Source organism: Theropithecus gelada, chromosome 11 (assembly GCF_003255815.1).
Source record: "Theropithecus gelada isolate Dixy chromosome 11, Tgel_1.0, whole genome shotgun sequence".
Taxonomy (NCBI): domain Eukaryota; kingdom Metazoa; phylum Chordata; class Mammalia; order Primates; family Cercopithecidae; genus Theropithecus; species Theropithecus gelada.
The window spans coordinates 10,633,052-10,777,230 of NC_037679.1; the positions used below are offsets into that span (position 1 = coordinate 10,633,052).

The following is a 144,179-nucleotide window of genomic DNA, read 5'->3' on the forward strand; positions in this document are numbered from 1 at the left end:
AGGCTGGGGCGGGTGGATCACCTGAGGTCAGGAGTTCCAGACCAGCCTGGCCAACATGGTGAAACCCCATCTCTACTAAAAATACATAAAAATCACCCAGGCGTGGTGGCAGGCACCTGTAATCCCAGTTACTCAGGAGGCTGAGGCAGAAGAATCGCTTGAACTGGAGAGGCGGAAGTTGCAGTGAGCCAAGAACATGCCATTGCACACCACCAGCCTGGTCAACAAGAGTGAAACTTTGTCTCAAAAAACAAACAAACAAACAAACAAACAAACCCAAAAACCCCAAAAGGTACCTTTCTTTTTCTTGAGGCGAGAGGGTTGCTTTGAGTTTAGCCAGCCTCTCTTTTCTAATAAATCCAAACCAAATTGAATGCATTATTCATTATATTCTAACGTTGCGTTAGGTCAGTAGTTCTGTTGTTAAATAATAATTTGCCTTAGATCATTTCCTGGAAAAGTTGGAAGCCTTTTTGTGGAATTGCTTCAACAGTCATTCTCAGCTCAACCCTGTGTTTTTTGCTTCTGACTTGAGAATCAAGAAGAAGACCTAAGTCATAGTGAGTCTGTGAGGGGGCCTGACACTGCCTGCCTTCTTCACTTTAATGCTCTTTAATCTGGCCATTAGCTCAAGGAGAAACAATTAATTTTAGAAGGTCCTCTCCCGTCATCCGCAATTACTTCCTCCTGCAATCGCGAAGGATGTTTCCCCGGAATTTAAACATCATCTCCCAAGGAATGAAATCAGAATGGGCAAAACCGACACTTTCGCAGTTTTCAAGGGTCAGGTGCAGCTGCAAATAGAAGCAGAGATTTTCTAGCAAGCAGTTGGAAGGACCTTCACGCCCAGAGGCCTCTGAAGGGAGGGAGGCGGTTTCCAAGGCAACCGGGCCCTGGAGCGGTTGGCTCCCCGGCTCCTCCCCCTCCCCGCGGTAGCCCAGGGTACCGCCGGACAGCGTCCTCTCGTGCTCCGCGCCCTGATTGGCTGCGCAGGCCGCTCGCTGATTGGTTGCGGCGGATGCCTCGCGGGCCGGTGGCTATGGAGGCGGCGGCGGTTGATGGTTGACCGTTGGCTCCGGGGTAGGGGTCGCCGTTCGAGTGATCTGCTCAGACCTGACGAGAGGGCGCAGGCTGCTGACGCTCGGCCTGGAGCCCGCGGGTGAGACCTAGTTCGGTTCCGCCATGCCGGCCGCCGGGAGTAACGAGCCGGACGGCGTCCTCAGCTATCAGGTAGGGCCCCGCCTCCCGCGCCTCCCGCTCCTCCCCGGGGCGCAGCCTCCTCATCCTCTACCCACCCTCCTTCCTTCTGCCCCCGAGCCCAGGCTTCCCAGGCCGCTCCCTGAGGGCGAGGGGAGGCCAGCCCGGGACACCAGGGGGCGCTCCGGGCGGTTGGGGACCGGGCCGGGGCTGCAAGAGAGTGACCTTGGGCCGAACCTGGGAGCTGGCCCATCTCTGCCGCATGCATTGCGCCGCCCGCCCAGGAGCCCTGACAGCCGGCGGGCTGCGACCTCTTGTTCTCCTAGCGTCTTTCCGTTGGAAGGGGCCGGCGTCTGGCCTCGCGTTGTCCTGCCCTAACGTGGGCAGAAAGGGTAGCCAGGGACCTTGCTCTGGTGGGGCACGTCTTCTCTTTGTGTTTTTATTTCTGGGGGTTTTTGGTTCCCCAGTGGTTCAGAGGAAAAGCCGGAAAAGACTGTGGAGACTGGGACTAATCCCCGATAGAGTGACCCGGTTTGTGACTCCCCCTGCCCCATTGCACAGACACTTGAAAACTTCTGGGTAGGGACTGCAAACTGGGCTGAGGATGTGTGGAGGGGTCAGGAACAGGTGCTTATTTAAGGGAATGAGAAAACCAAGGTTAAGTAACTGGTATTAGAACTGTTGGGGCGGCTAACGTAAGGAAAAGCATTGGACTAAGTGTTAGAGTCTGTAGGTTGAAATCCTACCTCTGCCTCACACAGACTTTGTGACCTTGAGTAAGTCACTTGCCTCTTTGAACCTCAGTTTCCCCAACTATTAAAATGGGAATAGTTATGTCTGCTTTGCTTGCTTCACAGGGTTGTTTTGAGGATGAGACGAAGTGCTGTTTGTGAAAGGGCTTTGTGGAGTAATGTTTATTATGTGACACTCAGTTAATGAGTGGCAGCCCATTGAATTCTCACTCCCTGTTTCCTGTGCAATCAGATGGTTTGGTTTCTGCTTTGGAAAGAGGGCTGGAAGAGGAGGCAAGTCTGAAGTGGAGGGCTCTGAAGACGGTAATGGGCCATCTCAGGAAGGATGACACATCTTGGAAACAAGTGCCATGTTGACCTCAGGGATGTTTTCCCAGAGGAGGCAGGGGAAATATCCTGAGTTTGCAACAGAATGAGTATCAGACACTGACTCTCTCCTCTTCTTCCTGGTTAATAGTTTGTTACTATTAATAGAAGATACATTCTTCTTTCCTTGCTCTGTCAGGAAAGAATATCTAAGATTTTGGAAAATCCATATCTAACCCCCTTAAAGCCTATTAAATGTATTCAATCTTTGGGATACAATGGTAAGAAAAAATAGGTAATGTTCTTGCCCTCCTGGAGCGCATCATCTAGTGGGGGAGGGGAGAGGTACTATTTTTAATCAAATATCACACAAATAAATGTTATAAACTGTGATAAATGCTTTGAAGAAAGATAGTACCATAAGCGTGTATAACAGTGGTTCCAGCCATGGTCTCAGAGATTTGCTAAGGAAGAAAATCTGGGCAAAGAGCTAAAGGATGAATAAATGTTAACTGAGGGAAGAGGGGGATCACAGGGCCTGAGAGGCAAAGAGAACAGCTACACAAAAGACCTGTGGCAGAGGGGGACACACCTGGTTAGAGACCTTAGATAAGGCCAGTGTGGTGGAGCAACAAGGAGCAATGAGGGAAATGGTATGTGAGGTGTGTTCTGGGGTAATAACACACAGGGCCATTTGGAGCCCATGCTGAGGAAGTTGACATTTATCTGAGGAACAAGGGGAAGCCACTGAAGGGGTTTAAGTAGAGGGGAAAGGGAAGAGAGGGGGTCTTTCCTAACCAGGAGAGAGAAAGAGGGCAGGAGAGAGCAAATGAGATCATGAAAAGATTTTCTTTTTTTTTCCTTTCTTTTTTTTTTTTTTTTTTTTGAGACAGTCTTGCTCTGTCACCCAGGCTGGAGTGCAGTGGCGTGATCTCCACTCACTGCAAGCTCTGTCTCCCAGGTTCACGCTATTCTCCTGCCTCAGCCTCCTAAGTAGTAGGGACTACAGGTGCCCACCACCACGCCCAGCTAATTTTTCATATTTTTAGTAGAGACGGGGTTTCACCGTGTTAGCCAGGATGGTCTTGATCTCCTGACCTCGTGATCCACCCGCCTCGGCCTCCCAAAGTGCTGGGATTACAGGTGTGAGCCACCGCGTCCTGCCCAGATTTTCCTATTGAAAGATTTCTTTGGCTGCAGTGGGGAGAATAGGTTGGAACGGATGTGAGGATACAGTGTCCTTAACATGCCCAATGTTAACAGGTTGTATTATTGAGGACATCATGATCCTTAGGTTTCTGTTAGTGTTCTGTGAGTAGGATAGATCTGGAGTAGGATAGAAAATATCTCCTTTATATCTAGTTTGTGAAACTTTCATGGGTGGTAGGGTGAGGAGAAGAAAAGGAATACAATGGGAACAGTAGGACCTCATGAAGGCTGGAGTCACGTAATATAGACAAATGGGAACTTGAGAGATAGGGAGGAAAAGAGAATGAGGGTAGAAGGAGGAAGGGAGATGGGGATGACTCGCGGGAGAGACAGTCAACTGATTGGCAATGACCAGTTAAACCTTCTGTGTGCCAATTAGGCTGTGTGGAGATGGGCCTTGTAAAGTGAGCAGATTGTGTAACTTGATGTAAATAGAGAGGTTCCAGACATCACCTGTAAATATCATAAGGCTGTGCTGTTTTCGAAGATGTGAGCTACTGCCCTAGCCTTCTAACAGTTCCCTCTGCTTTCTTTCTTGCCCTTCTATAAGACTACTCTCCACATGGCAGCCGCAGGGAGCTTTTAAAAACGCAAATCAGATCATGTCACGTCTTATCTTGAAACCCTTCAGTGGCTTCCTGGTGCATTTTAGAATAAAATCCAAACTCTTTATCATGGCCTACCAAGCCTGAATACAATCAGGCTCTAGTCCACCCTCCCAGGACTGCCTCTCCTCCACTCTCTTTCTTGCACCTCCCCTGGCTTTCTGTTTCTTCAATACAGTGAATCTTGCATACTTCAGGACCTTTGTTCCTGTCATTCCCTCTGCCCAGGATGCTGTTTTACCCAGGTCCTCTCATGATTCAACTGGAGTATCACTTCCTCAGAGTGGCTTTCTCTGAACCTTCATCCCAGTCACTCTCTTTAAGATGATCCTGTTTTATTTTCTTATAACATATGACTTGTTATAACAACTGAACTGTTCTTCTTTTGGTTTCTTGTTTGTTTGTTTGTTTATTTATTTATTTATTTATTTATTTGAGACGGAGTCTCGCTCTGTCGCCCAGGCTGGAGTGCAGTGGCCGGATCTCAGCTCACTGCAAGCTCCGCCTCCCCGGTCTACGCCATTCTCCTGTCTCAGCCTCCCGAGTAGCTGGGACTACAGGCGCCCGCCACCTCGCCCAGCTAGTTTTTTGTATTTTTTTAGTAGAGACGGGGTTTCACCGTGTTAGCCAGGCTGGTCTCGATCTCCTGACCTCATGATCCGCCCGTCTCGGCCTCCCAAAGTGCTGGGATTACAGGCTTGAGCCACCTCGCCCGGCCAGTTTCTTGTTTATTATGATCTCAGTTAGAAGCTTCTTGAGGGCAGGGGACAAGCAGAAAATCTTGTCACCTAGCACAGTGCCTGGTATAAAATTGCTGCTCAATTGCATATGTGAATGAGCAGCTCTCCCGTATCCAAAGCCAGATGCCTCCCCTTAAGGAGCTCAAGGTCTAGTCAGGATTGGCACAGAGTGACAGATGGCCATTACTTCATTACACATGTCTCTTCCCTCTGTGTTGTGTCTTTGCTCAGGCATTGAAGCTGGAAAATCTTTCCCCTCCTCTCCACCTAGAATATTCCATTTTAACCTTCAAGGTCTGGCTCCATATCATTATATTCGTCACTCACTCCCTCTGCTCACAACACCTACCAAGTGCTATCTTCCACGAACCCTTACTTGTGGAATATACATATTCATCTCTGCTGCTCACCTGACAGCTCCATTTACTGTCACTGTTAACTTTTATTGAGTGCTTGCCTTGTGCTAGGCACTATGCTAAGTGTTTTCCATGCATTATCTCACTTAATGCTCTCTTTAACCCTGAGAATTATGCAACTTTATTATCTTTTCCAAATGAGAAAGCAAAGATAATAGAGAGGTTAAGTAATTCTTTTTTTTAATTTTTTTTTTTTTTTGAGATGGAATTTCACTCTTGTTGCCCAGGCTGGAGTGCAGTGGCACAATCTCAGTTCACTGCACCCTCCACCTCCCAGGTTCAAGCGATTCTCCTGCCTCAGCCTCTCGAGTAGCTGGGATTACAGGTGCCTGCCACCACCCTTGGCTAATTTTTTGTATTTTTGGTAGAGACGGGGTTTCACCATGTTGGCCAGGCTGGTCTCAAACTCCTGACCTCAGGTGATCCACCTGCCTTGACCTTCCAAAGTGATGGGATTATAGGCATGAGCCACCTGGCCCGGCATAGAGAGGTTAAGTAATTCTAAGTGCCGGAGTTGCTTGTGGCCCTGCCAGACCCAGGACTGCGTCTCTCCAAAGGATGTGCCCTTAGTCACTGTGCGTTACTGTGGTTGTGTCTTTGATGCCTGTATCAGTATCTGGCCCTGAATAAGCACTTACTAAGTGTTTGGGAAGACAGGATGAGAAGAGACTGCAACAAGGGAGGCCAGCTAGGAGGCCATTGGTGTAATTCAGGATGAGTTAATGAAGACCTACATTAGTCGTCATTTCGATGAGATCTCTGAACGTGGTTATGAAATTTTTATTTATTTTTGAGACAGGGTCTCACTTTGTTGCCCAGGCTGGAGTGCAGTGGCATGATCTCAGCTCACTGCAGCCTTGACCTCCTGGGCTCAAATGATCCTTCCACCTCAGGCTCCCTAGTAGTTGAAACTACAGACATGAACCACTATGCCCAGCTTTTTTAAAATTTATTTTAATTTTTATAGAGACAGAGTCTCACTGTGTTGTCCAGGCTGGTCTTGAATCCCTGTTCTCAAGCGATCCTCGCCCCTTGGCCTCCTGAAGTGCTGGGATTATAGGCATCACCACCACGCTCAGCCAGTTATTGAAATTTTAAGAGTCAATGAGCTTTTAATAGGGGGTAGTAATAGACGAAGGAAGTCAGAAAGCTTTAAGGAAAGCCCCTACTTTGGACTGGAACTGGGGACACCTGGTAGCTTCACAGTTCTCCTGATAAGCACTTTCAGAACAAGCAGAAGGAGGTGTTGAAAGAGAAAACTGGTGAGGTTGGAACCCTTGAGCCAAGTGGTGCTGGGGACTGAAGGAAAGTTCAGGGAGGGTGAAAGTGGTAGATGGGGAAGCATGTGAATTTGGGCAATTTATGTGGATCAGGTCTGCTCAGAATGGAAAATTTTGCAGAAATCTTCAGAATAATAACCCCTGGTAAGTGGGTGATAATTGAGAAACATGGCTGATGGGAGTAGAGTTACACCCCATGTCTTATGATGAACCTGAAAAAGCTCTAAGACAAGAGTTCTGAAGGAGACCTGGATTCTAGTGCCTAGTGACTGTGGCACATGTTGGAGCTCAGTAAATATTTGCTGAGCGAATGAATGAATGGCTCTGTAGGGAGTGGGTCAACTTTTCTGAGGGTTATAGTCAGTTTATGGTAAGCAATCAGTAAATATTTGCTCATATTATTGAATAAAAATATCAACTGTAGGTAGCAGTTTCTCTTCTCACTACGTTGCACATACCCCTCCACCCTCTCCTCACACATACTAGGTATTCTTTCCATATGTGAGAATTGGGGAACCTGTGGGCATTCTTTTTATCTGGTTTTCCCAGATCTGCTGGGGAGCTTCAGTAGGAGAGATGTGGGCAGACTTGCCAAGCAGAGACTTGAGCAGAGAATTGGGGACAATTCAGACTGCAAATTTACTTCCTTCAAAATCTGTAGGTAATTGTCTTAGCTCATGGTTTGCTTTGGCAAGGGTAGACAGGGTCATGGTAGTAATCAGGACACAGAAAAGCGATCATGTCTATTCTAAATCTGCTGCCAGGTAACAGCAACAGATCTTAGATAATGGAGAGGTTGGTTGTTTCCCATAGGTAGTAAGAAGTTTACTGATCCTGGTCTTGGTAGTCAGGAAGTCATAATATATGTATTGGTTTTCAATTTCTGCCATAACAAATTACTACATATTTGGTGGCTTAAAAAAACACAAATTTATCATCTAACACTTCTATAGTTCGGAAATCTGATACAGGTCTCACTGGACTAAAATCAAAGTGTTGGTGGGACTGTTTCTTTCTGGAAGTTCTAGGAGAGAATATGTTTCCTTGCCTTTGCCATCTTCTAGAGACTGCCTGCATTCCTTGGCTCATAGTTCCCTTCCTCCATCTCCAAAGCCAGAAACATAGCATCTCTCAGAACCTACTTTTGTCATCAGATTTTTCTCTGACTCTAGTCTTCCGTCTCTGTCTTTCACGTTAAGGATCCTTATTATTACATTGAGATTATATAATGGTTTTCATAATTTAGGAAGATCTCCGTATTGTAAGATCAGCTGATTAGCAACCTTACCTCCGTCTGCAACCTTAATTCCTCTTTGCCATTATAAGGCAACATATTCACAAACTCTAGGGATTAGGATGTGCATCTCTTTAGAGGACTATTAATCTCTCTATCACAGTGTACTATTTAGTAATCTGTACTGAACAGGAGTGACTCCAAGTGGGGTTCAGCAAAAGAATCACTGAGAAACCAGAGCTGTTTTGGAATTTTAAGCCTCTGGCAGGCTGCTGAACAGTTAGAATGGGAAGCTCATGGGTATTCAGGAGCTCATGGCCACTGAGAAGAGGAAGTCTGGAACAGCTGCATGAGTCCTCGTGGATTTTTTTTTTTCTATAGGGTGTTTTCATTCAGTGAGAAAGTATTTGAGGGCATTGGAGAGTTGGGGACCCATGGGTCAGATTTGGTGATGGGCTCTCCAAAGGGCTAGCATTCCGAGGCTCTGCTGGATAAAGAGGAGGATGGAAGTGAATAAGGAGATGAAGAACTATTGGAGGTCTGGTCAGTAAAGGGCAGTTTGGGGTGCAGGATTCTGGAGCGCTAACGATTTAAGAAAGTAATAATGTGGATCTTAAGCTATTCTTAACTGTGGGCATTAATCCCTGATTAGTCCCTCTGACTAAATGGCCAGGTTCTTTGCTTTTGGCAGTCTTAGCATACTGACTTACTAATGTTAGTAAGGAACACAGACTTGATTAGAGTTCTTATCCTACTTAGCTTTTGTGAGATCTTAGCCTTGATTTAGAACTGTTTTGAGGATTAAGTGAGGCAATATATGTAAAACACAATGTGAGGTATATAAGTGTATTACCTTGGTTTGCTGATTAGAAACCCTGGAAATGGCTGGGCGTGGTGGCTCACACCTGTAATACCAGCACTTTTGCTACTCGTGCGGCTGAAGCAGGACAATTACTTGAACCTGGGAGACGGAGGTTGCAGTGAGCTGAGATGGCACCTCTGCACTCTCCAGCCTGGTGACAGAGCAAGACTCTGTCTCAAAACAAACAAACAAACAAACAAACCCTGGAAATCATCTCTATATTTGTTGATTTTTAAATAGTTGAATGTATTAGAACTCAATAAACACTTGACTTTTTTGGGAGGGCTCTTGGCAGGGTTAGCGGTGGGAGTGAAGTAGAATGGTATTGTATATACTCTCTGAAAACACTGAAAAAGATGAAAGGGTTCTTTGAGGTAAAAATTCTGAGACCTACTGCAGGAAAGGAGGTGGGATTCATTTGGGCAGGTCCACCACCACGCAGGTCCAGAGAGGAGCCTCAGGGGAAGTGTGTTAGAGAGAGAGCTTGAGGTGGGCTCTGCTCCCCACCTTCCCTGTCCCCTGTAACCTCTGTGGCTGCTTCCAGGAGCTGGGGCCATTATGTAAGACTTAGCTCTGCCCGTGCCTTTTAATTTCCATTTACTGTAAGTGAGAATCTGGTCTGCTACTCAGTTATAATTCATTCATTTTTCAAGGCTCATAACAATGCTTTCTCTCTCAAGGCTTGCTTTGCAATTTCAGCATTTTAATGTGTATTTAACCCTCTTAGTTCTTTTTATCTATCTAGTCCTTGAGGTAGGCACTCAAGTCAATTCACATTTACGTAGTGGGTCATTATCAGTGAACTAAGAGGAAGTTCAGAAAAGAGGGTACTCAGAAATAGGGTTTTTTCCGTCCCCCTTCCCTCCCCTCCCCTCCCCTCCCCTCCCCTCCCCTCCTCTCACCTCTCCTTTCCTTTCCCTTCTCTCCTAAGCTTATATAATGTGTTTCTCATGATTCTAATCTTTTCTGAGTCACAAGCCCCTTTGAGAATCTGATGAAAGTTATGGACCCTCTCCCAGGAAAAGTGCACATTCACACATATTCCCACAGATCCTCTGAAGCCCATTTACAAGCACCCTAGAAATCCATGGACCACAATTGAGAGATCTTTTTTGCCATAAATAAATGATAGTGTCAGAGGAAATAATAGCTAATTTGTGAGAAATCTGCAGCAAGCACAGACCAAAGAGACCTGATGTTCCTTTCTTTTCATTTTTAATGATTTCAAACACACTTTGTATGTGCCTGAAATTTATGGATCATTTCAAGCATATAGCAAAGTAGAGAGATTTTTGCATAGTGGGTCATCATGTACCCATGACTTGGCTTCAACAATGAACACACCATCTGTTTTTTTTTTTTTTTTGAGACAGGGTCTTGCTCTGTTGGCCATGCTGGAGTTCGGTGGTGCAAACACAGCTCATTAGAACCTCCAACTCCTGGGCTCAAGCAATTCTTCCACCTGAGCCTCCAGAGTAGCTGGGACTACAGGCCCATACCACCACACCCAGCTAATTTTTGAATTTGTTGTAGGGACGAGGTTTCACTATGTTACCCAGGCTGGTCTCGAACTCCTAGCCTCAAGCGATCCTCCCACCTCAGCTTCCAAAGCTCTGGGGTTATAGGCATCAGTCACAGAGCCTGGCCACACAATCTTGTTTCATCTATGTTCATCTTATCTCCAAATCTCAGACATATTATTTCATGAGTAAAAATTTCAGTGTGTAGCCCTAAAGATTAAAGACTCTTTTAAAAAACGACATAACTGCCATAACACAGAAGATTATTATTATACTGAAAAAATAGTTTCCTAATATAATCAAATTTTCATTTAGTTGTTTACATTTATGCGAATACGTTGTAGGTTTTTTTAAAAAAATACTTGCTTTATTTGAACCAGGATTCAAAGAAAGTCCACACGTTCACATTCAAGCCTGACCTTTCAAATGCTTTCGCTAATGGTTATTGACAGTGGCTCTGTTTTCTTTGGTAAGACAAAGAAAATGGATGAACAATTATTCAGTGAATTTAGGCTGTGGTTAACCAATCTAAATTAAGGAAACAAACAACAAGAAAGTTTTTCAATCTGAATTTTTCAGATGATTGACCTTGCTCTTTATATTTTGCAGTTACAATTTTAAAGAAATCAATCATCTCTCCTACCCTCCCTCCCTCTGTTCCTCTGGATTCCCACTGTGTTCTCTGCTATGTCAGGTGTCTGAAGACAGTACCAAGTATTATAATTAATTGATTCCTATCCTCTGGATATTAAAAACCAGTAGGGGAGCCAACATGAATAATTATTCATATATATAATTATTTATATATATAGTTTTATGAGAAAACATCTGATCAATTATCAAAGAGTTTATAAAACTAATAAACATTCATTGAAATGTATGGGATACTTACCATGTGCTGGACATTGTACTGGGTGCTGGGTAGATATTGATGAATATAAGACACAGTACCCATCCTTCTAGAACTTTTGAGGGGACACAGTCTGGATTTTGCTGATTGTATTCCCATAGTGTTGTTTTTCAAGGAACTGTGTTTTATTGTACTTTCAGTAAACTGGTATTTGGATTTAGAGGCTTGATCAGATTCAGGGACAATTTAATTGGTAAGATTACCTCATGGGTGGTGATATGGTCTCTCATTAGGAGGCATACAATGTCTGATTGTCTCTTCTTTGTGATGTTAGTGGCTGTTGAAAATCAGTGCAATCCATTAGGGATTGCAAAATGGTTTTGTTCCATCATTCCCTTTTCATTTATTCTCTTCCATAATGAGAAGCTTTTCTCATCTACTCTGTGGTACCACTCTATGGTACAGTTTATCTAGGAAACGCCAGATAAATTATTTGCCAGTTTTCAAAGTAATGAGTTGGTTCATTAGTGTTATCCTCCAAATGTGACCAATTAGTTAATTTTAAAAGTGACCGTGTGAGGCCAGGTGTGGTGGCTCACACCTGTAATCCTAGCACTTTGGGAGGCTGAGGAAGGAAGATCACTTGAGCTTAGGAGTTTGAGACCAGCCTGGGCAACATAGTGAGACCCCCCAACTCTGCCACCTCTCTATTTTAAAAATAAATAAATAAATAAACAAATAAAATAAAAGTGACCTTGTGAAGTGAACTCATCAATCTTAACATATTGACATGGTCAATCTGTTGTACGCATTACCCTACTGATGCTCAAATTGTCCTATTTTTTGGCAAGAGACCCCTTTAAATTGGCTCCTGAGTCCTTAGGACACAACCCTTGTTGTCTTTGAGTGCTTCCTTAGTATCTAACATAATAAGATGTTTTAGATTTACCTTGTACATTTCCTGGCTAGGACCTATGACCAACCATTTCTCCAAGGAGCTCTGATTCCTTTTATTACAAAATGGTATTTTAAGAGACTATAATGTAGGTACTAATTATACTCATTGCTACTGATTGATCATTTTTTTCTAAGCCTTTGAGTGGGCAGAGCTAGAAAATATAAAAACACATTATATATTATTGTTGATACTTCCAATTCAAATTTAGGACTGCATGGCTCTTATTTACCTTTTGTCTTAAAACTGTATCTCCTTTCTCCCTTGCCAAGAATCCCAGTCCTCAGCCGCATTGGGAGTGACAGAATAAGTTCACATAGCTACTTGTTTGTTTTATCTCACAACATACAACAAGCCTCAGAATACCAACACCAGCACTACAACCAAAAATAAGATAACCAAAAGCAGTTTGAGATCTTTTAAAATTCTTCTTTGTCCTTCGAGTATATGCCACTAAGGATGTTCAGTCAGTTTATTATGTTTTAATGTTACTTAGATTAATTTCTCTTGGAATTTACACTATCAATTTGACCTTTGTTTTCATTTTGTTTTTGATTTTGGGGAATTACTTTAAAATTTTTAATTTTACGTTATGTAAATTATTGACAAGATAAGGTATATTCAAAAAAGTCTAGCTTCTATCTTTGTCTCTTGCATCTTATTCTCTCCTTCCTCTCTAGGTAACTATGTAAAAAAATCTTTTGTGACTTTTTCTTCTTTTATTTGTTATTTATTTATTTATTTATTTATTTGAGATGGAGTCTCGCGCTGTCATCCAGGCTGGAGTGCAGTGGCGTAATCTTGGCTCACTGCAACCTCTGCCTCCTAGGTTCAAGCGATTCTCCTGCCTTAGCCTCCAAAGTAGCTGGGATTATAGGCGTGCACCACCATACCCGGCTAATTTTTGTATTTTTAGTAGAGATGGGGTTTCACCATGTTGGCAAGGCTGGTCTTGAACTCCTGACCTCAAGTGATCCACCTGCCTTGGGCTCCCAGAGTGCTGAGATTATAGGCATGAGCCGCCGTGGTCGGCCTATTTGTTTTAAAATGTAAGCAAACACTTATGTTCCAACACCCTTTCTTAGATAAAAGGTAGCAAATCATACAGTTTTCTCCATCTTGCTTTTTAAATTTAACGTTATATTGTGGAGTCTCCATTTTTCCATGGTAGTAATAATATATAATTTTAAGTGTCTATAAAGCTAATTTAATAAATAAAATATCCTAAGTAGATATTAGACTATTTTATTTACTTCCCTAAAAATTTGTTTATTCCAGTTGGCCTCAAAAACTGTATTTGAATCTTCTCATTGGGAAAATGGATTGCCTTGTGTTCAGAGTTGTCTTATTTGGGAGCATAGATGATAACTACAAAATAGTAACTTTGGAACAGTAAGCTGGAAACTTGAGGGGGTTCTAGAAGGAAGGTGATATTGTTTGGCTATTTGTCCCCACCAAATATGTTAAAATGTAATCCCCCAATGTTGGAGATGGGGTCTGGTGGGAGATGTTTGAGTAATGGGGTCAGATGCCTCATGAATATCTTGGTGCCATCCTCACAGTAATGAATGAGTTCTTGCTCTGAGTTCACACAAGACCTGGTTGTTTAAAAGTCTGGGCCCTCCCCTCTCTCTTGTCCCCTGTCTTTCCATGTTATATGCCAGCTTCCCTTTTGCCTTCTGCCATGATTGTGAGCTTCCTGACTCTCTCACCAGAAGCAGATGCTAGCACCACACTTCCTGTACAACCTGCAGAACTGCGAGCCAAGATAAACCTATTTTCTTAATAAATTACCCAGTCTCAGGTATTCCGTTATAGCAACGTAAACGGACTGATACAGGAGAGGTGGGGATTTAATGTGCTGGAGAGTTTGGGGAAGTGGGATGTTAGATGACTAGATGACCTGACAATATGAGCAAAGGCATGAAGGTGGGAATGTGCACAGTGTTCTCGGGATCAGTCAGCTTGGCTGGAGTTGCAGGTTTGAGAAGGGAAATAGATTGCCAGGGAAATCAGCTAAGAGTTTTTTTGAAATAATTCAGGGTCTTGTGATTCAGGGTATTGATAGGATAGGTGCCATTATATTCATTCTTTTAAAACGTTTAAATTTTATTTTGAAATTGACAAGTAATATTTAAGTAATATTGTAGATATTCATTGGGGTGCATAGTGATGTTTCAATACATTTAATGTATAGTGATCAGATCAGAGTAATTAGCATATCTATCATTTAAAACATTATTTCTTTGTGTTGAGGTTACTCAATATCTTCCTTCTAGCTGTTTGAAACTCTATATTATAGTCATCCTACTGTAGTATAGAACACTAGAACTTACTCTTCCTATACAGTTGTAATTTTTTATCCTTTAGCAAATCTCTCCCTACCCTCTTCCCCCTTGCCTTCCCAGTCTCTAATATTCTCTGTTATACTTCTTATTTCTATGAGATCAACTTTTTTTAGCTTCCACATATGAGTGAGAACATGCAGTGTTTAACTTTCTGTTTCTGGCTGGCTTCACTTAACATAATGTCCTTCAGTTCCATCCATATTGCCTCAAATGACAGGATTTTATCCTTTTTATGGCTGAATAGTATTCCATTGTGTATATATGCCACATTTTCTTTTTTTTTCTTTCTTTTCTTTTTTTTTTTTTTTGAGATGGAGTCTTGCTCTGTCGCCCAGGCTGGAGTGCGGTGGCTGGATCTCGGCTCACTGCAAGCTCCGCCTCCCGGGTTTACGCCATTCTCCTGCCTCAGCCTCCCGAGTAGCTGGGACTGCAGGCGCCTGCCACCTCGCCTGGCTAGTTTTTTTGTATTTTTTTTAGTAGAGACGGGGTTTCACCGTGTTAGCCAGGATGGTCTCGATCTCCTGACCTCGTGATCCACCTGCCTCGGCCTCCCAAAGTACTGGGATTACAGGCTTGAGCCACCGCCCCCGACCATGCCACATTTTCTTTATCCATTAATCTGTTGTTGGACACCTAGGATGATTTCGTATCTTGGCTATTATGAATAATGCTGCGATAAACATGGGGATGCAGATATCTCTTTAATGTAGTGATTTCCTTTCCTTTGGATAAATGCCTAGTAGTGAGATTACTGGATTATATGGTAGTTCTATTTGTAGTTTTTTGAGGAACCTCCACTGTTCTCCACAGTGGCTGTACTAGTTTATATTCCCACCAACAGTGTATAAGGGTTGTTTCTTCTTCACATCCTCGCCAGCATTTGTTATATTTTGTCTTTTTGATAATAGCCATCCTAACTGGAGTGAGATGATACCTCATTGTAGTTTCGATTTGCATTTCCCTGATGATAAGTGACATTGAGCGTTTTTTCATATATTTGTTAACTATTTGTTTGTCTTTTGAGAATTGTGTATTCGGTCTTTTAACAAAGATTTATCGAGCACCTATTATGTGAAAAGTCTGTGCTGGGTGCTAGGATACAGTGGCGAGGAAGATGGATGTAGTTCCTTCCTCAAGGAACAGAGGAGACTTTTTTTTTTTTTTTTTGAGACAGAGTCTCACTCTGTTGCCCATGCTGGAGTACAATGGTGCGATATCAGCTCACTGCAACTTCTGCCTCTCCGGTTCAAGTGATTCTCCTGCCTCAGCCTCCTGAGTAGCTGGGACTATAGGCATGCACCGCCACACCCAGATAATTTTCTTATTTTTAGTAGAGACGGGGTTTCACCATGTTGGTCAGGCCAGTCTTGAACTCCTGACCTCAGGTGATCCACCTGCATTGGCCTCCCAAAGTGTTGGGATTACAGGTGTGAGCCACCACACCCGGCCAAGACATTTTATTACTAAGAGAATTGCAGTGCGCTGTGAGGGTATGTAAATGGGGAACCTAGCTTAGTTTGGAAGTGGGGGTGTGTAATCAGGAAAGGCTTCTACGTAAGTGTGTTGAGGCTGAGATCAAAGAGAGGATGATCTTTTTGATCATTCTCAAAGGTGATGGCAGGTGGTGGGAGTGACAGGGAGAGAATGGTAGTTCCAGGAAGAGAGAGCAGCACTAAGTAAAGAAGGTGGGTGTGGTTCCACTAAAAAAAAAAAAAAAAAAAGCCTAATATGATTTAAAGGGTTGGAGCATGTAGTGAAGAGTGGATGAGAGAAGAAAATTAATTTTTTAGAGAAATTGCAAAGGAAGAAAGACTTGGTAAGAAAAGGGAACTAGCTACCTGAAGGCATATGGTAGGCACTCAAAACATGTGGAATGGATGAATAAGTAACTTTGAAACTTCACCTGTGGGCTAATAAATGATGAGCCATTGGCAGGAATAAATAAATGAGCACAGGGTGTTAGTTTTGGAAGGAAAGTTAGTTGGGTTTTAGACACATGATTCTTGAGGTGTGGCATCCTAGTGGCTTATCAATTACTGAACCACAGTTTCAGATTGCAGTTGAAATTGTAAGTCTCAAGTGAGGAAAACAAAGAAGAGAGAGCTGTTTCTTGGAAATTACGGTTAGAGGAAGAAAAGGCCTAAGGATGAGACAGAGGAGGCCTGGTAAGAGGAGCAGGATGGAGAATTTCAAGGACAGTGTGTGGTAAACAGGCTCAAATGCTGCAAAGAGGCCAAGGAGACCAATCTACAGCAAATGGGACAACCTGCTTCATAGCACTTGCAAAATGCCAGCATGTTACACAGAGGTATAGATGGAGTGTGGAGGTGGAAAAGGCATGAGTTTTACAGCCAGAAGACCTGGGCTCATGACATGTCCTAGTAATCCCAGCTGCTTTGGAGGCTGAGGTAGGAGAATTGCTTGAGCCCAGGAGTTCAAGGCTGCAGTGAGCTATGATTGTATCACTGCAATATAGCCTGGTTGACCCATTCTCTCTCTCTCTCTCTCTTTTTTTTTTTTTAAAGACCTAGGCTCAGTCCTAGGTCTGCCTTTTATGACATTCGTGATCCTGCGTCATCATTACTTAATGTTCTCTGAGTCTCAGTCTGCTCATTTATAAAATGAGAGAGAGAATGGCTGCCATATTTGCATCTAAAAGGTATTGTGAAGTTCAGATGTAAAAATGCATGTAAACCATTGTATTTTCCCCATAAGTATCTCAAAAGGATCTGGCATACACAAGATTTGTATATTTCAATGAGGTATGTGTATTACTGTGACTACTTATTTGTGTTTAAACAGAGACCAGATGAAGAAGCTGTGGTGGATCAGGGTGGAACCAGTACAATTCTCAACATTCACTATGAAAAAGAAGAGCTGGAAGGTAAGAACTGCTGTGCTGTGTAATCAGGGAAATTGGTGAGGGGCAGCCTGGTGTGGGAAGACCTGGCTCTGTGTCCTAACTCTTTCTCACTAGCTGTATGACCTTGGGGAAAAATCACTTGATTTCCTTTAGCCTCAATTTCCTCATCTGGTAAATATAAGTGGGGATACTAATACCTGTACTACCTTATAGGGATATCATTAGGATCTAATTGCCCACATAGGGGATAGTGCTTTGAACACCGTGAATTCCAATATAAATATTAACAAATTACCTGTTCTTTGAGAATGTGATGTACTCAATTCAGTGCGTTGATTCTTGACAACTGCCTGGAAATACAAATATATACAAAACTTAAAGAGAAAATAAAATACAAATAGTTTTAAAAACTCAGTTTGGCTATAAAACCCTATTTTTATCCCATTTCCAAAATTTGCTGTTTCTATTCTAATTATACCCATTTCTGCCTGGTGTTTTCATCTAAACAAGAGGGAAAACAGGAACACACCTGTGACATACTCTGGAGTTCATAACATCAAAGTTATGTAAAAGCCCAGCTGAAGTGGAAAGGAAGGAAGAGGCATTTTGGATGACCCACTCTATCCAGTTTACCTTATTTCAGCTCTTCCTTTCTCTACACCTCACCCCCGGCTCCCCACATGACCGTTGTGTGGTGTCCTGCTTTCCTTCTTCCCTTGGGGACTAGCTGGTGTGTTAGGAGTGTTAGGAGTTGGACCCACACCTGGCCATGGTTTTCTGATTATCAGTGTTGATGCTCAGTTTCATTAGAGGAAGGCTCATGTCCAGTATAGCTTTAATGAGAAGCCACATTTGGCTCAAAAGCCTTTGTGAAATCTCTGCAGCATCCCCTGCGATGTTGAAGGCTATGAAACAGCAACTTTCTGATGCCTGAGACAGCATGTGAAATGTTCTCTCTGTACTGCCTGTTCCCGTGACAGTTTTTTCATCAAAGTTGTACAACCTCCAGAGAAAACTTGTCCTTTTGATGGGGAGAACGGAAGCTGTAGAGGCTGACTCAGCCTCTGGGTCTGTTACCATGAGAACTGATGGTGGGTGGCTCTGTGGAGGTCAGTGGTGTTTGGGTATACCAAGGTGAAGTTTTCCAAGTTATTTTGACCAAATGGAAGAGAAAATGTGAGTTGCAGCAGTTGGGAGGGAGTGGGAGAAGGAAAGGGTGTGGAATGGAAGGCTAACATTTATTGAATGTTAGGCATTAGATTAGGCACCTTATACAAGTTGTCCTTTTCATCTTCATAGCACCCCAGGCAGGTAGGTATCATTATCCCTATTTTACACATGAGGAAACTGCTCAAGGTCATCGAGCCTAATAGCAAGTGAGGCTGGGGAGAGAATACTGCTCTTTTCATTCTGCCACACAGCCTGCAAGGGAGGACAGTAACTATCATTAACCACCCAACCTCAGTATCTTGCCCCATCAAATACAATTTTTGTATGTTGCTCTTGCCTTTTCTTCTGTTCTGATAATCCCGGGATCTCTCTACCCTCTCGTTGCATCTTGGGGCCACGTTGCTGTCAGTTTAGTTGTCCTATAGCAAGCACCATTGGACCTTTGCCCTCAGCAAGGAGGTAACCATTTATGAACACTCTTGTCTACTTGGGAGTAGAATAAGAAACCTGGACAAGCTCTCTTGAATCTTAATAACTGGTTCCATCCATGGAGATCAGGCAGTGGGAGCAGCTTCTCCAGATGACATCATCTGTTCTTTATGCATGTTCTACTTTGCTAAAAAAGAAAGCCTCCTATGATGATAGCCTTACTAGTGCATAGTGTGCTGGGAGATGGTCCTTTGTACACAGACTTTTTTGAAAACTAGAAGCTTATTTATGTTAACACTTAAAAAAAAAGCATTACATGCAAATGGTGGACAAGCTAGAACCGGATCTCAGGCCTGATGTGCTTCTAGACCAGCTCTGGAGAAGAGAAGAGAAAGTTGGGATTTGCTGTAGGGTTGGCTGTGCTGTGGGTTCCACCCAGACTCACTCTGAAGGCAGCCCTAGGACTCAATGAGGCTGTTCTCAGGGTAGTATTATCTCTTGAAGGCATAGAATAAAATGAGTACCATTTTGATGGAACACAGAAGCAAATTGTGTTCAGATTCAATATGCATGCCATGATACAAGGTTCTGTGGCTGCAAAAAAAATCTCCAGGTCTTCCTTCCCCTTTATTTCATACCTTCTGCCCACATGACATAAACTATAAATCACTGCCTTACCCCATTTTATTTATTTATATTAAACAACAACCTCTAGTCCAAGAATATGAGTTTTTTGTTTTTGTTTGTTTGTTTTTTGAGGCAGTCTTGCTCTGTCACACAGGCTGGAGTGCAGTGACCCAGTCTTGGCCCACTGCAGCCTTGACCTCCGGGGCTCAAGTGATCCTCCCACCCCAGCCTCCCAAGTAGCTGGGGCTACAGGCATGTCCCACCATGCCTGGCTATCCTTACCCCATTTTAAGAACTATTTCTGAGATTTAGTCTGTGCACATTGTTAGAAACTTTCTAAGTGTGGGTCTTTTTGCATAAATTAATTCTATCAGTAAGAGAAGTTGGATTAAGCCATTATGTTGCTTTTTTTCTTTTTTTTTTTTTAAATATGTGGGAAGAGTCAAAGGAAACATCAGAACACTTTCCAAAGATAAACTCAAGAAGAGCAATAGTCCATGATGTGCTTCAGTGGACTTTCCCAGTCCCAGAGGAACAAGAGGCAGTTGCTTTAGTTAGAGGAATGGCTTTTTCCATTTTTTCCGGCAGATCATTATTCCAGATTAACTACTAGATTAATGAACTCTTCTAATATGTTTTTAACAGGGGTAAGAGCCATTTGGTCATATTTATAACTTTTAAAAAGGCTTACAGCTGCTTGGCATGTGAGATTCACCTCTGCAGTTACTGACTTTGAGTTAACCTATGAGCCCAGAGGAGCTGAGCACCTTGTTGTATGTGCTAATGAGCTCAGTGTGAGTTCTGGGTGCAAAAAAAAAATCTCCAGGTCTTCCTTCCCCTTTATTTCATACCTTCTGCTCACATGACATAAACTGTAAATCACTGCCTTACCCCATTTTATTTATTTATATTAAACAACAACCTCTAGTCCAAGAATATGGGTTTTTTGTTTTTGTTTGTTTGTTTGTTTTTTGAGGCACTCTTGCTCTGTCACACAGAACACTTTCTGGGCTTGAGTTAACCTGTAAGCCCAGAGGAGCTGAGCACCTTGTTGTATGTGCTAATGAGCTCTGTGTGAGTGCTGGGTAAACAGTGTGCATGTACTTCATTGTACCTTGGTAGGCCCAATCTCCATTTGCAGGGTAGGTCAAACCTATGGTTCCTGTCCTGCTTCACATGATTCATTGCCAGTTCACTAAAGATTGCTCTCTGCATGTGTATATGTACTTATTTTTTAAATATACAGTAAAATTACATCTTTCCCGTAATTTTTACTAAATTGGAATACTTTATTTGCACGCAGATAGTTCCAAAAGACTAGGTTTGACCCTTTTTGGAAAAAAGAATAGGGAGTTAGATGGGAAGAAATGGGATTTGGGCGAGTTGGTAGGTAGAAGAGCGGGGCAAAGAGTGGTTGAATGGCCAACAAAGTGACCACAGAATTAGTTTAATGAAGTCACTGGATGGCCAGATTCCAGTTAGATGGACTGGATTTTATTGGTGCTATATTCATTTCCTAGTGTCTGTTTGTCATCTTTTCTGCCAATTTTTCTCACAAAATCCAAATCCTTGCTTTAGAACCCCCACACTATAAAATGATGCCTGATTTTCTAACAGCCACTTGGTCCTTCTTAGCTCTGACCCCCTGCCGAACTTGACTTCTTTTTTGCCTGTCTCTCTGATATTTTCAAAAGGCAGGCATTGTGATTGGCTAATGTTCATGAGAATCGATTGTACTAAAGTAAGCTTTACCTTACTTCCTACAGAACCATTCAAGGCATCTACAGGATGTCTTCCCCATTATGCCTCAAACATACATAGTGGGAATTTAGATACCAAGCAAAACCATATATTATTCAGTCAGCAAACATTTACTAAGCCCCTTCTGTGGTCCCTTTCTGCAGTAGTAAGTCAGGACAGTGAGAACAATTGAGCCATCGTGTCTTTTCTGAAGAATAACCTAGCCTGTAACTTTCACAGGACTTGAACGTTAGAACCTGGACTAGCCATCATCTGGACAAGCCCGGGAAGTCATTTGGTCTGGCCTCCTTGTTTTACTTTAATAGTGACAGTGAGTAATGTAAACCAGTAACATGGAATCTAATAATGCAGTTTCTAATATCCAATCACTGCCTCCTCAATTTCTCCTTTAAAATTAAATAATACTAGCCATATACCAGTGTGAGCCCAGTGGAAGTATTTGGAATGGGCTCAAGGAGCAAGGAGAAGTAGAGGTTCTAGCCTGGCCAGTAATCCTTTGCGGGATTTGTTGGGAAGAAGAAACCCATGGTTGGGATGTCTCTATTGAAGAACTGAAAGTCACCTCTCACTGAGGCTGTTCTTAACCTAAGCCCAGCTCTATCTAGCTGTACTAGATTTTACAACACCCAGGTCATCATTTTAGAAGCCAAAGTGGTTGTTTAGTTTTAAATTTTGTTTTGTTTTGTTTTGAGGCAGGGTCTCACTCTGTCACCCAGACTGAGTGCAGTGGTGCGATCGTGGCTCAACCTCTTGGGCTCAAGTGATCCTCCCACCTCAGCCTCCCAAGTAGTTGGGACTACAGGCATGCTCCACCATGCCTGTGCTAATTTTTTATTTTTTATAGAGATGGAGTTTTGCTATGTTGCTCAGGCTGGTCTCAAACTACTGAATGCAAATGATCCTCCTTCCTTAGCCTCCCAGAGTGTTGAGATTACAGGTGTGGGCCTCTGTGCCTGGCCTGAAGTGGTTGTTCAGGATCTAATTATGCTTTTTACAGCCCATAGATTCTTCATGAACTGCCGCTGCCTGTTTTTCTGTCCTTGTACATCTCCTTTCCTTCCCTTTTCTACCTTGTCCTGGCCCGACTGGCCATCCTTTTGCCTCAGAACCAGCTCTGCACATTCCCACCTTAGGACCTGTGCACTTAATCTTCCCCCTTCTTGGAACACTCTTCTCCCAGGTCTTCTCATGGCCTCTCCCTCTTATCACTCAGATGTCCCCTCTAATCATCTTAAAGTCTCCCTTCTCCATCCTACCCCTTTCCCTAGACACTCTAGCATTGCACCGTATTTGGTTCGTAGTAATAATCAATATTTAAATGTTTTTTTTGTTTTCATTTCTGACCTCCTCCAACCAGAATATGTGTCCTGAAAACTTTGTTCTGTTCACTATTGTATCCCCAGCCCTTGGGACAGGATCTGGCACAATTGCTTGACTCTAGTCTGCTGCTAATGCCACCTGGGTTGGTCTCAGTAGTGTGCTACAGGGATTTCATTAACATACTATAATGGAACATAATGAGTTAACAAATGATATTTTATTAAGATGGTATTCAGTTTAGTATTTTCACGCTATATGCTTTTTATAGTTTATACTGATAGTGTCAGGGTCTGGAATCCCACATCTTAGCAGATGACCTCCTCTGGCTCTATATTTCTGTTTCTATGAAGTTGCAAGATGACTCCATTATGTTCAGAGATCTGCCTGTTAAAAATGACCTGAGATATACACGAGGCAACAGAAGACTCTCCTGAGACAGGAGGGTAAGAAGTGCAATTCCACCGGATACTAAACATTTTATCCTCCTGCCTCTTAACATTCTAGCAGATCTCTGATCATCTTATCCTCTAATCCTTACTGTTTCTTTTTTATTTTGCTTTATCACTTTGGAATTTGGAAAACAGAGAGGTCAAATAAAAGGAGAGACAAATAGAGAAAGGTGTTAGAGTGGCACCCAAGGCACTTTAACCTGACTTGGAAGTAGAGAGCACTATCAAGGAAATTGAGTGCAGCCTTAGGAAACCCCATTGCTGGGAAAAGAAGAAGATAAAGAGTTGGCAACTCTTCCCATCAAGTCTCCCTCTCGGGGAAGTCTTCCTGATGAAGCTCTCCATTCTCAGGTCAGTTAGGACTTTATCAGCCTCCCCATGCCCTGGTGAGTACTTTATTTGCCCTAAACACATTCACTTTGGTTACATGTTCCTTTTGTGGCCCCTTTCAGGTCAGAGTCAGAGGCCCTCTTAGGTCAGATTATGTACTCCTGAGGAGGTCCTAAGGGCTTATGCTCTGCAGGGAGGTACTTAGGAGATATTCTATTTGCTGAACATTTGTGGAACAATGACCATATGTGAAACACTATGCTTGATTATGTAGGCATTCTGAGAGAAAGGTCTAACTTGGGACACTGAGGAAATTGCAAGTGAAGAGTGGATAATAAGAGAGATAACTGCTTAACTTTGATGCAAAGTAGAAAAATAAGTACATGAGAAAAGCGCTAACCAAGGGTGCTGGGAATCTGCCTATCTATCTATCTATCTATCTATCTATCTATCTATCTATCTATCTAGAGATAGGGTCTCATTCTGTCACCCAGGCTGGAGTGCAGTGGTAATGATCATAGCTCATAAGCTCATGCAGCTTTGAACTACTGGGCTCAAGCAATCCTACCACTTCAGCCTTCCAAATAGCTAGGACTACAGGTGCACACCGCCACACCTGGCTATCTTTTTTTTTTTTTTTTTTTTAATACCTTTTGTGGAGATGAGGTCTCACTGAGTTGCCCAGGCTGGTCTCAAACTCTTGGCCTTAAACAGTCTTCCTGCCTTGGCCTCCCAAAGTGTTGGGATTACAGGCTTGAGCCACTGTGCCTGGCCTGGCACTGGGAATTTAAAGGAATGAGGCAGCACATCTGATGGGGGAAATCAGAAATAATACCAAGAAGGAAGATGTATTTGCAGTGCATCTTGAATAAGTGAGCCAAGCCAATGTTTAGAAAACATTGGCACTTTTGTGGAATAGCAGTTTGATTCTGGTAGAGAAAAGAGTATGAGGTGATGGTGGGTACAGCAGTCAAGGCCATGAGGAGGAGATGGAGTCAAAACCAGGCCATTTGGTTGCTGAGGTACATGGCAGTTATACATCTCTAGATTTCTTCCCCCGCAGAATGTTGATTCTCTGTGAGCATGTGGGATTTTCATTTTTTATTTTTTTGAGTCAGAGTCTCGCTCTGTCACCCAGGCTGGAGTGCTGTGGTGTGATCTCTGCTCACTGCAACCTCTGCCACCCAGATTCATGCCATTCTCCTGCCTCAGCCTCCCAAGTAGCTGGGACTACAGGCACCCACTACCACGCCCAGCTAATTTTTTGTATTTTTTAGTGGAGACGGGGTCTCACCATGTTAGCCAGGATGGTCTCGATCTCCTGACATTGTGATTCGCCCGCCTCGGCCTCCCAAAGTGCTGGGATTACAGGCGTGAGCCACCGCACCCGTCCGGGGTTTCTACATTTTATTTCTCTTGAGCTGATTACTCAATTCTTGAGAGGTCTTTCATTTTATTTTCCCACTGAATGTATAATTTGTATTAAAAGTATAAAAGCCGGGCGCGGTGGCTCACGCCTGTAATCCCTGCACTTTGGGAGGCTGAGGCAGGCGGATCACGAGGTCAGGAGATCGAGACCATCCTGGCTAACACGGTGAAACCCCGTCTCTACTAAAATACAAAAAATTAGCCGGGCGCGGTGGCGGGCGCCTGTAGTCCCAGCTACTCGGGAGGCTGAGGCAGGAGAATGGCGCGAACCCGGGAGGCGGAGCTTGCAGTGAGCCGAGATGGTGCCACTGCACTCCAGCCTGGGCGACAAAGTGAAGACTCCGTCTCAAAAAAAAAAAAAAAAATAAAATAAAAGTATAAAAGACTAAAAAGGAGATTGAGTACTGAGCATGAAGGTCCTGAATTCATATGGGTGAGCCATGCATGATCAGAGCTGTAACTAGGAGGATTTGTTTGCAGGGTTAATTTAATGTGAGAGACAGGAAGGGGCCCCTACTTTGTCAAAGTGGGAGTTTTGATGGCCCTAATCTATAGAAAGTACAGTGAGAGAGAAAGGGAATAGAGTTGAAAATCTAAGGTAATGCTCAGGTTTCAAGCCTAGGAAGTTGAGAAAATGGCAAGGCCATGAACAGAAACATGGAATGAGTATAAGACCGATTTGAGATGGAGGATGGTGAGTTTGCTTTGTGACATGTTAATCATTGTAGATAGAGATTTGAAGGTCATTTGCAGAAGTGAACTTTGAAAATAGAAGAGTGTTTAACACTAAAAAGAGAGAAGAAAAGGGCCAAGGACAGAAACCTGAGGAGCTTTCCTTTGGTGATTTGTTGGGGGATGGAGCAGCACAGTCAGAGTAGTGCAAGTGAACCAGGGGAGGGCAGTGGCACCAGAACTCAGGGAACCCAGAGCATCCAGGTGGTTTGGGTACTGCCTGCAATGTGTGGGCTCTCAAGAAAGTCTTTTGAACTAAGCTGAGAGAGATGTAAGATGATAGAGATTTGGTGAATGAGTGGTGTGGTGGCCCTAACGAGGGAAGCTTCAGCACAGACTGGGATCAGAAGCCATATGCAGAGGCTGTGGAACAAGGAAGTGGTGAGGAAAGGGAGTCAGGCTGTGTCTGTTTTTGGAAGTGGTTTGATAGAGAAGGAAAGAGGAAACAGCAGAAGCTTGGGAGGGTAGCAGTGCTTAGGAAGGTTTCTTTTTAAGAAGTCAGGAGAAACCTGTGGCAGGGATGGATGGAAAGGAGAGACTGAGGATAACAGAAGCAACAGGACATTAGAGGGGTGGGAGGCAATGAGATAGAGAGTCATACTCATTAACATACCCAGCTTGGCAGAGGAGAGGGGGCCAGACTGAGGAAGAGAAGAACTTCTTCCGTCTCTTCTCAGGAAAAATTGAAGTGAGGGTTGGATGCAGTGGTTCACACCTGTAATCCCAGTACTTTGGGAGGCCAAAGCAGGGGAATCGCTTGAGCTCAGGAGTTTGAAACAAACCTGGGCAACATGGCAGGACCTTGTCTCTACTAAAAATAAAAAAAAAAAAATTAGCTGGGTGTGGTGGTACACACCTGTGGTGCCAGCTACATGGGAGGATCACTCGAACTTGGGAGTTCAAGGCTACAGTGAGTGGTGATCATACCACCACACTCTAGCCTGGGCCACAGAGTGAGACCCTATCTAAAAAAGAAAGAAAAAAAGAAAAGAAAAGAAAAGAACTGAAGCAATGTCACCTGCTCTCAGCAGGAAGGAAAGTGGATAAGGTTGTGGATTTGAAGACAGTGGCTAAGGATTAGAACAGCTCCTCTGGTGGAAGATGTGGGGAATGGGTCTGAGATCTAGAGTGCTGAGCAGCAGTAACCAGGCAGAAATGGGAGAAGACCAAGGCATGGTGCCTTGGGCATGGGAGCATCAGCAGCCCCAAATTCTGGGCTTCAGGTTTGGCAAGAAGGCAAGGGGAGGCCAGGTAGAGGTGACAGAGACCTGGAAATCTGGATCAAAACAAAAGCAGGCTTATAGAAGGAATGAGGCCAGATGTGGTGACTCATGCCTGTAAACCCGGCGCTTTGGGAGATGGAGACAGTAGGATTGCTTGGGGCCAGAAGTTTGAGATCAACTTGGGCAACGTGGCCAGACCCCATCTCTACAAAAAATTGAAAAATTAGCTGGGTGTGGTGGTGCACACCTGTATTCTTAGCTACTTGGGAGACTGAGGTGGAGGATTGCTCGAGCCCAGGAGTTCGAGGTTGCAGTGAGATATGACCAGGCTACTGCCTGGGTGACAGAGTGAGATACTGTCTCAAGAAGAAAAGAATAGGAGGAAAAGAAAAGAAGGAATAGGAGCAGAGGAACTAGGGAGGGAACAATATTGGGTCACTTATTTTCTCATGTTCCCCTCTCTCCGTACAGTATTTAATGTCTTTTTTTTAACCCTAGCCTCACCCTCCTCATGACTTATAACTAGTCTCTTTTAGTACTGTTCTAGATTGTGTGTGCTACAATGTAGAAAATAAAATAATGGAAGCTGATCCTAGGATGAATACATCCTAGGCTGCTACAATTTATTCCAGGCATTGTGTTAAGCATTTTGCATGCATAACCTTATTTATTGCTTATGAAAACTCTGTGAGTTTAAATGCTAAGCTTTTAATATTTCTTCTTAAAGATGAGTCACAGAGAGATTGGATAAGTTGTTCAAGGTCACGTGGCAAGTGAATGATGGAATTGAGTTTTGGACCCAGGTGGGCTGATTTGAGCCTTACCTGTGCTCTTAACCACTTTTCTAAACTGCCTCTCTGCCAAGACCTGCCACACTTGTCATAGAGCAACTGTATTGCCTTTAAAAAAAATCACTCAGTCAAATTGTCATTGTCATAACAATAACATCTGAATCAGCCTTTACAGTTTGGAAATCACATTATTTCTTCAGTCTTCACAAGATCTCTGTGAAGTTTGCAGGCATGTGCAGGACAAAGGAAGAGACCTTCAACTCCAAAATCTCTATATCTTTACTCCTGGAAGTCTTTGAAGTTTTGTTATTCCAGAGTGTGACCAGACCAAAGAACTGTGATATTTTTTTCTGTTAACTATGCTAGGCTTTTTTTTTTTTTCTTTTTTTAACTAAAGGAGTTCTTTCCACAGACCTTCTGCTTCTTTCCAGGTCATAGAACTCTATATGTGGGAGTTCGGATGCCGCTTGGCCGGCAGAGCCATCGGCACCACCGCACTCATGGCCAGAAGCACCGGAGACGAGGGCGGGGCAAAGGAGCCAGCCAGGGGGAGGAAGGCCTGGAAGCCCTGGCCCACGGTAATGGCCTTGGGAGACAGGGCGGGTGTCCATGGCCCAGAGGCATGGGGAGGCTGAGGGAACATGTGACTGACATTAGAAGCTGGTCTTGATTCTTGAGCCTTTTTGTAGGATTTTCAGAGCTTCCTTCCAAGAAGAAATGCCTCTAAGAGGCAAAAATATTTTCATGAAAACTTCACAGTTCTGACCTCCTAAAATCAATACCGTAATAGGTAAAATCCCTTGCTAGAGAATTAGCCAATCTTTTTGATCAAAATTTACTAGTTTTCCAGTTTCTTGTGGGTTTTCTTCAAGTGGTCTTCATTCCTAAATTTTTCCTCCCATGAAGCTACTTCTACAGAGTAGCTTTTCCTCTGAGAATAAAGAAATATTTTTCTTCTGCATTCGTCGTCTATATATATTCCTAAAGTTGTTAGGTAGGGAAGAATGCTATTTCTGTTCTAAGTGTGAGGCTAGAGCAGACCTTTCTCTTTGGTTGATTTCCTAGACACACCATCTCAGCGTGTTCAGTTCATTCTTGGCACCGAGGAAGATGAAGAGCATGTGCCTCATGAGCTGTTTACAGAGCTGGATGAGATCTGTATGAAAGAGGGAGAAGATGCTGAGTGGAAGGAAACAGCCAGGTAAGGCCCTAAAATGGCCTGCATCAAGATCTGCTTGGGTAGGCAAATGTATACCTTTCAGCAAGTGACAGGCCTGCCTGCCTTATTTCTTCTTGGGAGAAGCTGTGACTGACACGGGGACTGACATTCCAGCGTCTCCCATGGAGAGTTTTGGTGTTGGCATCTTTATGATATCTTTGGTGATATCTATGCCAGTTGACCTGGAGCATGGGATTGGTGAAATAACATGGGATATTCAGGGGTCCCCTCTCATTTGTTTGGGGCTCAGAGTAAGTTTATGGGCTATCTTGGTACTATTATAGGTCTGGCTTAGAAGATGTAGACAGGGCCACCTTCGTGGGGACCTAGTTTAGCAGACGCAGCATAGGTCCAGACTTCTTCTGCAAGTGAACTATAGGGTTCAAATTCACCGGCAGTCACAGAGTTTTTGAGACTTTAACTTCCTCTGGGACAATTCAACCTCATAGAGACCCTTGGGATTATATCCAGCCTGACTGTAGGCTTCCTGGAGTGGTTATAGAATAACTATGCTTCTCTGAGACTCGAATCCCAGAAGAGCCCTCAGGATAACCAAGGACATGTCTAGGCTCCTCTAGTAACTGACCAGTGAACCTTACAGATGATGCCTGAGCCTCGAGGAAGGAGTGAGGTGGGTAATTAGGAAAGTGTGGCTTCAGCTATCACTGAAACAGTTCTTGCTGGATGCCTGCTGTATTGTAAATGTTATGGGTTGAGAGATTTAAACAGGCCAATTGACCTGATACTAAGTGAAAAGGCCATCAGTCTTTTGTTATTCCGTCTTGGCAGACTTCTAAAGGTCACACAGAGCACTGAACACTAAAGGTCACATAGGACAATGATAAAAAAAAAATATCATTTTATTAATGTGATTTGTCAGTATGTCCAAATGATATAGATTAAATCTAGTTTTTTAATTGTACAGGTAACTCATGCTTATTATAGAAAGTTTAAGAATAAAGATAAGCAAAAAGAAGAAAAAAATTGTCTGTAATTCCACAGCTGCAGGGTTAGTGAGGAATGTAATATTTGGTGTCTTATACATGTAGGTATTTGACTTTTAAAATTTTTTAAAAAATGAGAATGGAATTAAACTATATTCAGTCTTGCAGTGTTCTATTTCCTGCTTTTTTCACTTATCAATGTACCCTGAACATATAGATTAGATTTTACAATGTTCAGTATGGCTATCCAGATATTTTCCTCTGTGGCTTACATTGAAGATTCTCTCTTAAAAATTCCTCATTTTCTATCTTTGGCATCTAGTTATTTGTAATGCTTTCAGGTGGCTGAAGTTTGAAGAAGATGTTGAAGATGGAGGAGAACGCTGGAGCAAGCCTTACGTGGCAACCCTTTCATTGCACAGCCTGTTTGAGCTAAGGAGCTGCCTTATTAATGGAACAGTCCTTCTGGATATGCGTGCAAATAGCATAGAAGAAATTTCAGGTAAGGTTGGGGAAGGAAAAACAGAGAAACTTTCTTATAAATTTAAGAAGAGTGGGAAAAAAAAGAGTGTGGTGTGGCAGAAAGAATACAGTGGCTTGTGTGACCTTGGGCAAGCCACAACCTTCCAGGCCTCAATGTGCTTGACTGTGGGAAGTGTTTCAGGCTAACAAACAACTCTACCTACTTCACAGGTGTATTATGGGATTCAAATGACATGGTGTTAAGTTTCCATTTGTCTGTTTATTCAGCAAATATTTTATTTTGTATCTGCTATATACTTGGTAATGTGCTAGGCATGGGGGAATAAAGTCCCCTTGGGTACAGTGGCTCACACCTGTAATCCCAGCACTTCGGGATGCCAAGGTGGGTGGATAACTTGAGCTCAGCAGTTCCAGGCCAGCCTGGTCAACATGGTGAAACCCTGTCTCTACAAAAAATACAAAAATTAGCGGGGCATGGTGGCTCATACCCGTAGTCCCAATTATTCAAGAGGCTGAGGCATGAAGATCACTTGAGCCTGGGAGGTCAAGGCTGCAGTGAGCCAAGATTATGCCACTGCACTCCAGCCTAGGTGACAGAGTGAGGCCCTGTCTCTTAAAAAAAAGAAAAAAAGAAAAAGAAAGAAATGGTTCCTGCCTTCAAGGAGCTCACCTTCAAGTGGGGGAAATAGCCATGGAAATGACAATTAAAATAAGTGCAACAACAGAGACATGCTTGATAATAATTAGAGAAAGGGACAATTGGAAGTTGTGTGGAAAAAAGGAGTAAAGAGAATTAAAGACTTTAAAATATAGCATCTAGGGCAGATATGCAGGAACTTGAGCCAAAGTGCCTCTACCTCTTCAGTAAGATGTGAAGGGGAGATGTCTAATTGTTCTTCCTGAAGTGATTGAGTGTTAAGTTACTGTGTTTGGGGCCTGCATGGAGAAACACCTGGGCGCATGGTGTGAGTTTTCCCTTGAATTGGTTCTGTTTGGCTGGATAGGTTAAAGAAATATTTCTCCAAATCTTTCTCTATTTCAAGTATCCGAGTCATTCTGTCTCTCTGGGATCATAGGAGGACCCAGGGGAGGGGTAAGCACTGATGGGACATTGGATCCCCCTCTTTGTACCCCAGAAGTATCACTTTGCCTGGGAAAAATGAAATTCTCATGTTCATCATTGGAGTCACATTTTGCTAACTTTTGACTATTTGTCTGAAATCCCATGAATGTCCCTAAAAAGGTTGTTTGTTAGGGAGAAGAATCCCTGGGAGCCATTGAAGCTGTTTAAAACTTTGTAAACAACAGCAGTCACTGGAGAGTTTTGGACAGGGTGATGATCAATCAGATTTTGCATATTAGAAAGATAATGATGACAGCAATATGGAGGGTGAATTGATGGGAGAAATGCATTAGGCTATTGCAGTAGTTCAGGTGAGATCACCTGCACTGTGCGCAGTGGCAGTTAAGGGGTGGATAATTTTTCTCCTGATAACTTTAAGTGATAAGAGAGATAGTGGGAGACATGAGGTGGATGTTCTTTTTTTTTCCCCCAAGATGAAGGGTCCTGAAGCATGATTATAATATCAGGGGAAGGAACCAATGAATATAAAGGTTTAAAATACAGAAATATGGCTCTTCAGCTTGAATATGAAATAGATTTTCCTCATTTATTGCTTCTAGTACTTGGATAGTCGTGGATGGAATTAGAAATTGAGGATAGGTTGAGGTTTTTGGGAGGCTTTTGAAGTAGTATGTAGGACTGAAGTAAAGTGCTATGATTCTTCACATCAGGTACCTAATATATTCATAATATTTTAGTGATACAGAGTAAAGTGCATAAAGGAAAGTCAGCACTCTCTCTATATCATCTCGTTTAATTTCCTGTAACAACCTTCTGACAGATAATATGAGCTCCATGTTACAGATGAAGAACTGAGGTATAGAGAGATTATATACCTTGCTCAAGATCACACAGCTAGAAAGTGGTAGAACAGGGAAACAATGTGGGCCTTTAACTCCAGAACCCATACTGATAACTGCTATGTTGACTGCCACTTATCCCTAGGTATTGAGATTTTTTTCCCCTTCAACTCTGTTGGGCTTGATAGGTTTAAAGGTGATACTTGGTGGTAATTGTCTGGGGTGAGTGGTTAGTTAACTTAATTTTTCTTACAGATTCCTCTTCTAAATATCCCTTTGGAGTTCTACAGTTATAGTTCTTCTTGACAATTACAGCAATGTTAAAATCTTGGAGGAAGGGAATGTAGGGGAAATTTGGCAGATGACAGAACAAAGTAGGTGATAATGTGAACTTTCAAATTATACAGTCCTGAATTTGAATCCCAGCTCTGCAAACTGCTAGATGTAAGACGTTGGAGAATTTTCTAGCATTTGGGCCTTAGTTTCCTCATTTGTAAAAATTGTTGTGTTAGTGCTCACTAGTTTCTATGCCCAATAATAATAATTTGTAACATGAATAAAGTATAACTTTTCGCAGTCACTATCATCAAATGGTACTTTCAGACATGAAGCTGAAATTGCACCTCAATGACCCTAGTGGAGCTGCTTCCCCCTACTCTATGCCCTTTACCCCGCTCCACCTGATGTTGGCCTCCTTGGGTTCATTAACCCTCAGTCTGAGTGTTCATGTGAGTGCCTACTTTCCAGACCTGATCCTGGATCAGCAAGAACTGTCCAGTGACCTGAATGACAGCGTGAGGGTTAAAGTGCGGGAAGCCCTTCTCAAAAAGCATCATCATCAGAATGAAAAGAAGAGAAACAACCTCATTCCCATTGTTCGCTCCTTCGCTGAGGTTGGCAAGAAGCAGTCTGATCCTCATTCGATGGATAAACATGGTAAGATTATTAGGTGATTTTTCTCTCTTTATTAATAAGACATTGGGAACTAGTTGGAGATACTGACTTACTAGGGGTAGGGGCTGTATTTGTCTAATATGTTTCCATGTCCACTTAGGCACTTAGTACTTTTTCAAGACTGGTAAGATTGGTGACTGGGACTGGTGCCCATCTCTGTCTCATGGCATTCCTCAGATAGGTTTTAACGGACCCAAGATGAGGGACTTATGCCCCAGGGTGGCCTCAGAACTGATGTAGCTTTTGAGAGATAGCCACATTGGGGATAATTTGAGACCAGAGAAGGTAAACTGGAGATTTTTAGAAGCAAACAAATGTCTTAGATTAGGGAGGCAAAATACAGTAGAGTAGGTTCTTGAGTCAGACTTGTAGGCTTGTGATTGTGGCTTTACCACTCACAAAATATATGACTTTGGGCACTCTACTAAGCCTCTTTAAGTCTCACTTTCTTACCTATAGAGTAAGAGTAATAATAGGACGTACTCCACAAATTTATTGTGAACTTCAATGAGTTAATCCATGTAAAGCCTTAGCCAGATGCATGGTGGATTATAAGCACTCAGAATTTCAGCTGCTGATTGGTTCCTTTTCCTGTGGCCAGGCAGGGTCTCATCTACATTTATTTCCTGGTCTCTACTCATATTGAATCACCATGTGCAGGGGATATGCCTGGGAATCTATATTTTTGAAAAGTTTTCCATAGGGGTCTCTCATATGCATGTCTGGTGAAGGATCACTGCCTTAATAGAGAAATAAAAGAGGGTCATAAATGTGTTCAGAAAGAAGGTACAGAAGTAGCAAGAGCTCTGTCCTTCTCTTACCACTAACTAGTAGATGAGGAGAAAGATATGTGTGGGTCTTGACTTCATAGTCATCTTAACCTCTTTTCTATGTGGGCTTTGCAGGAGAAGACAGAACCACCTGATACTGGGTGGGATGTATCAGAAGGGGAAAAGGGCAGGGACTCAGGATTTTGTTTGATTTTCTCCATATAGGTCAAACCGTGTCTCCTCAGTCTGTTCCAACTACAAATCTTGAAGTAAAAAATGGAGTGAATTGTGAACATAGCCCTGTGGATTTAAGCAAGGTGAGCAGAGTCGTGGGAAATTGGCTTCTAGGCCTAAGGTTCTTTTTAGTGAAATCCAGAGTTTAATTGCTGGAATCTGGGTAAGGTTTAGTGTTTCAAGACTCTTAGGGAGACTTTCAAGTCTTAGGGAGACTAGAGCTTTTTCTGCATAAAAGGAGGCCCATCTGTGCATGTCTTTTCCCTTCTACTTCAGCCTGGGTGAAGCTGACTCAACAGTTTCTTCCTCCAGATTCAACCTACTGAAAACTGAGACTAGCTACTTAGAATCTTCCCTAACACAGATCTCTTGATTTTTCAATTATTTTTTTGGTGCCTGCTCTCCAGCAGTTCCTTCTCACCCCCAAGGGTTTTGCCAAAACAGTATTTTGGATATCTATTTAGAGACAGATGTCTCCTAAAACTAATTCTTGGTTGAAGCTCTCCTTGAGGACTGTGACTTTGGTATCTGAGGCCTTCTGTGGTAGCAGTGCCTTACTGCAGCTTCTGGTCCAAGCCTTGGTCTCCTTGTCTCTAGCCTCTCCTTGCTCTGGTCTGTCTTTGACACTGTGTTTCTAAAACACAGATAGTGTCTTATCACTTTCTCTGCTCATAAGGCTGTCCATTTTATTTAGAAAACCTGAAACCCCTGACAAAACATTTGAGTGTTTAAAAAGGGAAAGAATGTGACCCAGAGCTTCAGAAACATTTCTCTTGGAGGAAGCTTAGGGGACTGGGATTGAAATAAGAATACCTGGTTTTAAAATCCAAATCTATACCTTAAAAGCTCTGTGGTCCTGGGCAAGGCAACTTCACCTCTCTGGGTTTCAGATACTTCATTTTTTTTTTTTCCTTTAAGTGGGACAAATGCAGTCTGTCATATCTTCCTTCTGGGGTTTTTGTAAGGATCAAATAAAATAGTGTAAGAAAACATTTGCTAACCATAAAATGACATATGAGTGTAAGGTATGAGGAGGGTGATTGATATTTAAGGTGATGGGGCCGGGTGCCGTGGCTAACGCCTGTGATCTCAGCACTTATGGAGGCTGATGCGGGTGGATCACATGAGGCCAGGAGTTTGAGACTAGACTGGCCAACATGGCAAGACCCCATCTCTACTAAAAATACAGAAAAAATTAGCTTTACATGGTGGTGCATGCCTGTAATTCCAGCTACTGGGGAGCCTGAAATACAAGAATTGCTTGAACCTGGGAGGCAGAGAGCTGTGAGCACTGCACTCCAGCATGGGTGACAGAGTAAGACTCTTTCTCAAAAAAAAAGTAAATAAAAATTTAAAAAATGATATTTAAGGTGGTGGTTCCCAAGTTGTCAGAGGATTCTTTTGAACTTTCAGGTAGACCTTCATTTCATGAAAAAAATTCCTACTGGGGCTGAGGCCTCCAATGTCCTGGTTGGAGAGGTGGATATTTTGGACCGTCCCATTGTTGCCTTTGTGAGGCTGTCTCCAGCTGTTCTTCTCTCAGGCCTAACAGAAGTGCCAATCCCAACAAGGTAAAGGCAAAGATAAAACTCATGCATTCTATTTAATATTCAAATTTATGTAGTGCTGGTAGAAGAAACCAGTTAATACTGAAGTTTAGAATTAATTAATTTTAGGAATGGTGTTTACAATTCAGCAGAAAAGCCAGATGTGCTGGTGTGTGCCTCTAATCCCAGCTACTTGAGAGGCTGAGGCGGGGAATTACTTGAGCCCAGGAGTTTGAGCCTGCAATGAGCTAGAATCCTAGGATGGCACCATGGCACCCCAGTGTGGGTGACAGAGTGAGACTCTGTCCTTTTTTTTAAAAAAATCAGTAATCTCAGAAAATTGAGATATATTTGATTAACCACCATGAAAAGGAATTCTGAGATTTCTCAGGCTGTGACTGCACAGTATCTTCAGTCTTGGAAACAGAGAATTGAGACCATTCACAGGACATAGCAAGGGCCAATAACTTGTTAAAATAGGAAGCCAAGTCTTATCTTCTCAGTTCTATAGAGCCATATTCCAGGGAAACGTCTCTGAATAAAGGTATTTGTTTCCCTTTACACAATTCTGGCAGGGTTTGCATGGTTTGCAGATATACAAGCATTTGTTCAAAAGGCTATTCATGCACTCTGAAGGTGGTGATGCTGGTGATTCGGAGCCCTGCTACTTACAGAGAGTATTCAGATGTCCAGAACACATTTAGACTCCTATGTAAGGCTTGATCATTTCAACTTCCTTATCCCTCTCCTCTCCCCATCATTTTCTTATTAGAACAATAAGTAGAACTCAGACAACCTTGAATTTGCACCACAGTGCCATGTTTTGAAAAAGCATATTTTCTACAGCTAGGAATTGTGTCTATGGAAACCCTAAGAAATGTAACCACATTATTGAATGATGCCACACAATAGCTTCCAATGCCCATAGTAGAGCTATTATTAGGTCAAAGCAACTCAAAATGCTCCTTTATTACTGTCTCCTGGTTTTTTTTTTTTTTTTTTTTTTTTAAGGTGCAGTGATGATTTCTGTATGATAGGAGAGAGAAATCTTATGCTGTTTAGAGAGTACTAATAGCCCTTCTTTATATTTACTCACATAATTTCCTCCTCTGTGTGTTTTGCCAGATTTTTGTTTATCTTATTGGGTCCAGTAGGGAAAGGTCAGCAGTACCATGAGATTGGCAGATCCATGGCCACCATCATGACAGATGAGGTATGTGCAACTTTTGCTTCAGTCTTCCATCTCATAAATATTTATTGAATATTTACTCTGTGCCAGGCACTATGCTAGTTGTTGGGGATAAAATACTTTCCATTGCAATGTCTGCTGGGAAGTAGTTCAGGGCACTTCTCTGAGAGCCTAGTGTGGAAGGACCAAGCTCTAAAGGATTTTTCTTCCTATATTATCTCTCCTTTTTTGAGTAATCAAGAATGCAGAGAAATCTTTTTCTGGGGAAACTATTATTGCCAAGTAGGATATAGAGAGAAATATATTAAGGTTGGCTTAACTTTCAAGAGAAGATGGTTAATTAAATACATTCAAGCTATTTACATATAGAAACCTCACTCCTGTTCCACTAAATGAGACCGGTTTGTATAAGGTCATGGGTATGACCTCAGGCAGTGTAGTGTGAATGTCTTGACTAGTCTGTACCAAAACAACCAGACATTTTGACATTTTGACATAGAACCCACAGTGCATACTCTGATAAGGACTGCACTGCTTGGTAAACTGCAAAGTAGGGCTTTCAAGGCATATGCCTTAGGCGGCAGAGGGAGGTGTGGCCTGTTTTTTGTCAGCTTTCTTTGATTGGTAGGCTTAATTCATGAAGGACTTTCATTAGTAATTCCATCCAGTGTTTCCAACCTTCATGACCAAGAAAATTTCCCTCTCAACCTGGGAAAACTGATTAAAAAAAATTTTTTTTCATGCATCTTGCCTTTCCTTCCATCCTTTGTGGAGGTAACATAATTGTACAACTTTAGAGTCATGTCTTATCTCTTCTTATACTAGCAGACATGTATTTAGCTCTTTTTGATGCATCTCTTTCCACACTCATTTTTTAAATCCTTTTATCCTTGTACTTCTCTAAGTGCTAAAGTTTTCTGCATCTCAGATCCCCATGACAGAGATAAAAATCAAGAGATTGTATTCATTTTTCACCATATCCATTGGTGATTGTTTCATGTAAAGTTACTTTTAACTTTCCTGAGGGTTTTTTCTTCTCCGTAGATTTTTCATGACGTAGCATATAAAGCAAAAGAGCGAGATGATCTCCTGGCGGGGATTGATGAGTTCCTAGACCAGGTGACGGTGCTCCCTCCAGGAGAGTGGGATCCCTCCATTAGAATTGAGCCACCCAAAAACGTCCCTTCCCAGGTAATGTATGCACATCAGCCAATGTGGCTATTGTCACTTACTGACTGCCCACCATGGACAAAGCAAAGACCATGTGGGTATATGCTAAATATATCAAGATGCAGCCCTGTTTTGGCGCACCTAGAATATCAAAACAGTAATAAAAATAAATCTGGGCCGGGTGTCGTGGCTCACACCTGTAATCCCAGCTCTTTGGAATACTGAGGCAGGTGGATCACCTGAAGTCAGGAGTTTGAGACCAGCCTGGCCAACGTGGTGAAACCCCATCTCTACTAAAATTACAAAAATTAGCTGGATGTGGTGGTGGGTGCCTATAATCCCAGCTACTTGGGAGGCTGAGGCAGGAGAATCGCTTAAACCTGGGAGGCGGAGGTTGTAGTGAGCCGAGATGGTGCCACTGCACTCCAGCTTAGGTGACAGAGCGAGACTCCACCTCAAAAAAAAAAAAAGAATTTGCGTAACATAAATTGGCTCAGGTGTGATGGGGTTAGTCAGGATTACCTGAGGATGAATTTTAAGCCAAATTTTGAAGGATTAATGTGAAATAGCAGAGAGAAGGCAGAACATTTCTTGTGACTACATTGTATACAAGTCATCAAATGAAAAAATCAAGTTGTATAAAGAGAGAAAATAGAATGTCTGATATCTTTCTGACATATTAAAGATGGGAAAGGAACTCCTACTGTATACTAGACACCAGCCAGGTGCTTTATATAAGCAAATTCAGCCTTCCCGGGAACATCCCTCAAAAGATACTGCTATCTCTGGTTTTACAAAATGTGGAATAAAACTATCTTCTAGGGCAAGATTTTAAGGTAAAGTAAGATTACACAGAGGCAGATTTGAAACTGGAACTTAGGTTATATTTGATGCCAAAGCCCCCATTTTTCTCTTTCTAGGCAAGGCTTAGTTAGGAGTCAGGTACTATGGAACAGGAAGAGAAATTATGGGGTATGTGTGTATGTGTGTGTGTGTTTCAGTAAAGTCAATAAACTGCATCAAGTCAGTAAGTGTATTTGAAAGCTACAAACACTTGGGCATTTTTGGTTGCTTTTGGGTTATCCCATTGCCACTCCTTGCTGATAGCAGGATGGAAAGATAGATGTTACCTTTACTAATTTTGTAGTCTTCTGTTAAAAGGAAAAAAGGAAAATGCCTGGAGTTCCAAATGGAAATGTTTGCCACATAGAACAGGAACCACATGGGGGTCACAGTGGGCCAGAACTTCAGCGCACTGGGCGGTAAGTCCTGGGACGTTTTACAGCAATGCTGCTTATTGGGTAGAAGTTATGTAAAGCAATGAGGCATCCTCTTTCTTTCAGCCTACTTCTCTGTAGTGGGAATTTATTGGCTGAAGAGTGACATTTCAAATGGAACCACTGACTAGAAGTATTATGAATATATCAAATATCGTATTCATTCAAGTTTCTCAAATCACCTACCATGTTTTGTCTCACCTCCAGTCCTTCCTACCATTGTTCACTCTGATTTGAACACTCTTCCCTTTCCTCATCTCCTTGCTAACTCCTACCTATCCTTAGTCTCAGTTCTTATGTCGCTTCCTTTGGAAAGCCTTCTAGGACTCTTTCTGGATGAGGTTAGATGTTCCTGCTATGTAATGTCACAGTATTGAGCTCTGACCTCCCTTCCCCACATTACAGCCTTTATCATACTTTATTATTATTGGTTGATCTATTGTCTTTTCTGCTAGACTGTTTGTTCCCAAAGAGCAGGGGCTCCATTATATTCCTAGGACCCAGCACAGTGCCCTGAACAGAGTAGGGTCTCAATATCTGCCAGATGAATGAAATGAATAAATACTTCTAGAATGATGTCTGTTCTGTAGCATGGAATGGACTAGGTATGATAAATGTTGAGTGATCATTTTAGGTTAAGAAACTCCCTTAGAGTAGGAAGACAGGTACTATTTTAGGTGTGTGTGCCTCAGAATACGCAATCTACTCTTCTAGGCCAACATTTTAAGGACAGATGTCCAAGGAGGAGGTAAGTGAGGGAAGCAGGTCCCCAGTCTAGGAGGTTTTATTCCCTAGGTCAGAAGGTGGTAAACGAGAATGATATTTTGAGTTAGTGTGATATCCAGAGGTGTCCCCAGAGAAGGTTGAGACTATAGCTCTGTCTCTGTTAAGCTGTACTGTGTCTAAGAAGGTTCTGCTGGGTAGAGAATCTCAGGGCAAGACTCAGATTATGGAAAGCAGCTTTTATGTCCTCTAACCCCTTGCTTTCTTCTTTTCTGCCTCCTTGCTTGAGGTTGCTTTCCTTACTCTTCTATCCTCAGCACTCCACCCAGTGGAAACTCAGAGTTGTTTTGGAATTGTGGAAAGCATTTTATTTTTCCAATCTTGGAAATCCAGGGAGAAACCAGGAGAGGAGACAGAGAAACAGGAGAGAATGGCACTTGACTAGCAGTGTCCTGACGAGGAGCATGTTTTCTGGTAGGAAAAATGTGTTGGAGGGTAGGGGAAGATGGCTGTGCTCTGGGAGGGAGCATTGGTGGAAAGAAGGAGTGCTTGCAATGGAAGGGCCACTGAAAAGAGGGAGCAGCCTTCCCTTTTTAAAAAACATTTTCTTTAAAGTTGGGAGAGGTCTCAATTGGGTGGGGAGGCCTGGTATTGAGAGGCAGTTCAAGGGAAGCATGTGTCCTCAGAAGGGGTTCCAGGATAGAGACTCTCCTAGAGGAGGTGGTAATTTTTTCAGGAAAAGGTTTTGAGTATGGATTTGATATTTCAAAATTATAATTTATCTTTTGGATATAAAGGGTATCCATAGTTTAGGAACTTAAGAGTTTGAAAGTAGTAGAATTTAGGGCAACAAGGTTTTCCTCAAAGCAGTATCTGTGCAGAGGTGAGATTTTAGGTTGCTATTGGTGCCAAAGAAAACAAATGGATTAGCGTCCCAGGCTTTGTGAGAGGGGGTCACTTATAATCAATTCCACCTGAGGGTTTGGGAGACCATTATATTGGATCTCAACAGTTATAAGATCTTGGAAATGGCATCTGATGTCCCCAAGGAAATCCCATATTGCCAGGATCATATGCTTATTCACAAACCGCAAGTATCTTAACTCACAAATTCAAATGGAGTTTGAAGGAGTTCTCCCATAATGTCATGTCAGGAACTTCTGGAATTGACAAAGCTAAAAGGAAGCTCTGGGCTCAGAGCTTAGCTCTGCTTCATATGGGAGATGCTTCCTCTTTCTGAGCTTCTGTCATTTTCCTTAGAGCCCTTAGTAAAGGGCCTCAAGCCATATGGCCTTCCTCCCGTTGTAGCCCCTTAGGCAAGGTGACATAATGGCTGTGAAGATCATATTTCCAGGCCAGCTCTGGGCTCTTTCTCAGTCTCAAATTATGTGGGAGGTAAATGTGAGCCTTTTTTTGCATGTGGACATCCTGTACGTTTCTGTACTTTCCTGGACTGCATATTAAAACCACATTAGCCTGGGTTTTATAATTTTTTGGACTATTAGTTGTGTTTCTTTGAGATGCAAAACTGCTTTATGCATGCCATGTTGCACAATCTTGGAGCAAAACTTGAATAACATCTTAGGGAATATTATCCTTGTTGGATGGAGAAGTATTTGAAGGCAGGGTGAAGTAGACTCTAAGAAGGTGGGAAAGAAGACAAAATTGAAATGGTACTGTGAGTTCTGTATGATCTGACCCTTTAAGCCAGGGATAAGACAGATCTTAAACCTCCCTGATATTGACTAAGGCAGGGATGCCATAAGTAGCAAAGAAGAAAGTATGCTAGAGTGTTCCTAGGCCACAAGCTCCACAGCAAGGAGGGTGCTCTGGAAAGGGTCTTTTCAGGGTAGATTTCTGTCCCTTATGGGAGATGCCACTTTTGGGAAGGGTTAATGGAAAAAAGAATCAGGAGCTGCTATCTGGATGATCCCCCCACACTTCAAACAGGTTTCTTCCAAAGTATACCAGACAAATGGATAGCTGGCCTGTTTCTAAAGCCCTCCAGGGAAGGGTTCCTTAAGTCTATGCTCCAGAGCCTAGTGACCCTCTACACGGGTAAGTCCTTTCTTGCATCAAGCTTAAATTAAACTCATATCCCTGTGTGCCTCCTGCCCCAGAAAACTTGAATGTGAAGGACAGTGTTGAAAGGGAAAGGAAATCCCAAGTATAGAAAGAAGCATCCATGCCTGATGAATATCTGTTGTAGATGTGCAACCATAGTCTGATTTTATGCATGAATGAGGTATGAGGCTGACTTCATAAAGTGTTCAGAAATTACTTTATTAATTTATAGTTATACCATCCATAAGAGCTCAGATCTTTCCCTGCCTTTTAATCACTGCTAGATAGATAGATGTCTTCCCTTTTCATGGCTTCTCAGAAATCCATTTCACATAAATCTTTTGTCTGTTGCTCACAGACACTCCTCTCCTCCTGTGTCTAGGGGCTGAGTATTCATGGCAGCATCTCAGGTAGCCTCAGAGTGTGTGTGTGTGTGTGTGTGTGTATGTGTGTGTAGGGGGTCACTATTATACAGGGAGATTCTTCTCACAGAATTATGCTCTCCAGAGGAAGACGACTGGTAATGAAGAGGTGATAATCACATGATAATAAGATGCTATGTTAGCTAAGAACCCAGAAATACTTAAATCTTACCCCAGCTAAATTACTGCTGCCTGCAAGGTATTGAGGGGCTATTTACCTAGAGGAGAAAGCAAGACAAAGTGACACTTTATTACTAACTGAAGCATTGGCCCCAAACCCTGAGGCCTCATGATTTAGGCTAGACCATGTATATAGCTCCTTTACCTAAGCTAGGTTTGCCAGATAGGCTAAAACTAAGGCAGATCACAAGACTGGCTTTGCTTCTCTTCCTTAAGCCCAGACCTAGATTATGATGTTACTGCTGTAAGTTGAGGAAAGGTGAACCCAACTATACCCACCAGAACCAGAGGAAAAGAGCAGGTGGGTAAGTGTCTGTCCTGTGTCCACCTGCACACCCATTGTACTAGCTAGATGAGAGAGAGTGTTCCAGGAGAAAGGGCTGGCTGGATCTTCTCCCCTGGCATACAGATCCCAGGCCTCCTCATACTCCTCCAGTCTTCTAGGTGAGAGAAGGAAAGAGAGCTCACCAAGTCTCCTTCCATAAGAGAGTAGCTTGTGTGCTTTTTTAAAGATAGCTTTTTGTTATAGAAAATTTCAAACATAAAGAAGGGAGAATAGTTTAATGATCCCCCAGGTACTCATCAACTATTACCAACATTTTGCCAATCTTGTTTCATCTGTTTCTTCCCAGTTAATTTTATTTTTATGTTTTCTAGATTATTTTAAACCAAATCACTGACATTTTACTTGTAAATGCTTCAGTATGCATCTCTTTGATTAGGACATTACAAAAATTATCATGCCATTATCAAACTAACAAAATTAGCAATCATTCTGTACATTGTCTAGTGCTCCATTCTTATTAAACCTTTCTATGATTGTGTTAGCAACATCTTTTTTAGAGTTCATTTGTTTGACATAGGAGTCAATCAAAGTTTGCATTTGGTTATTATGCTCCCATTTTGTAATAGTCCCTCTTCCTTTTTTTCTATGCCATTGATTGGTAGAAGAAACCAGGTGATTTGTGCTATAAAATGCTGAGTGGCTGTTTTTGTTATTCACCTGACAGCCCTCCCCCTGGTGCAGTTACTCCACTCTTAGAAAAAGTGATTGAATTGGGAACACATCTCCTCCTTAGTGTGGGATATCTTGGTCTTGGTCTGTCTCATCTTTGAGAAGAGGAGAAGGGCGCTGAAGTCCTGCCACCAAGTCCTGTTGATTTTACCTCCTGATTAGCTCTTGAATCCATCCACTTCTCATCCTAATCTATGTTCCATTCATCATACTACCACAGAGTGGTCCTTCCAGAATGTATGTTTGATTATGTCACTCCTCTGTTTATAGTTCTTCAGTAACTTGACATGCTATTAGGATAAAGTTTTAATTCCTTAAAACCATTTCTGGCAGGCGCGGTGGCTCACACCTGTAATCCCAGCACTTTGGGAGGCCGAGGCGGGCGGATCACAAGGTCAGGAGGTTGAGACCATCCTGGCTAACACAGTGAAACCCCGTCTCTACTAAAAATACAGAAAAATTAGCCGGGCATGGTGGTGGGCGCCCATAGTCCCAGCTACTCAGGAGACTGAGGCAGGAGAATGGTGTGAACCTGGGAGGTGGAGCTTGCAGTGAGCTGAGATTGCACCACTGCAATCCAGCCTGGGCGACAGAGCGAGACTCTGTCTCAAAAAAAAAAAAAAATAATAATAATAAATAAAACCATTTTTAAGGCCTTTTTGGCTTAGCTTCTCCAGCCTTGTCTATTGGCATTCACCCTTCACACTGTATTATCCACTCACATCTCTCAGCACCTTGATCCACCAAGCACTCTCACCTTTAAGTGTCACCCATGTTGGTCCCTCTGCCTCATCTGCTTAACTCCCAGTCCCTCCCTGAAGTCATGGCTGAAATGCCCCTCCCTGCTCTATGCCACCATAGCACCCTCACAATACTGCCTGTCTCCTGCACTAGACTTGGTCCTGAAGAGCAAGGCTGTTCATGTCTTGCTCATTGCTGCATCTCCAGTACCTGGCACAGTGCTTGGCACCAAGTATCTGCTGCTACTTGTCAATTGCATGAATGAATTATTATACACGTTTGTCACAAGTAAGGGGGGTAGTTGTTCAGAGTAAGAAAGTGCATGTGATAGGGGCTTTTTATCTAGAAAACATTTAATAAAACTAGCAATTTTAATATCTTAAGTTGGTTTTGCACATTTCCTCCTAACAGCTCAGAATTTAAAGTCTGAAGCTAATACTTGCTTTCATGTTAATTTTTTTGAACTTTTTATTGAATGGATAATATGCATATCTAAATTAATTCTTTGTATGTTTAGGGTATTCATTTAAATATACCATAAGTCATACCCTTGGTTGCAAAGAGACTCTGTGCTGACCAAAGAGAGATATCTGTACTGGCGTCAAACTGAAGCCAAAGTCTTACCTCAAAACAGAGCACATTTGAAATGCTTTCAAATGTGTGCTGTTTACATGCTTTTAGGGAAGAGGGACTGTGTTAGAGGCCTGTCTATTGTGTTTCCACAGGCTATTTGGGGGCTTGGTGCTGGACATCAAGCGGAAGGCCCCCTGGTACTGGAGTGACTACCGGGATGCACTCAGCTTACAGTGTTTGGCCTCCTTTCTGTTCCTGTACTGTGCCTGCATGTCACCTGTCATCACCTTTGGGGGATTGCTTGGAGAAGCCACTGAGGGACGCATAGTAAGGACTTTTAACCACTTCTAATGGTCCCAAACAAGACCTAAAATATTGTGGCGGCGGCCAAGTCCACTGTGGGGGAAATTACCTGGTCTAGGACTGAAGATTTTTCCTCTGAATTACCATGGTCTTCTGACATCATACCAAAGAGCAACACAGTCCTCTCTTTAGAACAGACTCTTCTGCTTGAGCATCGGCTTCAGTAGCTGGTTGCCTAGTTGAATTTTCTGTTGCCTCAGTGATGGAAATTGGATATATTGATGCCATTTTAAAATAAGATTTAAAGTGACTCTATATGTGAGCTTGTAGTGTGAATGATATCACTGTGCCTTCTATATATTTTCAAATACTGAATTGAGTCACTGAAGAATAGGAGTTAGTTAAGGAATCATGTGTCAATGGACCTGGGCACCTGAATTATTAAAGTAGTATCTGTTTATAGGAGTATTAGATGGTGTGTGCACATCACTCTTGCTAAGATGAAATACAAGCAAATGGCCATCAAGGCACACAGGAGAGCAAAGTCAGGAATGTAGCTAAGCCAACATTACTCTGTACTGATGGGCTATGGACTCAGTGATGGCTTTTTTTCCTCTCAGAGTGCAATTGAATCCTTGTTTGGAGCCTCCATGACTGGGATTGCTTATTCCTTGTTTGCGGGACAGGCTCTCACCATCCTGGGAAGTACTGGGCCAGTGCTTGTGTTTGAAAAGATTTTGTTCAAATTCTGCAAGTAAGACATTTGTTTTTCTGAAAACCCTAACCAGATTTAGTAATTATGTTGCCAGGATTAAATGTTGCCAGGATTAAAACTCAGTACAGACAGACAATATCATCTGGATTGGAAGCAACCTGAAAGGAGACCATAATTTGGTCTGTTGTCCTGCCCCCAGGTAGCACCATACCTAAAATAGCAGATCTCCTGTTCTTTTTTTTTTTTTTTCTTTTGAGACGGAGTCTCGCTCGGTCGCCCAGGCTGGAGTGCAGTGGCGCAATCTCAGTTCACTGCAAGCTTCGCCTCTTCGGGTTCACGCCATTCTCCTGCCTCAGCCTCCCGAGTAGCTGGGACTATGGGCACCCGCCACCACACCCAGCTAATTTTTTTTTGTATTTTCAGTAGAGACGGGATTTCACTGTGTTAGCCAAGATGGTCTCGATCTCCTGACCTTGTGATCTGCCCGCCTTGGCCTCCCAAAGTGCTGGGATTACAGGCGTGAGCCACCGCGCCCGGCCTCAGATCTCCTATTCTTAATGAGCTTGATTAATATTCCTCAGCCATTATTGAAGTCTTGACATTTTATGTTTAAAAAGACTTTCCCTAGCTAATTCAAACTTCTCCATTTCCATTGTGAGTTAGTTTTTAATTTGGCCTCATATCCCCCCGCTTTTTTTTTTTTTTTTTTTTGCTAGTGGTAGTGGGGCACACGAGTGCTGTGGTTTCCCAACTTTTCCTATATAATCTTTTCTTTTTTCCTTTTATATTTCAAGTAGCAGCTCATGAGACTAGGGCCAGCCCCCCCTTTTTTTTAACTGCAAGAATAAGATCATAATTACATTAGGTAGTAATGGCAGGAATGTATATGAGACAATTTCTTTTTTCAGTTTTCATATCCTTGCCCATATCCTGTGAGGCAAATCTGTATTATAACTGTGCCAGAGCATTATTTAGAATTAAAATACAGTCAGAATTAGGGATAAACTGGGTTCCAGTGCTGGTTTAGATGAGATGAATTAACCACATTTCTGACTCCTTGTCTCTTAATGCCATCCATCCGTGCTTTCTGATGAACTTTGGTCTTGTTTCAGAGACTATGCTCTTTCATACCTCTCCCTGCGAGCTTGTATTGGACTGTGGACTGCTTTCCTGTGTATTGTCCTTGTGGCAACTGATGCCAGTTCCCTTGTCTGCTACATTACCCGTTTCACTGAAGAAGCATTTGCCTCCCTAATTTGCATTATTTTCATCTATGAAGCAATAGAAAAACTGATTCACCTGGCAGAGACCTACCCCATCCACATGCACAGCCAGCTGGACCACCTTAGCCTCTATTAGTAAGTGTGCTTTCTGCTTATTTTTAAAAATTGAGCAAAGGGTCTGAGTTTAATTGCTGATGTAGAGTGCTAGGCAGTGCTTACAGCTTCTGGTCAAGAAGTATCTTGCCCTTTGGGAAATGGATCTCAGATACGGACAAGGAGTATTGGAGGGCTGTCAGAGGAGAACAATCAAAAGTGTTGACAGAGAAGATCGACTAGAAGTCACACAGAGGGGACTCAAGAAATGCTTTCCAGACCATGTCTTTTGGTTCTAGGCACTGAAACAAAAATGGGCTGCAAATGTAACAGGGAGAATTTGAGTTAGTTATGGGGAGGAACTTCTTTTTGCAAGGACTTGTGAACCTCTGGACTATGTTATCAAGTGAGAGAATGGACTCTCTCCTTTGTTGAAATGAAGGACTCTCTTTCTCTGAAAGTATGTACAGGCAACTCTTAGGGATTATTAGGTGAAGATATATTAATCATTCCTTTCAGATCCAGAAGTGTCTCACACTGTATCATAAAGATCCAGAAGCCTACTTACTTCCTAGATTTCAACTCAAGAAATTATGATTTCTTTATGTGTTCAATATGGTTTGGATCACTTGGAAAAGAAACACGGTATCTGGCTGTGTTTTCAACCATCTAGGACACTCTGGTCCTATAAACATTTCTTCTCTGTAATAGTATTCTCCAAATTATGACTAAAGTTCCTCTTCCCTTAGCTCTGTACATCAAGTTCTGGCTGTACAGTTCTGATGTGGAGGATCTGGTTGTGAAATGCACAACTTCAGTCTGAAACTATCTCAGAAGAGAGAGTACACTGTCTGGAGGCATCTGCGAACAAGCCGCAGATACACTTTCATCTATTCTAGTTATTCACTCATTAACCTTTTAAAAATCAGAATTAATAAAAAATTTACTAGAACTTTATTTTACTAGAAAGTAACAATGATTATGGAGTATCATCTTCAAAGCCTAGTGAATTGGCTCCTATTGGCATTAGAGTTCTCATTTCTGTAAGGTTCATTCTTTGACCTCTTTTTATCATTATTTTCTTTGTTTAACAAATATTTATTGAGCACTTATTATGTACCAAGCACTGTTTTAGGCCTTGGAAACATAGTGGCAAACATGACAAAGATCTGTCTTTATGAGGCTTATATCTGAGAAGACAGGCAAATTGACCAGCCCTGGATTGAGTAGACTTTGGTTCCAGAAACAAATTATTTGTTAATAAAGCTCAAGATGGTATTTTTTTAAGTCGCATTCTACTGTTAATTCATATGGCGCTGATGTGAAGCTAGAGCTCCTCAACTCTTTAAATGATTTTATGTTAATATGTATGGAATTGATTTTTAAAAAATGGTTTATTTTTTAAAGCAGTTTTAGGTTCACAGCAAAGTTGAACAGCAGGTACAGAGAGTTTGCATATACCCCCTACCCCAGCACAGGCACAGTCTTCCCCAGTATCAATATCCCACACCAGAGTGGTAAGTTTGTTACAATCAGTGAACCTAAACAGACATATCATTGCCACCCAAAGTCCATAGGTTACATTAGGGTTGACTCTTGGTGTTGTGCATTCTGTGAATTTTGACAAATGTATAATGACATGTATCCTCCATTATAATATCATACAGAATACTTTCACTTCCTTAAAAATCTTCTGTGCTCTGCCAGTTGCTCTCCCCCTCCCCCCAACTCCTAACAACCACTGACATTTTTATGTCCTTATAGTTTTGAATTTTCCAAAATGTCATAGTTGGAATCATACAGTACATGGCATTTTCAGATTGGCTTCTTTCACTTTGTAATATGCATTTAAGGTCCTCTGTTTTTCATGACTTGATGGTTCATTTCTTCTTAGTACTGAATAATACTTCATTATCTAGATGTACCACAGTTTATTTATTTTGAATTGATTTTTTAAACCTAAGTACAGGGCTTTATAGCTTTCCCTGTTACTTTTCATTTTGTCGATTTCTTCCTATTATTCTAACCTGTTGAGAGCTTTTTGAATTTTAATTCAGTCATGCCATATCTTAGAAGGCATGTTTATTAAATTCACAGATCATACGAAGTTAGTAGGGATGGCTGTGTCAGTTAACCATATTGGGAGCCAGGTTGTGCATGAAGCATGCTAGGACTGGGAGGCAACAAACATGGTGGCCGATGGCACCGGTGTGGTCTGGTCTGGTCTGGTTTGGCTGGAGTAGGAGGCCTGGTGAAGCTAATGGAGCTTCTAGGTCTGGCTCCACCATGAGTGACCAGGTAATGGCCAAGGTAGTGGGATATTACCAAAGATAACTCAGTGTCAAGAAGTGCTTACGTCACGATTCCAGGAGACTCTGACTTCTAGAACAAGAGTATGATGAAGGGTATAGGGAATAAGATATTCAGGCTTGGAGGAAGTTGTTGAGAAGTAAATAGGATATTGAGACTTCCTTGCTATGCAGATTAAATTTCTTAGCAAAAGCCTAAGAGATAGAAATCAGGCCAAAAAAAAAAAAAAATCAGGACTCATTCTGGGCATATCAGATGCTAAATGTGGTTGTCGGCACAGTTTAATCCAAGATCCATGGGCTGATTTGAGTCCAACTTTAGTAATGACCAACTGAAAAATTAGAGTGTGATGGGGCCTATAGAGGGGCCTCAACTACTTAGGTCTGAAGTATGCAAAGCAGCAGCAAGGCAGCTCCTGACAGCCTTTAAACCAGTTGTTCTAAAAACATTTAACTGAGTATTTGGCTGTTTTCCTCAGGAATCTTTTTAATTTTTCCCCTCAGCTGCAGGTGTACTCTCCCAGAGAATCCGAACAATCACACCCTCCAGTACTGGAAGGACCACAACATTGTGACAGCAGAAGTCCACTGGGCTAACCTGACTGTCAGTGTAAGTTTTGGAGCTGTCAGATGTCCTAGCATTATGACCACAGGTTGAGGAGGGACTTCTAAGTGAAAGGGAGGAGTGGCCCTTTGGCAAACTCTGGCATTTACTGAAATCAAGCTTTTTTAAAAAAAATTCTTACTCATTTTCTTTTATCCTTTCAGAAGTTTTCTTGTACGTAAAAGGAGAAGATTACCCTTCTCTTTTCTCCCCCCATATCCTACCTAGTGACCCTGAACTAAGGGTAGGTGGGGATGAAACCATGCAGGACAGGGGGCAGATCCAGACATGTCGGGTTGAAGAGTATTCAAGTTTGGAGGTCCTCTGTGATAAGAACAATACAAGTTGCCAGGGTCCTTCCAGAGCCTTGGAAGTAGTATTTGTTCAGAACACTTCTGGTTCTATGTCTTAGGACCATAAGTAGCCACCCTACTTGAAAGTGGCCTGTGCAAGAGAGGACCCCGCAACTGCATAAAGGTCAAGGGGATGCTGCTTGCAGCCTCTGCTCCCAGCAACCATGGATGACAATGAGTGGTGGACTCAGAAGGAAACAGCTATTTATTCGGTTGTATCTGCCTTTCATCACCCGGAATGCTTGTTCCTCCAGGAATGCCAGGAGATGCATGGAGAGTTCATGGGATCTGCGTGTGGCCATCATGGACCCTACACTCCTGATGTCCTCTTTTGGTCCTGTATTCTCTTCTTCACCACCTTCATCCTCTCAAGCACCTTAAAGACGTTTAAGACGAGCCGTTATTTCCCAACCCGAGTAGGTAGCATGTTCATGCATTTCTTTCATGTTAGAATCAAATATAACAGAACCTTTTCTCAGCCTCTATGCTGCATGGGGTTGATTGGCCAGGTGGAGAACTCCAGATGTCCTGATGAGCCACACTGGCATTCTCTCCTAGTGTCTGGCAGCCTCTTTCGTAGATCTGTGGTTGGGAATGAAGGGTTAATACTTAAAATCTTTTTGGTCTACAAGTGCCAGTTAAGGTTAAGGTGATAGTGATGGTTTTTAAAAAGTTATTAAGTCTTATTTCCAGAATGCTGTTATGTTTCATTTCCAGAATTCTGAGACACTTAACACACAATAGCTACAGCTGGCTCCTGAATACAGTAAATTGTGGTTGTGACCTTGGATACTTTAGGGGACCCAAAAATCTTCTCCCAGGGATGGCTTTTTAAATAGCTTATGAAATCACTGATGACAATGACTGCAGCAACCAGCATGCTCCTGACTTGGTTTGTATTACTGTTTGAAACCTCAGCAACCTTTCCATGATGCAGATAGCATTGTTTGTATTATGAACAAGGCTTTTGCCAGTTTTGGCAGGGCAAGATTAGAGGCTGAGTGTGGAGTAGCTACGTAGACCGTTTCTTTGAAAGGGAACTTGAGAAGGTGGAGAATGGCTACTGGGACCTCCTCACAGAAAGTTAACACTGAAAAGAATAAGTGCATGAATTATTTACATCCTTCAGTCACATGGAAACATCTATAATAAATGACCATTACATTTGCCATATCAAAAATATAAAAGGAAGATGGGTGATCTACAGTGACCACAAAGTTTGTGCCACAGAAAGGCCCCCTAAAGGCCTGGATTACATGTACTTTTACCACAGTATACCAAGCTAAACCTCAAACATACGAATCAGTGAGAAGAAGCCACATACCTTTTTAATTTGCCAAAAAGTTAGAACAGTCAGATATGAAGAAATACATTGGGTATTTGTAGTTTATTTAAAGAACAAAATCATGCTGGGTGTGGTGGCTCATACCTGTAATTCCAGCACTTTGGGAGGCCCACGCGGGTGGATCACCTGAGGTCAGGAGTTTGAGACCAGCCTGGCCAACATGTTGAAACCCCATCTCTACTAAAAAAAACAAAAGTTAGCTGGGCATGGTAGCACACACCTGTAATCCCAGCTACTCGGGAGGCTGAGACATGAGAATCACTTGAACCTGGGAGGTGGAGGTTGTGGTGAGCTGAGATTGTACCACTGCACTCCAGCCTTTGCGACAGAGTGAGATTCTCTCTCAAAAATAAAAAAGTTAAAAAAAAAAAAAAAGAGCACAATCATTTGATGCCTTCTGAAATAGAACTGAGAAGAAATTTGTATTAGTGATGATACACTATTGTAGATAGTTTTAATAAATGTTTAAGGAGAAGATAATATTAAAAAGGGTGTTCATTTTGCTGGCAAGAGATCTACCATCAGTACATCAAAAATGGTGATGTGCTCCCAGTCCTCTATTGGGGGATGGGTGGTAGTGGCCTTCAGAGAAACCTATTTATGTGGCCAGTGGTCTTGCCTTACCTGCAGTACATGAAAAACCTTCTTGGTGTTTCATATAGAAAATCAGCTATTGGGCGGAGCATTATTTATGGCATTTTTTTTCATTGCACACAATAATTTCTGACCTATACATGTATAATACAGCATTTCTTTTCTTCTTTTTTCTTTCTTTCTTTTTTTTTTTTTTTTTGAGACAGAGTCTCACTCTGTTGCCGAGGCTGGAGTGCAATGGTGCAATCTTGGCTCACTGCAACCTCTGCCTCCTGGGTTCAAGTGATTCTCCTGCCTCAGTCTCCCAAGCAGCTGGGATTACAGGCACGTACCATGCCTGGCTGATTTTGTATTTTTAGTAGAGACGGGGTTTCTCCATGTTGGTTAGGCTGGTCTTGAACTCCCAACCTCAGGTGATCCGCCTGCCTCAGCCTCCCAAAGTGCTGGGATTATAGGGGTGAGCCACCATGCCCAGCCAATACAACATTTTAAATAAAAGATATTTTTAATTTAAATCATACAAAAATTCATAATATGAGTTTGTGAATGTGTATGATAGTGTGAGACCAACTGTAAAGGTTTGCTTTTTGGTTTTTAAAGGCTAAGCAGTTGGTATTAAGCAAGTACATATTTTAATGAAACTGTAACTCAGGAACAGTTTAAAATATTAGTTTCCCACTTATATTTCAAAGCGTAAAAAGGGCCGAATTATCCCTTTAAGTGCTGCCAAGAATTCACTTGGGTTTGTGATATTTGGTGGTACAATGCCAGATGCCCACAGCAGCATAATATTGTACTTTGCTAAAGGTAGACAGATGAATTCTCTATTTCTCAGCAGTCATTTCCCCAAAAAGTATAATGTTTGTTTTTAGTTAAAATAGTATTGTTTTACCGTACCACATGATGACTCCCTGGAAGTTGTCATGCGAAGTGCCCCAAATTTGTATTTTCTCATTTCTGAGCTCTTTGCCTGCCTCCATTTCTACATTTTTCAGGGGCCAGAGGCTCATCTCTGCAATTTTTCCATGTATCGCCTCCTGATTTGACTTCACTGCTTATCTGCTGTGACTAGCAGTGTGATTTTGGACACTTTGAATTTCAGATGTGGCCAGGCACGGTGGCTCACATCTGTAATCCCAGCACTTTAAGAGAGGCTGAGGCAGGCGGATCACCGGAGGTCAGGAGTTCGAGACCAGCCTGGCTAACATGGCAAAACCCTTTCTCTACTAAAAATCCAAAAATTAGCTGGGCGTGGTGCCAGGTGCCTGTAATCCCAGCTACTTGGGAGGCTGAGGCAGGAGAAGCACCTGAACCCGGGAGGCGGAGGTTGCAGTGAGCCAAGATCACCCTACTGCACTCCAGCCTGGGCAACAGAGCGAGACTCCGTCTCAAAAAAAAAAAGAATTTCAGATGCAAAGAAACTTTATGTGATGTTATAAAAGACAATTCTTTCCATTTTGGTTATTTCAGTATTTTAGTTGCAACCTGGGATTAAATTAGAGTTTCAAATGTGATGAAAAGTAGAACGATGGCATTCTATAATTTTCCTACTGCTCTGCACCAAATTCCAGAGTCTCTGGAGTTTCTACTTCAAATTATTCAGTCGAGTGAAACAGGATTTATTGCTGTTTGCTTAACATATATTTGTTTGGTTGAAAGGATTTTTCCAGAAACTGTAGGAAAATAAAGCAGAATCAACTGGGTGAAATATAGCACAAACATTGGATTAGGATGTGGTGAGTTGTGAACAATCAGGATTCTGGTTATGACTGGGGCCCCTGTCTCATAGGAGCTTAATACCATGTGAGCCAGGAATGCAGTGTCCAAGGCCCATGGCCTGGAGACCTGGATGCTGGCTGTGGACCTTGGGCAAGTCCCTCATCCTGTCTGTGCCTCACCTCATCTGCACAATGTTGTGATGACACCTGCCGTCTCTTTCCAATTATGCTTCAAGGATACAGTGAGATCTAATATGATGAACCAAGAGTATAAGGTGGTGTGCTATGGTGGGTCCTAGTTTAGCATGGTGTGCTATGGTGGGTCCTAGTTTAGCATGCTCCCTGCCTTTTCCTCTCTGACATTTTCTTCAATTTGGGAACAGATGGGATTGGCAGAAGGAGGGGAACTCATGGTGTAGTAATACTCTACTCAAGTATGCCTACTGGTGTTACCTTCTAATGTTGAGTTGGATTTCCTAAAGCAGCCCACTTTGTTACTGAAGTTGCTGACTCCTGTGAAAATCCCCATACTAAGCAGCCTTACAAAATCCAGTCCCCATAGAATAGTGACTCCACACAGGCATCAAAAATGGATTGTCTTCGATTATGTTACAAAGCAAAGGCCTTTTTGGGGGATGGAGGATGATTGGGTGTTTGGATTGAAATGTAGACAAAGGGGCTGGGTGCAGTGGCTCATGGCTATAATCCCAGCACTTTGGGAGGCCAAGGTGGGTGGATTGCTTGAAGTCAGGAGTTCAAGACCAGTCTGGCCAACATGGTGAAACCCTATCTCTACTAAAAATACAAAAATTAGCCGGGCATGGTGGTGCATGACTGTAATCCCAGCTACTGGGTTGAGGCACGAGAATCGCTTGAGCCCAGGAGGTGGAGGTTGCAGTGATCTGAGATTGTGCCACTGCACTCCAGCCTGGGTGACAGAGTGAGACTCGGTCTCAAAAAAAAAAAAAAAAAAAAAAAGTGGACAAAGATAGCTAGCATGTGTATTTTGAGCAAAATACAAATTGTATAATAAAATTTTATAAATAAACTTTGTAAAATCAATGGTATAAAATCAATATTTAAGATTATAGCTTATCTGTTACTTAATTTCATTAAATAGAAAAAGAAATTCAGCCCTTCTGATGCCTAAACATATTGTAGGAAAGTGTACTATGGCTGCCCTTTTTTCTGCCTCACAAAACAGAGGGCTGTTTCTACAAGGCCAAGTTTTGTATAAATGCAATTTTTTTTTTTTTTGAGATGGAGTCTTGCTCTGTCGCCTGGCTGGAGTGTGGTGGTGTGATCTCACTGCAACCTCCGCCTCCTCCCGAGTAGCTGGGACTACAGGCACGCACCACCACACCCAGCTAATTTTTGTATTTTTAGTAGAGATGGGGTTTCACCATGTTGGCCAGGATGGTCTCGATCTCTTGACCTCGTGATCTGCCTGCCTTGGCCTCCCAAAGTGCTGGGATTACAAGCATGAGCCCGGCCAAGTGCTATTCTTTATTTCAGATTGAGAGTTGGGAAAAACTGGAGCAAATAATGGGTTTCTTTCTTGCTTAAAAATGTATTTATATATATGTCTTAATATATACAAGGCAGTTTCCCCTGGAATAAAAGTCTAGAATGTACTGCTTAATTTTACACATGAGTGCAGACAATACTATCTGTGAGTGAAAAGTGGATTAATACGTGGATTGGGTCAACTGATTATTAGCCTGTTAGGAGTCCTCTGTGTGAGACATGGTGGTATAAATGTGAAGTTCTCACTGTATGCAGATGTTCATGTGAAAGATAGTACTTTCTTCCTGTAAATATCTTTTGATTTCCATTTGTATGGAATCCCAATGAACATATCTTTGGAACACATAATGTGTCAAAATTTGTATTTTGTTCATTGATCTAAATGCCCATGTAACTAATCAGAAATCCAATTTGGCTCAGATTGGGAATTTTCTTTTAAAGGAAAAAAAAATACAGAAAAGACTACTGGAAGAATCATGTTCAAATGACATTTTACATCAATGTTTCTTCAATATTTTGGAGTTGACTTGGTTGTTTTCTCCTACCTACGATAGAATGTGCCTGCTGTTTCTCTGTCTCTCACTTTGGGCTTGCAGGAAGTACAACGGGAATAGCCTGAGCCTCTTGCTCCCTGTATAATTTATTTGCTTTACCTGAACTGCCTTACCTGCAGTTCATAGTGAGAACACCTGGGGTTGTACTCTGACTCCACCTTTAAGTCTGATAGGGCCAAGTTGCTTTACTTCTCTGGGCATTTTTCTTTAGAATGAATGGGTTAAACTAGATGAGCTCCGAAGTCCCTTCCTGCCCTAACATTCTCTTCTATTTTTATTTTCCTGTGGTTACTACTGTTAGGGTCAGACATGTGAAATGTGAGGGACCATTTAGAGATTTAGATGTTGTATTTTTTTATTATTACAGAGTGTACGCCCAAGTTTAGGACCTGTGTCATTTTTAGTGTCCCCACCCCATTTCTATTTCTGCTCCACTTGTCTTTACTTTCTTTGTAATCATCTCATTTTTTTTCCACTCTTGAAACTCACAACTTTCCAGTCCATGAGCTAGTTTGCTACCATCCCCCTCAAAAACAAATCTATTTAAAACACCCTCCTAGAAAAGCCTCCGAACCACCTTCAGCTAAATTTGTAACATTTATAGAATATTTTAAAATTTTAATTCAACTAGAGTTATGATCCCCAAACAAGTCCTGACGAAGCTATCACAGAAAGGATGTCTTTTTCACCTTGTAGGTATCATTGTTGCTAAATCACATCAGTACAGGCCTTCTGTGGGGAGACAGCAGGGAGCAGGGGCAGGACCAGGGGATGGGAGTAGATACAATTGTGATTCTATCTTTTCCTTTAGGTAAAAAATCCTAAGTTATAAAACAAGGTTCAGGGCCAAGCAGAGTGGCCCACACCTGTAATCCCAGCACTTTGGGAAGTTGAGGCGGGCAGATCGCTTGAGCCCAGGAATTTGAGACCAGCCTGGGCAACATGGCACAACCCTATCTCTACCAAGTACAAAAAAAAAAAAAAAAATTAGCCAGGCATGGTGGTGTGCGTGTATAGTCCCAGTTACTCAGGAAGGCTCAGGTGAAAGGATCACTTGAGGCCAGGGAGGTCAAAGCTGCAGTGAGCTGTGATGACACAGTGAGTTATTGCACCCCAGCCTGGGCAACAGAGAGACACCTGTCTCAAAAAAAAAAACAAAAAAAAAACAACAAAGTTCTGCACTCTTAGGTTGGTAATATAAGATGACCTGCACGGTGTCACAGAGATTTCCCACTCAGTAAATCACTCTGAAAGAGTTTGCATAAGATTCTGTAGACTTGCGGTATTTAATGTGGGTAGTCAATAGCTACATGTGGCAAATGGCCACTTGAACTTAGGCTTGCCAAATTGAGACTGTACTGTACACATAAAATATATACCAGATCTTGAAGGATTGGTACCAAAAAAGAATATAAAACGTTTCATCAATATTTTATATTGATTACATACTGAAATGACAATATTTTAGATATATCTATTAAATAAAATGATAATTTGATAAATATTATAGTTATTTTCACTTATTTTTATATTTTTTATGTGACTGCTAAACAATTTAAAATTAGACATATGGCTAACATACTTTTTTTTTTGAGATGGAGTCTCACTCTGTCACCCAGGCTGGAGAACAGTGGCACAATCTCGGCTCACTCCAACCTCTACCTCCTTGGGTTCAAGTGATTCTCCTGCCTCAGCCTCCGTGTAGCTGGGATTACAAGTGTGCACCACCATGCCTGGCTAATTTTTGTATTTTTAATAGTGACAGGGTTTCACCGTGTTGGCCAGGCTGGTCTTGAACTCCTGACCTCAAGTGATCCACCCACCTCAGCCTCCCAAAGTGCTGGGATTATAGACGTGAGCCACCGTGCCTGGCCTGGCTAATGTAATTCTACTGGACATGCTACTCTACACTTACATGGTATGGGGTAGGCAGTGAAATACCATAGGTAGAAGGTAATTCAGTGAAGCATCCAAATAGACAGAAACAACACAAATATTTTTGCTGGAGGCAGAAGCACTGTGTGGCACAGAACACCTCCCAGAAAGCAGAAAATTTTTCTGCCTGAAAACCAATGTATGTGTGAGACCCCAATTAAAAACAAAAGCAAATAAGGCCCAAACTGTCTTCCCTCAGCTTTGCCTGGGAGCTGCTACCTTTGCACTTATTTTTCTAGCATCTTCTAGGTGCCAAGGATATTAGCCACATGAGGGAGACGAGCATATGTGTTTCATTTTAGGCATCATTCTTTTGTGGTTCCCCCTACCCCAGGTATTGTTGAGTCTGTCCAAAGCTGGGTGAAATACCATGCAAGTCTTGCTGCTCTCAGTGTGCTGCTTCTCTCGGCCTTGGTGGAGGCTGAGCCTGTTGCTGGTACCCACCAGCCCAGTAGGTTTTAATGCTGCTTCCTGAAAGAGATTGTATTTGTTTCGTTTTTCACTAGTCACAGTTGTTGTTTAAACTACATCCAATTTGGGGGAAGAATACTTGCCTCTGATGGAAAGAGAGATAGGGGATTTATTGCTTCAAGTGTTTTAAATTAAAGCTATTCTCACAAAACAAAAAAAAAAAAAAAAGAAAAAGAAAAAGAAAAGAAAGGGAACTCAAATCAGGAGGAAATGGTGGTTTTTCCTGTAAGTGAGGTTTCAGCCAGGCACATTTTCAATACAGGGTACATAAATGGGAGGAGGACTCAGTTAATTAGATATTTTGTGTACAACCATATATGACTAGAACACAGACTTCAGTGAGCCTACATGGCAGTCATGAGAGGTACATATTAAATAAGTTCTGGGTCTTTGTTTCCTATTAGGACAAATAGTTAACAAGTGGCTATTCTGTACTGACTACTTGCTCAGGCCTGGGTGAAGTGCTAGGGGGATGCAACAGAAATTTAGAAGATAGTATCTGTCATCAGATAGGAAGGAAAAACACATGAAACAATCAGGTGCCATATGCGACAGTAGTAAACAGTTGGATGCCCAACTGAGATGTATGTGCTGTAGGAGTTCAGAAGAGAAAAGGGCCACTGGGCCCCAGGATGGTCAAGTGGGCTTCATGTTGGGGATGGGGAGGCAGTGGATACTCAGAATTTATATTACATTCAGAGAAGAACTAACAAAACCATGGAGGAGGAACTGGAAACCTTGGGCTTCAAACCAAAGTGAAGTCAGGCTAAGGTACCAGTGATATTACGTGTGGCTAAGATATATTTTGCTCTCACTCTTTTGGAAACTTAGATTAAGGCAGGCACGGGTCATTTGCCAGGCACTGTATTTTATTAAAGCCACACTATAAAGTGAGGCAGTCCTTTTAAGATGGATCCTAAATTGGATGGGAATCTCCAACAAAATAGAGATATGTGCCATGGTGGAAAATAAAGCAGTAAAGAAGTACAGGAAGTTCTGTGGGGAGGGAGGTGGCCGATTTTAAGTAGGATCATCAGAGAAGAGCTCAAGGAGGTGATATTTGAGTTGAATCTAAAAGACGTGAGGGAGCTACCCAAGAGGTTACCTGGAGGAAAGGCATTTTAGGTAGAGGCATGAGCAAGTACAAAGACCCCGAGGTGGGAGTGAGCCTGGCATGTTTAAGGAAATAGCAAGGTGGTCTGTGTGTCTGGAGCAGAGTGGGCAAGCAGGAGAGCAATAGGAGCTGAGGTGGGAGATGTGACGATGCCAGTTGTGTGGCCCTCAGGCCAAGAAGGCTTTTTGGCCCAGAAGCCATTTCAGGGTTTTGATAGAGGAGTGACATGACCCAACTTATGTTTCAAATGATTACTCCAGTGGCTGCATTTAAAAAACACTGGAGGGCAAAGGCAGAAGCAAGTCAGGAGGCTGCTACCATTACCCAAACAGGAGCTGATGGTGACTTGGATCTGGGTGGGAGCAGTGGCGGTGGTAAGAAGCGATCAGACTTGGGATATGTTCTGAAGGGAGAGCCAATAGGACTTGCAAATAGACTGGATATTGGGTATGAGGGAGAAGTGGAGTTGATGCTGCTGCTGAGGTTTTTGGCTAGCACTGAAGACCTTGGCTGGTCCCAGAAAATCCAAGTTCTCAGAACTACAGTCCCAACTTTGCCCTAAATGCCCCAAACATAACTCTTCAGAGGCTGGTCTGGGTTATGTTAGCATTTGTCAGGAGGGTTCATTTTCCCTCATCATATCCACACTTTATGGGCATTAATTGGGCGATTAACATATTCCTGTTGTTTAAATTTGCTTGCATTAATTCAACCATAAGATGAAAACATTCTTCTGAGGATTTTTAAGCCTTTTACAATACTAACCTCTTTTCTACTGTATTTGACCTGCCAAAACATGTTTCCACTTCTTTCTCATGCCAGGTACGCTCCATGGTGAGTGACTTTGCTGTTTTCCTCACTATCTTCACAATGGTGATTATTGATTTTTTGATTGGAGTCCCATCACCAAAGCTTCAAGTTCCCAGTGTGTTCAAGGTAAACAGATCTCAGAGTGCTTGGTGCACTCATGTAATTTCATACATTCTGATGCCAAGTAAATTTCAAAGGCCTTTTCATATTCTAATCATGAGTTTTACAGTCCTCTAAATCTGAACCTTGCTCCTCACACCTTGTCATTTAGAAAAGCAAACTTCAGACTTGGTTGAATTCAAGTCAGAAAAGTCAGAGAACAGAAAAACCAAGGTTGTTTAATGAATGAAAAGTATTATTATTATTATTAATACCACTTATTGTTCTTAATATATTAATATTTAAACAATGGGATGTGCACGTTTACATAAATATATTCAAGACACTGGAAACATGGGTCTCTGGAACAAGCCTTGCTAACAGCACTTCCATTGAGCATCAGCTGTATAAGGGCACTGGGAAGGATGAAAAAGGTAAAGGACTTGGCCTGAACCTTCAAGGATGGTGCCCCTTCCTTGAAGGAGGAGAATGGAACTAAGATGAGCATCATCAGGAGTCTGGGGCCCCTGCCAGAGTAATCATGACATCTCTTTTGAAATCATCTCAATCTGATTTCATTGTTTGTATAACTTTCTCTAATATATGGTATTTTTCAAGAACCTGTACAAAAAGTCAAACAAATATCAATACCTGGGGACTCCAAATCGATTTCAGTTTGGGAGCACTGACTAAGTAGACAAAGAAGATGGAAAAGCTGAGCTCAGTTCCATAGATCCCCATAGGGTGGAGAGGAGAGAAAATCTGTACGTACTCAGTACCTTGAGAAGAATTATGAAGTAGGAAAATGGTAGAAGTTGGTGAGGAGAAGGCCGACAGGAATAAAGGCAGTCCCTGACTTCTAAATGCTCCCTTCAGTTGTCCCTTTCCTTTCTCTTTTTTCTCTCTACCCGTGAAGTAGGCCTGTTGAAATACCTCCTTCCATATTGTCTGAAAATTTTTAATTTTGTTGAATTTGCTGAAATGCCACCAGTTGGAAGTTTATGGACTAACCAATCCCTCTTGTAAGTATAATACCTTCTAGAATATGGCATTCTCACCTTTGTGTGAATGAGCACAATCAGCTTTCTCTCTAATACCTAGCTGAGGTCAGTGCTTCAGGAGGAATGGATTTTGTGTAAAAATAGGTAATTTGGGAACATTAAGCAGTCTTTGGAAAGGTTCCCTAAGGGATAGGCCTAAGATAGTCAGAAGGCACTGAATTTCTGGGACATCTGTGAAGAAGGCCTCTGGGAGGTAGGACAGGGGAGAAAGGGAAACGGGAGAATGTCAAAGAATATGTTGCTCATGACAGACTCCATTTTCAGGAGGCAGAGAAGAAGTTTTCTTCTTTTTGTCCCTCCCTGTTGTACCACATGACACTTAACTCCCAAGACCCAATCTGAGGGCTAGTACTATTACTAGGGTATAACGTCATTAAGGGTTTATTTAATAAGTTTTTGTGTTGGTCTGAGAACTTAACTACCACTTAGAACATTGTTACTAAGGAAACATAGATTCTGTAAACTTTTAGAAGCTAACCCATTCATAATTTTGGACTTGATGATGTTATTAAAGCGTCTTTGAATCCTAGAGCCATAGTAATAAGGAACCAAATCAAATATAACAGTCTACGCTTTGTTTCTTGAGTTTGGGTCAACTCTGGGCCAGTTGGTGTCCCTGGCCTTTTATCCTCTAGCACCACTTGCCAAAAAAGGGTGAACTTGTCTTCCTCAGAGTACACTGCAGGGGTAGGGTAAGGATCTAGGTGAGTTTAGATATGTTGTGAACACCCCAATAAGATTTATAAACAGTTGTATTACAGGGGAATTAGAGAGGATCCTAGGTCAAACAAACCCCCAACTTTAGCCGTCTTAGGCTCCTTCTGAGGTCTCTGATGGCTGGACCCCTGTTTCACTACTGATGGGAGAAGACCGTTGGAGCAATCCAGTCCTATCAAAGCCCAAGAGATGCCATGCAGATGGCTGCACTTTGCCTTTGTTTATGCTGTAGACACACATTATATGGCTCTGGAGAGAAGTAGTAGGAGAATAGTCTAAGTTATTTATATTTGTCTTTGGAAGTCATTAAATTTTTTTGACAACAGATATAGTTGTTAATTATATTTTAATTGGATTAACGTTGAGATACAATTGTTTTCTCTCTACACAGAGGTTTGGAAAGTAAGTGGAAGGAAGTGCAAGATTAATGAATATTTCACAAGAAATTGATAATTGAAGATTGACTGTTTCAAAGGGGATTTGGAACTATTACTGAGCAAAAGGGGCTTGCTGCCCAATGTGCTAGAAGCCAATACTATGATACCAGGTTTTTCAGAGAAGAAAAGTTTTTATTTCAAGTTTACTAACAAGGAGACAGGAATTCAGCTCAAATCTGTCTCTCTGCACTGGCTTTACTGCAATAATTAGAAAAGGTTTAGGGGTGGATTCTGGGATGGTAGGTTATTGGTAGAAGGAAAGGGGAGGTCTGGAAAGTCCTCAGGCATTCTTAGTTATCTCTTCATGCTACCTTGGGTCCCATGTGCCAAGGGAGTTTCAGCAAGTTGTTTCTTTTCTTATCTACCACTCTGCAAACCCAAGAATTTCTGTTAGTCGTTGGCGTCTTTAACTCTGGGGAATGGTTTCAGAACAAGGTCATAGATTTCCTAAGGAGTTGCTGTATTTCATGCCTTTTTTTTTTTAAGAACCCTCACTCAAGAATAAAAAGAAATATGGATATTGTGATCCAGTTTGATATGTTTTACCCTAATAACTATAACTTAAAATACCAAAATAATATATTTTTCCCCCTTAGCCAACAAGGGATGATCGCGGATGGATTATTAATCCCATTGGCCCCAATCCCTGGTGGACTGTGATAGCTGCAATTATCCCAGCTCTTCTCTGCACTATCTTGATATTCATGGATCAGCAGATCACAGCTGTCATTATTAACAGGAAGGAACATAAGCTCAAGGTAAAAACAGGTTCTGACCTAGAAGGCTGCTATGGCAATCTGTTACATTTTTTTTTTTTTTTTTAATTGTAGGGTAAGCACATCTAGACCAGAAACAATAAAATCTCATAGAAGAGGTTCATAAGAGGTTTCCATTCTTTATTAACAAAGATTGCTTTGGAGATGAGACTAGAGTGGAGCATGGTGGTATGGTATGAAAGCAACGTGGACTCCATTACTGTCCTCTCACACCTGTGGGGAAGGTGATTGGGTAGAGTTCCTGGTGATCCCTATATAGCTATATGCTTTGGGTCAAGCAGCTGTACAGCTTGTCTTCCTGAGGTTCAGGTAGGGGCCTGGGCCACTGTTTCCTAGAGGCAGGTATTCTCCCATTGGTGTCTGTTACTATAGTTTCTAGGCTGAAACTGGAACCCTAGGATCCTAGGGAAGTAACAGAGCAGGCAAGCAACATCCAAATCTGTCAAGGATCTGGCGGTATGTGGTAGGAAGCCAATAAGGACATTTATCTCTAACTCCTATAGTTTCTACCATCTAGAATGGTCAAGATGTGGCATGGTGTCTGATTACTCTTCCAGAGAAGAATGGATCTTTGAATGTGTAAGACTCAGAGTAAGCTAGAGGCACTTGGAAAAAGAATCAATATTGGCATATATAGGACAGGCTAAGATTCCCCTTTTTCTTCTTTGTTTCCTCCTAACCGGGAGGGGCTACAAGACTCCTCTTGGATCCCTGAACCCCTTCCTTCTTATCCATACACCCCTTCCTGCTTTGGGCCTGAGACCCCTAGCTCACTGTTCTATGCCCGACTACAGCTAGCCTACTGATGTGTTTCCCCACAGAAAGGCTGTGGCTACCACCTGGACCTACTGATGGTGGCCATCATGCTGGGTGTCTGCTCCATCATGGGCCTGCCCTGGTTTGTAGCTGCAACCGTCTTGTCCATCACACATGTGAACAGCCTCAAGCTAGAATCTGAATGCTCTGCTCCTGGAGAACAGCCCAAATTCCTGGGCATCCGAGAACAAAGAGTGACAGGCCTTATGATCTTTGTGCTGATGGGCTGCTCAGTCTTCATGACGGCTATCTTAAAGGTAATCATCCCTTCACTTATTCGGCAAATATCAAGGGCCTGATTTGTGCCAGGAATCCTGCCAGGTGCTGGAAATACAGTGGTGCCAAACAGATATATGTACAAATTCCTGCCCTGAAAGAGTTTATTCTAGAGGGGTAAGGCAGATAATATGTAGTTAAGAAAATTAGTTAAGAAAACAAACATGATAACTACAGAATGTGAGTAGTGATATAAAGGAAATACACAGTGCTTTCTGGCACTATAGAGAATTCAGAGGGGTCTATTTTAGTTAGGGTGGTCAGAGAAGACTTCTCTGAGGAGATGCTATTTAAGATGAGGTGTAGGCCGGGCGCAGTGGCTCACACCTGTAATCCCAGCACTTTGGGAGGCTGAGGCGGGCGGATCATGAGGTCAGGAGATTGAGACTATCCTGGCTAACGCGGTGAAACTCTGTCTCTACTGAAAATACAAAAACAAAATTAGGCGTGGTGGCGGGCACCTGTAGTCCCAGCTACTTGGGAGGCTGAGGCCGGAGAATGGCGTGAACCCAGGAGGCAGAGCTTGCAGTGAGCCGAGATCGCACCACTGCACTGCAGCCTGGGAGACAGAGCGAGACTCCGTCTCAAAAAAAAAAAAAAAAAAAAAAAAAGATGAGATGGAGCCAATCATGCCATGGATGGTGGGAGATGGCATGGAAGGAGGGGAGAAAAGCGAAAAGCAGTCTAGTCAGGCCCTGAGGTGGGAAAGAGTGATATGAAATGTCAGGGCCATGTAGCTCATGGGCATTGAGTCAAGACAAGAGCACAGTGCAATGAGAAGGAAAGAGGGGCAGGGGCGGGTCACATAGGGCCTTGTCGACGGTGGGTAAGGTAACTTTTGAAGGGTTTTAACAGGAGAGGGACATGATCCAGCTAGTTTAAAAAGATCACTCTGGCTGATGTCTAGGGAAGAATAGAAGCAGACAGACCAGTGAAGCTGTTGCAGGTAACAGATGCTGGTGTCTTGGATAAGGAAGCTGGTAGCAGGGACAGATAAAAAGGCATAGCTTCTATATAGCATGGTGGCAGACCCAAAGGTCTCAATTGTTGACTGGATGTGGAATGGGGTGAGGAAAATAGAAAAATCGAAGAAGCCAATTAGGTTTCTGACTTGACCATCTGGTGGAGAGTGATGACATTTATGAAGATGGAAAAGATTGTATGATTTTTGTGAGGGGTAGGGCTGTGATCAGATTTGGAGTGAGATGTCTGGGAGTCATCTAAGTGAAGAGGCTAGAGGAGGTTTCTGGAATAAAATATAAATTTGAGAGTCACCAGCACATAGGTGGTATTGAAAGCCGAGGGAATAGATGAGAGAGCTCAGGGAAAAGAGAAGACATAAAAGAGAAGTGGGACATGGGAGAAGAGCAGAGTTAGAGGTTGGGTAGAGGAAGAGATAGCAACAGAGTCTCAGAAGGAGTTGCCAGAGAGGTGGGAGGAAAACTAGGGGGATGTGGTATCAGGGAAGCCAAGAGAGGACAATGTTTCAAGAAAGAGGGATTGGGTAGACACATCTTGGAAGATGAAGACTAAGCTAAGGCCATTGGATTTAGCAACATTGGAGGCCTCGGGTTATCTGACAAGAGCAGAGTCAGTGGATTGCATTAGTTTCTGCTGCCTGTGGGTGATTTAGAAGTAGAAGCAAAAGCAGAAGCTGACCATGATAAAAATCATTGTGTTCTGAAATGAAATGATTACATGTAAGTTAAATTACAGGCCTCCGTGTCTGGCTCTTCCTCCACCCCTGTCTGGGGATGGGCAGACACACACACACACACACACACACACACACACACACACACCCCTCTTTAACAGAAATGAAGCCTTTTAAATCTTCCATAATCTCAAAATTTTTCCAAATCCTTAGGGATTTAGTGTATTTTAACATGGAACTTTTTTACTGACCAGTAACTTGAGGCAGGAGTTGAGGGTATCTTATCAGAGAAGGAATTCAGTGGAACTATAGGGTAGAAATCCAATTATAGGTGGCTAAAGAGTGAATAGGAGGGAAAGAAGTAAAGAGTGCAGGCAAATCTTTCAGGAGGTTTTTCTGTGAAGCAGGATGGAAAAATAGCAGTGGCTAGGATGAGAAGTGGGGCTGAAAGAGAGGGTGTTTTTTTGTTTTTTTGTTTTTTTTTCCGCTACAGATAGAGGATACTTTGAACATTAAAAAAATGTTTTGTGGGTGGAAGGCCTGCATTTGGGAGATTGGGGTAAGAAGGAAACTTTACAGCTGTATTACCAGGTACCAATCATTCTGGAGCACTGCCTTGTCTCCCTTGCCTCCTCTTTCCTTCTTTTTGGCAAATCTTCAACCACCCCAGCCTGTACCACAAATGCCCTTCAAGGGTAAGAACTGAGAGGGATGGGAAGGATTTCTGAACCATCTTCTTGTCCCCCCACTTTCCACTCAACCTTACCACCCACCTCTCCTCATGCCCCTTTCCCACCACATATTCCCTGTCCCCATCCCAACTCCCGCTCCCACCTGGTTGAGGCACCATCTGGAAGAGCCTAAACGTTGCTGCTTCTCCAAGATAGAACCATGAAGCCATGGCAGTGGCCATCACTGGGCCTTCCTCTAGCTGCTTCAGGACAGTTCTCTTAGGACAACTATTCAGTAGTTCACAAACAGCATAGAATTGGCATGTCTAGTCACTCTACAGCTGGAACATAAAATCCAATGGGGGGTTTTTCTAGTTCTTTGTTTTTTAAAATTTTACTTTAAGTTCTGGAATATATGTGCAGAACGTGCAGGTTTGTTACATAGGTATATATGTGACATGGTGGTTTGCTGTACCTGTCAACCCATCATCTAGATTTTAAGCCCCACATGCATTAGGTATTTGTCCTAATGCTCTCCCTCCACTTGCCCCCAACCCCCCGACAGGTCCTGGTGTGTGATGTTCCCCTCCCTGTGTCCATGTGTTTTCATTGTTCAGCTTCCACTTATGAGTGAGAACATGCGGTGTTTGGTTTTCTGTTCCAGTGTTAGTTTGGAGGGATTTTCTAAGTCTAAGAATTAGGTTTGGGAATATTCTTTAGCCCTAAAATAAAAACGAGTCCATTTTAGTTTTCAGCTCTGAGACTTTCCTTGCCTTGATTCTATAGGCCCAATTTCCCTACCTCAGAATCAATCTGAAGATTACCTAGGTTGATAGACATGATGTGATCAGAAAGTCGTATTCAAATACTATGTGGATGTTCAAGTGCAATATAATAATGTCGGTGTTTCCCCCCAGACTGTTACCTCTCTGATAAGATACCTCCCCACTCTTGCCCTCAAGCCACTGGTCAGTAAAAATGGAAGCTTTTTTGGTTCACGTTAAAATGCATCAAATCCTTGAGGAGGTGATTGTGAGATTACAGAAGATTTAAAAGGCATTATTTCTATAAGAGAGGGGTGTGTGTGTGTGTGTGTGTGTGTGTGTGTATGTGTATGTGTATGTGTGCCCATCCCCATGGAGGAGGAAGAGCCAGATGGCTGATATAGGAGGCCTAACTTACTTGTAATCATTTCATTTTTGAACAAGTGATTTTTATCATTGTCAGCTTCTGCTTTTGCTTCTACTCCTAAGTCACCCACAAGCAGCAGAAACTAATGCAATGTTTCTGCAGCTATTTTGTGGCTTTATTTCATTCTTGGAGATTTAAAAGTTTATATAGTTTTGAGTGTGCTGTGACACCAAATTTAATTTCTGGCCTTTCTTGTCCTTTTGTCTTCAGTTTATTCCAATGCCAGTACTCTATGGAGTTTTCCTCTACATGGGAGTTTCTTCACTACAGGGAATTCAGGTATTGTATGGTTCAGCCAGGGAAGTTTCTTCTCACTGCATGTCCTGTCCAGGGAGAGACAGCTCCCCAAGAGAAGCGCAACCAGTTCTTGAGAAAATTATTTCCTAGTCTTGCCACTTAGGCTATTTTAGACACTTATTTGGATACAGGGAGAAAAACAGCCATGTTGGCAGGAGAGTACAGAGACTTTCAGGGTGGTCTGGCTTGATGTCATGGCCCCAGTCATTCATTAATTATTCAACAGACAATTTTTTTTGGCACGTATTAAACATTAGGTGCTTTGCCAGGTGCTGGTAAACTTGGATCTGAAAGGTTGATCAAGAACCAAACTGGCTTTCACTCATGGACAGATCTAGTGTAGTGTCAGGCTAAAGTGTAAAAATGGGGTGTTTAACTTTGAGGGGGTTCACTGGCAGAAGAGAGATGGGGGAATAGTGCGAGTTGCTCCTGGTAAGGAGATGTCACTTCTTGTTATACTCTGCATTTTTCCATCCATCAACTCATTGCTCTAAGTCTTTCAAAAAGAAAAATCAGGAGCTTGTCATTGATAACTTGGGTATTCCAGATAATATAGTAACTTAGGCTTATGATTCTTTGTTTGAATGGAATGCCCAATGGCCATTCTTATATACTGAGTTCTAATATGAACTTGGGCAGATTATTTAATCTCTGGTTCTCTTTCTTCCTTTTTGTAAGGATGATCATTTTTTATATATCTAGGATGTTATGAGGTTTTATTTTATCTTTTCACTATAAATAATCAATGAATAGCTCCAAACTCCTAAAACAAGTAAGAGATTTGGTTTTGATAATAAGCAAAAAGATGTAATTTTGTTTCCAACACCCCCTGAGAAAGAGCTCTCTTAGGAGCCACAGAGTGGGATGGGAGAAAGAAGTTTGAACCTAGAATTAGAAAAGATGGATTCAAGTTATGACTTTGCCACTTACTAACCTTGGCCAAATTGCCTGGTCTTTTAAAGTCTCAGTTTCCATTTCTGTCCAGAGGAAATGGTGTTACCTACCTTTCAGAGCAGGTGATGTAAGAGATATGAATGGGTCTAAAAGCTTCCGACCCAGAGAGCCCTCCAGAAAATAAATGCCAGTTCCTTCCTTTCAGTTCTTTGATCGTCTAAAGCTCTTTGGGATGCCCGCAAAGCACCAGCCAGATTTCATTTACCTGCGGCATGTGCCACTGCGCAAAGTGCACCTCTTCACCCTCATCCAGCTGACCTGTCTCGTCCTGCTCTGGGTCATCAAGGCATCTCCAGCTGCCATTGTTTTCCCAATGATGGTGAGGTGGTTTTAAAAAATAAATTCTTTTTTTTTATCATTGTTATTTTTATTTATTTATTTATTTATTTATTATTATTATACTTTAAGTTCTAGGGTACATGTGCATAATGTGCAGGTTTGTTACATATGTATACTTGTGCCATGTTGGTGTGCTGCACCCATCAACTCGTCAGCACCCATCAACTCGTCATTTACATCAGGTATAACTCCCAGTGCAATCCCTCCCCACTCCCCCCTCCCCATGATAGGCCCCGGTGTGTGATATTCCCCTTCCCGAGTCCAAGTGATCTCATTGTTCAGTTCCCACCTATGAATGAGAACATGCGGTGTTTGGTTTTCTGTTCTTGTGATAGTTTGCTAAGAATGATGGTTTCCAGCTGTATCCATGTCCCTACAAAGGACACAAACTCATCCTTTTTTATGGCTGCATAATATTCCATGGTGTATATGTGCCACATTTTCTTAATCCAGTCTGTCACTGATGGACATTTGGGTTGAATTAAATTCTTATTATCATTGTTATTTTTTTAATTGTGGTAAAACATTATAACTATAAAATTTACCATTTTTAAGTGTACGGTTGAGTGGCATTAAGTACATTCACATTGCTGTGGAGCCATTACCACCCTCCAGCTCTGGAACTTTTTACATCCTGCAAAGCTGAAACTCTGCACCTATTAAACACTAAATCCCCATTCTCCCATACCCTCAGCCCCTGGCAACCACCATTCTACTTTCTGTCTCTATGTATTTGATTATTCTAGGTACATCATATAAGTGAATCACAATTTGCCGTTTTGCGACTGGCTAATTTCTTTTCTTTCTTTTCTTTTTTTTTTTTTTGAGATGGAGTTTCACTCTTGTTGCCCAGGCTGGAGTGCAATGGCGCGATTTTGGCTCACTGCAACCTCCACCTCCCAGGTTCAAGCAATTCTCCTGCCTCAGCCTCCCTAATAGCTGGGATTACAGGTGCCCACCACCATGCCCAGCTAATTTTTTGTATTTTTAGTAGAGATGGAGTTTCACTATGTTGGCCAGGCTGGTCTCAAACTCCTGACCTCAGGTGATCCACCTGCCTCAGCCTCCCAAAGTACTGGGATTATAGACATGAGCCACTGCGCCCAGCTTGTGACTGGCTAATTTCATTTAGCCTAATGTCTTCAAGGTTAATCCATGTTGTAGCATGTGTCAGAATTTCCTTCCTTTTCAAGATTGAATAGTATCCCACTATATGTAGACACTACATTTTGTTTATCCATTCACCTGTCGATAATACTGCTATAAATATGGCTTTACAGATATCTGTTAGTGTCTCTGTTTTCAATTCTTTGGGGAATATACCAGGAGTGGAATTGCTGGATCATACGGAAATTCTATCTTTAATTTTTTTTCTAATCTTCTAGATCCACAACCTCCTGGTGGGTTTCTCAATTTTGTCAGAATACGTATAAGGCTTTGCATTTGTGTGTTATATTCATGGGTTAAAGAAATAGTAAATTACTGGGAACTCCTAGAAGGGATCCTATCAATTCCAGATGTATCAGGAAAGTAGTCACTAAAATCAGAGAGAAATGTACTTGAATTTAATAAGCCTGATTTGCCTCATTCCTTGTGCAGTCACCAAATATAGCTGATGAACACCAGTCCACCCAGACAGGATTAATTCTTTGTTTTCCTTTGGCTAAAATGGCCCTCATGGAAAGAAAGTGGAGCAGCAATTGGGATGCCCTGGACCTACCTTTATTGGGGAAATCAGCTGTCAGATTTTAGGCAAGTCACTTTCTCTCTGGGCCTCAGTTTCCTCATTTATAAAGTGAGTGTCAGGCCAGGCCAGAGGGCAGAGACAAAAACCACTGGAGACACATGATGCAGGCCCAAAGCAAGGATTTGGGTAGGGGAATGTAAAGGCAAAGGATCAGAAGGAATAAAGATGATCTTCTAAGAACCCATCATCCCACTGTGAGGAATGCTTGGGCTGGCTGTGGCTGGTCTCACCATGGCCCAGCTCCAGCAGAAGCTTTCTACCCACCTGCTGTCCTGTAGCCTTCCTGCTGACCTCTAGCCGTCTGCAGATGAGGAGCTCATCTTTTCAATGACAGAATCCAGTTAGCTGCTCTCTAAGTTGTAGAGCTATTGTGGTAGTTAAAATATTGTATATAACATATGTTACCTGGCACAAAGAAAGCATTCAATAAATGGTGACAGTTATGATTCTTATGAGTTTGATTTTGCTTGAAATGTCCTAGTCTGCTGTAAAAATAAGGCTTTGCTTTTAAGTCCAGGAAGGAAATTTGTACCTTTCATTAACTTTCTTTTTTCATTTTTCTTCAGGTTTTGGCCTTGGTCTTTGTCAGGAAAGTCATGGATCTCTGTTTCTCTAAGCGAGAGCTGAGCTGGTTAGATGATCTCATGCCTGAAAGCAAAAAGAAGAAGTTGGATGATGCCAAAAAGAAGGCCAAGGAGGAAGAGGTCATAGTCCTTGCACCAACTGTATACCTGGGGGCCTCAAATTACAGAACATAGGAAAGGCCACATGAAAAGTTGGCATGTCTGGAATCCCAAGGGTTATATTTAGGAGCTAGGAAGTTTACCTCCAAAGATGCTCTCAGCTGAGAATGGATTAGGGATTCTTGCTCCTGTCTGTTCTTCATTTTTGGGTTTGACAACCAGTTATTTTTTCCTTTGTCTACAATCTACTCACCAGGCTCATACCTAGAATGTGAACATACAATATGCCCTTATTAACAGATTCAATGGCTCACATTCTTTCAAAAGGACTAATTTGAAAAATATATAAGACCCATTATTTCCTAGAATGTTTGTAATGTATCTAATTGCAAATGGTGCTGTGGTTGGCACCATGCAAAAATAACTTGCATAGGACTTTCTATCTTTTTTCATTTCCCTCAGCACTTGGCATCTTGTCATCTACACAATGGACCCTCAATAAATAGCCTATATATGCAAAGAAAGAATGTGTAGCAAAATGAAAATACCAGACCAAGAAATGAGTGAGCTGGGAAGTGTTTCCAAATACAGTTAGTGCCTAAAATAGTGTCCTTTGAAAAAACTTTTAAAAGACTTTTTTTTTTTAGGCCAGGCACAGTGGCTTATTGCTGTAATTCCAGGGCTTTGGGAGTCGAGGCTGGAGGATCACTTGAGGCCAGGAGTTTGAGACCAGCCTAGGCAACATAATGAGACCCTGTCTCTAAAAAAAAAAATAAAAAGAATTAGCTGGATGTGGTGGCACATACCTGTAGTCAGCTACTTGGGAGGCTGAGGTGGGAGGATACCTTGAGCCCAGGAGGTTGAGGCTGCAGCAAAGCTGTGATCATGCCACTGCATTCCAGCCTAGGCTGAGTGAGATCCTATCTCGAAAAAAAAAAACAAAAGAAAACAAAACAAAAGTCTTGTATTTTTAAATAAGCTTCAACAATTATAAAATATAAAGTCAATGGAAGAAAACTTTAAAGATAATATTGATAGAATTCACTACATAAAATGTTATGCTTTCGGGCATCCAAAACTCTAAACAGAATTTAAAAATAACAGATAAGTTGAGACGTGTTAATATCTTTACTATTCAAATAATTCTTATATATTAATAAGAATAATATGAAATTGAAATGAGCAATGGACATATATAATTTACAAAAAAGAAGTACAAATGGCTAGTTGCCCTATGACAAAAATTTCATTCTCACTAATAATCAAAGAAATGATTGTGCAGCATCTGGATTTTATGAAATGAAAATAAATATTAAAAAATAAAAAAATGAAAATTTAAACAAGGAGAATACATTATTTTTACTTGTCGAATTGGCAAAGATTTTTAAAAGATAAAAACAAGTGTTGGCAAGACTGTAATTGAAATGGGCTTCTCACACTCTAAAAGTGGTAATATGAGTTGCATAAATCTCTTTAGAGGGCAGTTTAACTACAGAGTCTTAAAAGTGTATATGCCCTTTGGCCCAGCAACTCTAATTTTTAAATTTATCCTAAGGATACAATTAGCAATGTAGACAAAATATTTTAATTGTGGTGGCATAAAGAAAAAAAAGAAAATTAGAGTAAATATATTACAATAGACTATTGTACAACAGTTTAAAAATAAATTTTTTTTTTTTTTTTTTTTTGAGACAGAGTCTCGCTCTGAGTGCAGTGGCCTGATCTTGGCTCACTGCAATCTCTGCCTTCTGGGTTCAAACGATTCTCCTGCCTCAGTCTCCCGAGTAGCTGGGACTACAGGCGCGCCACCATGCCCAGCTAATTTTTGTATTTTTAGTAGAGACGGGGTTTCATCATGTTGTCCAGGATGGTCTCGATCTCTTGACCTCGTGATCCACCCGCCTCAGCCTCCCAGTGTTGGGATTACAGGTATGAGCCACTGTGCTTGGCCTAAAAATAAAGTTTTAAAAAATACTTAATGATGCCATTTTGTAATGATACTTAATGATATGTGCTGTAGTCCCAGCTACTTGGGAGGCTAAGGCGGGAGGATCGCTTGAATCTGGGAGGTGGATGTTGCAGTGAGGTGAGATGACACCACCGCACTCCAGCCTGGGCGACAGAGAGAGATCTTGTCTCAAAAGAAAAAAAAAAAAAAAGGCTGGGTGTGGTGGCTCATGCCTGTAATCCCAGCACTTTGGGAGGTCAAGGCGGGCAGATCACCTGAGGTCAGGAGTTCGACACCTGGCCAACATGGTGAAACACTGTCTCTACTAAAAATACAAAAAAATTAGCCAAGCATGTTGGTGCATGCCTATAATCCCAGCTACTCAGGAGGCTGAGACAGGAGAATCACTTGAACCGGGGAGGCAGAGGCTGTAGTGAGCTGAGATCATGCCATTGCACTCCAGCCTAGATGAAAAAGCAAGACTTTGTCTCAAAAAAAAAAAAAAAAAAAGATATGTGGACATGTTTCTGACATTTTATGTGAAAAACATAGAGAACATAAAATGGAGCATACAGTAAGACTGTCAAAGAACCTCACTTTTACTAAAACATATACATATACACATACTGTACACACACACGTGCATGTGTGCACCCCACACACACATGAAAAAGATGGGAAGAAAATACACCAAAATGTTTATTGTGGTTCTCTATGTCTCTCTAGGTGGTAAGATTATACATTTTTTTTATTAATTTCCTTCCTTCCTCCATATTTATTGAATCTTTACTCTGTTGTCACTGTTCCAGACCCAGTAGTATACAGGACAGAGAGAGTCCCTGACCGACCCCATGGAGCTTACATTCTCATGGAGGTGACACTGTCAACAAGCAAACAAGTCGATATTTATTCTCTTGGTTATAGTGCTATAATTTATATACATATATATATAATTTTAGGTAGTGATATGTTTTAAGAAGGTAGGGAGTGAGAGAGTTACTTTATTTAGGATGATTAGAGATGACTCTTCTGAGGAGACATCTGAGTAGAGACCTGAATAAAGTAAGAAGCAAATTATGAGAATATCTGGGATTAAGAACATTCCAGGCCAGGGGTACAGAAAGTGCAAAGGTCTTGAAGGAGGGATGAGCTCGGTGTGCCTGAGGAACACCAAGAAAGCCAGTAAGACTGGAAGGGACAGAGTGGTAGCAGGGAGACCAGCTAGGAGGCTGGCAGCAGCTCAGGCAAAAGGGGAGGGTGGCTTATGCTAAGGTAGCGGTGATGAAAGTGGCTGAATTGGGTACTTATTTTGAAGATAGAGCTGATGGGTTTTGTTAATGATGGTGGGCATGGGTGAAAGAGGAATCAAGTATGACTCTTAGATTTTTGGACCGAGCCATTGAATTAATGGTTGTACTATTTATTAAGATGGGGAAGACCAAGGAGAACAGCAGGTTTAGGAGGAAAATCAAGAGATCTGCTTTGGATGTTAAGTTCGAGGTGGCTGGTAGACATTATATTCCTTATTTTCCAAAATTCCTGAAGTAAGCACATATTTGTTAACATGTGTTACTTTATAAAATTGTTTTAAAAGCTAAATGAAATAAAAGAAAAAGATGAAGACTTGACTCCAAAATTTCTCCATCTGATAGCCAACATTCATGTTCATTTTTTTATGTTGTTTTCCATTTTTTGACATAGTTTTCACATAACTATGATAATTATATAATTGTGAGTTCATATTTATATATATAGCACATATATATTCTGTTTTTTTCCCTCAACCTGATTTCATAAGACACTTTCATGTTTCTATTTGTCTGTATCATGATCATATTTTAAAAATGGATGTATAATGTTCTATAGTATTATCTCATATTTAATTTAAATATTTTTCCTTTGTTAAAATTTTTAGTTGTTTTATATTACTTTAAACATCTTTGTACAGATAGTTTTTTTCTCTGTAATTATTTTCTTTAAATTAGCGGGATTGTTTTCTAAGAAAACATTTTATTATGGATTTCTAAAAAAAGTTATTTTAGGCCGGGCGCGGTGGCTCACGCCTGTAATCCCAGCTATTTTGGGAGGCTGAGGCGGGCGGATCACAAGGTCAGGAGATCGAGACCTCGGTGAAACATGGTGAAACCCCATCTCTACTAAAAATAAAAAAATTAGCCGGGCGTGTTGGCGGGCGCCTGTAGTCCCGGCTACTCAGGAGGCTGAGGCAGGAGAATGGCGTGAACCCGGGAGGTGGAGCTTGCAGTAAGCCGAGATCGCGCCACTGTGCTCCAGCCTGGGCGACACAGCGAGACTCTGTCTCAAAAAATAAATAAATAAATAAGTTATTTTAGATTCAGGGCATGTGCAGGTTTGTTACATGGGTGTGTTGAGTTATGCTGAGCTTTGGGCCTCTAATGATCCCGTCGCCCAAGCAGTGAATATAGTACCCGATAGGTAGTTTTCCAACCCTTCCCCTGCCTTCCCCCTTTTGGAATCCTCAGTGTTTTTTGTTCCCATCTTTGTGTCCATGTGTACCCAATGTTTAGCTTCCACTTATAAATGAGAACATGCATTATTTGGTTTTTTGTTCCTGCATCAGTTCACTTAGGGTAATGGCCTCCAGCTGCATCCATGTTGCTGCAAAGGACATGGTTTTGTTCTCATTATGGCTGCATAGTATTCCATGGTATATATGTACTACAGTTTCTTTACCAGTCCGCCATTGATGGGCACCTGGATTGATTCCATTTCTTTGCTATTGTTGATAGTGCTACAATAAATATATGAATGCAGATGTCTTTTTGACAGAACAATTTCTTTTCCTTTGGGTATATACCAAGTAATGGGATTGTTGGGTCTAATGCTAGTTCTATTTTCAGTTCTTTGAGAAATCTCCAAACTGCTTTCAACAGGGGCCGAACTAATTTGCATTCCCACCAACAGTGTAGAAATGTTCCGTTTTCTCCACTACCATGCCAACATCTGTTATTTTTTGACTTTTTAATAATAGTCATTCTGACTGATGTGAGATGGAGTCTCTTTGTGGTTCTGATTTGCGTCTCTAATGATGCATGATGTTGACCATTTTTTAATCTGTTTGTTGGCCACTTGTATGTCTTCTTTTAACCAAGAACACAATCCTAACTACAATAGCCACAAAGAAAATGAAGTATCTAGGAATACACCTAATCAAAAACATGAAAGAGCTCTACAAGAACTACAAAACATTGCTGAAAGAAATCAGAGATGATTCTCTGAAAAAGAAGTCAGATTAGAGATGATTCTCTGAAAAAGAAATCATCTCTGTTTTCTTTCAGCAGTGTGTTTTTTGTTTGTTTGTTTGTTTGTTTGTTTTGAGACAGAGTCTTGCTCTGTTGCCAAGGCTGGAGGGCAATGGCGTGATTTCAGCTCACTACAACCTCCTGCTCCCAGGTTCAAGTGATTCTCCTCCCTCAGCCTCCTGAGTAGCTGGGATTACAGGTGCCTGCCATCACGCCTGGGCTAATTTTTGTATTTTTAGTAGAGACGAGGTTTTGCCATGTTGACCACGGTGGTCTCGAACTCCTGATCTCAAGTGATCTGCCTGCCTTGGCCTCCCAAAGTATTTGGATTAAGGCATGAGCCACTGTGCCTGACCTTTTTTTTTTTTTTTTTTTTTGAGATGGAGTCTCGCTCTGTCACCCAGGCTGGAGTGCAGTGGTGTCATCTCGGCTCACTGCAACCTCCGCCTCCCAGGTTCAAGCGACTCTCCTGCCTCAACCTCCCAAGTAGCTGGGACTACAGGTGCACACCACCACGCCCTACTAATTTTTGTATTTTTAGTAGAGACAGGGTTTCACTATATTGGCCAGGCTGGTCTTGAGCTCCTGACCTCGTGATCCACCCGCCTCAGCCTCCCAAAGTACTGGGATTCCAGATGTAAGCCACCGCACCCAGCCAGCCTGATCTCTTTCAGCAGTGTTTTATAGTTCTCTTAGTAGAGATCTTTTACCTTATGGATTATTATTATTATTTTATCATTTTTATTTATTTTTTTTTTTGAGACGGAGTCTCGCTCTCTCACCCAGGCTAGAGTGCAGTGGCGTGATCTCGGCTCACTGCAACCTCCGCCTTCTGGGTTCACGCCATTCTCCTGCTTCAGCCTCCCGAGTAGCTGGGACTACAGGTGCCCACCACCACACCTGGCTAATTTTTTATATTTTTAGTAGAGACGGGGTTTTACTGTGTTAGTCAGGATGGTCTCGATCTCCTGACCTCATGATCTGCCCACCTCGGCCTCCCAAAGTGCTGGGATTACAAGCATGAGCCACCACGCCCAGCCTACATTTTGGATTATTTTAAACCTACAAAGGTAGAAAGAAAAGACTTCTTATTGTTAATAATTTGTTTATTTGAATTAGAATCCAAAGAAGAGCCATATATTGTAATTGGTTGATATCTTTCTTAAATCTTTTTGGGGGTTCCCTTTCCATTTTTTTAAAATTGGAGAAACAGGGTCTTTGACCTCTAGGGCTTCTCACCATTTATATTTTGCTAAATGTATCCCTTGGTGTCATTTAAAATGTTCTTCTGTCTGCTATATTGTAGTTAATTGGTCATTAGATCTAGAGGTTTACTCAGATTGACGTTTTCTTTTATTATTTTTTGAATGCTATTCCACATGTATAAATATCTGGTTGTCTCTCATTTTGTGGTAACTCAAATCTACGAAAGAACCTAATCATATTGTTTATAATAAATGTGCAATGAAATTAGGTAGAAATTGTGGTAGAAGAATGGTCTGGTGAACTTATGGTCTTACTTGGTCCGAGATATAATAATGTTTATTTTTCTTCCAGGAGGCCGAGAAAATGTTAGAGATTGGGGGAGACAAGTTCCCCTTAGAGAGCAGGAAGTTACTAAGTAGTCCTGGAAAGAGCGTCAGTTGCAGGTAAAACTTCCAAACACCAAGGAGTTTACTTTTTGGGTTATTCTCTAAGTGTTCTGGCTTTGTGGTGGTGGTGGTGTCACACATGCAGCTGCTAGCATAAAGAGCTAAACATTCAGCTTCCCAGTTCCATCCTGTGAAAATACCTTTTCCATCTCACTGTTTATTGAATACCTGCTATGTACCAGGCACTATATCAGGTTATGGGAATCACAAGGAGAAGAGAGCTAAGAAAGTCAATGTACTGAGTGCCTCCTTTGTGCTGGGTTTGTGCTAGAGGGTTTACTTATGTGTTGTCAGTTAACCTGTACTCATATGAATATCACTATCCACATTTGTATAAGTGAAGAAACTAAGTCTTAGAGGGTTTTAGGCAGTTTATCCAATGTTACAATGTTGCTGAATAGAAAGATTAGGATTCAAATCCTGGTCTGTCTTCTATTCCTCAAACCAGTGCTCCTTCTGCCTTTCCTTGCCATCTTCCAAAGATGAAAAGGACGTGGTCTTTATTTCCAGAGAGTTCTCAGCCTAGTAGGCATGAAATTCCAATGCTTGGGCAAGCTTTTGGGGATAGGCAGAAATAGTCAATGTTAGCCTGGCTTGTGGCATCTGTAGTTCTGGGAGCAAGGGGGAATTGAACTGGGATCATGAAAATTACTTACTTCTCCCAATGATTTTAGCTCCTTTCTCTGTCAAACCTATTGCTCACCACAAATGACAGGAAACTAAATTGGTCCATTCATGGTTTTACTCCTGGCGTCTTGTTTCTGAATTGGAAGAGATACACATAGCACTGTGTACCTCTAGGTACCATAGGCTGAAAAACCTAGAGGTCAAGAGGGAGCAGAGAAGGAAGAGAGCAGGATATCTGGGTCATTGAGATTCTGAAGAATTTATTGCTGAATCATTGAGTTGGTTGTGGTTTATACGGTGGGGGAAATTAGGACACTCTTTTTCTTAATAATAGTCTTGGTTCTTAATAAACTTTCTACACGTTGTTGTGGAAGGAGCTATGAGCTTGATTTATCTGGTGGCAAAGTAGGAACAATGTTTCCCCTTTAACAGGATGCTGACTCCTCTCTTGGCATTTTAAAAGGAGATAATCTGGCTTGCAGAAAACATCAAACTATTCTGTTTCTAGGAAATCAAGGGCTGGGTTCAAGGTCTTGATTCTCTACTTGCTGTTGTTTGACCTTGGATAGTCACTTAGCTCTGAGAGGTTTCATTTCTGCATCTTCAAAATGAGGATGTTAATAATCTCTGTAGCTATGATAGTTAAGATATTAGGAAAGTCCTTTGTGAACTATGAACAGAAGAGATTTGACTGTGTAAATGAGGACATGAATGAAAAGTGCCTGGCATACAGCTAGTGCTCAGTAAGTGGTAGTTCCTGATGCTACACTGTTGATAGCATAGCGTTGTCAGCAGCATCTCCAGTGAGGCCCTTTGGAGAAGTGCACAGTTGTGGGGGCAGGACTGGCTGCCATGTGACACACCAGCCCAGCTTTCAGCACCATCTCATGGGCCACCTTGCCTCTTCCCATTCTGACCTCAGTGGCTGCAGAAGAAAGATCAGACTTTATCTTGTTCCCAGAGTTCCTGAGAGCTGTTAGCTGGGTGGTCTCAAACCTCATCTTTTCCCTTCTGGTGGGGCAGTGATCATTATAGACTGTGATACGTATTTTATTTGTATGTCTGACAGTCACTGTCCTAATCGCTGATTTCAGATGTGACCCCTCTGAGATTAATATATCTGATGAAATGCCTAAAACTACAGTCTGGAAAGCTCTCAGTATGAATTCTGGAAATGCAAAGGAAAAGAGGTAAAGCGAACTGTAACATCTGATTTTTATTTATTTCTGGCTTTTGACAATGGCAATATTGAAGGTAAAATGTGTTTTAGTTGTAAAATGGAATTTGTGTAATAAATGGCACTTCCAGGAACTGCTGCTAACTGCATAAGAATAGCTATAAACCTTTAAAAAGTAAGAATGTTTTCTAAATATTTGGTCAGGGTGTTTTAAGCAGCCCGTTTACACAGGTTCAAGGTCTGAATGGGATTATTTTGGCATATAAATTTGCTTTGCCTGTTTATTTCCTTTAATCCTCTTTCTAGTTCTCATTTCAGAATCTAAAGGGCATGTCTCTGGTTACTGCAACCACACTAGGTAGAAAATTGCTAAAATATTCAGATAGTGTTGATAGTACTGATACATTCTTTAACGTGTTTAACTTGTTACATAATGAGGACTAACAACAAGTAAAGATTTTTGAAATACTAAATTGTAACTGTGGTTTTTTTTCTTTTTTTTTCTTTTTTTGTTTTTTTTGAGACAGTCACTCTCTGTCTCCCAGGCTGGAGTGCAATGGCACAATCTCAGCTCACTGTAATCTCTGCCATCCGGGCTCAAGCAATCCTTCTGCCTCAGCCTCCCAAGTAGCTGGGAGTACAGGTGCATGCCACCCCTGCCGGCTAATTTTTGTATTTTTATAGAGACGACGATTTACTGTGTTGCCCAGGCTGGTCTGGAACTCCTGGACTCAAGCGATCCTCCTACCTTGGCCTCCCAAAGTGCTGGGATTACAGGCATGGGCCAGTGCACCCGGCCGTAACTGTTTTTCTGTTTTGAAACCAAATTCTGTATATCATTTGCTAATAGCATAGATCAACCTTAATCAGGTTAATGAAGAAAATGGAAACTTGAGGCATTTTTGCCTGCACTGAGGTAGGCTATATGCCCAAATTTCTTGAATAGTTTAGTCCAAATACCATTTAAGTATAAGTAAATAACTGAAGACAAAATCTGAGGCCTTCTTAAAGTCAACTTTTCTAGTTAAAAAAAATAAATAAATAAGCTGGGAATCAGGAGACCTGGTCCTTTGATTAATTCCATGTATAACTTGACAGACCACTGTTTCTGGCATTCAGTTTACTCAGCAATGGAGATAATAATAACTCACTGCCCCACTCCTGAGGCTACTCTGAGGAGAAATTAAAGTGCTCTGAAAAGTCACAGCCACCAGTGGGTGGTAGTGGTGATTTATGTCTTCATCGAATGGGTTAAAATGAATCTCTGCTGAATGTGAGTGAAATATAGAATCTTGTTTCCTTCGGAGGAAAATCCAGGCAGCTGTCGAAATGTATAACGCACATGGTTATTTTTAGTTGAGAACTAGTCTACTTGTAAATGAACTTAAAATATAGCCAGATCCAAATTGTGGTGACATCTTCAAAGTATTGTGTTAAAAGGAGGAATGAATCATGTGTTCCCTTTTTGTCTAATTGTAACACTTTTATTCAGTCTCTTCAACTAAGAGTCTTTGCTGGGATGGAAGATTTGGGCCGTGTGGTGCCTCAGGGAAGTTCTGGTTACAGAGAAAATGGCGAGTCTCTCAGAGAAGAAGCAAGACCAAGTCTGGCCCTGTCCTTGGTCATCTCAAAGCCATGCCGAAGCATTCAGTTATTTTTGGTGTGCATTGGAGGGCATCCAGCTATCCCCATACCAGCAGCCAGTCACCAGATGTGAATGTGGAAGCAGAAGACCACCTCCTGTTGGTTCTTCTCCTCTTCTTCCTTCTTTTTCACTTTAGAACAGCCACCATTGAAGACCTAGCTTCCCATTTTCCAGACATTTTCTCTGAAATTCTCTGCTGGCCTGCCAAGCCATATGGATTCATTCTGCCGCTGAGGAGTCCTTCAGTGAGGTCCCTCTTCCTAAAGGATGGAGTGCGGAGTAGGAGGGGAACAGAGAAGAAATCCTCTCTGGCTCTCCAGTGCTTTTAGTGCCTGCAGGCTCCTAGGCAGCCCTGGGCCTTGGTTTGATTACCTCCCCTGGGGGATGCTGGTCAGACCCAGAGATTATCAGGAGGTCAGTTACCAGGAAGATCCGTGATCTGGGCATTGGCAGTGCCTGCCACCACAGCCAGAAGATGCCTCTGACTTGGGTGCATCTCCATCACTCCCTAGCAGCAGCCTGCATAACTGGCAAGAACCTTGGATGATACAAGGGCCAAGAAGGGACATTTGAATTGTGTCACTTAGATAGGAAAAGGATCCCCGGAAAATCAACAATAAGTGAGGATGAGCAACTTCTCTTGGTTTTCATTGAGGATAGAGTAAGAGATTGAGCTTAGATTGCAATAGAAGGAATTAGTTTAGATACCAGGAAGGACTTCCTAGCCTGAAGATTTGTCATAGTGTCTGCTTTCTAGATATCTAGGAAAGATTTGATAATAGTTGTTTGTGAATAGAAAGGAGGATATGGTGTTTTTATTGGCCATTTTGCGGGACTCTTCGACTTCTTGCTGCTGTTTCTTGAGGATACATTCCAATTCCATCCTGGTGAGATCCAAGTGCTTACGTACTGTCTCCTTAACTGCCTTAGTAGTGAACGATCATCAGTTCAATGGACCAAAATCACCTTCAGCCATGTGGTTTCTTCATCATCATGGATTTCTTTTGGTTGACAAACATTCTGGCTCTCAGATGCAAAAAGTCACACTGGGAAATGAACTGTAAGTGGTGAAATTAGTTTTGATATTTAATTTAAAACTACATTCATGGTTTTTCTCTTCTCTTCTATGTTGCAATGAATGTAAAGTATTTGGGATCCAGTGCTTATAAATTTTTCCCTCCTTTGTGCACAGAATGTAATTAGCAAGCCCATCAGCACCCAGAGAATTCTATCATGTTAGTTTTCCATCCTGGAAAATCTTTGTACAGTGGGAAGTTCCCCAATGTGTTTTTCTTTCTTAGGTGAAGGGTTGGCTATATCACTTTATTGAATTTTGCATTCCTTAGACTTTTAAAATATACTAATGTATTCTAGTCTTACTCTAAAGACCTTTGATATTAAAGGAATCCTTCATTTATTTCATATTCCCTATCTCCTAGGGCCACAATTATTTTAATACAGAGATGATTTTCAAAATATTTAACAACTGGTACAGGACAGATGCCAACCACTCAGAAGGGATGCCTGCTGTAAACAAGCAGTATGTATGGTTGTACCAATGCCTATTGGCTGAACATTATGCTACTTTCAGATATTAAAATGATGTTCCTTTGAATCGTGGGTATTGTTCCTGGTTTGTCTCATTTCTATCACAAGGCTGTTTTGGAAACAGCCTTAGCTTCCTTTCATATATATATGGTGCAGACAGGATAGGTCATGCTTCTTTGAACCTATATGGGCATTAAAATCTTCATGAGCCAAAGCTTCACATTTTATCACTTTAGGATAGCTGTAGTAATTGTACTCATTTACCTACCTAATTGGGAAGAATTAAAAGGCAGCCTGTCAGGAGGATAAGCTTTCTTGCAGACTTTTCCCTTGTCCCTCTCTGGCTGCTTCCTTAAGCTTGCCTCTTTTTCATCCTCATTGTTCCCTGAGAACATCTCCCCTTTCTTGTCCTATCTTGACCCTCCCATCTTTTCCTGCCACCTCTGTGTGGGGAGGTTGATGACCATTTCACCTCTTTCCCTAGCCTCAGCACAGCTGTTAGGAGTGTATCAAAACTGGGTGAGAGTATCACTCAGAAAAATGCCTCTCCTAACACACTGTTGCCTTGTGCTGCCTTGACTGCTTGAGGGGAGGAGCCTTCTTTAACTCTGTGTAGTATGGGTATAGGACCACCTGTGCACTTTAGGGTACTTCTTGAGCTAGACCCTCCCAGATCACTGCGCCTTAGGAATGTTAGCTACTTTAAAAAAATATGATTTGGTGTGTTGTTGGGGCGAACTCGATGGGGGATTGTGAGTGAAGATGGGAAGGGATTTGGGTGGTTTTGCCATGAGTTGATGGTTGGGGTTGGGCGAATGGGTTGGATGATCCTGGCTCTGTGGGTGTGGTGCTCAGTTGTCTCCGTACAGTTGCAGTTCACCTTTGTGCATGGTGGTTACCAGTCACTCTCGGGATTGTAGGTCCCAGCAGTGGTTCCAGCAGCCTGCACAGCAAGTGTGAGGACAGCTGGAGGAGGGTCTGATATCCCTGCAAGTGATGCAGAATAAAACTTCCTGGCCGGGCGCAGTGGCTCACGCCTATACTCCCAGCACTTTGGGAGGCCGAGGCAGGCAGATCACAAGATCAGGAGATTGAGACCATCCTGGCTAACACGGTGAAACCTGTCTCTACTAAAAATACAAAAAAATTAGCCGGGCGTGGTGGCGGACGCCTGTAGTCCCAGCTACTCAGGAGGCTGAGGCAGAAGAATGGTGTGAACCTGGGAGGCAGAGCTTGCAGTGAGCCGAGATCACACCACTGCTCTCCAGCCTGGGCGACAGAGCAAGACTCCGTCTCAAAAAAAAAAAAAAAAAAAAAAAAATTCCCAGTAGGAGGTATCCCTTGATGGCTCTCAAATGCATGAATGATATATCAGTTTGAAGTTTCTCCAAGTTTCCATCAAGGATCTTGAATTTTTTCTCAATTATGCTTGCTAATGTGTCAAAGGCCAAGTACACTGCATCAAACTTGCCATCTATAGGATGCTAAAATTCTTTGATCAATCCAGTGTTTCAGCCAGTTCACTACTGACATCAGACTCAACTTTGTCCCCTCTCTTTCTTTTCATCAAGAGGTTTTAAGGGTAACCTCTTGAGTTGGAACTGTCTTGGAAGTGTGGCCCTCGTCTTGTGTGGCTAGAGAAAGAGATGGCACCAGGATCTCTTATGGCAAGTGCTCAAGGGGCATGATTGGTTTTGTCTAGTCTGGTCTTTTTGGACATGGTGATTTCCTGTCATCCTCATGGTCTGACATGGTTTCTTACAGGATACTGGTTGTGGCCTTTGACTCATTAGCTGATTGTTGAATCTCTGTGAGGTTCGATTTTTTTTTTTTTTAATCCATGGGTCCCTATGGACTGTCGCCTGTTGCAGATGATGGTGATTCTTTTCTTTTTTTTTTGTCTCCAAGAGTTGCCTAGATGATTTCATGGGTCACTCCACATGATTGCAGGATTTCCCATTGCTCATCTGTGAATGTTGATTGGCCAACCTGTCTGACCTTTCAGCAGATGCATCCTTGAGCTTAGTTTCAGGAATTCCTCCTGGAATTGGTTTTCCTTGGTGGTAATTTCTCGTGGTGGAGCTTGTTTCCGAGGCATGGTACAGTGCTGCAGAGGCAAGGCAAGGCTGTTGTGGTGATTTTCACAGCATCTGGATGGCAAATTGCCTTCACAGAGGGAAACCACACAGGACTGATGGCTTTCTCAAGGGATCTCCAAGCATTTCTGAATTTGGGGATTTCATTAGTTACTCCTGGAATCAAAATGAGTGCAGAGTCGTACTTTTTTTTTTTTTTTTTTTTTGAGACAAAGTCTCACTCTGTCGCCCAGGCTGGAGTGCAGTGGCGCAATCTCATCTCATTGCAACCTCTGCCTCCTGGGTTCAAGTGATTCTCCTGCCTCAGCCTCCCAAGTAGCTAGGATTATAGGCATGCACCACCATGCCCAGCTAATTTTTGTATTTTAATAGAGACGAGGTTTCACCATGTTGGCCAGGCTGGTCTGAAACTCCTGGCCTCAGGTGATCCACCCTCCTCGGCCTCCCAAAGTGCTGGGATTACAGGCGTGAGCCACCGCACCTGGCCTCGAAATCTTTAAGGAAGTTATTTATCGTCACAAGTGTTGTCATCTGTTATTCATGGGCCACTGGATGAACCTGAACCATTAGTGGTTGTCCAGATCCTCCAACTTTTTCAGACAGTATTCCAATCAGGGTTTTATGACACCAGGGTATCCCAACTTTTTTGCAACATAGGCAGAAACACCAAGCTGTAGGTAACTGATGTGTATGTCACTGATCCCTGCAGGAGCTTTGAATGTATTAAATCTGTTTTCAGCAGTCCTTGCATAGGTGTTATCTCTCGAATCTCTGTAAAGAGCAGTAAGAGTATGTAACGTTGCATGATATAATCCAAGCCTGTGAGCTGTATTATCTGGGATTGTTGGAATTTTGCATGTGTCTGTTCCATATCCCGCTAGTAACCAGCTTACATACCTTCCATCAGGTTGGCTTAGATGATCATCAACAGGTTGCCGTAGTGATGGTATGATGCTGGATGCAATCATTGTGCACATTGTTAATTTGGTATGGTGGTGCCACACATTATCACTGTACAGTATTAACAAGGCTGGAATATGGCCCTCTGCTGTAGGGGTTGCGGCACGTGTGACTTGCGCTGGAATAAGTAGGAGGCTTTCCCCAAAGGATATGGAGACTGATGTGTGCTCCATATCTTGAGGGGACCTGTCTTGGTTTCCTTTGGCAGGGTCTGTTAATTACTTTTGGAAGCCATGCCAACCCTTTTAAGCCATTCAATTTTTCTCAAACAATAGCCAGCCTTATTTCTGTTTCATCTCTGTGGTAGGAACCATTCCCTACTCTTACTCCCTCCTCTTGTCCAATTTCCACCAAACACTCAACCCGAGTCCTGGCTGCTTTCTTGCTTTGGTCTGTGGCTGGTGCCTATGGGGAAAGAGTCAGGGTGGGCAGTGTTTGGGGTAGGAAATGAATAGAGGTGAAGCAGCAGCAGTGTGTGTGTGTGTGTGTGCGCGCGCGCACGTGTGCATTTGCATGTGTGTGTGTTGACAGATGAGAGTGTAGCAATAAGATTTCATTGTTACTACTAGTCTTTGTGTACCTAGCTGGAGGGACATTAACAAAATATGGCCATTCTCCCATCTCGGGGGTTCCCATCTCAGACTTCTCTGGTAAGAGTAGTTTGAGAACAAATACAGATTCGTCTATGGAAAAAGATGTTTAAACTCAGTGTGAAGGAGAAAAATGTAGGAGTGGAAAGCAAGGCAGGTAGTTAGGTGATTTCCATGCCCACATTTGCTTGGGCCAGGGAAGTGGTGCACCTCTTTTATGACAATGGGAGATTTCAGAAACAGTTTGAGTGTTGGCAGGCCAATGCCTGATAGGCTTGTGGTATAGAGGTAGGAAGGGAGGGAGGCCAGAGATTTGAGAAAGTGATGGTAAGTGGGATCTTAGCTCTAAATGAAAAGAACTGGACTTACTAAGTGGGTGGATTACTTGCTAGCCATAACTTTTAGGAAGAGTAGGTCTGGAGAGAAGGTGAAGACCAGCAGAAACATACTGTGAAATTGCCAAATATGTTTGGTTGCAGAAAACACAGCCTGGCTCTTTGTGGCTACGTGAGACTTCCAACTCCTGAAGACAGGATTGCCAAGAGATGTGTTCTTTCCACATACAGCTTCTGTCCCCATCTCTTTATGTGTAGAGACCTGGATTTGGGGTAGTGGGGTGGTAAACCACATATTTCCAAAAGATGGTGTGAAGAGTCACTGTTTCTCTTTGTCTGGGATGTGATTGGCTTTTGTTTTTTGATTTTTTTTTTTAATTTTTTTTTTGCTTTTTTTGAGAAGGAGGCTTGCTCTGTCGCTAGGCTGGAGTGCAATGGTGCGATCTCAACTCACTGCAACCTCTGCCTCCTGACTTCAAGAGATTCTCCTGCCTCAGCCTCCCGAGTAGCTGGGACTACAGGTGTGCCCACCATGCCCAGCTAATTTTTATATTTTTGGTAGAGACAGGGTTTCACCAGGTTGGACAGATGGTTTCGATCTCTTGACCTCATGATCCACCCGCCTCGGCCTCCCAAAGTGCTGGGATTACAGGCGTGAGCCACTGCGCCTGGCCAGTGATTGGCTTTTAAATTAATCATAAATGTTTGATAAAATTCTGGTATATGCTAAGTCCCAGGCTTGGTTGATATCTCAGACTATGATAGCTGTGACCTTCAAGAAGTCTCTGGCGGCCGGGCGCGGTGGCTCAAGCCTGTAATCCCAGCACTTTGGGAGGCCGAGACGGGCGGATCACAAGATCAGGAGATCGAGACCATCCTGGCTAACATAGTGAAACCCCGTCTCTACTAAAAAAATACAAAAAAACTAGCCGGGCGAGGTGGCAGGTGCCTGTAGTCCCAGCTACCCGGGAGGCTGAGGCAGGAGAATGGCATAAACCCGGGAGGCGGAGCTTGCAGTGAGCCGAGATCCGGCCACTGCACTCCAGCCTGGGCGACAGAGCGAGACTCTGTCTCAGAAAAAAAAAAAAAAAAAAAAAGAAGTCTCTGGCTTGGGGAACCTGTAGTTTCTGGTTGTACAAAAAAGATAGTTCTTAGTCCTGCTTTATTTTCTACCNAAAAAAAAAAAAAAAAAAAAAAAAAGAAGTCTCTGGCTTGGGGAACCTGTAGTTTCTGGTTGTACAAAAAAGATAGTTCTTAGTCCTGCTTTATTTTCTACCCACTCAACTCTCCAGACTTCCCCCTTAGTAAAGGAATTCGTAATTCTCCCTGCATCTTCTCTATTGATTTCAATGTCCAAGTTCTGAATCTCTAGTTTTCCTGAAACACAGGAGCAGGCTTGGCCCCAGAGCCCCTGGCTTTTTCTACGAGCATCAGAAATGCTATCACTATATTCTCTCTGTCGCTTTATCAGCTTTTCTAACTTTATTTTGTAAGGGAGTTAGCACCTGCTTCCAGGACTTTAAACAGTTGTTTTTGCCAGTTTGTTCCCGGATTTTCCTTGAACTTCTCAGGTTTCCAGGCCACATCCTAGCAGGGCATCCAGGAATCTTGCACTGAACTTCAGCCTTTTTGACTTTCTTCTGGTCATAGGTGTTAGGCCTCCCATTAGGTAGAAGAAGTCCTTTAAGCAGACCCGAAATGGCCAAATGAGACATCATCCAAGTTCCTCCCTCCTTTACTGTCTCAGCTTTTTCAATCACCCCTTTCTCCTCTCTGTTCTGCCTTTTCCTCAGTCTGTCAAGTTCTTTGGAGGAAAGAATTTCTTGGTCAGAGGTCCTAAAACCACCACCAGCTGGGGGTGGTGAGGATGGTGAGGAGTTGGACAGTCCCAGGGCTTTTTTGAAAGGGGACTTTATGGTTATTTCCCCTATTTAGGGTGAGGGACTAAGAATTCTCAAGCCTTCAGTTTCATCCATATTTCAGTTTAAGCAGAAGAGCACATTTCAAAGCCAAATAGAAATGATTTTCTACTAAGCCTATCCTTTATGATTCTTGGTTCCCTTGGTCTCTTAATATTAATTATAGAGAATGGGCAGTTGAGTCAGTTAACATCTTTTCATCAGAAAGAAGGGTAATATTCATAACCAAAAGAGATGTAAAGGAACTATATTACTGCTTGAAGTGTGAAAAGAGGAAAAGGAGTGTTATGTGAACCTTTTCAATAAGTAAATTCAGAAAATGGAATGATTCATCCATAGGCATAATTCTTTTAGCAGATTCTGTGCTCAAAGGGAAGGGAATGGTTTCTGATCCTTCTGAAGAGAAAAGGAAGAGCATTTTTCTTAAACCTAACCCAGTTTCAGCATTGGAGAATACAGAACTTTTTCTTCTAGCTGATGGCATTAATATTTCTTGAGAGAGAGAACCCACCCACGGCACTTTTCTGAGCCCAGCAGAAATCAGCGGAGCTTGGGCTTCGCTTAGCAGGTTTGCAATTGACTTCAACATGCAGGCTTTTCACATGTGCAATAATGCTGGAAACAGAAGCACCAACCTGATTGTGCAATTACTCCTTCTGTAGAAGAGGCCAAAATCCTCCTCCTCTTTCCTTTCCCCCTATATTCACTCCTCCAGGATCATAAAGCCTCCCTCTTGTTTATCTGTGTCTGTCTGTCTGATTGGTTAGATTTGGCTGCCCTTCCAAGCTCATGGTGTCAGATGGAGAACAGCAACCTTCCCTCGGAAGGGGACAACTCGAGGTGCTGGTACATTTCCCTTGTTTTCTATGTTCTTCTTTCTAGTGGGTCTTATGTAGAGATAGAGATATTTTTGTTTTAGAGATTCCAAAGTATATATTTTTAGTGTAAGAAATGTACCCTCTCCACACTCCATGATGTAAATAGAACCAGGAATAAATGTGTCATTGTGATAATCCCATAGCAATTTGTGGTAAGAACAAGACCCCTTTCCCTCACCACCAAGTCTCATGGTCTGTGTCTGTGAACCAGGGCAGGTAATTGTGACACCGCATCTCATAGACCTCTGCCTGCCCAGATTTTTGTGTGCTCACCTCAATGGGTGAAAAATAAAGTCTGTATAAACTGTTTGCACCTGTGGTGTTCTTTGAGTCCAAATGAAGGGGCTGAGCCAATGCTGACCAATTTCAGAGCTTGTGAATGAGAGAGTGAAGATGGGGGAAGAAAGGCGTGGTGACTGCTGAGAGTGCCCTAGGAGGGATGTGTGCATCTCCCTGTGCAGAGCGTGAAGGAGGCTGTCAGGGCCTCTCTCATGGGATGGCTAAGCTTATGTTGGGGGAGCAGCACAGCCTGAAAAGAAAGCTCATTCTGAAGATACAACAGGCTGATGAGAGTACTTGTTAATATTTAGGGACTCTGCCTAGAAATTCAGATTTTAAAAATCTGCAGTCACTCCAGAGTTGGCTTTTTTGGGTGGGGGAGGCGTGTTGTGTTTCTCTTCCTCTCATATCCCATTGTTGGAGACTTGGAGAAGAGGCGGAGAGGGAAGCAATGGAGTGAGAGTAGAGCGGGCAGTGAGGGGGTGAAAGGAAAGGGTGGGGGAGCCCAGCAGCAGCTTTATTGAGTGCCAAGAAAGGCACCCACTGAGAATGTCCTGAACATGTGGCACCACGTGGACATTTATTACACAGCCAGTGCCAGCACAGCCTGTGGCCTACAGACAGAGAGCTCGCTTCTTCTGAGGCCTTTTGCTATCTTTTGGCTATTCTTTACCCCAGAAGTACGCACATCATGCCCTTTGCCTCACAGAGAGACACGCTTAGATCGCATTGAGTAGAGTATGGGAAGGCCGCTCCTGCAGGAAACAGCAGCCAGTTCTGATGCCTGGGACTGTGGAGGGCTCGGGCACGGGGCAGAGAGATGACATGTATCATTTTCACACCCAGGGTTGTTAAAGATTCCATTAATTGATCAGGGAAAAGTGCTTAGAACAGCACCTGACTCATGGTAAGCACATAGTAAGCAATAAAAAATTCGGAGGTAGGTGATTCCTGGGTTGGTTAATTCAGCAATAATCCTGTCAGGGCTCTGGTCAGCTTCTCTGCAGTTCTCTTGGGCTTTCCCCCTCATAGTCACAAAACGGCTCCTGAAGCTCCAGGTGTCACATCTGCAGCACAACTTCCAAATGCAGATAGGGTGAGGGGGTTTTCTAGCTTCCCCCGTTCTCTCTCTAAAAAGGGGAAAATCTTTCCCAAAAGGCCACCTTCCTCCCATGTCATTGGTTAGAACTGAATCACATACTCATCTCTAAGATGGGAAAATGTGGATGGGATTATCATGTTTGGTTTGGACCCATTAGACGCAATCCTGTGGGGTTGGGCCCATCTTCCTTAACCATTTTGCGACTCTAATACTTGTACAAAATCAGGGTTCTGTTATCAAAGGATAGGCAGGAATTGCGAGTGATTACATGTCCCAAAGTGACTGCCAGTGGACCCAGGAGAACCTGCACCACGGGGCCTCTGCAGAGCTGGAGCCAGAGTGTAGAGGGCCACGAACCTCAGCAGCAGGGATGCTGGGAGGCCAAGAAACTCCTCTGAAGGTCAGTGGAGAGATTTCTAACCCTTCAGTACCTGAGTCCCACTCTACACCAATTACATAGACTCTCTGGAGGGGAGCCAGGTGCCAATGTCTGTGAAACCCTCTCCAGATGATTCTTCTTTGCAGGCAGGATTGAAGGTCAGCTGCCATAATGCTGCTTCTCTGCCTTGACCAGGCTCTTCTGTGTCTGCTTCACTTCCAGCTCTCCACTCTACAATACTCAGCTCTGCTACAATGTCAGTTTCTCCTGCCTAGACTATCACAGCCTTAACCACCTCCAGATTCTTTCTGCTTCAACCCCCACTCTTCACAGCTTCATTGCCTCTGTATTTCCAAAGTGAGATTCCCAAGACTGAGAATGCAATTGCTTGTCATTTCTCAGCAGGCCACACTGTAGGTCCCTGGCCAGCCTATGGGTTAGGGGCCTTTGGGTCTGAAGCCACCTTTGGGCAAACTGGGGAAGAGTGAGAGTCAAGTGATAAAGAGTATGGCAGGTGAAGGGTGTTCCTTGTCAGGGTTGCGACTTCGTTTCCCCTAGAAGGAAACAAGGGCAGAGAGACATAGTAATGATGTGTCTAGTTGTCTTAGTGATGTCCAAAGGCTGTTCCCCGGTTACAGACCTGGCTACAGAATTACCCCTTTTACCTGTGTTTAATTAATTAATTTTGCTTGTGTCTAATTGGTTTGGACCCATTAGTTTGGTTTGGACACACAGGCACATACTTAGAAGAACAACCTGCAAGTCACTGCGTCGCTCCCTGGACAGAGCACGCTTTCCATGGTCGTGCTTGCTTGTGATGTCCGTGCTCCCAGACAGAGGGAAGCACAGAGCCTCCCTGTCCAGAGGCTGAAGGTATGATTGAGGCCTTTAGCAAGAGATGGTGTATCATATATAACAAGCCAATCAGGAACAAACTTGCCTGAGTTCAAGTCCCAGCTCTGCCCCCATAGCTGTATGCCCTTGGGCTACTTGCTTCATCTATGCCTCAGTTTTTTCACCTGCAAAATGGGAGTGATAATACTACCTACTTTATAGGGTCAATAAGGAAGAGTCAGTGAATTCACACGCATGCTAAGGCAGGCTCCTCTCCATGTGCCCTCTGAGCCTCCTCTGGTAGCAGCAGGCCCTCCCTCCTCTTGCCCTTGTGATGCTTGGATTTGCAGCTGTGTGGTGGAGTTGACCCCTAGAGTCCAGGGGAAAGGAGGCATAGTCACTGTGGCCTTTGTCTGTGTGGTTTATAGGTATTAACTCACAGGAAGAGAGAGTTTGCTCAGGCTCCTAGTCTACGCCAAGTTCTGCAGCACAACTTCCACCTTTCATCTGGAGTTAAGGAATGTTTGCCTGGTAGGAAGATCATTAGTACTTTATTTGGCCATTGATCTTTGGTGTATATGGAGGGACTGGAGGGTGGGAGTGGAAATAGTGCTATGGTCAATACCCCTAAAGGGTAGTGACCATTTGTCTATTATTATTACCACAGTCCCAAAGCCCCTCCACTCTCTCAGAAATTACACAATGCATTATCATCACCAGATTTCACTAATAGCCATAGTGGACAAGGAGTAAATGCCTTGGCCTTCACTACCCAGGCTAAACAGTAGTAAAACAGTTTTCTAGTAATGTTGAGCTGTGGGATTCCAGCACTAGTTTTGAGTCAGAGGGGCCTCCATGTCTAGTTTTATGTTTCATCATCACAGTCATCATCATCAAAGGCCTGCTTTGGGCATTTCATAACCTATCATGCAGGGTTGAAGCACTTCACTGAGAGAATCACTGGCAGTAGTGGACAGCACCTGGTGTGTGTGTGTGTGTGTGTGTGTGTGTGTGTGTGATAAGCATGTCACAAATACTCTTCTCTGATCTAATCTTCACCATACATGCAATGGGTACTGTTCCTTCTACAGATGAGGAAACTGAAGCTCAAAAAGGTAAATAAGTCACTGAAGTTCACATAGCTGGTAAGTGGCAGAGCCCAGGGTGAAGCCATGTTTGTTTGTTTTGAATCTGTGCTCTCAGCTTCCCCTCTCTACTGACTCCGTTAAGGGGTCTGACTACGGGATTGTGACTATGAAGGCTGCTTCTAAAACACATACCTGATATGTAAGTTAAAGGGCGTATTGAAAAATAAAACAGTAGAGAAATGTGAAATTAGAGAACATACCAGTTACATCACTTGTAAATAGCAAGGGAAGTTGAGAAAATGAATGAGAATTCAAATTCTTCTTCTGGAACAATTCAACAAATTCACATTCTAGAATTTGTTCCAGAAAGTATTCACAGGATATGGTAGATATGCCACTTTTTTTTTTTTTTTAAATGAATGAGCAAAGAAAGTCATCCCTGCTCCTGAGCAATCCTGGAAAAGTTTTCCTGGGAAGAACATAGGACTCATTAAGATGTGAAGAACTCAAGCACTGATGAAATATTTTGGTAATTTAAATAAATAATTGTCACATCATAATTTATTGCATCCCTTTCCCTACCTCGTGTTCAGGGAAACCATGGTTTCACTCTACCTGACAGTGGTCAGACCCCCACAGAGAGCACTATGGTCTATTCAGAGGCTGCTGGAAAAACAGAGAAACCCAAAGCTTGCCCTGAGGAGGACTTGTTGAAGGAAATGGCAAAGAGATTCAGGGAGTCATGTCAGCTGGATGTATCTCATCACTGTCCTCAAAATTCATGTTTGAGGACATGAGTTTTGAAGGGCGTGGAGGTGAAATGAGTTTTCTGAGGTTCCACAACTGAACTCACATCAGAAACGAGATGGTATATGCAAAGCACAGTGGTGAGGCCTGTGGGTTCTGTAGCATCAGGGAAGGGACTCTTTCAGAGACAGGAAGCCCTTCAAAGAGAAGACAGGGTGGGAGGAGGAAAAGAAGTTATAGGTTGGGTCCCACAGGCGGGATGACAGTGAATTGACTGGTTTGCTTGCAGTTAAGGATTTTGTATGAGGAAGTAATTGTGCTTAAAATAGGAGACCTGGGAAAGAAGACCTTAAATGCCAGGTTATGAGGTGGGGACTATCCTGTAAGCTCTAAGGTACCATCATGTGTGCTCATTGGCATTTTAGAAAAATTCATCTTGTAGCAGTGAGGGAGAAGAATTGGAAGAGGGAAAAACTTGATGTAGCTAGGCCACGGCAGGGCAGTGGCAATGGAGAGGAAGAGGGAAGGTAAGGAGACAAATGAAGAAAGAACAGACTTGGAGCCCATGAGTGACTGGCCGTGGGGGAAGCGCAGGTGGAGTAAAACAGCACCCTGATGTCATGCATCTGAGAGAAAAGCTGTCATGTGAAATAAAGATTAAGCTCATTTGACAGAGCTCCAGAGGATGTAACCAAGACCAACTTATCTTCTGGGAGGCAGATTTGGGCTCAGTGTGAGGAACTCACAGCTAATGCTGTCCAAGAATGGAATTGGCTGCCCTGGGACCAGCAAGTACCCAGGGTTGAGGATGCCAGGAAGCTGCACGTGTGGGAGGATGGACTTGAGGGCCCGTGACTTCAAGACAGGGACAGAGAGGGCACTGCAGACAGACACTGCCTGGGAGCAGAATGAGAGATGGGAGGGTGGTGACGAAGGAGTGGGTGGGGAACAGATGTCTTCGTTAGGAGGAGGGAGCAGACGGGTGCAGGGAAGAAAGCATGGGTGGGCTGAGGCTGGCTGTGGCTGAGGCCCAGCGGGTGGATGAGGGCCTCAGCACTTGGAGTCCCCACTGCTCGGAGGCTGGATCTTTGAGTGACATGGGACCCAGGTTTCGTGGGTCTAGGTTAAAAACAGAGTTTCATAAGAACACAGGAAACTATTTTCATGACTGTCCCGCCTCCAGCTGCGATCGTAGGACCTCCAGACTCTCTTAAAAGTCCCTAGGGCAGAATGTCTGACCTCCTTGTTACAGGCTCCAGTTCCAGCTCTCTGTGTCATCCCCACTGCTTAGCAAGACCCTGTGCTGCCACCGGCTCCACCACCCATTGCCCACATGTTGTGCCACTCCACCCTGCAGTGGGCCAACACCCCTGTTTGCAGATGGCATTGGCTCATGGGGGACCTGAGTGCAGCAGTGCTGAGCTGTTTTCCCTGATCTAGGAGTCAAGAGCCTTTTCCCCCCACATTGAGGCACCCTCTGCCAATGGATTCCTACAGCTAAGGTGTCAAGATTTCTCCAATGGGTTAAAGGGAGAGAGTTCATTGCAAGGTGGCCATTGCCTGGAAGGCCCAGGTCCCACAAAGAGGACCAAGCAGGTTGGCCCTTACTGCTAATTCTCCACCCAGGTCCAATCAGATGTGGCCAGTGTCAGGGTCAGGCAGATGGCAGAGGCTGTGAATGAGGGCTGCTCTTAGATGGAGATGTGGGTAGGACTGGCAATGAGTGTCATCTCTAATATGCTTTGAGTGCTCGGGATATGCCAAATGCTGTACTTTAAGTGCATAATTCATCTAACTCTCACGACAGTAGGCATTGTGATTCCTTTTTTGCAGGTGTGGAAACTGAGGTTAAGAACAGTTAAGTATTTGTATGATGTACAACCAGTAGATGGCAGAGCTAAGATTCCAACCTAGGTCTGTCTGAGTCCAAAGCACATTTGTGCTTAAATATACATCACTGTTATGACCATACTGGTCCAGCTCGTCTAATTTTCTAGGCCCAGAAGACCACTTTGAGAGCTGAGTATTTGGTTTTGCCATATTTGCCATATCTACACTGACTTGTCTATTGAATCAATAAATAATGATGGAGCACATGCTTTGTGCCAGCCCCCATCCCTGACGCTCAGGCCGCAGTGGTGAACAACTCAGGAGTTTCCAGTCCAGAAAGAAGCAACAGAAATGAGTACATTACAGTGAGGAGGAGGCTGGTCTCACCAATACACAGTGCAGAAAGTCTTTGTAAGGGACCCCTAGGCTAATGATTGTCACACAGCCCTGGCCGGGGCAAATCAAGAGACAATTCTGGTTCTGGTCCTCACTCTGCTCATTACTAGCTTCAGTTTCCTTCTCTGAACTCCAGTTTCCTTATGAGGGGACAGACTGAGATGGTTTCTAAGCTGTCTTCCCATATTCCCTGAGTCTATAATGAGGGCAGGAATTGCTTGGCAGGATCCACCCTGGGCCTTAGGTGTGGTGAGTCAGGAACAACAGAGGTGTGACGAGGATGGAAGATTAGACAGATCTGAGTCCAGGGAACCATGCTTAAGACCAGAGACATCCAGGAGAGTCCAGGCAAGCTGAAGTCTGGAGTCCAGCAGGTGAGAGCTGGAGGCAGCAGCATCAGGAGGAAGAAGCCCCTCACAGGACCTAAACCCTCAGGGACCCTATTAGGGCAGGCTGGTACCCGTGTCCCTGAGTGCTCGCCCAGCTCTGGCATATTGCCATTGATGAAGGTCCAAAGTAAAGGGTTCACACAGTCTTCAATCCCTTGCCCGGAGAAGGGGACAGCTTCGTTCATCTTATCACTCGGTCACAGACACAGCTTTGCCTGTCCTTTAATGAGTTATTGGAAAAATCTAACCAGAGAGCATCTGCATTATGTTACTGCAGAGATAAGTCACACCCTCAGACGACACCATGACCTTGCAGATCAAATCCCTGGAACCAGAGTCTTCATCCCATGGGCAAAGTCCCAACCAGGAAGGTGGAAATGAAAACCCATAGAGGAAGGAGAGGAGAGGCCTGTCTAGGCCTCCCGATCAGCCTTTCATTGTCTCCATGACAAATAGCTCACTGCCGACATCGCACTATGGTTATCTCACCACCTGCTTTGAAGAGGCAACGGAAGAAATCAAGCCCCTGCCTCTGGGTCCCATACTTCCCACTGCCTACTCCAGCTCAGCCCCTCCCTATATCTTCAACTACTGGTTCCTCGCATCCATCTCTCCCCTTGCACAGGATAAACATACTAAGGGCGTTACATGTCAGGGAATGCTCGGGAGCCTCGTTCTCCTTGTCAAGCCCCAGCTCCAGATCTCCCCCGGTTCCTGCTCACATTGACCCTCACAGTGCATGCCCAGCAAGTCTGCCAGCTTCTTTTCCCTTTTGCCCATTGCTCCTGTCCTCCCCAGAGGATTGGAATTGGATGTGGCACATGGATGCTGTTGGGCTAGACATCGTTTCAAATAAAATATACATTTTGTGGAGCACTATATAGTAAATATAATTACAGATGAAGACACTCAGTCTCAGAGAGGATAAGTAACTTTTTGAAGGTCACACAGTTATTAAGCAGCAGATCTCCTTCAAAGCTCTTTTTTTCTTTTCCATCACATTTGTTTTTTATTTATTTATTTTTTAGCTGGAGTCTTGCTCTGTCGCCCAGGCTGGGGTGCAGCCCAGCGTGATCTCAGCTCACTGCAACCTCCACCCCCGGGTTCAAGCGATTCTCCTGCCTCAGCCTCCCGAGTAGCTGGGATTACAGGCCCTTGCCACCATGCCCGGCTAATTTTTATATTTTTAGGGTTTCACTGTGTTAGCCAGGCTGGTCTCAAACTCCTGACCTCAAGTGATCTGCCTGCCTCGGCCTCCCAAAGTGCTGGGATTACAGGCATGAGCCACCGCACCTGGCCTCCACCACATTTATTTATCTCCCAGAGCCTCCTGCCCCACCAGCCAAGGAGATTTTGTCTAGCTTCAATTTCTGTATCTTAGGAAAATAAGTAAACTTTTTATCATTCAAATATACAATTATTATTATTACTATTTTATTTTATTTTTTGAGACAGAGCTTCACTCTGTCACCCAGGCTGGAGTACAGTGGCATGATCTCGACTCACTGCAACCTCTGCCTCTCGGGTTCAAGCGATCCTCCTGCCTCAGCCTCCTGAGTAGCTGGGATTACAGGTGTGTGCTCCCACGCCTGGCTAATTTTTGTATTTTTAGTAGAGACGGGGTTTTGCCACGTGTTGGCCAGGCTAATCTTGAACTCCTGACCTCAGGTGATCCACCCTCCTCGGCTTCCCAAAGTGCTGGGATTACAGACGTGAGCCACTGCACCCAGCCACAATTATTTTATAATATAACTATGCTTTTCCCACTCGATTCTGTTCTTTCACCACCACCCCCTCCCAGAGAGGCTGCTGTGAGCATTCACAGGAAGAGATTCTCGCCACCCGCACCCCAGCTCCTGAGGGCCATGAGCTGCCTTGAAGTGATGTGATTCCACCTGGGCAGGAGCCAAGATTCCCCAGTTCTCAGCCAGAAGAGCACATCCAGAAAGAAAGGTGTCTGCCAGTGCCTTCGACAGGCACACACGCAGCTTTCAGCTGTAACCACAGTCACAGCACAAGAGAGCAGAGCTTCCAGGGGCCCTAGCACGGAACACAAGAGCTCATCCTTCCTGTCTCCTTAGCCTGAGCCTTCGGGGTCAGAAAGCACCCAGGTTTCCCAGAAAGCAGCTTCTCTTCCATTCAATTTGGCCAGAACCAGAGGGGAGATAAGGCCCGGCTTCTTCCTTCATGGCAGCCTTCCTACATGCAGCATCTTCTCTGACCCTTGAAACTGAGGGCAGTTATTGCTATTGCCTTTCTAGAGATAAGAATATTCAGAGCCAAAAGACCAGTGAATGCTGTCCCTGCTGTACCTCGATGCCTCCTGCTTAGGTGTGATCATTTTCTCACCATTTCCTTTCCAAGTGGACATTTACCTGCAATTTGTTAAATGGGCCAATTTTTTTTAAAAATCGTAAGAACGAAGTACAGAACTGTTGTCCAATATGCTATTTACTAGCTACATGTGGCTATTTAAAATAAAATTTTAAAGAATTTCATTTCTGAGTCCCACCAGCCACATTTCAGGTGCTCCATAGCCTCGTATGGCTAATGACTGGTGGATTGGATGGCACTGGTGACAACATTTCCGCCATTGCAGGAAGTTCTAATTGACAGCACTGTAAATACTTAGAAGGTACACAAAATTGTAATATCAAATACAACTATAAAGATACTCATTTTCTTATTGCTGTAGTAAGAAAATTACCACAACCTTAGTGACTTCAAACAATACACACTTATTTATGTATGTATTTTATTTTATTTTATTTTATTTTATTTTGAGACGGAGTCTCGCTCTGTCACCAGACTGGAATGCAGTGGCGTGATCTCGGCTCACTGCAACCTCTGCCTCCTGGGTTCAAGCAATTCTCCTGCCTTACCCTCCTGCGTAGCTGGGATTACAGGCACCCACCACCACACCCAGCTAATTTTTATATTTTTAGTAGAGAAGGAGTTTCATCATGTTGACCAGGCTGGTCTCTATCTCTTGACCTCCTGATCCACCCACCTTGGCCTCCCAAAGTGTTGGGATTACAGGCGTGAGCCACAGAGCCCAGCCCACATTTATTATCTCATAGTTTCCTTGGATTGGGAGCCTGGGCGCGGCTCAACAGGGTCCTCTGCTGAGGGTCTCTCAGGGGCTGCAGTCAAGGTGTCAGCTGCGGCTTCTGTCTCCTCAGAGGCTGGAGGTCCTTTTCTAAGATTCTGGAAGTTGTTGGGAGAATTCAGATCTTTGCGGCTGTGGGCTGCGGCCCTCCACTCTCAGAGACCACTGGTCTCCATGGCCACGTCATGGCATGGCTGATAGCTTCTGGAGGCCCAGAATCCAGGCACAGACTTTCAAAATATTTCTCGAAGTTCTTATTTCTCTTTTTTTTTTTGAGACGAAGTCTTGCTCTGTCGCCCGGGCTGGAGTGCAGTGGCCGGATCTCAGCTCACTGCAAGCTCCGCCTCCCGGGTTTACGCCATTCTCCTGCCTCAGCCTCCCGAGTAGCTGGGACTACAGGCGCCCGCCACCTCGCCCGGCTAGTTTTTTGTATTTTTTTAGTAGAGACGGGGTTTCACCGTGTTAGCCAGGATGGTCTCGATCTCCTGACCTCGTGATCCGCCCGTCTCGGCCTCCCAAAGTGCTGGGATTACAGGCTTGAGCCACCGCGCCCGGCCTCGAAGTTCTTATTTCTCTAAGCGCACGTGTACTATGCTCAAACAGCAGGTAAGGCTGGGCACGGTGGCTCATGCCTGCAATCCTAGCACTTTGGAAGGCCAAGGCAGGCAGATCACTTGAGGCCAGGAGTTCAAAACCAACCGGGCCAACATGGGGAAACCCTGTCTCCACTGAAAATCCAAAAATCAGCTGGGCGTGGTGGTGGGCACCTGTAATCACAAGTACTCCAGAGGCTGAGGCAGGAGAATCGCTTGAACCTGGGTGGCAGAGGTTGCAGTGAGCCGAGATTGCACCACAGCACTGCAGCCTGGGCAACAGAGCGACCCCGTCTCAAAACAAACAAACAACAAAACAGCAGGTAAACCCCTTCTGGAGAGTACCTCTTACTCCTGGACCCTTTCTTCAGGAACTCACATGGTTGGGTCAGGCCTACTAAGATAATGTCCCTTGTGATTAACTTACAGTCAACAGACGAAGGCCTGTAATTACACCAGAAAAATCTCCTCACCTTTGCTGTATAAGGTTCATAATCACGGAGTGGCATCCCATCGCCTTTGCTGCAGTCTGTTGGCTGCATCTTACAGGTTCCACCCACACGCGAAGGGAGGGAGTGTACAAAGGTGTGGGCACCGCAGGATGGAACCACAGGGGCCTTCTGAGCCGTCCGCCCAACAATCAGGTTTAACAATATGAAAAGAAGACAATCGAAATCCATGATTCTACCACTGAAGGAAACCACATCTTGATACATTTCTTTCTAGCCATTTTCTGAGCTTATTTCTGTTTACATTATTAAAATCATGCTGTATGTAGCACTTGAATTGATTTTTTTAGCTTTATTACACTATAATCAAAAATCATATAAAGTGAACAACTTGATGCTTTGATATATGTATACCTTGCAAAATGATCACCACACCAAGCTAATTAATATATCCACCACCTCACATAATTATCTTACACATTTTTTTTGTGGTAGGAATCTGGATTTTTTGGCCACTATCATGTCATCAAAAAGTCACTACAAACATCATTATTAATAACTGGATAACATCAAGGGATACACAATGACTTATTGAACCAATTCCCTATTTTTGGACATCTGCACTAATTTCTAATTGCCTGTTATCAAGATTGTGACAAACATCTTTGTAAGTAAAGGTTTTTCTGTCACATCATTTCTTTAGACTAGATTCGGTAATGGTAATTGTTTGTTTAAAGGATATGCCGATTTGTAAAGCTCTTGATACTACTATTGAACTAACTGCTTTCCCCAACAGAACCAACGGGTTCTCCCCCTGCAGGGAATGGGCGTGCCGTTTTGCTGCAGCAGGAGATGGTTTGGACTGCGTGGGTTTTGGTTGAGTAGAGATGATCAAGCATCCCTGAGCAGGCTCTCCAGCTCCCCGCCAGACTGAGTCCCCTCATTGTCCCCCCAAACCCCCAAAACCAGGTAGGAGTAGCCCAGATGCTTCATCAGCCACCAGGACTTGAACAAAACCTTTACGGAGAAGTTCAGTGTTTCCCCAGGCCAGAAAAAACAACAGATGCCAAGCTGGGCTAGGGCCTCCTCCAGGCACCACAACATTGAGAAAAGAAAGAGTGGGTTCCTACTATCAGAGGTTTACCTGATGTTTGAGAATAGTACAAGTACACTTTAAGACAAATAGGAACTTCAATAAATATATTGGAATTTAGAAAACCCGGCCGGGCATGGCAGCTCATGCCTGGAGAATCCCAGCACTTTGAGAGATTGAAGTGGGAGGATTGCTTGAGCCCAGGAGTTCAAGACCAGCCTGGGCAACATAGCAAAACCCTATCTCTACCAAAAAAATTTAAAAATTAGCTGAGCCTGGTGGCACACACCTGTAGTCCCAGCTACCCAGGAGGCTGAGGCAGGAGGATCGCTTGAGCCCAGGAAATTTGAGGCTGCAGTGAGCTATGATTGTGCCACCGCACTCCAGCCTAGGTGACAGAACATGACTGTGTCTCCAAAACAAAACAAAACAAAACAACAAAGAAAACCTATGCCTGGATTCTGGGGAATTGCTACTTTTTTCGGGAGAAAACCCGCCCACACATATCACTAGTTTATTTGAGGGCAACCTCCCCCTTCCATCTTGAGGTTGGCATCATGGAGAGGAGAGATTTGCTGTCTCAGTACTGAGCATGCTGAGGACTTCCTTTCAGCTTCAGCTATACAGGTGAGGGGCAAAAGCAAGGCCTGCCTAGCAACCACTGGTGAGCCTTTTGCTGGGTCCCAACTCCACTTCCATCTGGCCACGATCTCAGCTCCTCATCCCAGCTCTGCCACTCACTAGCTGCATGACCCACCCTGGGTAAGACACTTCCACAGTTTCATATCAGTTTCCTTCTCTATAAAAGCAGGAAATGAAGGTCACTTCATTTCATCCCTGTCATTTTATGATATATTTGAAATTACTTTGCTACAATGCAATATATATATATATATATATATAGAGAGAGAGAGAGAGAGAGAGAGAGCGAGAGAGAGAGAGAGAGAGTGTTTAACGTTTATTTTATGGTGCATAAATATCATCCCAGTGGCATTCACAGAGACTGGGCCTCTGTGTTTAATCCACAAGCATTTCTTGGGTATGAGCAGAGCTGCTGCTGAGCTGAAATACAGAAATGATGCAGAGGAACAGAATCTGAGGTGCTGGCTCTGCTGAGGGAGTCTTAGGGACTCTGGGACCTCTTGATCTGCCCTTGGGTGTTTTCCTCTTGAATTCCTGTTTCCATCCTTACTGCTGCCCTCGCCTGCTTCTCAGACTTCAGACTGATCTGTCACGGCTCATCGATTACCTGAGCTGAGCATCAGTATACCCTGGGGAAAGTCAGGCTTCAGTGAAAGCAAAGCTCCAGAAGTGTTAGCAGGAAAGCTCAAGAACATAGGGGAGTGTGCTCGCAAAACACGGGGCATTCCTGAGGACACAAGGCAAAGGAGGGCATGAGCCTGGGATGGGATGGGCATATAAGAGTAAGAAAGCACAAGGGCCAAAAGAGGTTCTGAGGGCAGGGCTGGTGACATTTGCTGCTCTCCCCAGGACACTCAGCCCGCAGAGCATCAGGAATGTGCCAGGAGCTACAGGCAGGGGTTTGGCGTGACAGTGAGCTAATATCTGCAGAATGCCGGGAATGGTATCCGGCACATAGTAGGTGCCATGTAAGTATTTGATAAATAAATACGGATACAGCATTAAGGTTTTTCCTGGCTGCCCTTTATCTTGGAAGGCAGCCTTGCTCCAAGCAAATCTCCAGTGCCTCAGACAAGCCACAGGATCTGCTTGCTGAAGGTTCAAAGGGCAGGGCTAATGAAGGGAAGAGGCTTTCTCTCCCGCACCTTCATCATCTCCACTCCACAGTCATCTCTTCTCCCTGCTTGCCCTTGGAGTGGGTTGTTATCTCCAAAGAATCCTTCATATGCCAAAGTCCAAGAACTGACCTGTAACTAGACTGGACTAAACTTCCTGAGACAGGGACCATGTCTGCCATGTCCATTTTTACATTCCCCGTAAAGCACCACATCTAGCACACAGTACGTGCTCATCGACTCTGTGAAATGAATGTATGACCCAACCCTGAGGTAAGTTAGCCTGCAAGTATATCCTAATTAGGCACAATAATGTCTGGGGAGAAGTCAGACCAATACCACATAGATGAATTACAGAACAGTCTCAGCTGGGGCTATGTTGAGAATCTGCTTACTGGTGTCTGTGCAGGAAAGGGTTAACACAGCAGGTCTGGGTTGCTCAAACCTTGCACATTCCAAAGAAAGGCCTGTCTTCAGAACTGGGCCCTTGACTGGCTCCTGGGAGATGACCTTTGAGCCCTTGGAAGATCCTGCCTGGTTGACTTTTTTTCTATGCCCCAGACCATAGGCCACACTGTGTCAGTCTGACCAGTTTGTGCTAATAAACTGACTTATGGTGAATGTCTGGTTTTGTATGCCTAAGGCCCTGCCTGGGCTGTGCACTAACAGTTTGACCTCTCAGCAGCGTGGGGAACTAGAGACTGAGTGGCTAAAATAAGTCATATGGATACTGCCACCACCTAAAACCCCCAGACAGCAAGGCTCATCCCTCATTGGTAATATTTTGCACGTGTTGACACGCGTAATTTTTGGGGATTTAACTGCATTCCTGTCAGGCCCACTGGGAGAGGACACCTAGAAGGTTGAGCCTGATTTCTCCTGGACGTCACCACCTACTTTGTCCCTTTGCTGATGTTCATCTGTATCCTTTCCCTGTAATGAACCGTAACTGTGAGTGTATCAACTTTTCTGAGTCCTGTGAGTCCTGCCAGTAAGTAATTGAACCTGAGGGGAGTCTCAGGGCACAGCCAATGCAGTGTCTGTAATCAAAGAAGTTTAGAAGTGGATAATTTGTAATGATCTTTGTCTTCGGTTACCCTGATGCCTCTCCACACAATTTCTTCATTCATTCATGCAACACATGTGTTTTGAACGCCAGCGGTGTGTGGATACTGCATTCCAGGCACTGGAACACAGTAGTCAGCCAAACAAAGATCCCTGCCCTCATGGAGCTCATGTTCTAATGCGGGAAGGTGAGAGACTAAGCAATACACATAATAAATAGGTGATAATGCTATGGTAGAAAGAGTAGAATAGGTACAGGGGATCAGGAGCACAGGAGTGGGGGTGGGGCTCCTTGAGAAGGTGAGATGTGGCTTGACAAAGGTGAGAGTTGGCCATGGGGGTTCCTGAAAGTTCTCTGGAGCACTCATTTGCCCCTTGAGTGCTTGGGCCATGGCTCTCATTCTTTAATGAGCACCAGAATTACTTAGGAAGTTTGTGAAAGAGGCAGATTTCCAGACCCCTTTTGTGTGTGTCGTGGGGCGGGGGCTGGCAGGGAAGTTAAGATTATAAGAAGCACTTAACATAAGCCTGATGCTGGAGGTCTGGGAACTGCACTTAGAGACTCACTCCATCAGGCAGGCCTGGACAAGGAATGAGAAACAGCCCTTGCTCTCAGAGAGCTCCCACTTGAGTGGGAACAGAAGGGAGAGCTGTGTAAAACATAGTGCCTGTCAGAGCATCTCTCTGCCGTTAATGCATCCACGGGGAACGTCAGTACCTGAACGGACAATTAGCTGAGGGTGGAGAACTCTGAAGGGATGCATTTTGAGGAGTTGGGGACAGGGGTGAGGACTCCTGCAATAAAAATACAGGTTCCCAAGAGCAACGCTGCAGGTGATGAGAGACCAGAAATGATCTCTTCTGAAAAGATAAGAGGGCTTGGAATCTTCCTGGGTTTCCCCAGTGGTGGTTCTGTCTGCAGGACAAAGTCTTTGGTCATGGGGAGACTGGATAAACACAAGGGGCCTTGGAGAGAGTAGCAAAGGCGGTCAGAGCCACACTCAACTGTCCTCCGATCCCCTTTCCAGCTGTGTATGTTCACCGTGGATGGCTCACATCAACACATAAAGCATGGGCTCCTGGGGCTACGTCACCCAGATGCACCAAGAACTGGAAGGGGCAGCCGTAGTCAGCCGCTGGTGGGTGCAGCAGTACAAAGCCCTGTTCCTTTGCCCTGAGGGAGGGCAAACTCTGTGCTGCCAGGCATGCCCCTGGAGCTCCCTCAGGCATCAGGCCGATGCTGGGACTTCTCCCCAAATCAGACACTTACCTGGCATTTACTCCTCCCCTATTCTGCTGTCCCCACTCCCTTCTAATATTTTCTTGGAATATTTCCTTAGTAAACCACTTGAGCATGAATTATTGTCTCATCTGACCTTAGACAGAGAAATACTTTAAGCACCAAAGCAACCCACACTTCGGCTCCCAGTTCCTTAGAGAGGGTGGGGAATAAGCTCCCATGGCAACCCGGAAAGGCAATCCTCTCCCCTTCCCCAGGCTGGACTGCCCAAACCTGCCCGGCCTGACTTCTCTAGAAAGGGCATCTTAGTGTCCATGGAGAGGTGGCACCCGGGCAGGTAGCACCAGGTTTCAGTTACCGCCCCTTCTTAGTACACCCAGAAAGCCGCCTAGACGGTTCTGGGCATGCAAAGCCCCACCCAAGACTGGGCTGAAGAATCGGACTCTCCTTCCCGTCTTTGCTATGCCTGCCCTCTGCTGGAGCAACTCATGAACAGCAGCTGGTTAGAAGGGAAGGAGTGAGCCAGAAGCACCAGGGCTCCAAACCACTCACCCTTTAGGGTCCAACTCAAATGTCACCTCCTCCAGGAAACCTCCTCTGATTCCCGCAGCTGAAATCAAGCTCTCTGCTGTAAGCCCCCACAGCCCGCCCTCTACGCGTCGCTCATGGTGCCGTCTGCCTTATGTCCTGGTTATGCACTACGTGTTACCTCCCCAGCTCATTTGTGAGCTCCCCGGGGAAGACGATTTTTTTTGTTGCTGGAATTTACTCCCAAAGGATTTTGCACCTCCCTAGAAATATCTCCCACAACGAAGCCCTAAATTCACATCCTTAAAGAGAGCCCTTTGAATTCAAGTATTGTATCTCTAAAAAGGCCCAATTAAAATGAACTATGAAAAGACATAAACAAGTTGCCTGGACTGCGAGTCATTAACCATTGAGGGCATTAGCACATTCCTAGAACTCAGAGCGCCAAGAGCCGAGGTGTTATCAGAAACGTTTTGGGTGCCAAAGAAAGATGAGAAAAGGAAGAAGGGTAAAGAATAAAAGAGGAAAAAGTTGAGCATGAGGAACTTCTGAAGAGAGTTGACTGGATAAAGTTGGGGAGGGGCTCGGGGGTTGGAGGGAGGCAGGAGGGTAATAAAGTCCCATTTACCCTGGGGTAGAGATTCCAGAAGAACAGGTGGGGGACACATTTCAATAGAGCCATTTTATCTTGTGGACCCAAAAAGAAGTTACTGGGTCCAAATGCCAAAAACAAACAAAAACAAACAAACAAGCAGCCCAGTAAAACAAAATTGATAAATGTTTAATTAGATATCAGTAAAATATAACATTATGTCAACTTCATTAATTGCTAAATTTAGTACTTATAAACATTTCTTCCATTAGAAAAGAATTTTGTGGGTTAGAATTTCTCACTTAGAATTCCTGGATAGAGATGGTGACTTGTGAGTAATCTTACCCAATTGTAAATTAAATATTACTCATTGCCAAATAATTTCCAAAGCAAAATTATAAAGTTCCTTTCACACTTACAGGTCAGGGCCAGGCACGGTGGCTCACACCCATAAACCCAGCACACTTTTGGGAGGCCAGGGCATAGTGGATCGCTTGAGCGCAGGAATTCAAGACCAGCCTGGGCAACATGGTGGGACCTTGTCTCTACTCAGCCTCCTGAGTAGCTGTAGTCCCATCTACTCAGGAGGCTGAAGTGGGAGGATCGCTGAGCCCAGGAGGTAGAGGCTGCAGTGAGCCGTGATGGTGCCGCTGCACTCCAGGCTGGGTGACAGAGTGAGACCCTGTCTCAAAAAAAAAAAAAAAAAACATTACAGGGCATATTATATTTAATATAGGATATGAGTGTGTTTTGATATATTTGATATAATAAAACTAGGAGTCTCTGGGGCTTATAAAGTTCTTAAAATGGCCCTTAGTATCAAAGATCAATTTCCTCCATCTACTTCACCGCAGTTTCACCCTAGATGATATCACAGTCCTCACCTTCCATAAGCAGACAAAGCACCTAGAGACAAACTGCTTTCTTTTCTTCAACACAACTTGAATTTACCTCCTTGTCCACCCGCATGGACAAATTAGTTGGTGATTAAATGCTTAGAATAGCTAACTATAAAGTTTTTCTGCTTTCAAGGAACTCTCCAGAGGGAAACAATGCTATCATTTCGTTTGTACATTTTCTGTGCATTTTATGTATTTCCAGTCAAAAACTAAATAATATTCTCCACCTTCTCCTTTGACACAAGCATTAATATTCTGTGTATGCTGCTCACACTGCTATATTCCTCTTTTTTTCTACTTAACAATTGAATCCCCCTTTTAGAGCCCATAATTATTAGTAAATTAACAGTAACTTTCCCTCCACAGTGGTCCAAAGGGGGAGAAAAGTACAGCTTTTAAGAGGTAGGAGCAATCTGTACCCAGTCAGAAAACACTGAGCTACAGAATGTAGTCAAAGAGAACCCCTAAGTCGTTTTATGCAGAAATTATTTAGACACTGGCAGAGCATGTCAAAGTCAGGGATATGGACTGGGTGAGCTTGTAGAAGCCTGAAGGCCAAGAGTGACAATTCTTCGGTGCAAGAGAAATGGTGCTGGGGAAAACCAGAGCCTTGTCTTTCTCCTCCCCTTCTCCCTCCTCCTCTTCCTCTTCCTCCTCCTCCACTCTTCTTTCCCCGCTTATTCTTGCTGGAAGGTAAAAAAACAAAAAAGGTTGCCAAGAAGGCTGCAGGAATAGCCACACGCAAGCAGAGAGGCTGATTATTCCATAAAAGCTGCACACACACTGGTGGGGCGGGGATGGTGCAGGCAGCAGAGAACAGAGCTGTCATGTAAGCAGCCAGGGAAGCCAGGGCTGAGCCCATCCTTAGGAGGGAAAAGGAAGGAAGTCCCAGGTTTAGTCAAGTCATGTTTTCTTGACTTGTATCTAGAAACTTGGAGAATTCTACAATGAAGTGCTATTTATTTCGTGGCTGCTGTGCACCAGGCAGTAGGACACAGCAGGGAGCCAAACAGATAACAGTCCTGGTTTCATGCCGCTGACTTGCTAGACAGGGAAAAGCCAGTGAGCGAACACATGGCACGTGTATGTGACATAAGAGCAGGCTGTGATCAGTGCCACAAAGACACAGAAAGAGGGTAAGGGGACGGAGAATGATGGGGTTATAGGTGAGGTGTGTGCGTTTAGCCAGGGTAGGCAGGGGAGGCCTTTCGGAAGGGGTGGTGTCTGGGTGGAGACACAAATAAGGATCCCATCTCTGGGTAATGAGGGTCCCAGCACGGAAGCCCTGGGTCTTGGCAGTGTGTGGGGCTTGGTGGAGATGAGGCCACGTGGGGCAGAGTCCCAGGGAGAGGCTCATCGGCAGGTGAGACCAGCACTAAAACAAACGAAACAGAATAGAATAGAAAAGAAACATCATCGTGTACCAGGAGTGATCCGGTGGGGATTGTCCGGGGACTTTTCTGTTGCAGATATATACATGTGCACGTAGTAGGTCACAACCGAAAGTCTTTTCCAGTCAGAAAAGCGTCAAAGGCCCTGAAACGAAGGTACAGAATCTGGACGCGGATTATCTTCATATACATAGATAAGTGTATATACACACTAGTTGTATGTGTATATATAAGTATATATACTTATTCTTCTAATAGTGAGTGAATCACATACTTATTATTCTAACAGTGAGTGAGCAAAACACCAGAAAAACCGATATTGAGAGAGTCTTAAAAAATACCTCACCAATACTTTTGGTGTTGGGGAGGAATACAACAGAGGCGAAGGGCCCTCATCATCACGTCGTATCAGGGGGATATGATATTAACATCACTTATCCCTGGTGAGGTTAACCTGAACTGATTTGTTTAGACAGCGTTTGCCAAGTGTCTCCACCATAAAGTGACTATTTTTTTCCTTTCATTACTGTATTCTTGGAATGTGAGTGAATAAGCCCAGCCCACACTCAAGTGGGGGCAAGAATTAACCTCCACTTCCTGAGATGAATTTATCTACTTATATTATTTGGAATTCTTCTGAAAGGATGATCTGTTTCTTGTGCTCATCTATTTATTGAATCCATTTACACCAATATGGACTTCTGTATATTGCATACTTTGGGTTGTAATCCAGTATATACTACTTATTTTGTTGTTCAGCATTATCCCAGTGGTGACCACTGGGAGCTCTTTCAAGCTGGTTCCTGTGTCTCTAGAGATCCTTTCATTTTCTGAGCACTTCCTTGCTCTCTGACACTACAAGTTGCTGTTCTTTATATTTTTAATGTACTGCCCTGCAGTCATCACTTTGTTGGGATTTTTCCTGGCAAAATTTTACATATTTATGCTATTATCTTAGGCATGAGTTGAAAGGGTGAAGTGAGGAGGTGGAGACTACTTGTCCCCCAACCATCTAAAATTGCAGAGTTTTAGCTGAGTATGAGGTCAGCCAGATAAACTTACATTTGTTAGCCTATTTGCAGCTAGGTGTGTCTATTGACTTAACTCTTGACCAGCAGTGCGTAGGTGGATGTGGTGAGCCACTCCCAAGTTCTTGCTCTTAAAAAGACTGAGCATGAAGCTGGGCATAGTGGCTCATGCCTGTAATCCCAGCACTTTGGGAGGCTGAGGCAGGCGGATCACGACGTCAGGAGTTCGAGACCAGCCTGGCCAACATGGTGAAACCCTGTCTCTACTAAAAATACAAAAATTAGCTGGGTGTGGTGGCGGGCGCCTGTAGTCCCAGCTACTTGGGAGGCCAAGGCAGGAGAATCACTTGAACCCGGGAGGCGGAGGTTGCAGTGACCTGAGATCACACCACTGCACTCCAGCCTGGGTGACAGAGAGAGACTCTGTCTCCAAAGAGAGAACAACAAAAACAACAACAAAACAACAACAACAACAACAAAAACAAAACAAAACAAAAGACTGAGCATGAACGAGCTCCCCAGGTGGCCCTCCTCCTCCCTGCCGGCTGACAGATGGTGAAATCCACAGCAGTCCTTTTCTATCAGCTGCAGCAGCACAGGCCTACACCCCTTGTTGGGTAGTGCTTCCCAGCAGCTGAACTGAGGGAGTCCCACAATCTGTTCTCTGTCCCTAGGAGTCCTGACAACTCCGCACAGGCAGGACAAACAGGCAGACAAGGCAATCAGAGAGTGGACATCGCCATCAAGACAGCCCATACTTGGGTGGCCTGCAGCAGGTCTAGGGAAACTGTGCTTAGGGAGGGATGAGCTGCCTGGGCACCAGCAGGCTCTGAGCCCTCCAGCCACAGCCCACCTTGCCACTCTCTCCAGAGGCGGCTGGGCAGAGGTGGTGAGGCTCAGAGGCTTGGCTCAGGCAGTCAGATCGAGGTCTGAGACCCAGCTCCTTACTGTCAGTGGGCGGTAAGTTGCCTTGGTTAGTCACCAAAGGGGGACAGCATTCCGATTTCACTTTTGTTCCTTTTCTCTCCACCTCTTCCCTACTCCCTTTTAAATATGACAAATGCTAAATGATCAGAAACTGTGAAATGTTTGAGGAATAAAAAGAACTCAATGATATTTGGAATCCCTGGGTAAGGATCAAGGGAAACTAACATTCATTGAGTGTCTACTATATGCCAACAGTGTGTCACGCAGACTATATGATTTTATCTCTATATTTTATCTCTCACTGTTAAGCGGGAGAAGGTATCAGAGAGATTAGGTAACTTTCCCAAGTTGCACAGCAGACAATCGGCAGAACTGGGATTAGACTCAAGACTGCCTGTCCCCAGCTCCTGCTCTTACCTTGTCATCGCTGGGTCTCCCTGGACACTCGGGGGCCTGCTGTACGATTAGCGTTGGTTACCTGGCTCTGTTCTTTCTGGAGGAGTTATTTATTGGAACTCAGCTTAGGAGGCCCATCATTCAGTCACCTTGGCTCCCTTTTCTTCTGGGCAGTTGTGGTAGACACTGCTCTTCTCTGACACTGAACCTTCGTGGGTGTCATGCGTTCCATCCTGCAGCCCTGGGTTCGTCTGGGTCATCCCCTATCATCCCTGATGGAAGAGCTATCGGCAGGGTCCCTGAACAGAAGCCGCAGAGTCACTGCCTGGTGGTATGGAACAAATTCAGGGGCTTCTATGAAAACAGGTGGAATGCTTGTGTTTTTTCTCTTGCCCGATGATGGCTGCTAACGTCATCTGAATGGCCTGGTGCTTGATGCGTGAGCTTCTGAGTCAGACAGCCTGGGTTTGTCTCCAAGGCTTGCTACTATTAAGGCTATCTGTTGCTCTGTAACAAACTACCTGGAGGCACAGTGGAAAGCATTTTATTACAGCACATGAATTTGTGGGTTGGGAATTCAGACAGGGCCAGCATGTCCATCTAGCATCACCTGAGGTCACTTGATATTCAGCAGTGACACCTGGCAATTGAGCTGGTCTGAAGAGCCTAAGACGGTTTCACCCACACATCTCGTGTGCTGCTGGGTAAGCTGGAGGGCTGCACTCAGGGGGGCCGGTGTCTCCTTCCATGTGGCTCATGACCTCCCCACATGGTCTGTCAGCACGGGAGTCAGACTTCTTACGCAGCCATTGGTGCTCCAAGAGACCAAGCTGCCAGGCCTTCTAAAGGCTAGGTGGGGAACTCATGGAGCACCCTCTCTGCTGTTCTCTATTATAGGCCAGAGCAGTGAGAGGCCTGCCCAGATTCAAGAGGAGGGAAGAGAGACCTCCCCTTCTATGGGAGACGTACCATGTCAAATAGCTTCTGGCCATGTTTCATCCGTCAGTGCAGCTCACAAGTCTGTGTCCTCAGGTTCTTTTCTTTTTTCTTTTGTTTTCTTTTTTTTGAGACAGAGTTTCACTCTTGTTGCCCAGGCTGGAGTGCAGTGGCAAGATATTGGCTCACTGCAACCTCCACCTTTTCCTGCCTGGTTCAAGCGATTCTCCTGCCTCAGCTTCCCAAGTAGCTGGGATTACAGATGCCCACCACCACGCCTAGCTAATTTATTGTATTTTTAATAGAGACGGGGTTTCACCGTGTTGGCCAGGCTGGTCTTGAACCCCTGACCTCAGGTGATCCTCCCACCTCGGCCTCCCAAAGTGTTGGGTATACAGGCGTGAGCCACTGCGCTGGGCCAGGTACAATTTCTTAACTTCTCTAAGCCTCATTTCTTCATCTGTAACAATGGTGATAATAACACAAATGGCATAGAATTGTTGCTATGAGAATTACATTAGAGAGCTTGTGTAAAGCACTTAAAATGTTGCCATGCATGTATTATGTGCTCCATCAATAGTAGCTGTTACAGTGCAAGGCTCGAGTCCACAGGCTCTGGAGTCAGACTGCTTGGGATTCAGTTCTGCCACTTGGCAACTGTGTGACCCTGAGAAAGTTACCGAATTTCTCTTTGCTTCCATTTCCTCTCTGTACCTGCCTCACAGGACTGTGTTGTTAGGATTAAGTGAGATAATATGTGTAAAGCAATGGCACATAGAAAACACCCACATGGGCCAGGCGAGGTGGCCCATGCCTGTAATCCCAGCACTTTGGGGGGCCAAGGTGGGCAGATCTCCTGAGGCCGGGAGTTTGAGACCAGCCTGACCAACATGGAGAAAGCCCGTCTCTACTAAAAATACAAAAAATTAGCTCGGTGTGGTGGCAGGTGCCTGTCATCCCAGCTACTTGGGAGGCTGAGGCAGGAGAATGGCCTGAACCCAGGAGGCGGAGGTTGCGGTGAGCTGAGATTGTGCCATTGCACTCCAGCCTCGGCGACAGAGTGAAACTCTGTCTCAAAGCTACCAAATAAAAAAAAAGAAAAGAAAAGAAAAGAAAAGAAAAGAAAAAAGAAAAACACCCACATGCTGTTTGGGTGGTGGAGTGTGTTCCCAAATCAGGGGAAACAGAGCTTTCTCACTTCGGACTTTAGCAAGATGTGTTTCTAGGCTAATACTCTAGAAACTTTTTTTTTTTTTTTTTTTTTTTTTGAGACGGAGTCTGGCTCTGTCGCCCAGGCTGGAGTGCAGTGGCGCGATCTCGGCTCACTGCAAGCTCCGCCTCCCGGGCTTACGCCATTCTCCTGCCTCAGCCTCCCGAGTAGCTGGGACCACAGGCGCCCGCCATCTCGCCCGGCTAGTTTTTTGTATTTTTTAGTAGAGACGGGGTTTCACCGTGTTCGCCAGGATGGTCTCGATCTCCTGACCTCGTGATCCGCCTGTCTCGGCCTCCCAAAGTGCTGGGATTACAGGCTTGAGCCACCGCGCCCGGCCAAACTTTTTTTTTTTGAGACTGGGTTTCACTCTGTCACCCAGGCTGGAGGGCAGTGGCACGATCTCACCTCACTGCAAGCTCCACCTCCTGGGTTCAAGCTATTCTCCCATCTCAGCCTCCCGAGTAGCTGGGACTACAGGCACCTGCCACCGCACCCGGCCAGTTTTTGTATTTTTAGTAGAGACAAGGTTTCACCCCATGTTGGCCAGGCTGGTCTCGAACTCCTGACCTCAGGTGATCTGCCTGCCTCGGCCTCCCAAAGTGCTGGAATTACAGACATGAGCCACTGTACCCCACCTACCCTGGGCACTCTTAAGGAAAGCCAGAGAAAAGTGCGGGTGCCACACGACACCGAATCTACCAGTGACCTTTCTGGTCATAACTTTGAGTCAGGTACCGGTGCAATAGGATGGAGGCTGCCTTGCAGAGGAGCTGGTGATTCCACCATAAACCAGTGCAAAAAAACATACTCTACCTTACGACAGGGTAAGGCAAGTTCCTCCTGGAAAAGCTAAGAAGAAAATCTCAAAACAAAACCAGAATGAAGGAGCAAAACTGTCAGAGGCTGTCAGGAAGGACGGGTACAGGTAGTGCCACCCAGCCGGCACTTGGGGGTTTTGCAGAGTTCAGGGAGCAGCTGTTGGCATGGAGGCTCTGGAAGATGCCCAGTGGACTGGCATTTGGGTAATCCCATCATCACAGACTCCCGAGGTTACCGTAGAAGGAGATGGCATCTTTGAGTCTCAGGGTTGGGAGGAGTCTCAGAGGCCCTACCAGATGTAGAATAACTTCTCCATTCAGGAAAGTGGTCGATGTCTGCTTGTCACTGCACACCAAGTGGAAGGTGACTCAGCTGGCATTCATTTCTTTTATGTACATCTCTGATGGTTATTCTCTCTTAATTAAGGAAAATCTTTCCTGGAATGTCCACCCAGTGGTCCTAGTTCTGGCAGCATACAAACACATCCAATAACACACGCTACTCTTCTAGACATCTTAAATCAGTTCCCCATCCCCCCGAGCCTTCTCTTCACCAAGACAAACAACTCTAGCTCCTTCTGCTGTGTCTCATTGACTCCCCTGAACTCCATTTACACCCTCATGATTTTTCTCTTGACCTTCACTTTCTAGAAAAACAAAACAAAATAAAATAACGCAGATACCCCAGAGCCAAAAACCAAAATAACATTTAATTCCTGCGTGTTCCCTTTCTACTCTTTATCGCTCTGCTGACACCTTCCTATGTGGTTGCTATCATAGTGCTTTAGGATGCTACCTTTTTCACATAATGGGATGGATTTTAAAATGTCACAAATTCTTTGCTGATCTTCCCAACAAGAGATGGCACCTATTTCTCCCCACCTTTGAATCTGGGCTGGCTTTTTCGTGTGCTTTGGCCAATAGAACATGGCAGAATGGTAAGACTTCCAAGCCAGAATCAAGAGGCCTGGTGGTTCCCACTTTGGTCCTCTTGGATTCTGCCCCAAGACCGTCATGCAGAGAAGAAGCAGCCCAGGATGTGAGACCTGGTGGAGCGAGACACTGCTCAGCCTGAACTTTCCAGCAATCGTAGCCGAGGCCCCGGACACACGAGTGAGGCTGTTCTGTACCATCCAGCCCTGAGTGCAACCTTGAGTGGGCCCAGGAGAGACCAGCAGAACTGCCCTTCCAACCCACATCATGGTATGAAATAATATATTGTTGATGTTTTAGGCTACTGAATTTTGGGGGGTTTATTATGCAGCAATAGATAACTGATATGTTTATAGTAGAAGTCATTGTATCAAGTGCTTTTTGCTCTACACTTACCCAGAGGGTTTTGTTATCTTGCAATAATAAGATATTTATCTACGGACTTTCTCTTGCAAGGTATCTCCAGCTTAGGGCCCCCTGCCATAGGGGGAGAGAGTCCAGCTATATCATTGTGCCAATCAGCTATGCCATTGCTAGGAATGTGTGCCCAGCTTGAGAACAAGCTGCCTAAGCCGGGAAACTAGACCCTTGTTTTATTTTTTTAATTTTTATTTTTTTGGAGACAGTCTCACTCTGTTGCCCAGGTTGGAGTGCAGTGGCATGATCTTGACTCATTGCAACCTCCACCTCCCGGGTTCAAGCAATTCTCCTGCCTCAGCCTCCCGAGTAGCTGGGATTACAGGTGCACGCCACCACGCATGGCTAATTTTTTGTATTTTAGTACAGACAGTTTCAACGTGTTGCCCAGGCTGGTCTCAAACTCCTGAGCTCAGGCAATCCACCCGCCTCGGCCTCCCAAAGTGCTAGGATTACAGGCATGAGCTACCATGCCCGGCCTAGAGCCCTGTTTTATTTTATTTTATTTTATTTTATTTTTTTTTTATTCAGAGGTTTTATTTATTTTTTTTTCTTTTTTTTTTTTTTAAATTTATTTATTATTATTATACTTTAAATTGTAGGGTACATGTGCATAACGTGCAGGTTTGTTACATATGTATACTTGTGCCATGTTGGTCTGCTGCACCCATCAACTCGTCATTTACATCAGGTATAACTCCCAGTGCAATCCCTCCCCCCTCCCCCCTCCCCATGATAGGCCCCGGTGTGTGATGTTCCCCTTCCTGAGTCCAAGTGATCTCATTGTTCAGTTCCCACCTATGAGTGAGAACATGCGGTGTTTGGTTTTCTGTTCTTGTGATAGTTTGCTAAGAATGATGGTTTCCAGCTGCATCCATGTCCCTACAAAGGACGCAAACTCATCCTTTTTTATGGCTGCATAGTATTCCATGGTGTATATGTGCCACATTTTCTTAATCCAATCTGTCACTGATGGACATTTGGGTTGATTCCAAGTCTTTGCTATTGTGAATAGTGCTGCAATAAACATACGTGTGCATGTGTCTTTATAGCAGCATAATTTATAATCCTTTGGGTATATCCCCAGTAATGGGATGGCTGGGTCATATGGTACATCTAGTTCTAGATCCTTGAGGAATCGCCATACTGTTTTCCACAATGGTTGAACTAGTTTACAATCCCACCAACAGTGTAAAAGCGTTCCTATTTCTCCACATCCTCTCCAGCACCTGTTGTTTCCTGACTTTTTAATGATCGCCATTCTAACTGGTGTGAGATGGTATCTCATTGTGGTTTTGATTTGCATTTCTCTGATGGCCAGTGATGATGAGCATTTTTTCATATGTCTGTTGGCTGTTTTAAATGACAGTTGTCATAGAAAAATAGGATGTCTGAAACTGACAGTAAAGAAGAGTATTCTTCAGTGGCAGGTATCTCACTAATATTGGGAGGGGAGGAGTAAGCAAGCTAAAGGAAACATGGCAGATGGGAGAGGCCAATGGCAGCCTCTCTTGTGGAATCAAGAAAGGAATGGAATAGCTTCCATTTCCAACAAGTTGTGTTTTTTTTGTTTTTTGGTTTTTGTTTTTGTTTGTTTGTTTGTTTGTTTTGTATCTTTTTTGGATCTTTGGATTCCCAGATAGTGAGGTATTAGCAGAGTTGCAGAAATCAATTCATTCCAGCAAACAATTCTGACCACCTATTAAGAACCATACCCTGTACACAGGGACACAGATTTAAACAACACGGTGTCTGCCCTCAGGTAGGTTCATTTAGAGTTGCTCAAATCCAGATGCGTTGGCTGCAAGTAGCAATGAGTGTAAAGATTTCAAGACATCTGCAGTAGCTGTGCTGTGACATGACAATATCTGTGGGTTTTATTGATGACAAATTCATAGGTACTGCTAATCCTGTTGGAGTTTGTTGCCTACACTCATAATTGAAGAAGATGCTAATTTTCAGTTAGTAATCACAAAAAATAAAGATTTTTTTTTCCCATTAGAGTTCACAGGCCCCTTAAATCTTTCAACAGATGCTAGCTTCAGAACTCCCGCGTCCAGTGCAATAGCAGAGGTGAGAAAACAAAACAGTCATTTCCGTGTTATCACAGCCCAGGTGCTCACCTCTCACCACACAAGAAGCTGAAACCGTTCAAAGTAGCTGGGGGAGCCCAAGCGCCTTCTGGGGTGACTCCAGGAACTGGACATTCGGGCACTCTTAGAGCCATCTGGCTTTCGCACCCCTTGATGAATCCACGCCAATGTCTTCTCCACTGACAGTCCCTCCTCTGGCTCCTAATTTCTGCTCCTGTATAACTTTGACTTGCAGGGCTTTGTTTTGCCATGGTGCTTTATTTTCTGAATTTCTAGAAAACATTTGAAATAATTTTAAACTTACAGATAACAGAGTATACACTCATGTTCACCACATTTTTAACATTTTTGTCATACATATTTGTTTTATCATTCCCTCTATCCATATATATGTATGTGTTATATGCATACATACATATATCTATAATATATACTGTACCTATATTATATATGTACACACACATAGTTTTCTAAAACAGTTTGAGAGCAGGTTGCATGTATCATGTCCCTTTACTCCTAAATACTTCAGTGTGTGCACTGAATAGGGATATTCTCTTACATTTTCACATCACAGTGATCAAATTCAGGAAATTTAACATTGGCATATCACTTTCATCTAATCTACGGTGCATATTCCAATGTCTTCAATTGCCCTAATGATGTCCCTCATGGCCATCCTTCCCCTATACAGCAGGAGTCCCCAGCCTTTTTGGCACCAGGGACTGATTTCATAGAAGACAATTTTTCCACCGACCGGGGGTGGGGATGGTTTGGGGATGATTCAAGCTCATTACATTTATTGTGCACTTTATTTCTATTATTATTACATTGTAATATATAATGAAACAATTACACAACTCACCATAATGTAGAATTAGTGGGAGCCATGAGCTTGTTTTCCTGCAGCTAGATGGTCCCATCTAGGGGTGATGGGAGACAGTGACAGATCATCAGGCATTAGATTTTCATAAGGAGCATGCGATCTAGATCTTTCGCATGTGGAGTTCACAACAGGGTTTGTGCTCCTGTGAGAATCGAATGCCCCTGCTGATCTGACAGAAGACAGAGCTCAGGCAGTAATGTAAGCTCTGGGGAGTGGCTGTGAATACAGATGAACCTTCACTTGCCCGCAGCTCACCTCCTGCTGTGTGACCTGATTCCTAACAGGCCACAGGGTTGGGGACCCTGCTATAACAGGGCCCAGCCCAGCAAGGAGCGCTGCATTTGGCTCTCCCACATTTTCGGCTCCCTTCCTTCCGGAAGAGCACCTCAGTCTGTCTTTGTCTTTCAAGTCAATATTTCTGAAGTATACAGACTAGTTATTTTATAGAGTATCCTTCAGTTAGAGTTTCTCTGATGTGTCCTTGTGATTAGGCATAGGTTATACATATTTGGCTAGAACAATATATAAGTTATATATTTTTCCTTGGGAAATCACATCTGATAGTGTGTGATATTCATTTGTCTCTTATTGGTGATAACGCATTACTTAGTTTCTACACTATGTATTTACTGTTTCCTTTGTAACTAATAACTCACTTGTTAATGGATATTTTGAGACTATGTAAAGGTTGTGTTGTTCATCAAACCTCCCCCCATATCTGCCTTGATTTCGATGCATTGATGGCTCTTTCCTAAATCCATTTTTACTATGGCGATTGTGAAATGGTTACTTTTTAAAGTCACTTTTTCCGTATTTATCTGTCAGTGTCTATCACTTATCCGTTTCTTATTACTATGGACTCATGGATTTTTATTTTATTCAATGGGTTATGACTCTTCTTAACTATTTTGATGTTTAAATTTTTTATGGCCCAGATTTTGCCAGGGGAAATCTCATAAAGCTGATTGCTGTGTCTTTTATTACATATGCTCATCATATTTTTAAAGCACTTTCTCACTCTCCGGCATACTAAGGCATTCCAGGCTCATCTTGTACCTTCCTGATTCAGCTCTGGAATCAGTAATTTCTCCAAGGAGCCCTGATTCATAAATGAAGATATGCTCTTGGTCAGTGAGCACATAAAAACATGTCAATATTATTAATCTTCAGGAAATTCATAATGAAATCACAATGATATACCTCTACACACTCACCAGAATGGCTAACATTCAAAGATTGACAATTAAAAACATGGACAAAGATGCAGATGACTAAAATGCTCACCAACTGCTGTTGGAGCCACTTTGAAAAAAAGTAACAATTTTTTATAGCTACACTTAGAAAGCTTTTCTACTTACCATGTGACCTAGAAATCGTAATCCTACATATCAACCTAAGAGCAATGAAAATATATGTCCACACAAAGACTTGTACATGAGTGTTCACAGCCACTTTATTCATAATAGTAAAAAATCATGAACAACTCAAATGTTCATTAACAGGTGATTGGATCAATACATTGTGGCATATCCAGGCACTGTACACCTCTGTAGGTAGCTTGAATACAGTGGGAGTATTTACACCAAGGAAACACCAAAGTTACAAAGCAGGACTTTTGCAGGTTGTTTTGCGTGGATCTGGTTTCCCGCCCACTACGGCCTCTGCTTTGTCTGCTCCCCATCCCAGCAGGTAACCCATGTCACTGGTTTCTGGTTCACTTTGCCTGTGTCTTTTTATAACTGGTAAGCAGATATGTGTTTGTTTTCTCATTTCCTCTTTTTTTTTTACACAAAATTGATGTACTATATATGCTCTTTTGCATTTAGCATTCAATTTGTAGCGATCATCTCCATTCTTTCTACAGCTGCATAGTGCTCTGTGTGTGACTGTACTGTAGTTTATTCAACCAGTCTCCTACTTTGGGGCATTTAAGTGGTTTCCAGTAATTCGCAGTTATACATAATGCTGCAGTAAATAACCCTGTGCCTATGTAGTTTTGTATTATTGGAGGGGTCTCTTGAATTTAAATTCCTAAAAGTGGGATTGCTGGGCCAACTATCAGTTCTGTTAGATATGGCCAACTTCCTCTGCATAGTGTACTATTTTGTGTTTTTACCAGCAATGTAGGAGAGTACCTGTATCCCCACGACCTTGCCAATCACGTGTGTTGCTAAGCTTTCAAATTGGTGCTAATCTTATGGATGAGGAATGGTATCTCAGTGTAGTTTCAAGTGCATTTCCCTTATTATGGGTGAACTGAACACCTTTTCATGCAAAAGGTATGGTACAGACTCTTGCTCCTGCCGGACAAATCCTTACATTTGCAGAGCTCATTCGTGTCTGACCAAGCCTTGTTCTCTCCCTGAGAGAATCCGATGGGCCCCACCTGTCTAGGAATTGGTTGTCAACACAGCTGCACTCAGCTCTGATCAGCTGGCTAGGCCTGTCCAGTGACAGGGGATTAGGGGTTTAGGGAATTCTCAAAAGTGGGTGTGGAAAGAGCAGAAACTGTAAGTATGAAAGATGCTGAGTGAAAAATCAGCTCTAAAATGTGTGTTGGAGCCAAGATGGCCCTTTTGCTAAGGCTGCTGTCAGACATTTCCATCATTCAATACATATTTTTTGAGTAACTACTATTTGTAAAGTACTGATATAGGCACCATGGAAGAGACTTTTTTGTATTAAAAATGTATTAGGGAACATCTCAAACATATACAAAAGTAGAGAAAATATATAATGAAGTTTGATGGACTCATGACCCAAGTACAATTATCAACTCAGTTCCATTTTTTTTCATCTATATACCATATGCCTCCCTCCCCATGGCTTTAAATCATCTCACCTGTAAATATGTTACCCTGATTCTCCAAAAGATAAGAACTCACAACTATAAGAACATAATCACAACATCATCATACCTTAAACATTAACCATCGGCCGGGTGTGGTGGCTCAGCCTGTAAACCCAGCACTTTGGGAGGCCTAGGCAGGTGGATCCCCTGAGGTTGGGAGTTCGAGACCAGCCTGACCAACATGGAGAAACCCTGTCTTTGCTAAAAGTACAAAATTAGCCAGGCATGGTGGCGCATGCCTATAATCTCAGCTACTCGGGAGGCTGAGGCAGGAGAATCGCTTGAACCTGGGAGATGGAGGTTGCGGTGAGCTGAGATTGCACCATTGCACTCTAGCCTGGGCAACAAGAGTGAAACTCTGTCTTAAAAAAAAGAAAAAAAAATTAACAATAATCGCTTAATAGCAAGTATTCACTCAGATTAGGTTTGCATGTTTGTTTATTTTTAGTTTGTTTGAATCCACACCCAAATAAGGTAAATATATTGCAATTGATTTCTATGTCCCTCAAATTTCTTTTAACTTGTAGCTTCTTGCCTTCCTTCCTCTCTCTCCTTTCCCTTGCAATGTGTATGTTGAGGAAACCATGTCATTTGTCCCATCAGGATCTTGCTGATGGCGTGCCCCTGTGTTGTTATTTAAAATAGTCCTCCATACCCTCTAATTCTTTTAAGTTCATATTTAATGGAGGAGGGCAGGACTTTTCAGACAGGCACAAAATATATGGTTGTCTCTCCTTTTGAGATGTCAGCCAGCATGTTCAATCTATTATTCATTCTTGAGGGCAGGGGTCCCAACCCCTGGGCCATGGACTGGTACCTGTCTGGGGCCTGCTAGGAACTGGACTGCACAGCAGGAGGTGAGCAGCTGGCGAGTGAGTGAAGCGTCATCTGTATTTACAGCTGCTCCCCATTGTGCACATTACTGCCTGAACTCCGCCTGCTGTTAGATCAGCCGCAGCATTACATACATTCTCATAGAAGTGCAAACCCTATTGTGAACTCCGCATGTGAGAGATCTAGGTTGCACACTCCTTATGAGAATCTAATGCCTGATGATCTTTCACTGTCTTTCATCACCCACAGATGGGACCATCTAGTTGCAGGGAAACCAGCTCATGGCTCCCGCTAATTCTACATTACGGTGATTTGTATAATTATTTCGTTATATATTACAAAGTAATAATAATAGAAATAAAACTCACAATAAATGTAATGCACTTGAATCATTCTGAAACCATACCCTGCCCCGTCTGTGGCAAAATTGCCTTCCATGAAATCAGTCCCTGGTGCCAAAAAGATAGGGGACTGTTGCTTAGGGTATATGAAGTGGTGATATTTTAATCCTATTATTCCTTTTTTATTTATTAGCTAAAATATTTCCACAAAGGGAAACTTCTCATTAGCTATTTGGTTATCCATATTTCTAGTTCCCACTGAAAAGCCTGGAAAAATGCTTGAATCTTTCCCTGTTTTTACCAGTTTTCAACACAATAATTGGTTCCCTAGCATGGAAAATACAAATTGAATCCAAGATGAATCTTGCCCTCAAGGAGCTTCCCATCTAGTAGGGGGATAAGACATGTAGACAGAAGTGATGAGAGAAGCCAAGAGGGGCAGAGGACTATGGGCACATGCAGAGGATTCAAGATTGTTTATAGCACCACTATTCAAAATAGGCCTGACGTGGAAACAACCCAAATATCTATCAACAGCAGAAGAGATAAAGGAATTGTGGTACATTCATGAAATAAAATAACACCCAGCAATGAAAACAGGTAAGCTAAAGCTACACACAATAACTTCAGAAAATTTCACAAACATATTATTGAGTGAAATAAGCCAAAGTAAAATAATATATACTATATGATTCTATTGACATATAAAGCTTTAAAATGGGCGAAACTAATCTATGGAATTGGAGTTCAGAAAAGTGATTATCTTTGAGGATCAGGGTGGAGTTGGTGACTCTGGGGGACCCACGGAAGGTTTCTGAAATGCTGTTAATGTTCTACTTCATAACCTGGGTGCTGCTCACCTAGTGATAATTCATCGAACTGTATATTTATAGTGTTGGGATTTTTTGTATGTATACTTCACTCTAAAAGTTAATTTTAAAAGAGTTGCATCTTGGAGCAGTGGCTCATGCCTGTAATCCCAGCACTTTAGGAGGCCAAGGTGGGTGGTTCACCTGAGGTCAGGAGTTCAAGACCAGCTTGGGCAACATGGTGAAATCCTGTCTTTACTAAAAATACAAAAATCAGCCAGGCATGGTGGTGGACCTATGTAACCCCAGCTACTCAGGAGGCTGAGGCACGAGAATCGCTTGAACCCGGGAGGCAGAGGTTTCAGTGAGCTGAGATCGTGCCACTGCCGTCCAGCCTGGGTGACAGAGCAAGACTCCATCTCAAAAAAAAAAAAGAGTTGGATCTTACATTCTTAGGGAAGTAAAACTGCAGACAGGTGTGATGGAAGTAGGATAGATTATATATGGAGGAATTCTTTTAGTTTCAAAGTAGCTGTCGCATTTCTAGAGCAAAGCACTGCAACATACAAGATATTTTATATATCCTGCAATGTATATATACATATATACTGTGTGTATACATATGCATGGTATATAAAATGGTGCCTAAAAGAGGAAAATAAAACTAGCTGTTAGATTTAAGCAAATCTTACATACCACTTACCATTAAATGCATCGTTATTCTATAAACCATTAAGCGGGGGGGAAATGCTGTCAATTAAGTATGAAGCAATGTCTTAATGATGGTCCTGGGCAATGCATGAATTGATTATATATCAGCTTCTTGCTGCCTTGAGATTTCTTTGATTTATTTCAAGGAATTTGGCAGATTTTCCTACCTTCCATTGCCTTGGCTTATCATAGACATTGCTTTTGCATGTATTTCAGTAGCAAATGGAACACAAGTTCATCTAAGTATGGGCCTCTTCCTTTCTTAGGTCCTATATAACTCTTTTTTGGTCTGTACAAAACAATTTGGAATTTTAGCCATTCCTCCAAAGTGAAATTTCCCCCTGCTGCTGCATTTCCCTGCCTTTCTGTGACTACAGTAACCTTTGGTTGCAATGAGCAATCATTTAAGACATTTTAAGCAGCAATCAAACTCATCGATGGTGATGCCATATAATAGCTACGGCCAAGTTCACACATGGGAAGGCAGTGACACAGCTGCTGCCTGGCCAACAGCGGCTGGAAGAGGCTTCTCGATTTCAGAGATGTTAAGATGTGAAAAAATATGCATCCTAGAATCGATGAATCAGTGTGTTGAAGGAAAAGGCAAAGTCAGAAAATTACTATTTACAGAGTTAGAGGAAGTCTTACATACTTGCATAATTTGGGCTGAAAATAAGCAGTGATGTATTTCAAGGACTTAGAAGAAAATCAGGGAATAGGCCAAATGAAAATAACATAGTTTGCCTAAAATAAATATACTATGCTTGATGGAGGTTGGTATTAATTAACTTGACAGAGAGAAGCATGACTGCTCTCCCTTTCTGCTGGGGAGGCAAGGTGGTATAACTTAGAGCAGTGGAATGCTGGTGAATATTAGCAAATGTGCATGGAGATGTAGTTTTTCCAGAGAGCTAGTTTATTATGTTTATTAAAAATTTCTTCCTGACAACTGATTTAATAGATGTTAATTATAAATTTTACTGACATAAAAGATGTGCAGCACATAATTCACAAATAATGTTAAATACAGACATGCCTCAAAGATAGTTCAGGTTCAGCTCCAGACCCATGCAATAAAGTAAATGTTTCAACAAAGAGAGTCACATGAACTTTTTGGCTTCTCGGTGCATATAAAATTATGTTTACACTATATTGTAGTCTGTTAAGTGTGCAGCATCATATGTCTAAAAAACAGTGTACATACTTTAATTTAAAAAGACTTTATTGCTAAAAAATGTTACTGTCATCTGAGCCTTCAGTGAGTCATCATCTTTTTGGTGATGGAGGGACTCACCTTGTTGAGGGCTGTTGACTGATGAGGGTGATGGTTGCTGAAGGTGTGTGTGGTTGTGGCAATTTCTTAAAATATGACAACAATGAAGTTTGCCACATCAATTAACTCTTCCTTTCATGAAGGATTTCCCTGTAACATGCAGTGCTGTTTGATAGCATTTTACCTGCAGTAAAACTTTTAAAATTGGACTCAATCCTCTCAAACACTGCCACTGCTTTATCAACTTAAGTTTATGGGATATTCTAAACCCTTTATTGTCATTTCAACAATGTTCACAGTATCTTCACCAGGAGTAGATTCCATTTCAACAAACCACCTTCTTGGCTCATCCATCCTAAGTAGCAACTTTTCATTTGTTCAAGTTTTATCATGAAATTACAGCAGTTCAGTCACATTTTCAGGCTCTACTTCTAATTCTAGTTTTCTTGTTATATTCACCACATCTGCAGTTTCTTCCTCCATTAACATCTTGAACCTCTGAAAGTCATCCATGAGGGTTAGAATTTACTTCTTCCAAACTCCTGTTGATGTTGGTATTTTGACTTTCTTCCACGGATCACAGAGGTTCTTAATGGCTTCTAGAATAGTGAATGCTTTCCAGAAGGTTTTCAATTTATGTTGCCCAAATCCATCAGAGGAATCAGTATCTATGGCAGCCATAGTCTTACAAAATGTATTTCCTAAATAATAAGACTTGAAGGTTGAAATTACTCCTTGATTCATGGGCTCCAGAATGGATGTTGTGTTAGCTGGCATGAAAACAAACATGAATCTCCTTGTACATCTTCATCAGAGCCCTTTGGTGACCATGTGTATTGTGGATAAGCAGTAATACATTGAAAATAATCTTTTTTTTTTTTTTTTCTGAGCAGTAGGTCTCAACAGCGGGCTTAAAATATTTAGTAAACCATGCTGTCAACAGATGTGCTGTCATCCAGGCTTTGTTGTCCCGTGTATAGAGCACAGCCAGAGTAGATTTAGCATCATTCTTAAGGAGCCTGGGATTTTCAGAATGGCCAATGAGCATTTGCTTAAACTTAGAGTCACCAGCTACATTAGCCCCTGGCAAGAGAGTCAGCCTGTCTTTTGAAGCTTTGAAGCCAGGTATTGACCTCTCCTCTCTAGCTATGAAAATCCTAGATGGCGTCTTCTTCCAGTAGAAAGCTGGTCCTTTACAGTGAAGACCTGTTGTTTAGGGTGGTCACCTTCATCAATGATCTTGGCTAGATCTTCTGGATAACTTGCTACAGCCTCTCTATCAGGACTTGCTGCTTCACCTTGTACTTCTATGTTCTGGAGATGGTTTGTTTCCTTAAACCTCATGAGTTTAAGGAAACTGTGCTAGCTTCCAACTTTTCTCCTGCAGCTTCCTCACCTCTTAGCTTTCATATAATTGAAGAGAGTTATTGCCTTGCTCTGGATTGGGCTTTGGCTTAAGGAAACGTTGTGGCTTGTTTGATCTTCTATCCAAACCACTGTTTCTCCATATCAGCAATAAGACTGTTTTGCTTTCTTAACATTCATTTGTTCACTGGAGTAGCACTTTTAATTTCCTTCAGGAACTTTTTTGTTGCATTTACAACTTGGCTAACTGGTGCAAGAGGCTTAACTTTCAGCCTGTCTCAGCTTTTGACATGCCTTCCTCACTTAGCTCAATCATCTCTAGCTTTTGATTTAAAGTGAGAGATGTTTAAGTGAAAGGAATGTTTTTTCTTTCACTTGAACACTTAAACAACATTGAAGGACTATCAATTGGACTAATTTCAATATCATTGTGTCTCAGGAAATAGGGAGGCCTGAGGAAAGGGAGAGAGATGGGGGAACAGCTGGTCACTGGAGCAGCCAGGGCATACAATATTTATGGATTAAGTTCACCATCTTATCTACGTGCAGGTCCTGGTGCCCAAAACAATGACAATAGTGACATCAAAGATCACTGATCATAGATCACCATCACAGATATAATAATAATGAAAAAGTATGAGCCTTGGGAGAATTACTAAAATGTGACACCAAGACACATGGTGAGCACATGCTATTGGGAAAATGGCACCAGTAGACTTGCTTGCTGCAAACCTTTGATTTGTGAAAAACACCATATTTGCAAAGCACAAGAATAGGAAGGATGTCTGTATGTAATGCTCTGTTGTAAATGACCATACAGCCATTTGATTCTCACAGAGTGCTTTTGTTGATATTTTTCCTGAAATCTGTATCCATAACTAACCTATAGTTGCAACTGAAAAATGAGTACAGTTCTAATGTGAATGTTGGTTGATTTTTTTACATTAATAAATAAAATCAAAGTGGATGAGCAAAGACATATTAGAACTTCACTCATTTGTCAACGACATGAGTGACTGCTGAATTGATTAACAGTTTTCTGATTCTAGAAGACTATTTCCTCAGTGTTTTTGTGTTATGCAAAATGGAACAGCTATAGACATGACAGACTTTTGAGTTTAATCTATAGACATTACACACTTTTAAGTTTAATCTATAATGTTACTAATATAGATTATCTTTAAAAATTGTGCCATTGCGCTCCAGCCTGGGCAACAAGAGTGAAACACTGTCTCTGAAAAAAAAAAAAATTTACTTCTGTTTAATGTTAATATATTTTGCTTTAAAAATCTATATTATTAACATTTTCCCACCATCTTCTTAACTCTAGATAATCAACACTATGCCAAACCAAGCCATAATTTGTAACATGTGCCAATTGCTATCTTGTAAATACTCTTATCTTGGCCAATTTCCAGCTACGATTGTGACCTTACTGGATGTGGAGTTGGGAAGAGACGTTCAGCAGCACGGTGATATATCATATTTCTACCATGTAGATGGAAGAGATTAAGTCAACTTAGGAGCACAGACAATAGTCAAAGGTAGTAATAATAACTAAGAAATGATACACTTTGAGTATTTATTATCTTGTTTTAAATACAACTTACTTAATTGTAAGTTTACATCAATTAATTTTTAGTGGTGGCTATGTTTAACAAATGTTCAAAGGCTGAGCGTGGTGGCTCACACCTGTAATCCCAGCACTTGGGAGGCTGAGACAGGAGAATCACTTGAACCTGCGAGGTGGAGGTTGCAGTGAGCTGAGATCATGCCATTGCACTCCAGCCTGAGCAATAGAGCAAGACTCTGTCTTGGGAAAAAAAAAAATAATAAGCTCACAAAATTCCTGAAATTTTAACTATCAGGTCTTGCAAGCCTTTATAAGTCAGCTCCAGCACACCTCCGCTTTGGGGTCGGACAATTTTAGGTTTAAATTTTACTTTACTGGTTCCTTGCTCTCCAACCACGGACAATATAAGTAGCCTATTCAAGCCTCATTATTTCTGTAATAAGGCTAATAACACCTACATCATAGCGTTGAGTGAAGATGAAACAAGATAAACTTGTAACATGCCAATATCAGTGCAAGTAGGAACCCAATATTAAATTCCTTCCCCTCTGTCTGGTCTTTTCCTTGTCTGATCCATCCTGAATACTGCTTGTTAAACAGAGATATTGACATGTCATTCCTCTGACTTTCAGTGGTCTTAAGCACACACTGCAGTTTGCTATCAAAGTCCACATCTCACCAATCTCATTTTTTCATTTCTCCCCAGGAGGTTGTCTATGCCCCAACCACAGATCTGATGGCATCTCCCACACAGTCCCCATAGTCCCTGGGGATCCCATCTCTACACCTTTGCTCATGGTTTTCCTTCCCATCGACTTCTTTGTAACATCTGTGCCACTTTCTTCCTTCCTCATGCAAACATACCTCCGTGAGATTCCTCTTGTTAGCCCCATCTCATAACAGTATCTGACCTGTACTGAGCGCTGGGGGTGTGCCAGGAGCTGTGCTAAGTGCTTTGTCTGCATTATCCCAATTGGTTCTTCCCATTTGAAGGTGACACAGTGGCACGGTGAGAGTACACAACTTGCCCAAGGTCATACACCTAAGTGGACGGTACAACTGGCATTCCAACTCAGGTAAGTCTGACTCTAGAAGTTGGGCTCTTAGACATCATATCCGACTTGTTGCCTGAATAACTACCTTTTAAATAAATTACCTCTGTTTGGGCCGGGTGCGGTGGCTCACGCCTGTAATCCCAGGACTTTGGGAGGCCAAGGTGGGCAGATCACCTGAGGTCAGGAGTTTGAGACAAGCCTGACCAACATGGTGAAACCCCGTCTCTACTAAAAAATACAAAATTGGCTGGGCGTGCTGGCACATGCCTGTAATCCCAGCTGCTTGGGGGGCTGATGCAGGAGAATCGCTCGAATCCAGGAGGCGAAGGTTGCAGTGAGCCGAGATCGTGCCATTGTGCTCCAGCCTGGGCAACAAGACTGAAACACTGTCTCTGAAAAAAAAAAAAAAATTACTTTTGTTTAATGTTAATATATTTTGCTCCTGGCTTTTTTTCATGTCTATGTTTATATGCTTTATCGCAAACCACCTTCTTGAGGGTGGAGGTTTGATTCATTTATCAAATATTTGTAAAATGCCTTCCCTATGTAACAGGTACTATACTAGGCATTAGGGACAGGGCCAGTCCTTGGTTAAATAAGTTACAAAACACCCTTAGAGTGGAATACTATGCAGCTATAACAAAGAATAAGGAGGCTGTTTATATATGAACATGGAAAGATTTCTAAGCTGTATTGTTAAATGAATATAAGTAAGGCACAGAAGACATTGTATACTACGCCACCTTTTGTATAAAATATGAGAGATGGTTGAGTTGTGTGTGTGTGGCCGGGCGCAGTGATTCATGCCTGTAATCCCAGCACTTTGGGAGGCTGAGGCAGGCAGATCATGAGGTCAGGAGATGGAGACCATCCTGCCCAACATGGTGAAACCCCGTCTCTACTAAAAATACAAAAATTAGCCGGGCGTGGTGGCACATGCCTGTAATCCCAGCTACTCGGGAGGCTGAAGCAGGAGAATCACTTGAACCCGGAAGGTGGAGGTTGCCGTGAGCCAAGATCATGCCACTGCACTCCAGCCTGTTGACAAAGCAAGACTCCATCTCAAAAAAAAAAAAAAAAAAAAAAAAGAATTGTGTGTGTGTGTGTGTACTTGTTTAAAACAAAAAGACCCAGTCCTTATTATTATGTCCACATCCACAATGTTAGTGAATGACCGTGTGGAGCAAAGCCACTTCACATCCCTTCCTCCTGCTGCCCTGTGTGTTTATATGGGAAATAAAATTCTGTTATGTTTAGCTACTGAGATTACAGCATTTACCTGGTATTGCAGTTTGTATTGTCCTCACTAATACCCTACTCCAGTATACAATTTTCATTTTTTCACAAACTAAAATTGTAAGTGACTCCTTCAGACACTTAATAATTTATCTCACCTGATAATCATATTTTTGTATACAGACTGGAACACTTGCTGAAACAGATTCACAAATTGCTTTTTCTTTTCTTTTCTTTTTTTTTTTTTTTTTTTTTGAGACAGAGTCTTGCTGTGTGGCCCAGGCTGGAGTGCAGTGGCATGAGATGTCATATGTGACATCTCACTCTCTAAGCGATCCAATAGTTCCATTTTCTTACAAGAACTGCATTTTCTTAGACCTTTAATGTCTGTCTGTAGTGTTAACAGCTGCCAGCTTTCCTCTTACTTTTCTTCTTTTTAAAATTTCACTTTTTTATGAGAGGTATTATCATATACGCAGAAGAGTGCACAAAACAGAGAATACAGTTTTCAATAAAAAAGTGCAAAATGAAGATTTGATAACCACCATCCAAGTCAAGAAACTGCACATTTCCAGCCCCCAGGAAGCTCTCCCATCATCCCTTTCAAATTACCGCAGAGGTAGACACTATCCCGACCTTGGGGAGAAGCATTTCCTTGCTTTTCTTTATAGCTTTACCACCTATATGTGATCCCTAAATTATCTAATGTATCTGCTTTGGAACTTTATATGAAGGGATATATTTTGTGCCTTATTTCTGTGTTCAACATTATGTTTGTGAGAGTCATCCATGATTCTTTGTGTAGATCTATTAATAGTTAATCCATTTTCATGGCTGTAGAGTAGTCCTTTCTGTGACCATACTGAATTTCACTTAATTATTCTACCGTTGAAATGTCTTTGACTATTGTAAACATTGCTTCGGTGATTCTTCTTTTGCATATATCCCAGTGCAGGTGAGCACGTGTTTCCTAGGGTATATGCCTAGGAGTGAACTTGTCAGCATATGGCCTATGCCTGTCTTCAGCTTTACTGGAGAATGCCATACTATTTTGCAAGTGGTTGTACCATTTCATGTGCCCACCAGTGGTATATGAAAGTTCTTGCTCTGCATCTATGCCAACACTGGTGCTTTCAGATTAAAAAAAATTTTCAGTCAATCTGATAGGCATTTCATTTTGGTTTTAATTTGAATGTTTTTAAAGGTTTAAAAAGGTAAAAGCCTCTTTTTAGACTTATTGGCCATTTGGATTTTCTTTATTGTGAAGTACCTAGTTAAGTCTTCTATTTCCTTCCTTCCTTCCTTCCTTCCTTCTCTCTCTCTCTCTTTCTTTCAACAGAGTTTTACTGTTATTGCCCAGGCTGGAGTACAGTAGCAGGATCTTGGCTCACTGCAACCTCTGCCTCCTGGGTTCAAGCAATTCTCCTGCCTCAGACTCCCAAGTAACAGATTACAGGCGCCTGCCACCATGCCCAGCTAATTTCTGTATTTTTAGTAGAGACAGTGTTTCACCGTGTTGACCAGGCTGGTCTCGAACTCCTGACCTCAGGTGATCCACCCACCTTGGCCTCCCAATGTGCTGGGATTACAGGCATGAGCCACGGTGCCCAGCCTTTCTGCCCATTTTCTAATGGTTGTTTTACTGTTGATTGTAGGAGTTCTTAATCTTAGACCCATGCCAGTTACGTGTTTCAAATATTTTTCCTACCCTGTAACTTGTCTTTTCATTTTCTTTATTGTATCTTTTGAAAAATAGACACTCTTATTTCAGCAGGTCTGAATTTGTCTTTTCCTTTCTAGTGCTTTTCGTATCTTGTTTAAAAAATCCTTTTCCCTGAGGTCATGAAGTTATTTTCCAGTATTATATTCAAAGGTTTTATAATTCTGGCTTTCACATTTAGATCTTTATTTCACCTGGAACTAGGGGTCTAATTTCATTATTTTCCAAGTAATTACCCAATCATTCTAGCACCATTTATTGAAAAGTCTGTTATTTCCCAGTTGATCTGCAGTGCCCCGTGTGGTCATACATCAAGAGTTCAAATATTGGGGGTCTATTTCTGGGCTTTCTATTCTGCTCCATTGATTTATTTGTTTAACCCTGTGCCAAAACCAAACATTTTTTCCCCATTTCAGTTTTCGTCATTCATTCAACACATTTGGAATGCTTAATAGACAACATTCTAGGTAGTGAAGATAAAGCCCTGCCCTCCTAGAATTTATGGTCTAGTGGGAGAGTCACACAATAAACATGATAAATAAATAAAATACATGGTATGTTAGATAACAATACATGCTGAGGAGAAAAATAAAGCAGGGAAGGGGATTAGGAAGAGTTGGGGATGGAGCTGGAATTTTGAGTTTTGGTCAGGAGATAGTAATGTTAATATCTACGGGGAATAAGAGGGCCCCCCACGGCTGTCTGGAGGGAGAGAGCTCCAGGTAGAAGGACCCACAGGTGCAAAGGCCCTGAGAAGGGACCATGCCTGGTGTGTCTGAGTAACAGGTTTGGCCAGTGAGCATGTGTGGTGCCAGCAGATACAGGGAGATGAAGTCGGAGCGTTAACGGGGCCTATCGAGGGAGCCCTGTCATTCACCGTACGGATTTTAGCTTTTACTGCCATTAGAGGGTTTCGAGTAGAGTAACTTGATCTGCTCTATATTTAAAAGGATCCCTCTTGATATTGAGTTGAGAAAAGACCAAAGAGGGGCCAGGGTGGAAATAGGAAGACCAGCCAAGACTCTGTTGAAACAATTCAGGTGAAAGATAATGGTGACTTGGACCAGGGGCGTAGCCCTGGTGAAAGAGGTGAGATTCTGGATGTGCCGACGGATTCCATGTGAGGCTTGAGAGAAAGACAGCAGTCAAGGAGGACTCCAGGATTTCTTCTCAGGGACATTTTCCACAAAGGAAAGAAGTCTTTATTATCTGATGAGCATTACTGCACACAGAATGCTGACAAGCAGGGAACAGGAGCTTCACTCTGAGGCAGGTGCTGGGCTGAACTGATCCACTGCTGCCTCCATCTGTGAAAGTCAAGGCAGACTTCCTAGAGGAGGCTGAATCCAATCTCATTTTTTTGAAGGACAAATGAGAGTTCGCCAGATGAACCCTGGGCATTTCAAGCATGGGAACAGCATGAGTAAAAGTCTGGGAGAGTGAAATAGTACAGAGCAGACATTTCCAAACCTTCTCAGTTTACTGAGCCCTTAGTGTCTTGGTGAATTTTTCATGGCATTTCTAGTCCAAAAATAATGCCTAACTGTTCCATGATTGACTGATTAGGTCCAAACAACTTAATAACTATTTATATCCTAATACCTAAGTAGCTGCTTAAAAAATCATACACATAAATTGAAAGAAAAGAATGTTTTAATTTTATTCTTGAATTACCACAATGACATACTAATAGAATGTGTGCACATGCTGGGTACTACTCAGTTTCCCAGATGCTGGGATCAGATTGGACACCACCACCATGCTTTCCTGTTTCACATTGATTTTTCACATGGTATGTGTGTTTTATTATAGCAACTCTTGAAAACCCAGTTTTGTGAAGAGATAATGTCACTGAAAGGAATGCGTGTATTTAATGTTGAAATTGTGAACTACTTAAGTTAAAGGTTATGCAGTATCTGACAGATGCTGAGAAATGGTATATTTCCCTCAAAAAGTTAAAATATTTTTCAAAGCCTCTGTGAATTAAGTGTCCTGGGGTGCCTTGGTGCACATTCTGGGAGCCACAGGCCTTGGGTATTTGGGGTAACTAAAAGCATTTTCTTTTTTTTTTTTTTGAGATGGAGTCTCGCTCTGTCACCCAGGCTGGAGTGCAGTGGTGCGATCTCGGCTCACTGCAACCTCCGCCTCCCGAGTTCAAGAGATTCTCACACCTCAGCCTCTCGAGTAGCTGGGGTTACAGGCACGCACCACCGTGCCTGGCTAATCTTATGTATTTTTAGTAGAGACGGGATTTCACCATGCTGGCCAGGCTGGTCTCAAATGCCTGACCTCGTGATCCTTCCACCTTGGCCTCCCAATGTGCTGGAATTACAGGCGTGAGCCACTGCACCCACCCAATTTTTTTGTATTTTTTAGTAGAGACGGGGTTTCACTGTGTTGGCCAGGCTGGTCTTGAACTCCTGAGCTCAGGCAATCCGCCCGCCTTGGCCTCTCAAAGTGCTAGGATTACAGGCATGAGCCACTGTGCCCAGCCAAAGCATTTTCATGCTAGGAGAGAACATGTTTGTACAGGGGAGAGTGAGAGAAAGTGAAGCTAAACTATCAGGCAGGGGCAACTTACGCAAGACATTGTCTGCCATGTTAAGCTTTATCCAGCCAATGGAACACCAGGAATGCATGGTCTTGGTCTCAGGAAATGTACGTTATAATTTGAAAGACATAGATGTGTACATATATACACACATATACATATATACCTGCAATACATTGTGAATATTCCCCTGAGAAAAAATATGTACTAAATGCTTGATTTTTGACTCAGGAGGAGGTTAGAGAAAGCATTATAAAGTATAGAATATATAGGTTGGTCCCTGAAGAATGAAGAAAAATTTACCAGAAAAATAGAGTCAACTGCAAAAGCAAATCAACAGATGTGATAGCGCATGGCATGTTTGTGAACTGCACAGGACTGGTATGGCCAATGAATTAAAATGGTAGGAGGTGACAATGAAAAGGTTGCCTGGGGCCAACTGTGAGTGGTTCTGAATGCAATACTGTGGAGTTTAGACTTTCTTCCAATAACTGTATGAAGCTGTCAAAGATTTCTAAGAGGTGACTGATTTGATTAGTTTTGTGTTCTAGAAAGACAAATCTGGCAATGTGAAGATTGACTGGAATGTGAAGAGATGAGTCGTAGGGAGACTGGCTAGAAAGATGGTTGTATTGGTTAGCTAGTGCTACACTACTGCTGCATAACAAACCACTCCAAAAGTAAATGTTTCTCCCAGCATTTCTTGCTCATGAGTCTGTGGGTTCGCTGCAACTCAGCTGGGGTAGGCTAGAGTCCAGGCACAATTCTGCAGGGTAGGTCCAAGTCTGTCCCATACTTTTCTACATTAGCTTTGGCCCAGAAACTACTTGGGGGCATGCTCTTCTGATGGTAGATCTTAGTGCAAGAGACTAAGCCAAATGGTGCAAAGGTACATGTAAAGCCTCTGCTTGTATTGTGTCTACTTTCTGTTGAACTAAGCAAGTCACGTAGCTAATCCAAAGTCACTGACATGATCGCTTGAGACCAGGAGTTTGAGACAAGCTTGGCCAACACAGCAAAATCCTATCTCTACTAAAAATACAAAAAATTAGCTGGGCGTGGCAGTGCAGGCCTATAATCCCAGCTACTCAGGAGGCTGAGGTGGGAGGATTGCTTGAACCTGGGAGATAGAGGTTGCAGTGAGCTGAGATTGTGCCGCTGCACTCCAGCCTGGGCGACAGAGCAAGACTCAGTCTCAAAAAACAAAAACAAAAACAGAGTCACTGACATGACACAAAAGAGAGGGAAGAATGAACAACACTCCATTAACAATACTCCTGTACTGGCCAAGTACGGTGGCTCACGCCTGTAATCCTAGCACTTTGGGAAACCAAGGCGGTGGATTACCTGAGGTCAGGAGTTCGAGACCAGCTTGGCCAACATGGTGAAACCCTGTCTCTACTAAAAATACGAAAATTAGCTGGGTGTGGTGGCACATGCCTGTAATCCCAGCTACTTGGGAGGCTGAGACAAGAGAATTTCTTGAACCCAGGAGGCGGAGGTTTCAATGAGCCGAGATCGTGCCACTGCACTCCAGCCTGGACAACAGAGCAAGACACTGTCTCAAAAAACAAAACAAAACAAAACAAAAAACTCCTGTGCTGTAGTAGAAACAAGATATAATTAGGGCAATAACAGCGGAAAGGTGGGCATAGAATCAAAGGTATTAAGCAGCACCAGCTCCTAGGACTTAGGGTTCTTTAGAAGTGAGGTTTCTATCTTGGGAATATGGATTATAAACTAATACTTACAGGGTGCTCAGTAGGCCCTAGGCACCATTCTAAGTGCTAACCTACACTGATTAATGCAACCTGTCATAACAAACCTATGAGATAGGAGCTACCATTATCTCCATTTTACAGATAAGGAATCCAGACCAGGCACAGCGGCTCACGCCTGTAATCCCAGCACTTTGGGAGGCAGAGGTGGGGGGATTGCTTGAGCCCAGGAGTTCAAGATTGGCCTGGGCAAACAGGGTGAAACCCCATCTCTGCAAAAAATAGAAAAATGAGCTGGGCTGATGGTGCATGTCTGTAGTCCCACCTACTCATGAGGCTGAGTTGGGAAGATCACCTGAGCCCAGGGAGGTTGAGGCTGCAGTGACCCATGATTGTGCCACTGCACTCCAGTGTTCCAGCTTGGGTGACAGAGCAAGACCCTGTCTCAAAAAGAAAAGAAAAGGAAAGAAAAGAAAAAGAAAAGAAGGAAGAAACCCAAAGTTCAATGGTTATATAACTGCCCAAGATTAAAAGGCTGCTACATGGTGAAGTGTGGATTTGAATTCAAGACAACTGGCTGCACAGTCCACATGGCTGGCCACAATGAACACGATCTCTCAATTGTGCCTATCCAAGAGTGTACTTACTACATAAGATGCATAGCAGTGCCATCTATACCATTACAGATGCCGATTTTGAGGCATGAAGTATGCTCTTGTAGATGCAGCTTGACCAAATTAATTGGCAAATTATTTGCAAAGCTACAATAATCCAAAAGTAGGATAAACCAAGAAAAGTCCACAGGCTAACACATGAGGCCTATTGTCATAAGTTGCAGTGGAATGGAGGGCTAGAGGGAGTGACATCTTCCACATCACCAATGTTTCTGCGGGGCTTGCCAGTGTGGGAGGAGATTAAGAGTAATCTCAGAGATAAAATCTTCAGACTGGAGTCTGCTGGCATCATAAAAAGCTAAGGGATTAAAATCTGTCTCCATCGAAGGGAACAGTACATTTAGAGGAAGCAATAATGTCTGGAATGAGGGATGGAAGATTAAGTAAACTATGATTGGGTTATAAGGTAGAAAGAAGTGAGACAGAACATCCAAAGAAGGAAGGTAACTTCCATTGCTGGATTTCCATCAGGAAACCTTAAATAACCTCTAAAGGTAGTGGTGAGAATGGGGATTTAACCAGAGGGTCCTAGACTCCCAGAGGTGGAAGGTGCACAGTCCTACTTTATACTTTAAACATCTGTATACCCCAGACATTGTTAACCTGGGCCTCAAGGATGAGTTTCACAGTCAAATGCAAAATTATGCATTACTCTGTGTGTGTGCATGTGTGCGCGTGTGCGTGTACATGCGTACATGCATGAGTATATGTGCATGGATCTGAGCATTTTTCTGGGAAGAAAAAATATCCATAGTGTCCATTCAATTTTCAAAGAGGCCCTTAAACATAAAAGTATTCAGGACAACTGATTGTATAATTTTTCCTTGAATAAACATGGCTGGCTCCTTCTTTTGGTGGCCTATCTTGTTGCTGATCAGCTCTGTGGTAACATCCTTCCTCATATTGGGCTGGTGTTTATCCTCCAGGAACTCCCACCCCCAGTCCTGGTTTGCCCTCTGGAGAACACCGGATAAGTCTAATCCCTCTTTCATCTTTCTAAATGGAAACTCCTTTCTCAGAGTATTGAATTTTTTTTCCTGATATGAGCTTAGTTGTTAAAAGAAATCCTTGACATTTTTGATTCTTCTAAAGATTCTCATGGAGTCAGCAAATATCCTCATATTTGAAAAGTTTGTAAGCTTAGCTACCTGGAGGTGAAAGGTAACCGATTCCATTACTACTTAATCTGATGTAGTCCCATTGTGTGTAATTTTCATGTTTGTTAAAATATTGGAGAAAGGATATTGAATTCCATCCTCTCTCCCTGTTTGGCAAATAATACTTAATGATAGCTCCAAAAGGTCTGATTTTCAGGAAATGCAGCTTTAACAAGGAGGACATAACATTCTGATTGTAACCACAGAACTTCAGAAAATGCAAAATAAAAACAAAAGTAAGTTTATTACGTGGTCTTTATGTCATAGGGTTGAATTTTTTTTAAATCCATGATCTCAAACTTTTCTTCTTAACTTATTTACACATTGGCTTTCTTATAAATTATACTATATAAAGCCTTTAGTAATTATATTTTAACCATATTTGTGGATTTCTCTTTCTTTCCTTCTGTTTACAATCACGTTGATTTAATTACCATACTGGAAATCAATGCTCCATTTCCTTTTTTTTTTTCTTTTTGAGATGGAGTTTTGCTCTCATTGCCCAGGCTGGAGTGCAGTGGTGCGATCTCGGCTCACTGCAACCTCCGCCTCCCGGGTTCAAGCGATTCTCCTGCCTCAGACTCCTGAGTAGCTGGGATTACAGGCATGCGCTATCACGCCCGGCTAATTTTGTATTTTTATTAGAGACGGGGTTTCACCATGTTGGTCATGCTGGTCTCGAACTCCCAACCTCAGGTGATCTGCCTGCCTCAGCCTCCCAAAGTGCTGTGATTACAGGCATGAGCCACCACCCCGGCCTCCATCTCCTTATCTAGTATAAGATCTGCTTCAGTTGAAGCCAACTGCTAATTCAGCTATCTGGAGCAGCCTTAGCAGGTAATCACTAAATGTTTGTTGATATAAGCTGAGAAAAAACAAATGCTCACTCATTCAGTGAGTATGTATTGAAAACCTACTGTGTACAAAACATGCAAAGTGCAAGGAGTCAAAGCGTTATGGGCGGATGGTATCCAGGTAAAATAATTGGACAACATGCACAAACAAAGCAAGGAAAGAAAGAAGCAAGGAAAGCACAGATTTATTGAAATGGAAAGTACCCTCCACAGACTGGGAGCAGGCTTGAGCAAGCAACTCAAGAGTGCTGGTTACGGAATTTTCCAGGGTTTCAATACCCTCCAGAGGTTTCCCACTGGTTACTTGGTTTACACCCTATGTAACTGACGTAGTGGCCTGCAATCAGTCTGATTGGTCAGAAGGTGACCAATCAGAGGCTGAAGTGAAGTTACAATGTTACCCACGAAGTCTTGGCGTACAGCCATTTTGATTGCTGATTGGTTGCAGGAGAGGACCAATCACAGGTACTTTCATTTTTCATCTGCAATGCAGAAAATGGGGGTGTGCAAATGGATTAGCCTCTGATCCTTTTGTTACTTGGTGTGGAGAGGTGGGGTTTTCCCTTTTGATTCACTTTTAGGAAGTCACCGCAAATGCACCTTAGGTTCCCTGCCTCCAGACCCTATTCTCCTGCCTCAAAAGAACTTATAGTTTAGTACCCAAGTTAAGACACATATTTACATTGATGTAGACGTCAAATAACGCAACAAAGAATATAGCTGATACACCAGTAATGTATATAAAAGAATCGTAAAATATATACCAATTAATTAAAAGCAGAAAGAGAGAGGAAACAACATATGGGAACAAATAGGAAACAAAATAGCGCAATGTTAGATTTAACCCCGATATTGATAATCACATCAACTATAACTTGTCTAACCCAATTGAAAAAAAAAAAAAGATTGTCAGATTGGAAAATAAAGTAATACCCAACCATATGTTGCCTAAAATAAACCACCTTTTTGTGGTGGTGGTGGGGGAGGGCTTTTAAATTGACAAGTAAAAATCGTATATATTTATGGTGTACAATATAATATTTGGAAATATGTATACATTTCCAAATTTGATTTAGTATACACTAAATCAAGCTAATTAACAGATGCATTTTTTTGTGATGAGAACACTTAAAATCTATTCTCTTCACAATTTTCAAGTACTGGTATATCTTGTTTTACTGTGCTTTTTAAATTTATTTTTTATTTTTTTATTTTAGTTTTTGAGATGGAGTCTTGCTCTGTCACCCAGGCTGCAGTGCAGTGGCACAATCTCAGCTCACTGCAACCTCCACCTCCTGGGTTCAAGCGATTCTCCTGCCTCAGTCTCCCGAGTAGCTGGGATTATAGGCACCCGCTACCACGCCTGGCTAATTTCTGTAGTTTTAGTAGAAAGGGGATTTTGCCATGTTGGCCAGGCTGTTTTGAACTCCCGACCTCAAGTGATCCACCTGCCTTGGCCTCTCAAAGTGCTGGGATTACAGGCGTGAGCCACTACGCCTGGCCTATTGTGCTCTCTAAAATTGCACTTCACAGATATTGTGGTTTTTTTCAAATTGAAGTTTTGTGGCAACCCTGCATTGATCAAGCCTATGGGTGCCTTTGATCCAACAGCACGTGCTCACTTTATGTTTCTGTGTCGCATTTTGGTAATTCTTACTATATTTCAAACTTTTAAACTGTTATAACATCTGTTATATCTGTGGTTAGCGATCTTTGATGTGACAGTTGTAATTCTTTTGGGGTACCACGAACCATACCCATACAAGGTGGCAAGCTTAAATGTTGTGTGTGCTCTGCTCCATCAACTAGTTGTTCTCTGTCTTTCTTCTTCTCCTTGGGCCTCTCCATACTCTAAGACACAATATTAAAATTAGGCCAATTAATAATTCTATAGTGCGGCTGGGCACAGTGGCTCATGCCTGTAATTTCAGCACTTTGGGAAGCCAAAGTGGGTGGATCACCTGAGGTCAGGAGTTTAAGACCAGCCTGGCCAACATAGTAAAACCCCATCTCTACCAAAAAATACAAAAATTAGCTGGGCAGGGTGGCATGCGCCTATAATCCCAGCTACTTGGGAGGCTGAGGGAGGAGAATCACTTGAACCTGGGAGGCAGAGGTTGCAGTGAGCTGAGATTGTGCCACTGCACTCCAGCCCAGGTGACAGAGCGAGACTCTGTCTCAAAAAAGAAAAAAAAAAAAGAAAGAAAGAAAGAGAAAAAAATCCTATAGTGGCCTCTAAGCATTCAAATAAAAGGAAGAGTTGTATGTCTCTCACTTTAAATCAAAAGCTGGAGATGATTGAGCTTAGTGAGGAAGACATGTCGAAAACCGAGATAGGCTGAAAGGTATGTCTCCCAGGCTAAAGGGTAGGGCACAACCATAGTCCATCTTAACCTCAAACTTCTGGGCTCAAGTGATCCTCCTGTCTCAGTCTCCCAAGTAGCTGAGATTACATGGCCCACGTCACTGTGCCCAGCTATGTTTTAAAGTTTTTTGTCGAGAGAGGGTCTTGCTATGTTGCCCAGGCTGGTCTTGAACTCCTGGCCTCAAGTGATCTTCTTGCCTTGGCCTCCCAAGTCCTGGGATTACAGGCATGAGCCACTGCACCTAGTCAAGGAAAAATTTTTGAAGGAAATTTAAAGTGCTACTCCAGTGAACACATGAATAATAAGAAAGCAAAACAGCCTTATCGCTGATATGGAGAAAGTATCAGTGGTCTGGATGGAAGACCAAACCAGCCACAATGTTCCCTTAAACCAAAACCCAATCTAGAGCAAGGCAATAACTCTCTTCAATTCAATGAAGGCTGAAGGAGGTGAGGAAGCTTCAGGAGAAAAGTTTGAAGCCAGCAGAGGTTGGTTCATGAGGTTTATAGGAAGAAGCCAAGAAGCCATCTCTAGAACATGACAGTACAAGGTGAAGGAGCAAGCGCTGATGGAGAATCTGTAGTAAGTTATCCAGCAGAACCAGTTAAGATCATTAACTGATGAAAGTGGTCACACTAAACAACAGATTTTCAGTGTAGAGAAAAAGCCTTCTATTGGAAGAAGATGCCATCTAGGACTTTCACAGCTAGAGAGGAGACGTCAATGCCTGGCTTCAAAGTTTCAAAGGACAGCCTGACTCGCGTGTTAGGAGGTAATGCAGCTGGTGACTTTAAGTGGAAGCCAATGCTCATTGATCATT

The 144,179-nt window shown here is 42.9% G+C and overlaps 1 protein-coding gene across 1 annotated transcript; it reads left to right on the top strand.

Annotated features, from left to right (window-relative positions):
- The first annotated feature begins 965 nt into the window (after positions 1 to 965).
- On the top strand, positions 966 to 91,176 carry SLC4A8 (solute carrier family 4 member 8). The gene is made up of 26 exons (XM_025401567.1): positions 966 to 1,230; positions 17,077 to 17,158; positions 27,829 to 27,975; positions 28,463 to 28,598; positions 29,902 to 30,062; positions 32,714 to 32,902; positions 33,916 to 34,007; positions 35,338 to 35,495; positions 36,597 to 36,684; positions 37,705 to 37,851; positions 38,992 to 39,092; positions 44,978 to 45,152; positions 45,749 to 45,882; positions 46,956 to 47,201; positions 49,973 to 50,078; positions 50,680 to 50,841; positions 60,506 to 60,619; positions 63,404 to 63,565; positions 64,405 to 64,656; positions 68,402 to 68,470; positions 69,588 to 69,761; positions 72,095 to 72,232; positions 78,998 to 79,089; positions 80,814 to 80,909; positions 82,389 to 88,851; positions 89,272 to 91,176. The coding sequence occupies exons 1-25, from the start codon at positions 1,183 to 1,185 to the stop codon at positions 82,399 to 82,401; spliced, it is 3,282 nt and encodes a 1,093-aa protein (XP_025257352.1). The 5' UTR covers positions 966 to 1,182; the 3' UTR covers positions 82,402 to 88,851; positions 89,272 to 91,176.
- The last annotated feature ends 53,003 nt before the right edge of the window (positions 91,177 to 144,179 follow it).

What these genes read in the sequence shown, in the direction of transcription:
- SLC4A8 (XM_025401567.1), top strand. Translation starts at nt 1,183, where the DNA reads ATGCCGGCCGCCGGGAGTAACGAGCCGGACGGCGTCCTCAGCTATCAG. An exon ending in CCATTGTTTTCCCAATGATG is followed by an intron (nt 69,762 to 72,094) that starts GTGAGGTGGTTT and finishes ATTTTTCTTCAG; the next exon opens with GTTTTGGCCTTGGTCTTTGT. An exon ending in GGAAAGAGCGTCAGTTGCAG is followed by an intron (nt 79,090 to 80,813) that starts GTAAAACTTCCA and finishes CGCTGATTTCAG; the next exon opens with ATGTGACCCCTCTGAGATTA.